The 144,179-nt window shown below is 41.6% G+C and overlaps 7 protein-coding genes and 2 long non-coding RNA genes across 11 annotated transcripts in view; 5 read left to right on the forward strand and 4 right to left on the reverse strand.

Moving 5' to 3' along the window:
• The first annotated feature begins 2,497 nt into the window (after positions 1-2,497).
• On the forward strand, positions 2,498-44,705 carry Tyn (trynity). Its single transcript, XM_071721937.1, has 12 exons — positions 2,498-2,870; positions 33,168-33,258; positions 33,417-33,686; positions 39,125-39,391; positions 39,486-39,824; positions 39,894-40,013; positions 40,098-40,273; positions 40,724-40,997; positions 41,110-41,191; positions 41,278-41,422; positions 41,505-41,694; positions 41,775-44,705. The coding sequence occupies exons 2-12, from the start codon at positions 33,168-33,170 to the stop codon at positions 41,924-41,926; spliced, it is 2,106 nt and encodes a 701-aa protein (XP_071578038.1). The 5' UTR covers positions 2,498-2,870; the 3' UTR covers positions 41,927-44,705.
• Positions 44,383-46,577, reverse strand: LOC139782866 (uncharacterized). Its single transcript, XR_011721037.1, has 2 exons — positions 46,338-46,577; positions 44,383-44,782 (listed from the first exon to the last, which is right to left on the reverse strand). It is a non-coding gene; the product is annotated as an uncharacterized lncRNA (long non-coding RNA).
• On the forward strand, positions 46,058-65,420 carry LOC139782865 (uncharacterized). The gene is made up of 3 exons (XM_071721939.1): positions 46,058-46,282; positions 64,911-65,081; positions 65,169-65,420. The coding sequence occupies exons 2-3, from the start codon at positions 64,986-64,988 to the stop codon at positions 65,367-65,369; spliced, it is 297 nt and encodes a 98-aa protein (XP_071578040.1). The 5' UTR covers positions 46,058-46,282; positions 64,911-64,985; the 3' UTR covers positions 65,370-65,420.
• On the forward strand, positions 46,765-59,715 carry LOC139782862 (uncharacterized). Its single transcript, XM_071721936.1, has one exon. It carries the CDS (start codon positions 51,513-51,515, stop codon positions 54,177-54,179), a length of 2,667 nt encoding a protein of 888 aa, XP_071578037.1. The 5' UTR covers positions 46,765-51,512; the 3' UTR covers positions 54,180-59,715.
• A 66-nt stretch (positions 65,421-65,486) lies between the features above and the next one.
• Positions 65,487-67,720, reverse strand: Atg5 (autophagy protein 5). The gene is made up of 4 exons (XM_071721938.1): positions 67,404-67,720; positions 67,083-67,288; positions 66,661-66,983; positions 65,487-65,717 (listed from the first exon to the last, which is right to left on the reverse strand). Exons 1-4 carry the CDS (start codon positions 67,557-67,559, stop codon positions 65,605-65,607), a joined length of 798 nt encoding a protein of 265 aa, XP_071578039.1. The 5' UTR covers positions 67,560-67,720; the 3' UTR covers positions 65,487-65,604.
• An 11,322-nt stretch (positions 67,721-79,042) lies between these two features.
• On the forward strand, positions 79,043-88,732 carry LOC139782861 (uncharacterized). Of its 3 annotated transcripts, XM_071721934.1 has the most exons (8): positions 79,043-79,391; positions 79,632-80,757; positions 80,967-81,092; positions 81,950-82,084; positions 82,410-82,541; positions 87,439-87,537; positions 87,622-87,752; positions 88,333-88,732. In XM_071721934.1, the coding sequence occupies exons 2-7, from the start codon at positions 80,288-80,290 to the stop codon at positions 87,737-87,739; spliced, it is 1,080 nt and encodes a 359-aa protein (XP_071578035.1). In that variant the 5' UTR covers positions 79,043-79,391; positions 79,632-80,287; the 3' UTR covers positions 87,740-87,752; positions 88,333-88,732. The 3 variants fall into 3 exon arrangements, with proteins under 3 accessions (XP_071578035.1, XP_071578033.1, XP_071578034.1); XM_071721932.1 differs by lacking the exon at positions 88,333-88,732 and having other exon boundaries at positions 87,622-88,297; XM_071721933.1 differs by lacking the exons at positions 79,043-79,391; positions 88,333-88,732 and having other exon boundaries at positions 79,430-80,757; positions 87,622-88,297.
• An 8,543-nt stretch (positions 88,733-97,275) lies between these two features.
• On the forward strand, positions 97,276-99,546 carry LOC139782868 (uncharacterized). The gene is made up of 5 exons (XM_071721941.1): positions 97,276-97,639; positions 97,971-98,131; positions 98,248-98,888; positions 98,953-99,058; positions 99,116-99,546. The coding sequence occupies exons 1-5, from the start codon at positions 97,338-97,340 to the stop codon at positions 99,244-99,246; spliced, it is 1,341 nt and encodes a 446-aa protein (XP_071578042.1). The 5' UTR covers positions 97,276-97,337; the 3' UTR covers positions 99,247-99,546.
• Positions 99,547-99,778: 232 nt separating this feature from the next.
• Positions 99,779-107,520, reverse strand: LOC139782867 (uncharacterized). The gene is made up of 3 exons (XM_071721940.1): positions 105,538-107,520; positions 102,826-102,969; positions 99,779-102,739 (listed from the first exon to the last, which is right to left on the reverse strand). Exons 1-3 carry the CDS (start codon positions 106,059-106,061, stop codon positions 101,497-101,499), a joined length of 1,911 nt encoding a protein of 636 aa, XP_071578041.1. The 5' UTR covers positions 106,062-107,520; the 3' UTR covers positions 99,779-101,496.
• Positions 107,521-135,285: 27,765 nt separating this feature from the next.
• Positions 135,286-144,179, reverse strand: part of LOC139782858 (uncharacterized) — an 8,903-nt gene continuing 9 nt past the window's right edge. The window contains exons 1-3 of the long non-coding RNA XR_011721035.1: positions 143,816-144,179; positions 139,670-139,945; positions 135,286-136,697 (exon numbers count right to left, since the gene is read on the reverse strand). The exon at positions 143,816-144,179 is cut by the window's right edge and continues 9 nt beyond it. This is a non-coding gene — a long non-coding RNA (uncharacterized lncRNA). The remainder of the gene's footprint in view (positions 136,698-139,669; positions 139,946-143,815) is intronic.

Below are 144,179 nucleotides of genomic sequence, written 5' to 3' on the forward strand. Positions count from 1 at the left end.
TTGCTCCTCGAGTTTTTCTTAGAAAAAAAGAATTCTGTGGGCAACGGGGTAACGAGTCTGCGCAATATTGTACACAAGGGGTTTTCTTGCGCTCTTTACGACTCTTAACAACATCCTCAAAGCGCGCCGCTCCGCAATATAGCCACGAGACTATATTTAGGCTTCGTCAAACGCATCATAATTTAATCGCGCGTCCAATTAATCGATATATAAGTGAAAATTATCCAATATGCATATCCAATATACATGCGAGCATGCACATAGTACATGAGCGTTATTTTCGTTGAAACATAACGAGAAGGCCATCTCTTTCGATTTCATTGCGGAGACTGGAACTTGCATCTTTTACGTGCGCTCTCTAAGATAAGACGATTGCATCGTCGTGGAAAGCTAACGAGGTTTCAGTTTCAACTAAATTTCCCCAGGTTTAATCTTAATCTTAATCGCAATATTGAGCAATAATATGTGGCATAATTTTACGGCTGTATTAGCGGCGAGCGCTCTTCCTCAGATTGGTACCAGTCTTCACAGTTATTTCGAGCATGAAATCGACCGCTTTTAACAGCGAGTCCGTCTCGAACGGTCGCGAGACGCGGTGAAGCGACGCGATACGACGCTTCCTTTTATTCGTAAAAATCGATCCCTTGCGTTATTGACATCGTTCACGATGTTCGCAACTCTTACAGCGATATAAATATTCGGTTAACAATCGGCTCGTATGCCTAACGATCGAAGTGATGTGCGTTCCGGTGGAATCAGATAGGCTGCTCGACGACGGCTCGTAAATTCAAATCGTTCCGCCATTAATCGGACCAGTGGCATAAGCGGGACAATCTGCTGACAAAGGGCGAGCTGAATCTCGACATCCAAATATATAACACGGCCACTCTCTTTCTATAAAAATAAATTACGTGTTCCATGAGCAACCAGTGTTTAAAATTATATTTAAAAATTCTAATAATGGGTCTGTTTCTTTTAGCTGCACCGGCTGAACTGTGCTGAACTGGTGCAATAAGTTAGAGTGAGACATAATATACTTGTTTCACTCTAACTTATTGCACCAGTTCAGCCCAGTTCAGCCAGTGCAGCTAAAAAAAAACAGACCCAAAATGTTTTATGAGAATAAATACATATTCGATGTATAGATCATAAAAGGGATAGCTTTATAAAGTAAAGCTTAAAATAAATTTGAAGACAATTTCTTAAGGAGTTGTATATTTTCTTGACAGATCAAGGTGCCACATAGCCTAGAGTTCGTAAAGTTTGTTAGCAAAAAATTACGTCGACCCCGAGACTCGGAGAGAAAGGATTGTTATTTCGGCCGACATTCCATCGCGTCAGAGCCTATTGACTCCTTCGCACCGCTCAAGTTCGTGGATAACAGTTTCACGGCTGACGGTCCGTGACCGCCATTACGTTTACGGTGCCGCGTAGATGCAGAAGTTACGAGGCATCTCTCTCTCTCTCTCTCTCTCTCTCTCTCTCTCTCTCTCTCTCTCTCTCTCTCTCTCTCTCTCTCTCTCTCTCTCTCTCTCTCTCTCTCTCTCTCTCTCTCTCTCTCTCTCTCTCTCTCTCTCTCTCTCTCTCCCCCCCCCTCTCTCTTCTTTCTCGTGACGTCTCGCAAAAATCGTCGGCCGCACTCCGCGTATACTATCGTGAACTCTCTGCGTCGCTCTTTAGCTCTCAGCCTGAAATTATACGTTTGCTGCACCGTCGGTGGCCTATACCGAGCCACCGTTTACCTTTATTTAGCGTTGGGTTTACATTAATGCGAATCGTTTCTTGTTGCATTTACTCGCGTGTCGCGATTGGAAGTAATATACAGTCTAAGCTACTCGTCGCATTAAACGTCGCGTTAACGAACAATAAAATGTTATTAGCATAATTATGCACGCTGCTAAGCGCCGTATGGCTGATTGGTGTCGTTCAAGTTTTCTGAAAATTGTCTCCCGTGGCGCGTAGCCCCATTGCGATGCGAACAACATTCTAATTGCGACTCTCTTTAATTAAATGCAAATAGAAACGAACGAGGATAATAATTCTCAGGTTTAGTTTATTTAATTTTCCTTTATTATATATATATTGAAAACATGTTAAGAACAGTTTATCGTTATTTGTCATTGTTTTATAATTAAAAATCAGCTTTTTCTTATTTGTGTCACACTTCCGAGCTGTTATTACACTTAATTTATATTCGCTCGAGGTGAGACGGATCAGATTTTTCTTTCTTCGCGTATCGGTCGACTGATAGCACGATCGAGGAGGCCTTAAACGCGGAGCGGGACAGAAAGAGAGGGAAAAACGGTAAAATGTCACTGTTCCCTAATTACACCGGGTAACTAGCCGGGCCGTAGGAAGAGAGGAACGCATGGAAACATCGCGGCTCCGCGGAGGCAGTCGATCCCCCAGGATGGAGTCTCGGTACCGCTAGATCCGCGGGCCAATCCGCGGACGCCTTTAACCAGCGTTCTCCAATCGTTCTCCAGTTATAGCCGGCAAGCAGCCGCGACCCACCACTCGACCTACTCGGTTTATAAAGTCAGGCGGATGCGCTGCCTCGAAGACAGAGCCGTGCCGACAGTCCAGCCAACAGGAGCGTCGTTTTTTTTTCCTCACGTCGATCGGACGGCAAGTGCTCGAGAGTCGCGTGTGATCGGCCGGGTGTCGAAAAATCTTGGCGGAGAGATCACCATCGAATTACGTCGATATCTCCGCCACCCTCGAGAGACAGAGACTTTCCGGGTTTGACAAAGTTCGAAGGAAAGAAGAAAAAAAATTAACCGGTACCAGTGATTAGAACTATCGAGTGATTAGAGACTGGGGTGAACCTAGGATCTGGGATCGCGGTATCAGTGGATAAGCCGGCTAAGGTACGTGGGATTTTGGTGCTAACACTGGTGCTAACACTGGTGCGAAAAGTGTCGCGTTTGTTCGCGCGCGAACAGCGGAAGGCACGGCCGACAGGGTACCTCGACGTGATAAAAAGTGTCAACGACCAAACGGGTTCGTTGGGTGCGGAGACGCCTGCGGATAGAAGGATCGCTTCACGATTCCGCGAGATATCGAGAAGTGAGATATATCGCGCGTGGGGAAACGTGCAGAAGTTCATGGCGAAGGTCCTCCTCGGCGGTGCCTTAGGTGAACGTTCGTCGAGAGTCGATCGACCTCGAATCGCGCGATGGCAGCGTACCGATAAGTCCCCGTAACAGTGAGGATTTTATTTTCACAGTGCTCCGGAAAAAAAAGAGGAGATGGGGAAATATGATAACTCGACGAAAATAGGATTGGTCTTTCGAAGTAATATTGGAAGTAAATTTTGTTTCTGAGTAATAACTGAAAATATGAATCTTATCTATATAAGTTCCTCGTCGATCGCCGGCACTTCTCGCGGCCGCCATTCCCACGCTGAGAGCCTCGGTTCAAAGTCAGGGCCGTAGCTGTTGAGCAACCGCGTCGGTAAGAGCACGCGGACGTTACAAAAGCGCACATGAGCTACGCGTCCCGAGAGAAGGTCTCGTGTCTCTCAAGGATGAGATGATTAATTCCCTTGTATACCGCCGAGAGAGATGCACCCTATCGCGGGCCTCGTATATCTCAATAATAACGCAATGCTGAAATCTCTCTTAATCCTCGATAACGCGCGCGCCGTGTTGGTCGATTTCGTGGATATATCTTAGAGAAAAGAAATACCGCTAATTTTTATTGGTATATCCTTATGTAGGCGTCTACAAGATGTGGTTGTGCGTTGCGACCACAGCGCTTCAAAGGGTTATTGTTACATACCAACGGCATACGTACGCGAGTACGGTTTCTTTAAAAAATGCGAGACGAGAGTGTGCGGAGGCAGCTGTAGCTGAGGGCGCGAAAACGAAACTCATTTCTCTTAAGCGGCGTGTGACGCGTACGCGCCGCTCGATTCTCGGTCTCGTTCACGGGCGTTGATTTGCTTCGCGCGTTCATGGATTACCCCTGCACTCGCGTAACGAATGGGAGAGAGAGCTCGATGCCGCGAATGGAATAGCCCTTCAAGGTCGAAGAGATTATTCTTAGTTGGACGCGAGAAAATGGACGCCTATAACAAAGACTTTTTCATGCCGCAATCCGGTCATTTTTACGTTTGTACTTTGTCTGTGATCTATTCAACATTTTTCAATGATTTTTCAAACTTTACAGTCTAAGGAAGTTGTACTTGCCTGTAAAATGTGTGCATAGCTCAGCGAGAAAGCATCGTTTAAAAAAAAAACGAGCGAGATAAGCGTCCAATTTCGTGTATTCGTTCTACGTGTCCCGAATATTCATGCTGGTACCTCTGGTTGCTCGTTCGTGTACCCAGTCCATCGACCTCCAACTTTTGTGAGTCAGAAGTTAGACACTTGTTTGCGGAATCGATAATGTTACATTTTTTAAATAGAATTCGAAAAGAATGTTAAATTTATTTTTTAAAATTTTGTAAGGCTCGCGATCGAGAATGTAAAATGTATGAATAAATTATTCTTATTCAGATATTACGACTGGATATTGTAACGGTAAATTAAAATCTGTTCGGATATTCTATATGACTATTTATTTGCTGAGCAATTGTGTCGCGAGAATCTCATCGCCAGCTGTACCTTCAACGACGCGGCAGTTCTCGATTCGGAGAGTTCAACGCCAGGGAAGCGTAACGTCTTCCGATTCTCTCCGCGCTACTGAGAGATTATTCCACGAAATTTATGAATCATCGTTTCTGGAAGTAGTACAGCTCTTTTTAATGTCATCTATATATATATATATATATATATATATATATATATATATATATATATATATATAGTATCTTTTAACGAGAGCAGTCTCTTTTATCGGGTGTACACTTCATATTTATTTCATTTTTTCCGTTTAATATTTGCCAAAGGAATACCAGGATATAAAAGCCACATTTCTCATAACACGCAGGTTCAACATTTAGTACCTTCAAAGTAGTTGTAATGTTTGCCCAGGAATCACACACGTAGGGTTCGATGAATTATGCAGACGTTTATGTTACACGTGTGCGAGCGACGTGACGAGAGTATCGAAATTCTGTCTGCTTTGCACCCTTCGGGTGCACTCCGTGCAAGGAAAGAAATTACGACATTTCCTGTTGCTTAGCTTCAGTTAATAGTGCAGTTAATTGGGATGTCTTGTATTGTGCTATTAAAATTAACAAGACCTATTGCTTGTGCCCATTTTTATTTCTTTATACAGTTCGTTATGTAGTACGTAATTGATTTATAATAGGTAAAATATATTCAGCAGAGAAGAAACAATTTTATTGGAACGATCTAAAGTTGAAATTATATACAATAGAATCATGTGTGAACCCCTAAGCCATATATGTATAATTATAAATTTATTCTCATTATGCAGCTTTATCTAGCTACAACTACTTATGAAATGTGCTTTAATTACTTACGAAATGCGTTTTAATTATCCACGTGTAGTATCGCAGCTTGCACGATCTTGATTAAATCTCGGAGCAGATGAAAATTGCTAGACACATTTTCCAACGATATAGTCTCGTTACGCATAGCAATTTTGATCGCGCACCACATTCGCCTCTCTCACGTTTTGCTGTCAGGTTAACGTCAAATACTTTGCAAGTTTCTGATTTAAAACCGCTATTATGCTGATAATTACTAGGTCTACTAATGAGTATCTTCTTACAACGCATGTTTTTTTTTCTTATATAATTTAGATCTTAGTGACTCCAACCGTACAATTCAGCAGGGCTTAACTACACAGCGCGAAATATCACGAAATTAAAAATGGGCGATGATAAAAGATAAATTTCTAGTTGTATTCACTAATTTATATTCCTGTCCATGTACAAAAATATGTGTCTGACACTGTTCAGATTTGTATCAATAGACTTTTCTAAACTGTATGCAAACGATATTTTTTTATTATTATAACATATTTTATATATAAATTAATCCACTTCGTTCTTCGATTATTACCGTAGCGCATCGTAATTCGTACTGTAATAGCACCGTAATAGCTCCCCTTTTACGATATTTCGCAATCCATCTTATTGATACTTACGTCTTAACCATCTTTCGCATTCTCCCCCACATTTTTTCGCTACCGTATGCTTATTAGTGCATCTCAATTTACTCCGGTTATTACGTTTGCTCCGCGATCTCGTGGGGCATATAACGTCTTTAGAAAACCCCATTTGCGCACGATTGGCCGTATAGCGTTCGGTTTTATTGGCCGACTGCCCCGAATGATTCCCTGCAATTCCGTCATGTTGAACCGAACGACCTTCGCGTAGAGTGTGTGCCCGAGCGAATGCGAGCTACTCGATCATTGGCATCTGGTATCTCGGGGTTTCTCGGAATTACCCTATACCTCCATCCCGTAGGGCAGAGCTTATATCAAAATCCCATTAGCGTACACGAGATCGCGACAATAGACAATTTAAACGAGGAAAGGGAGGATCCCGGATAAAAGTGCTTCGTCCCCAGGTGCAAAATCACCGCGGCGTGACCGGCTCGAGCTCTTCTCTTCTCCTCGTCATCATCGTCGTCGTTCGACGTCGCCTTCGATCAGAGCGCCAACCAGGACGATCGGTTTTTGCCTTATCGCCGCGGCGAGATTCACGGCGCTGGACCTGAGTAAGAGAGACGAGAGATATCTCTTTAATCCCGGCGCGTAACATTTCTTTCGCACTTTGATGACGCTCGCAAATGGGATTTTTTTTTGTAAATTTTACGATGAGTCGACGTATCTAACGAAGTTGCATCTTTATGGAGTGATACCGACTCGGGGAGGAAACATTATTCTTGCGATTAAAGATGAAGGATGTCGTTACGCCGGTAATGAGGCCGGATTTAAACGAAAGGGAATGGGATGCGCGCGACGTAATGAATTTTCCCGCGACATTTGCTGCCGTTTTATTTGCGTATCGATTTTTAAATATGAAACAGCACGTCGGGAAGAAATAATATTCGCAAGTGAAGTACACGGAAATGCACACATAATCGCGACAATAATAATCTAAAAATCGCCGCGTCCGCAAATGCCCGGAGGCCATTACGGACGCGTTCGCAGCTGCGACCACGCGAGTTTAATTTCGAGGCTTAGCCGCGCTTAAAGTCTATTTGCACAAATGGTCTACCTCATCAGGAGGGATTTCGCTCGGTCGGGCCGCTGAAAACGTCGCGGGTATATCTGAGGGGCGCGATAAGAACGGTTTCTCGCGCGGCGCGCATCCCGAGTGCCGAGTGTGTTTTTCGTTCCTCTCCTCTGCTACCTTCGTTTTCCTTTTTCCCTGACGTCGCGTTGCAAACGCGACCTGCCCCACTATCTCGCGCGCTCGAGCGACGGAGGATCTCGCAGGCGCCGCCTGGCCGTTGACCCCGAGCTGCCAACGGCCCTGACCAAGACTCCGTTTAACTCGCACGCTCCTACCATCTCCATCGCCATCGCCACTGCTCTCGTGCAAATAGACCGATACGCGCCGAGTATACGCCGTATGCGTGAATTCGCATGGATCTTTCCCGATGAGTCGAGCTGGAAAGAGAAGTCAATGCCGCGATCCATCTGTAGCGTGATCGCGGCGATTCCAAACTCTCGTTAAAAAAGACGACTTTGCGTTATCGGCGAAAGGAAATCGCCGTTTACTGCTTGCTACATCTTGTTACACCTTGAAGAAGAGATATCCTGTCTTATTAAGGAAATTATAGGTATGCGCGTCTTTCTTTATTCGCGGCGAGATTTTTGAGATCAAAAATACGAAACACACACGCGGTGTGTTTCGTATTTTTGATTTGCTTGACAAAGACGAGAGGGATCGCTTTCTCACACGTGCTCTCCCGTCGTATACCGGCCACTCTCTTACCGTGCACGAAGCGAGTGGAGGAATGGGACCAATAACCGTAAAAAGAAGCTACCCAGAAGATACCACGGGGTGTTCGAACAGGTTGTATCCTCCGTTGACTACCCGTTTCTATGCAGGTGCTCGTCCATCTGGCTCTGCAGGAAGTATCACATAGACGTAGCTTGAAATTAACTCCCCGCAGTGGCACGCGAAACGATATCGGGAATAATAAAGTATCGGGGAATGATCGCCATATACGTTTCCGGACGAGCAATTCCGACGGAAGGGTATGGACCGATAACAGAATTCAATTTACCGCGATAATCTCAGGTATGTGTGTGTGTGTGTGTGTGTGTTACTTTTACCGACACGTATATATAGGAGACCTCGATTTTCCGCGTGACGAGAGCATCATCAGGATTCCGCAGATTACAACTTTAACCGCGGTCTACATCGGTGTATGGAAATTGGACGGATCCGCGATGACTGCGATCCATACATTTCTCTGCCTACTTCTATTTACATAAAAATTCTCAATCCCGAAGACAATCGTTGACACTCGGGACAATCGCTAATCTTGCACCGTTAATCTCAATCGGCTTAGACGCTTGTTCACGTTCCCCGACGTCGCGAAGGCAAATATGTCACCTGTCCGGGATGATACATCGCGCGGCTCGGTCCGGGCTCGCCGGCTTTTTCTAAAGAATGAACATAACGGTCGTTGCGCTTGCAAATGAATTCGCAAGTGAATTCCCATCCGCGAACAATAACGCGCGGCGCGCAACGTATAATCGCCGGGGATCGTGGAGCCAACATGTGTGAGCGCATGCCCGCCATTCGAGGGGCATACCATGGTGTCGGGTCAAGGCTCCCGTACGCGCGAACGCGCGTAAGACGGGTGCGTAAAGGGCGAACGAACCTGCGGAGAACGGCGACGACAGTTCGACGCTCGTTATTAAAGCGCTTAGCACGTTTCAGAGCTCACTTCCTGGTGATACTCGCAACGCGACGCATTGCGCGCGCGCGCTCGCGTGTATTTCTCGTAGAATTCACTCGGACCGTAATAATTTCGTCTTATCTCCGACGCGTTGCTTCGCCGATGCGCGCGTTTTCGCTTGAATACTAATTGCCCGCCGCGCGTTTAAAACTAACGCTGCGCGGCTGTTCCGTGCGCTATACGCCGCGGTTTAACGCGCGCGCGCGCGAGCAAAGTGCGATTCGACGCTGGCGCTGAAAACGGAAGCGGATACGCACGAGAACGCCCTGGTCGATGTTGTGACTTCTTTGGCGAGTCGTCGTCACGAATATTCGCAGAATTACTTGCCGGCTAAAACGCGAAACGCTAATTTATCCGGCTAATTCATCCGGCTATTTCTTCGCTATTCATATTATTCTTGAAACGAATTACTTTACGCGTAACTCTTAAAACTCCTCCGTGTCCATTGTCCATATCTCCGGTGTTACGGTGCTCTATCGCTCCACCAGTCTGTAAAATGTCTGCCCCGCACACAGGTAAACGCAAAATCACGCACACACACACACGCGCGCGCGCGTAAGATGCATATGGCATACCGCGCAGCCGGTGGAGACGTCATTTGGTCGACTCGCTAAAGGAACTAATCGCCTCTTCGTGGTGGATAATAAACCGTGCTAGTGGGTCATCAATATCGAACCCTCGCTCGCTCGGGGCTATTAGGCGGACACGTAATAATCAGTGGGCCCCGTACGCCGCGCGCAGGATCAGGTCGTGCAATCTGGAAAGCCAGGCGCAACGTGCCTGGCTACACGGCATGGCACAAGGCACAAGAGGCGCCGATCGAAACGTGCGCTTTGCAAATTGATCGATTAACGGTACGGAGGAACGAGACACGGCGTGAAAGGGGGTCATCGACGCGACGCCGTGGTGGTGAAGATATATTATCGGGACGCGTGAAACGGGCGCGCGCGCGACAGCGCGAAAGGAATTTCTTGTTCCAAATAGTTCGTTCGGCTCGACCGATTTTCGAGGGCTACCAATAAAGATGACACGGCGTTAAAAACAAGATCAACATTCGCATTCTCGAGAATATAGAGACGTCACGCGGGAAATGAATGGGGGAGAAACGTATATCCGGGAAATGTTAAACTAATACGCGCTGACGGCCGCGACAGAGGAGCCATAAATTCTCAGCGAGCCTCGCTCGCTTGCGAATCCCGATATCTAAAATGATTCGCGATATAAAGTCTGCGTTTACGGCTCGTCGACGATAATCGATTCCGGCAGCTGCGGACATGCGCGCGAATCACGTTACGCGAACCGACTACCATCAGGCCGGTGTGATAAAGGACACCCGATATGCCGGATCGGTTCGATGACACCGGAAAAGTGGAATAATCCCGCTCGCCGGTTATAAACCGGCGCGAATATCGGTGTTATTTATATTGCATGTCTTTGACCCGGTTAGACGGCAATCTCGCGAGGAGTTTCCAGCCGAATGACTGCCCGCACACACACATACACGCACGTTCATCCGTTTGTGCTTAGCGGTCCTCTGAGACCACAGAATCTTTCCTCCATCTCGAATCACGCGAGTCGCGTTCGACTCGACGGAACTGGTCGTCCCTCGTCACCGTCACCGTCGCGTCGTCACGATTTAGCTCATTCGCCGCGCGACCCAGCTGGAGGAATTCCGCCGCGTCTTATTGATAACTCGAGATGTCGGACGTGCGACATATAGGTACTCGGCATTCCTATCCTAGCGAGAATAATGAACGCGGAAGATATGGGGGGAACAGTTGGGCGTTGTGAATAGATTACGGAGACTCTCGGTCGGTGGACAAAGACGATTCGCGCTCGAACGCTGAAATGATGGTCTCTCGGAACGACCGCAAATATCGATTCGGCCTCTCGATCACCGCCCCGATCGCCGATATTCGAGCAATTTTGATGCGGAAGCGCAGTCGCCCCGGGGCAACCGGTATTTCGAAAGAACTCGCGAGTGGCGTCTGCGGCGCTTATTTTGCATATATTTATCTCGAATGTTACCGCAAGAGAGAGAATATGACTGATCTGTAGTCATTTAAGTTTAATAAACCCCATGGATCCCAGTTTAATATTTTGTTGATACTTGCGTATCATATATTAAGTTAAATTCGTAGTGTCAAATTACACTCAATTTGAGTCACTTTTGATCAGTTGCCACTTGAGGAGGAGCAGTTGCCACTGCTCCTCCTCAATATGTCGTTAATTTAATTAAAACAATGTTAATTTATTTCTAATTTCCTAAAAGATGTGTGTTATAGTACGATTAAATTGATTATTATTTTAATTATGTGATTGTGCTGTTTCTAGCTTTGGTTGAGATTGCGTTTTAAGTTTGAAAGTAATGGCTCGTGGTTTGCTAAGGCGAAGAATTGCACATAAAATTCATTCTAATAATATTATTAGACAACCAAGATCCAATTCTGATCGTTTAACGGTAATTTTCTTCATTTGAATGTTAATTTAATTAAATGGAGTTAAAATAATACTATTTTGTGTTAAAATAAATTTTGACATATACATGGTAGTTGAAAGTAACAAAATGTTATTTAACTCAAGGTATTTTATTATTGATTTAAATTTCATTCTTTAATATTTAACAGTGTTTATACACACGTTTTTGTGAACGATAATGCAACACATATTTAAGAAAACAAGTGGAAGCGAGATATAGAATAGGTACTTAATTTTAGAATAATAAGAGGAACAAGAATAGGATTAAGAATCAGTTATGTCAGATTCAGTTATGTATTTCACACATATAAATATGAAGTAAGATAGCGAAAGTTAAAGCTCATTTTTTATTTATAAATCTTAATTAAAAAGGAAAAAAGTATTTTGGATGCAAACGAGACCAGCGAAGCATCGGCAAACACGTCGACGTTGTAAATGTAGTAAATTACGGTATGATTAAGCTTCATATTGGATCTTTAAAATACGTTTTCGAAATTTGATACCGTTACCTTATATGAAAATTCATGCAGGGATTCTTTATATTTGATATCTCTCTTATCTGTATAAATAATGAGCCCGCGAATTTCAATTAGAAAATTGCGTCGGCTTCATCGAGCATTCGCGTCACGTCTAACTAGATTTTATTGAAACGGTGACTCATCGCCGTTTCATTTTCTAACTCCGATCATATAGCAAGTAGTTTAATTTAAAACTTCAATTTGCCGTGAGACGAACGCTTCGCGTTACTCGATATCCGCGCCGATAATCGCGGCGTGGCTCGCGATGTTACTCGATTATAGCGGCTACACATACGATTGTTCAAATCAGATAACAAAGATCAAAATAACGGGAGAAGTGGTCTTAGATAACCAGCGCAATTCATGCTGATCCGCGATCAAATTGCGGCGCGCGAGCCGCACTAAACGGTAATTCGGACTTTCTCTTCGAGTCTCTTCGAGAGACGAGAGTTTGCGCAACCGAGAGAATGTAAAAGCCACAGCGTCTTCTCGAGCGGACGCCATTCATTTTCGACACGTCGTGCGAGTTAACGGCTTTAGGATCCGCGTTAAGTAGCGTTATCGCGCGCGCAGGGGCGATGCCATGCGAGATAATACGTTGCACCGTGTATGCAGGAGGCTGAGTGAGAAATATCCCATTCCCGGAATTTGTGGCACGGCCAACGGTATATCTCTGCGCGCGCTGAGCAAAGAGAGAATATCCCCGAATCTCTCTCTCCATTCGGGGGCGGTATTCGCGCGAGACTTACGCTCCTCTATCTCGTAACTCGCGGGCTTCGACACGCGCGTATATCGCCCGGTTGAATCCAGACATCGCACGGGTTCGGCATAATGAAAGAGCTATATCCGAAGAAGAAGAAGAAGAAGAGGAGTAGGAATGCCGAGTTGTATAAGCGTATGTAAACGTGTCACGTGTATGTTTTATGTGCAATACCTTGCAGATGGTAACTCGCGAAACGGAGATATACGCCGCTATATCTCGGGGACGAACCATATGGCGGTATACGTATGAATTGTCGAGGATTTTTTATTTCGCTGAACGCTCTCTATTGAAAATTGTCCTTATTTCCACCGTGGTTTCGTAAGTCCACTTAGCCCAATTAATAACACGCATTCGTCTTGAATTGCGCGCACGGTCTCTTATAATGGAAATTCTGTTATCTGACCCGGCGTGCCTCTATTATCCCGACGAATGGAGCTTTACTGTATTTCTCGTGATGAGCGGTGTCCGTATGAGCTGCATTCAGATCATCAGTCGTTCGTGCGCGGTCACGAATGATGCGCGTAACGAACGGCGGACAGACAAAGGAACGAGAACGGGCGCGATGGAAAGCAAACAGCGGCACACGACTCCGCCACGGCACCGACGTTGGTGCATGGAGATATCTGCGCCGGGGCCCTCCGAGTTTGTGGATCGCGCAACGGTAACCGCTCCGTCTTCGATTCCTCGCTGTTACATTCGAAGACCGTTACGCTCCTCCAATCAGTCGTCACCGTTGGAGGTCCACGGCTCGTCGATTCTTGCTTTACTTTCCGGACGAATCCGTAGCGCGTTATACTTACCCGCGAGACGGTTGTTCCGTTTGCCGGAAACTGTGCTTTACCCTCGGATTAAGACGGACGTCGAATGTAGACACTAGTCTAATGAGTTTATTGCAAACAGCAATTACCGCCGCGTTTAACGGGACGTCCGCGTCTAACGAGCGTATACGTCCGAGACAGGTTTCGGCCCCGATTAAAATACGCGTCCATTACGAAACCGATATAAACCGTTTGCTCTTAATCCCGTATTTGCTCTTAATGCGTATCGGTTGAATTAAAACTCCCCGAGAGATATTAAGCCCCCCCCCCTTCCCCCAACGAGAAAACGTATACACCGTTATAGTCGCAATCGCAATCTCTCCGTTGATTTCCGCGGGAGTTAGCGTAATTCCGCATCGCGCTCGAGCGCGTTGTAATGGACAGCTGACGAATGAGATATTCTGCAGATCGTGCCTCGCGATAGCGCCGGTTGCATTCAGCCATCACTTTCAATTAAATTGCTCGTCCCCTCGCCAAAAAAAATTCAAGAATTAAGCGCGCGCGAACGCGTCGAGCGTTGGCGTGTAAAAAGCATTTCGCGCGAGTAATTCAATCGAATTGACACGTTTTTTTTTCACGCGCCGGTCGGTTTACGTCCGCGGAGTGCTTCCTGGACGGGAATCGCCCCGAGGATAAAAACCGCTCGTTTCAATCCACTCCAATTAGCATCATCATCGATACGACGAGCGGGCGACCATTTTAGTCCCTCGTCTCGAAGAGGCAGAAACCGCTAGTCACGATTTTAATGGTAATGTCCGCGAGAGTCTCGTTATTCCAGCTGTTGGAACGACAGGACGAGGGGGGCCAGCTCTCTGGTAATCCCGCGCACGCGAGTCCGTAGTCCTCATTCCGAATGATATCGTCACAGTTGGACGCCAATTTAGTGACGCGCGAGATTGCGACATCGCGAGACGTTGAAACCCGTGACGAGATGAGAGAGGGAGAGAGATAGAGGGAGAGATGTCGCAACGGGATGACACGAAATTTCGTGGTCCGGAATTCTAGACGATCTGCAAAACGCATCGAATAGGATGTAAGATCGCCGTAATTTGCGTACGGATTTTATCGTCCCTAAATTGAGCGAGGGTCCGGTTAATGAGGGATCGCGGCTCATAACGAGCACGAGAAGGGCGTTTTATCGCTTCCTCCATCCGCCGTGAATCCTCGAAATGCGGTTTCGGCGGCCATTCGCGATTATCGCTCGTGAGATACATTTTGCACGGCCACGGCACTTCCTGCTTCACATGACGATCCCCGCGCCCGCGCCGCGCCGGCCGCCTTAATAGAACTCCAACGACCTTGTTCTTCATGCCCCTTTAGGAGGATCGTTACGCGCCGCTACATATCGCATTAGACTTCCCGGTGAAACGGAACTCTTGCGAGGTCCGCAAAAGAATGCTATAGCCGGCGAAAGACCGCTTGACTCTTCGAATTGATGGGCGAATTTAGAAAACGCGATATATATAGTTAGCGTAACAGCTGTCGGTAATAAATAAATTACCGCAGATCGTTTTCATCGATAATGCGGTATCCGGATCGATTAATCATTTTTAATCCCGCAATCATCGCGAACAGTTATCTTGAAGGATGTTGCCATTTAAAAGAATGATATCAGCGCGACACACGCGAGTCCACTTATTCACGTGTATACGCGGTCGAGCTGGATCCGCTGATATTTACATAGTGCACGAACAGCATCATTAAGCAATTAATTCAAATCGCGGGTTGTCGAGCGAACGGGAAGATTAAAGGAAATCGACTCGCGGCGAGCGGGGGGACGGTCGAACGGTGACGCGCTCGAATTTACTGATACGACCGCGGTCGATGACGTCCAACGATCACGATGTTGGCAAAACACTCTGTCGTTTTGCAGCCGTCGTCGGAGTGGACGACCGGGTTTAGCTAAGTCCACTTTAACGGCGATCCACTCGAGGCGCTTACCAACTTCCTGGATGTTTCGCGGCGAGCTTCCTGGTCTGGATTCCAGGGCGGTGGTGGAACGTTGAAATATAAATAAATATATGGGCGCGGCATCTCTCTCCCAGGTCTTTCCCAGGTTGATACGTGATAATCCGACGCGAAATTGCCGGGGCGAGGGGTAATACGAGGTAAACATGCGTGATCTTTTGCGTTACGCGTGAACGCCGACTGAGCTCGCATATACGCTCGCCGAGTAGTACTACATCGCAACTCTCCAGCTTTTATTAAATTAATTAACCGTCACTGATTCTTACTATATCGTTTGTTTATACACGGAAAAAAAATGATATTGTATCGACAGCATCAGTGTAATCGAGATGAAATCTATTGATGCAACATCAATATATTAATGAACAAAAACATTAGATAGTTGCTTTAATAATTTAAATATTTGGCCCAATAATATCCAATTGAATTAACTACTTATGTTTATGGCAGCCCGTGACGTCGACGTTTATAATTGAAACCACATTTTTTTTTTAATTGAACAGCATTTTTTTTCCGTGTACGTTACCTCTCGGTTATATTTGACAAGTGCCGAGTCGCAACTCACGATACGGTTGGTTTCAGTAAAAAAAAAAAAAAGAGTTTCTTCAAAATCATTAAACATTGTTTGCGTAAAACAATCCCGTTATATTAAATATGACAATATTTATAAAAATAAACGTTAATAACGCGCACTATTATAATGCAAACAAAAAATGTAGATCGCTCAACTGATATCGTGCTCAATGCCGGGAGCATTTCGTAATTTACGTTTACGTACCGAGACCGTTACGTCATTTCCGTGATGAGTTTTACGCCGTGATCAGCGATTTAACGCAGCAGGTGGGCCATCGCTGAGAATCGGCGATCTGGATTCCGCGCACAATGTATATGTAGGTAACTGTAAGTCGTAACTGCGGAAAGCGAACAATCGGTGCTAAGTTTAACGCGACTTTAACGACGACAACGCCCCAACCGGTGGTTAAGGTTTCCTGAGAATCGCGCACTCGGGGATCCATTGTTTCACCGCGGCAGCTCCGCGCACCGACGAGACGAGATAATGAATTTGATGAGCGCGTATCTTTTTTTAAATTGTACAGATCCGCGTCTCTCAAAAATTCGCGCGATTATATTCGTACGTGCGTTACTGTAGAAATTTATCTTGAAAAATTTGCGGGATTTCTCTCCTGTGATTTATATCGTCTTATTGGTCGGCAACATTCAGAACCCTTCCCTTCGTCGCCGCGGGCCTCCCGAAGGTTTAGGCATTTTTCAATTTCTTTTTCTTCGCCTCTCGCTTCGTATCGTCCGCCCGCGTCGGCTTCAGGCCTCTTTATCTTCTCTCTCCCTTATTACTTATAATTCTTATTTTCATTAGCTACGAGGGACGATAGACCCCCGACATCGAAGGGTATAATTTAAGGACGATTGAATTTGTAGAACACAGGTCGTTGTGCGTGCTGCGTGTTGCGAAAATATTTTTTCTCATGCGTTCTGTCGGTAAATTATTTCTTGTCGCCCGCATGTGTTCTAACACGGTGCGAATTTTTTCCTCGCTAAATTCCGCAAAATTAAAACTTGTGAATTATAAGTAAATATGAATCATGATTAATGTACGACAACTGCTCGCCGCTGCGAAACATTAATATTATTATTTCGAGTGTTATCTAAATATATTCGATTACTTAAATGCTCGAAGTCACGAATATTATCCAGGTATTTTCGAAGCAGCTAGTAACATAGTGCCTGTTTATTATTTAACCGAGAGATTATTTAAGATTCGACGAAATTAAAATGTAACAGAAGATTCTGGAAAAAATATTGCTTTTCACATTTCCTACGAAAGATAAAAATTATAAGGGTCCGTACAAAAATAGTATAAAAGGTATGAAATATTACAATCTCTCCATCTTCAACTTGGAGCATCTCAATTTCTTAGAGCGAGTTGTATCGACTGTTGCACTCGACCTTTCAATTACACTTAAGATAATGATAATTTCAAACCGACAAGAACTTCCTCGACGGTTACATTCGTTGCATTCTACCATCGCATGTTATCGAGTTCACGCATGAATTCCATAACAAGCGTTGACCATAAAAGCGCCGATAGCGCAGTACGTGAAACGACCGTAAACGCTGGTAGAGCCTGTGGTGAAGCTCTACAAAAAAATTATCCAATCCCGTTAAATCTGTGCACGTACTCTCGATTCCGCCTTTCCATTTTTTTCCCTCTATTAATAAATTGAGCACAGACGGGATTTTTATATGAAAACTTATATATGAAAACTGAAGAGGATCTGCTTTCACATTTCTTGCGACGCATGACTGTTATATTGTATCTTGAACAATCTGAGATTCTAGAGATTCTATAGAAAAAAATCCAATTAGCACATACGTACACGCGAACCTCTCGGGAAGGATTGATCGAGAGGAATGGCAGACCGTTCCGTCCTATCCCGACCGTCCCGTATCAACGTCTGCTCTTAGCCACCAAGCACGTCTGCGATTAAATAAGCATAGCGACGTAATAGCTACCTTCGCGAGTCACGATATACTTGCGCGTGACGGCACGTCAGTCACACCGGAATTCTCATCGTAGAACGATTCATTAATTGCCGGGTTATTTTGCATCCAGGGTGATATGCATCGAGGAGATGATCGTCGACACTTTTGACAGGTCTCATCGCGTATTGCTTCCCAGATTGGCACACCGCACGAACGGGAGATCTTTCTCTCAGCCGCTTAACATATTTCACGGTGTTATTTGCCGATGAGATAAAATGAGGACGATTATTTATTCCTCTTGAACTTTTTTTTTTCGTTCAAGCATTAATACCTCGAATAAAACAACTTTTCACGTACGTAAGTGCTATTTTCTGGGTCAACCCGCTGTGTGTTTTGCGCGACAAAAATAACTCCGCCGACGGCGTCATACGTCATTGCTAATTCTCGTAAAAAAAAAAAAAAAAACAAGCGTCGCGGCGATTTAAGCGACAGGCGTAACGCGCCTCGATACGCGATGTTCCGCCTCGGAATGCGATTCGGCATAATCCGATAATTCGTTACGAGACGAGACAAAAAAGGGACACTTCGCGCCGCAAGTCGCAGTCACGAAGCTTATAGTTACATCTGGACGACGGTTCCGGAATCGGAATTTTTTCGACGTCGAAAGCCGCAGAAAGTTGTGATTGCGCGAGAAGTCTCGTCGCGATGAACCGTTCTCCGTAACCACCGAGTGGGCGGACAAAGTGTGGGAGGAGGAAAAGGGGGAGGAGGAGGAGGAGAGTTAAGTAAAGAAAGAAAAAAAAACCGATCCGAAGGAGAAAGAGGTGCGCTCGCGCGCGGGTCTACCGTTTTTCCTCCTCCTTTTCGCGGCGGTCTCTTGCGTAACGGTACCCTCCGCGCGCTTCGTGAGTCGAGGAGGCGAAATCTGACGTTCGGAAACTCACAGTCGCGCTGGAGGTCGTTGATTAATTGTCCGGGTGAACACCCAGCCGCGTCACAAGAGAAGGGAGCGCCGCTTAGGGCTGACCGTTTCGGCCCTTTGCCGTATAGTATACCGTTACGATCTCTCGCACTGGGACGCCTCGCCGATCTTCTTGTTTCCGTCGAGACCCGTAAATAAGGGCCGGTAATTTGTATCTCCCGTGCGCGGTCTTCATTCAGTCCCTTAAGAAACGGCAGTTAGCCGGGATGACTTCTGCAGAGCGTCCGTGATGTCCGTAGGCAATTCGCGTGACTGGTGATTATTCACAAGTAATTATTCATAGAGAACGCAAGTGGCGTTAAGCCAATTATCGAGCGTAGCAATACGGTATAGGTATAGAAAAATCGGAGCGTCGCGTCGCTCTCGATGAAATGCGGTTCACGCCCGTGAACCGCTATACTTTAAGAAAGCGTTACTTAGGTACGTCGTTAGTCGTACGAGGGGCTGTCAGGCGAGAGGTACGGAGGTACGGCGCGGTCATCTTTGCGGATTGATTGCACGGCTATTGCCGAGCGAGTGTATACCGCGCGGCCGCGCATCCGTCCGCGTCCGTCTTGGGAAATATATATGGCCCTAGATTGCTTTTAATCCACCTTTTTTCGCCGGTATACGTTGCCTCCTGATGGGTGTAACGTTTATACACCGCGTGTGAGATATACACATACCGTAAGAGCATCCGGCATGGTTGCTACGGGCAAAGAGGTAGGGTGCAGTACGTAGCAGGCGCCGTTCTCACGAAAGTACAGAGGGATCTCGCTTACTTTAATTTACCGCAGGCGGTTATTAGTTCTGACAAGGGAATTGCCCATTAAGGTAATTAGAATAGCATTCCAATAATTACGTAATTGGACAATTCGAGTAATATGATAGTAATTCGAAATCAAGAAATCCCTTCCGATACATCGCGATTTAATAATAATCGAAAGAAAAAGAAGACGGAGAATTTATTGAGGCAATTGTTACGAAGGTCGCCGAGAGCGAACATCTGGCGCTTTCGTTTTATTACTGCCTTTTTTATCTATTAGCTGAAACTGTACATACCTTCTGTCTCGAGACGAGTGATGGAATTAATCCATCATTACCTGCGAATTATAAGATGACTAGCTCTGCCAGAGCCGCAATTCCACTCTTTTTCTTGTTTTTTGTTGTTTTCGTTCGTATTTATAAAAATTGCGTTGAAAAAAATAGAAAAGAGAGAAGTTTAATTAAAAAGGAATTTTATTAAGCCTTCGGAAATGTTATTCAAGCCTGAATCTAATTCTAAGCTCATTTATCTAACTAGTTATTAATTTTCCATTATTTCTCCCTGTCTCTCTTCCTCTCTACCTGCCTATCTCTATTTCCTGACGATACTTCTAACAACACCGTCGCACCCGAGGCTATTAGTTGCAGCGAATCGGGAAGCGCGCCTACGGACTGATTACACAGTATGCAGGCTCTTGTTGATGCAGCCGGTGCATCCGGCGCAATGAGACGACGTGGCGGGTGCGATGAATGCAATTCTGGTGGAATAGCGGTCGTGCCGACGGCAAGACGAATCACAGGAAGGCGCAATATCCTGTCTCCTTCTCTGTCTTCCCTCTATGCGGAAAATTTATTATTCAAGTCCTCATTCAAAAAGGACTTTTCCTTGCCTAACAACCACGATTTCTCGCGGCTCGCCTGTAATTCCGCCCGCTGATACCACGGATATCGCGGATATACGCTTAGCTTAGACGCAGTTCAATTCCGCTCCGTGAGATGGTAACGCCGCGGCGCGGCGGTAAAAGGTAAAACTTAAGATCAAAATCAATCAAATAAGAAATGAATGCGCCGGCCCATAGGTTGGCAAATTGATTCGAGGCTACAATGTATTATTCAACGCCTCTGGCTGAATGATATAACCGACTTCGCGCTCGCGCTCGGAGTTTCCTCGATGTGTTGATCGACCGTGTAATCCTTAACTCGCCCCCCTAGCTTCATTTTACATCATTATCTTTACGTTACCGTTCGTGTAAGACGCGCCCGCCGCGTGCTTTTTACCGCGAATTGAATTGCGTTGATTACGGGTTCGTTGATTGTATATCACGGTTGTTTTGATACACCGTCAGCGATAGACGATGCGAACTAAAACGCGGCACGTGATTATAACAATTTCTTTTTCTAACTAAACTAAAGTACGTATATCGCCCGGTTGAAAAAAATACGCGTCTTACTTTAACGAGGTGTTATTCAGAAAACGCATTATGTAGTTTTATTGCGTGTCTACTCGCTATACGAAACGAACATGTATGTACATACACGTTTCGCGATGCTGTTTTTTCATTCTCAACTACCTCCGCGGACACTCGCGAATTAAAACAGGGGAGGCGAATGGGGTTCGCGCGTGCAATTATCCCGCGAGTATAATCGCGGACCTCCGACTTCGCGGGGACGCGCGCGTAAAAACGCCGGCCGTCACTTTCGCCGCTACCGGTAGCGGCGAATCAGCCAAAACCGGTCACAGGTGAGGCACCACCGATGAGAGCGCAGCGCAACTCTCGGTGCCCAAGGTCGTTCACGCTCGCGCGTCTCGAGCGGCCGCGCCGCGTACACGCGCCGCAGATTCTTCGTGCCGCACGAAGACGCTACTCATCTCCCCGGAACGACACTCGCCGCCCATCGCATCTGCATTCTGCATTCGCGCCTCGACGGCCGCGAACGCTTGATTTCGTTGCGTGCATGCGTCACGTCTCGACCCGGTAACTGGCCTCGTGTGCTCGCTCGCGCGCGCGCGCGCGCGCGCGCACGTTCGTCAACCGACTAACTCATTAACTCGGGATCATTTCTCATTACGTGCCGCGTCCGAGCGGCGTACGACGGTTCGTTTCGCTCACCGCAGGGCGGCTCGCATAATCGCACGTCCCGATTACACCCGCCGCGCTATTTCTTTTCCTATTCCGCCGGTTCGCTTCCCTTCTCGGAGACGAGACGAGCCTCGGAGCCTCGAACGTTGAAGGTCGAGGTCCCGTCCGTGAGAGCTCGTGCGGCCCGGGACTTTGAACGAGATCTGAACCTGAACTCTTACGTGGCAACTCTGACGGATGATTCGCATACTGAGACTCGCCATTGTTCCCGCGGCTATTGCGTTACGTCAGCGGGATAATCAAGATTACTCGAACTTGAGCAAGCGCGTAGTGAAAGTCTTTCCATCCGCCGCGACACTGACCTGCATTTTAAACGACCGTGAACCGTCTGCGTGAGACATTTTGTTACACGAGTATCCCGTGTCGAGATTAACAACAAATCGAACGTGTATGTTCGATATTTTTCGAGTCGTCGTCGCTTTTTCAGATCAGGCCCGTAATTGCGAGAGCTACATAGGCGCGCTTGTGAGCAAGACATCGCGCGATATCAGTGCGTTCGCTTGCGAGCACGCGTGATTATTATTCGTTCCATTAACATGCAAATTACGTACACGCGGGTCGAACGTCCGGCCTGGACGCCCGGCGTAAATCGCAATCCCAATTGCACACCGACTCATAATTACATTCATTCGCGTAATCCTCGGATAATTTATTACTAAGCCGGCACGGTCGCCAGCGGGCGCGCGGCGTGATAGAAAAATGCCTAACCAGACGGGGGGATCGCGCCCAGTTGAACCCGATCCCTTTTCCCTTCTCTAAGCACAAGCCTATTAGCTCAGAGCCTGTTGGGCAGTTTTCCGCGATGCAAATCGCGCGATACGCGCGTCACGAAAAGTGCGCCGCGCCGCGCCGCGGGTAGGGCAAGGTACTGAAGGTACTCGAGCGGGACGCTAAATCACGCCTGGTCCGTTCTAAATAGCCATTAGTCGCCCGGCGAATCCGTAATTACCGAGTGTAAGAGACTAGCGTCCGACTAGCGAAGCAGGGGGGGGGGGGAATCGTAGACGCGCAATTTATCGACCGGTTCGTTGAACCCCCCCTCGGGCTGAGCGCCGCGCCGGTTCAAGTTTGCGTCAAGGAATGCATCCCAGAAGGAGCAGGGCGCTCATCCGTCGCGCTCGATACGACCTGTCGGCTGACATTACCGCGATGCCAGCGTGCCGTAAGAGAGTTAAGAAAAAAAGATCCGGTTGAGTATTAATTTCGAAAAAAGGGAAGGTAGAAACCTCTCTCTCGGCGGGTAGGAGCGCAGATTAGTAGCCGCGGCCAGGAGAATCGTCTCTTTGCGAGAGACGATTAACGCGAATTAAGTGGAACTACCGATTCTCCGGTATGAAGAAGGCCTCGCGTAGATATTCATTACGCTTAACCTGCTCGCTGTGCGCGAGCGTAAAAGCGTTTCGAAATCGCGAAACCGCATTTTCACCGGGAGCGCACTTCGAGCCGGTGACGACGCCGCGCCGCAACCGGAGGGACACGGGATGGAAATTATCCTAAGTGTTGCCGTCGGCGAAACCGCCCCCAAGAGTATTAATTTATTGCATCTGCACCGCGATCCCGAGACACGATAGAGAAACGAATCCTTCCCCTCTCGTTCTCCTCTCTTCGCCCGTCGTCGTCCCAGCCGTCGCGTCGCCGTTGCCGGGCCCGCATTCTCTCCTAGGATCGGTAGACCTCCGAGCGCTTCTCCGGTGGCAGCGTCCACCGCAGTTAATCGAGAAAAATTCCGCGAACAAGCGGTTTCGTGTAACCAGGATCTGCGAATGTTCCCTCTTCCTCGGTTCTCCTCCCCTAGTTATAGACTTCCTCTTCTTTTTCTCCTTCTGCTCTCCTCCTATACCGCTTCTTCTATCGCTTGTCACGGAGTCCGCTTTCGAGGTGGATCGTGTCCTTGAGCGGGTACAGCGGGTCTCCCTCCTGGAGATCGTTTTGTCTCGCCGTCCTGCCTCGCTGGTTTTGCTCCGAGCTCCTATTCCCAGTCGTTCCATTTGCATCGGCCCCAACCGGGGGAGCCGGATGAGCATGATGAGGAGATAGAAGGAGAAAGAGAGAGAAAAGGCAGCACGGCGACGGAGATTAGCTTAGGATGCCGGGGCGCAAAAATCGCGGTACACGTCGGGGCCGCAACGGCGCGCGGCGTGGCGCGGCGTGGCGCGGCGCGGCGCGGCGGCGCCCGACACGAGGGGAATCAAATGTCCTCGTCCTCCGTAGAGCTGCTTCGAGACTTTGCATGAGCACGACCGCGTAATGTCTACGGCAGGATGGCAGGACAGGACCCTGGCTACCACCGTTCTCGGTAGCGTGTATCGTTCGCCGGCAGTTGTCGTGTCGGCAGTTTGCAAACCGGTGCTTCCAACGTAATTAAATTTATATGACACCGCGACACGAGACTGCGGTATACGCGATCCGCCTTAAGTGGGTTAGAAGTTCGTTGAATTTAAAATCGTCGGACGATCTCTTTTTTCCTCCTTCGCCGTTTCGAAAATTAATTTTTTACTCTCGCGAAGAAATAAAGGAGGAAATAATCGTACATTTTGTTAAAAAAAAAAAAAGATTTAGATGAAATAATACACGTGTACTTTTGAGTCTCGCATTTTTCAAGATTCTTTTCTCGAGAGCCGCACATGCACACGCATGATATACTGCCCACTCTCGTTCATCAGCGAATGTGATCCCGAGGCGGTTTCGCGATGCGACTCACGTCCGTAAGTTACGTTAGATCGCTGGCGTAACGTCGGCAACGGTAACGGTCGTCGACGCGCGTGGACACCTCGGTTCTGTATCTCCGCATTATTCGCTCGTCCCGTCTTCAGGATAAATTTCTTGCGACTCTTCGTGGCGAGGCACATCGCAAGGAAACGCCGCGGGTAGGATTAAACGATATACGACAGCGCGGCTTAACTGTAAACGCGAGGACGCGCACCGTTCCTGATGAGGATCCTTCAACGCTGTTCTCGAGTTTCGCACTTTGCCTCATTACAATACGGAGTAACGGCACAGTGACCGCCATCCCGGCTAATTATCAATCCTGTCCTCCGAGAAATGTAAACTTGTTTGTGTATTTTTAATATTTATTGCTCTCCCCGCATTCAGACTCGGGCAATTAAGTCATTATGTAAGTACTGCAGGGAAAAAGAACTGGCGCAAAGTGGCCAGTCAATAACCAGTTAACTGCTTATCGGATTGCTCTCTTGCGCTGTGTAAAAATTTATTATTATGGTACTTTCTTTTGTGTGTATAATATTAATTGCTCAAAAAGAGGAAATTAAAAGCACGTTACAAAATAATGTAAAATCTATCTATTTAAACGTGAATTAATTATTATTTGATGTCTATCGATGGAAATAACCAGTTCGTTATCGATTAAACTCTTAAGATTGTTAGCGGAATCATTAAGCTGTCGATGCGAGGTCCGTCGACTTTTCCACCCAGGAAGCGACTGTTGCCTCAAGGCCGTTTTTCTCGAACCCCCTCCCCCCCGTAAAACAGCCTATTACGCGATCCTTCGCCGCGGGACTGAGATAGAGGTAACGGGTCGCGCCGCTTAATTATCAGTCCGGTCTTCAGAGATGTGAGAATTTCCTCATCGGCTTCTGCTTTTCACGGTGATATCTTCAAGGTCGCCGCTTCCGTGTAGCTTGTAAGACAAGTTCCTGACAAATTCTTTCCTCGTAAACCGGGGAACGACCGACGTAACGGAACATTCCCACCGCGAGTAATGCAACTGGTTGATTAACCGAACGATTCATTATGTTCGCGGCTACACAAGTTTTTCTAACTGATGCCTCGATTCCCGCTCTCGCTTACATCAGTTACGTCGACGGCGAGGAAAGTTGCCGAGAGAGATCTCCGCGGAAAACTAAATCTAGTTTTCGAAGGGTTCAGGTCGCGTTATCGTTCCATCATCCGCGCGGCACAGCCTTAGCCGCTTCCTTCCCTCGCTCCGCACGGATATTAAGATTATCTCGTGCAAATGGAGCGAGGAATAGCCGCGGGCCACTTTGTTTTACGGAGAAGATAAGCGCGGCCTCATTGCGGAAGGACTCCTCGTTCTCTTTTTCCCTATCCCCTGCTAGTTTTCTTCTGCTTCTCCTCCTCCTCCTTCTCCTCTTTTCCATCTTATTTCCCTCCTCCTTCCGCGAGCTAAACACTGTTATTGGGAGCACGATAATTCATGCATATATCCGCCAAGCTCTAACATCAAACTGATGAAATTGATAGATACTTCCTGAAATCCATTCGCTCGATTTTATTTCCTGTACATTGGAGAACTTGTAGATTTAATATTTCATCCCGACTCGATGCTGACAAGATGTCTAATAGCTCGAGCGTTTATCGATCCTTCATACGGAGAATATTCCCTTGACTACCATGAGCGATCATGAGGGGAAGATAGCTTTATTATTAATCTACCGAATTATCGTTTCATAATATCTCGCATTACCATTATTTTAATTAATTAATTTTAAAATGTTATATCTTGATTATACCGGCTATAATTATTCCTTAATCTGCTATTTCTACTTTTTAAGTCGTTAAGTTTATCTCGCCGCTGGTGGCTCAACGTGGTGTTCGCGTCGAGAGACGACTGCGTGTAATCCTTTTGCGAAGCCCTCGCGCATTTCCTCGGTAGTCCACGAGCGTTTAGTAATCGTTGTCCACTCTCTCGGGACAGGAGTGATTTACACGCGCAATCCGATTCGTGACCGCAGAAAAGTAATCTTTCTCTTTCGCGTCTCTCCATTACCTCGCCGCAGATGTTATCCCCCCATATAGCTATCTCACGCGAGTCGACGTTTACTTATTCCGGTTTACGTGCAAACCGCCACTTTTAAACACGGGACACATCCGTGCTTCGTCTCCCTCTTCCTCTCCCTCTCCCTTTCTCCATCCGACAGTAATTCGCCACGATGAGGTTAATTTCGTCGAGGACGAAGAAATCCGGAGCCGTGCCTGATGCGAGAGATGATGAAGTTGTAGGCTCGGTAACTTCTTCAGCTACGCGAAACCCTCAATCTGAGATAAACGTGGACATCCTTTCCGACTGTCGTCCGTCTTTTCCCGCGCCTCCTCCTTCGATAATTAATTCGTCTTGGCTTAAACGTGGCATTACCATTGTCGATGCATCACGACGCCGCGCCGTCGACCTGCTCGCGCCACGAAGGACGGAGCAATCTCGTTTGAATAATGCGCAAGATCGTCAATCATGAAAATCCACCTAATGTGAGATGTCAGTGCAGGAGGAGCAAGAAGTGTCGATCCGAAGGCTACGAGTGCCACGGCACGAAGGCCATCGTATTGCTTCTCCCTCTTCCCACGCTGTGAAGAACGACTTGGAAGTTCTAAAGCGAAATCAACGATCCGTTGAAGTGTCCGTTAACAAAAAAGAAATCTGTATGATTGCTTCGCGATTGTGTCTACGTCGGGATACTAGTTGCGAGGAAACCCGAAAACTTTAGTTAAGGACCCGCTTGTTAGCGCGCGCGCGAGAGAGAATACACGAGATTTCCTTGAAGCGCAATTTATCTCGTTAACGTTTCTCCGATGCTTTCGCGAGGCAAGCTTCGCCAATCGTCCGGCGCTTTGCGCACGATGATAAAACCCTCGAATAATCTCCCGCGGAAAATGAAGACGAAGATGAAGATGCGAGTTGAAAGGCCGTTTATGAGGCTTCGTATGATTACCGCTTTCCTGATATAAAACCTTAAAGTACGGCCGTACGGATTTCTGTATATACGCGTCTATCTTCGCTCTTCACTCGAACGTTTCTTCCCCATCGTTAAATGTCAGAGTTTTCCACGATAACGTGGCTTCTAGCAGAATACGCCCCCCCCCCCCGTGCAAAAGTTCGCCTCTATCCTCTCGAGTATCAGCAGGATGATCTCTTCATACACCTTCCGAGAGAGCCAACCGCCTTCGCGAGATAACATTTCTCACTTCTCTTTACTTGGCGCGCCTCGCGCTGTTGCGCGTGAACTTGACGCGGGACACGGCCATGTCTCTTAATTTTTTCCGCGCGGCTCCACTGAGAAAAACGAGAGAGAGAGAGAGAGAGAGAGAGAGAGAGAGAGAGAGAGAGAGAGAGAGAGAGAGAGAGAGAGAGAGAAAGAGAGAGAAGAAACCTTGTCCTCTCGCGCGGCAAGCGCTATTTCAGGACTCATTGATTTATAGAACTCGTTATAACGACGATACATCATTTTAATATTCGCCATTGTGGGACAAGTCTCTCCGCTGCGCCGGAATAGTACGTTTACGGCATCCACCGCGGATAATATCCCGGACGGATGCATGGAGATGAGAACTCGAAAGGTCGGGTCTTCTCTCTTGCCTCTCCGTGATTATTATTCCCGTGCTGTGATAGCGCGAGGGGGGAAAAGGGCTCCTACGCCGCCGCAGGTCGTTGCACCAGGACGAAGTCTTCCGCCACGGCGGGGGAGCGTAGCAGCGTAATCGTGATTTTTTCTCCCTTTTTTCTTTACTTCGCTCGTTTCGTCTTCGCCTGTCTTCGCTCGTCTTCTGCATGGTACGCCGACGACGATCTAGCTGCTAATTACTCGGAGGATTTATCGAGATCGCGTTCTCGGTGTGCGTTCCGACGTACGGTCCGTTGGATCGATCGATCGATCGATCGGCCGATCCCAAGTTATCATTCGCCTCGATCGCTGAAAGGCAATGGATCGTCGGGTTTCTGCGCCCATCACGCTTCTCACGGAACGTCGTGGCGAGTCCCACGCTATCTAACATCGTAGCAACACACACATACACACATACACAACGCGATATACTTTTTTATATCTAAAATCAACATGACTCTCGATGAATCTTAAGGAATTTGTTTGAGAAATTTCTCGTGCCATTATATATCGTAGTGTAAATTTACCGGCTTCTACTCCCGGAAGAAAGAAGCGAATTCTGCGGTCAATTTCACGGTCCACACGGTGGATAAAATAGTCGAAAAAGAAATGGAGCTTCGCGAAAATCTTTCTGACGATCGATCCCAGGTGCTGCCAGCGAGAGAAGTGCCTTCATTGTTTATGAATCCGTCTTTCCATGCCGGTTATTTTTTTCCTCACTTCTCCTTTCCTATCATTCTCCTCCGCTTCCTTCCTCCTATTCTCGCATTCCCGCGAACTCATTATTTATGAATCCACACTGATGCTACTGGGTCTACGTCGTGGGGGATAGGATAGTTCATCGAGTTCATCGTGGTAACCCGGTGTTGCGCGAAAATATTCAACGACTCGGGAATCGCGAAGATATATATGTGACGCGAGGAATCAATTCACCAGAGAACACTGTAAGCTTCCAGTCGATTTATTTTCGATTCTAATCTCCCTGCTTCTTCACTTATTATTATAGAAATAAACACGCTTTACGGGATAACTTGAAGATATATATTATTTATATATTCATACATTTATGTATTTGCGGCCGAGTTATTTAATTATCCACACACGCGCTGTATCCTTGTATTCCCCTGTTGTGTTTTGCCTGTTCACTGAGGCGAGCTTCGCATTTCTCGCGTACCGTGCGCTCACGCGAAAGCTTGCTTTTCGCTTTCATGTAAATTCCAGTCGTGAGCAGTCCGCGATTCATCACGAAAGCGGATGTAGTATCGTGACGGGAAGCGCATCGCGCGCGCCGAGAGGGTGTGAAACGATCCTAGACGAAAGGAATGATTCCTCTTCTCGGAACGCCGGAACGTCGGCTCTCTCCCTATCGCAGCATCACTCGGGAGGGGGAGAGAGCGAGGGAGTATAAAACGAGCGACGATATACGTGCAACGTGATGTACGTACTCTTAGCAGAAATAACAATCCTGCCTCTTTCCGTAAAACTTTTCCCCTTTCCCTTTCGCCGGGGATGCAGGGAGTAAAGAATTTTCTCTCCACCGTCCACACCGAATCAGTTCCACCTAGGTAACCACGCAGGGAGCGGGGCGAACGTTGACGGAGCATCGATTCACATTCGGTTGATGCCTTAATCGAGATAATTGCGCTTCATTCACAGTGTTTTTTTTACCGGACAATTATTGTCAACCTTCGCGCACGCACGTACGAGAAGCTTATTCTACGAAATGGTGAAACATGGACATTTGCCCGGCCGACGAGTTTACCCTCTCGTTGCCGATCCTCTACAAATATAGGAAATAATAGGAAGAACGAGCCGCCGCGCGTTCTCCGGCATTCTGAGAGAATTCCCCCGGTGAAGCTATTAATTCGAACGGCATTGACGTTGCAAGCGAGGAATAAATCTGCATGCTTCAGTAGCCGAAGGGTGCGTTGAGACGCATCTTCCTGGTGCATAACACAATGATTACGATCGTACTCCTAGGCAGTTTATCTCACGTTGCAAATCGTCTCTACGACGAGACGTTCCCTTAAGAAGACTCGCGCGTGAGAAAACGAACCCATAAACAATGTAAATTATTTGCGCAATTTATTATTTTTTTTCCCCAAAAGGAGCAGGAGAATAGAGTTAAATAAAGTAGTAAAGTAGTTCAGCGCATTTTCCTGCACGGTTCGTCATGGCAATATATCTCCTCGATGTGCATGGAACGAATTTGCAAGAATCATAAACGACCCCATAAACGCCTGATTCGTTCTCGAAAAGATATAGCTTAACTCGTGACGCCGTAATTGAAACTTCATGGACTCTCGAGAGCCTGTCATAATTATGTAGTACGAGACCTCCACCGCGCCGCATTATCCAAAGATGGCGATCGTGACTCGGTAATTAACCGTCCACCGAGGGATTTCTGGATTCTGATAAATGCTACGAACGTGCATTTAACCGTAATAATCATTAGTGTAGAATTACTTAATTGTTTGTCAAGCGTTTATGTATGGACATTACGTGCGTTAAAAAATTTTTAATGATGTATTTTTCTTTTTTTTTTCGTTCGACTTCTCGTTTAATTCGTAAACGTGCCGTTCTACGACATCAGTAGTAACCGTAACCGCAATACGATCGTTAAACCCATAAGAGTCCCATTTGCCCCCTTCGCTAATCGCCGGACTGTCCTAACAATCCCCTGTAACTGGTACTTAATCACGTATCCGCGTATCGTAAAGACTTTCATCGGCGCGATCGCGCGCGGGAAGTAATCAAATCCTTCGCTATCGGGGAGAAAAACTCCGGAAAAAACCGGCGACTCGTCAAGCGCGGTAGTAGGCGTGCGGTTCGCACGGCGCATCGACGATTACCGGAAGTGTCGATTCCGCGTGGCGTACGCGCCTCGGGCGCCTGCGGAACATCACCATCCTGCGAACCAGGCATCGACCAGGTCTTGCGCGCGCGCGACGGGACCGGTTGTGACGTAAAGGTCAGGGTACGCAACGTGCGTACACGCGGAATAATTTTTTCCCGCGCCCACGAGACGGCTGGAGACACACCACGCGCACCGTGAGATCGTTAAGGTCGTTCGCGCTATCATAATGCATATCTTGATCGCCGCTCGATATAAATCGACGCGAATTGGAACACGAGAATATGCCATGTAGATCATCGAGATAACGAGGCGTCCGTTTATCCCCGTCTAAGTTGTTTAATTTCGTACCCCGAGTGAGTTTCGAAATTCAATAAATTTCCAAGTTCCTCTTATAGGATGTAAAAATTGTAAAAGCAAAAAATAAAAGCATCCCGCGAAATTCCGGAAATCCGAGTTTCTCAGGTAACTTGTGACCTCGCGCATAAGACGAAGAAGAAATCCGTGCTTCTTCCGCACGCGCGAGCGCACGCATTTCTTTCACCTCGGTAGTCGCATTAATCTTCGTAACAGTGCATCAACCTGCCTACCGAGCGCGCCTAAGCGCATTCCTCATTGTTAGCGCGCGACTTTGCCACGACATGCATCTCGTGGGTGCGGGATCGCGAGGAGGAGAGGCCACGGAGGATGAGAGAGGGGAGGATGAACCTTTGGCCTCGGTGCAGGCCACGATGTGGCTCTCCTTCCCTCTGGCGATCTCCACAGTGGAGCTCTATTATACTCGGTGACCTCGAACTCCGCGAAACTATGCGGCCGATCTCGAGCTGTTCGGCTGTGTGATGATCATATCTGTGCATCCTTGTTATCGCATTATCGTAATGTAGGCTGAGGCAAATCAGAGACGTGCATGAGCGGGGAAGAAAGTTGGTCAGGGAAGCTGGCTCGTTGTGAAATCGGGTGCACTACAGTTGCGCATAGATTTATGTAATAATGGCATTGCTCTCAGGATTCCTGGAGCATCCGCGCCATATGCAGCGCCGGAAAGGCAAAAAGAGGTTCATGGAATTTTATCATCAGCAGCAGAAGCATATTAGATAGGTAGACGAATGGAAGGTATCGATATGTAGAGCAGTGGCTAGTTTCGAGAGACATTAGGCTCTCGTTTCTCACGGAACTATAATCGTAACGCGTATTGCGCATCCTTCGCGCGGAGAAATTAAGGGCGATAATGAAAACGGCCGGGTTTCAGAAATTACCTGCATTAGCGTGACGTGCTCGCCACGGGCGAGGGAAAGATTGATAGTGAAATAACGGAAAAGACGCACGTTCTATTTCCAATGCCCGCGCAGTCGAATTACTTCTTGCGCGGTGCTGTCATTACGCGCGAGATAAATTATTCGAGATACCAAAAAGAGAGCGTGAACGACAAAAGCCGATCTCGCCGAGCCAGGGGATGGATGAAAACCCGTCCCGTCGAGAATCGAGATGCGCGACATCGGCGAGAACAGCGATGTGGGGCGTCTCCCGCGTCTAACCACACGCGGGAAATTGGCGGAACAAAAGGAAAAACAGCAGCGGGAAGGAGGAAACTAGGAAGCGGTCTTGTGAAACGCGAGTAAAATGCAGCGCGCGCGAAAAGTTGCCGCACTCGCACGCTCCAGCGCGCGAGCGGATCGCGAGAAGACACTCTCGGCGGAATGATGAACGGCGCGCGCGGTTTTCCTCGATCTCGGAAGAGGATGATTCCTCGATCGCGGAATCATCCTCTCGGAATCTTTTATGAGCGTTAAACACTCGTTCAGCGAGCGGCGATCATGTCAGATTCTCCGCGCTGATGAGGCGTGTAACCGGGGGGTGATTAACTCATACCCTTCCATCAGAATCCCCGTCTGAGAATTATGCCGGATTAGCGTGTATCCGATCGCTTGGAAGCGGAACTTCCGCGATCCGCAACCGTTTGCATTTTTATGTATCGATTTGCTTCGTTGGAGAAGCGACGTGCTTTGCAATGTGCTTCATTCTCATATGCATTCACGTGTATCGTTATACTGAAATTATTATTTGGCGCACGTGTGGCGCGCGCGAAAATTGTTCCTCGTGGGACGCCAAGTACGAGTTAGTGCCGCGCCAGCTCGAGGAACAATACTCGGTCAGGCTGGTTCTAATTACGGCTTCTGTAACCGTGGTTTCCTCATTCTCATTGCAGATGGGCTCGTTTGCGATCGGGTCGGCGGTAGCAGCCACGGCCGCGAGCCTGATATTCACGGCACTTTTGGCGAGCGGCGACGCCGCGTTGGGTAAGTATTTTCTAAAATTAGTCGAGGCTCTCTCGCCATCAGGTTCTAGTGGGAATTGTTGAATAGAATTCTAAAAGAGCCTTCCGATTGCTGTCGTGTAATGGCGGTACTACTGGAAGATGGCACTCTGTAGGGGCAAAATTGCTTCCACGTTTCAGCCAGGACGGCGTTCGAGAAGCTGACCGACTACGATTACCGCGGCACTACCTATTACAGCGTGAGGAATCTGTCGTTGTACGAGTGCCAAGGATGGTGTAGGGAGGAGGCGGAATGTCAGGCCGCCGCGTTCTCGTTCGTCGTGAATCCCTTGGCGCCGATGCAGGACACCCTCTGCCAGCTGCAGAACGAAACGGCCGCCACGAATCCGGCCGCGCAGCCCCAAAGGGCCGCCAATATGTACTACATGACGAAACTGCAGATAAGATCCGGTGAGAGAGAGAGAGAGAGAGAGAGAGAGAGAGAGAGAGAGAGAGAGAGAGAGAGAGAGAGAGAGAGAGAGCGCAGGCACATCGCTGTGCATTTAAAACCTAAATTTGTTTCGCACCTTGAATGTTTCCTAGATTAAGAAACGCGCTGCTTAGGTCAATGCCCCTTTAATGTGGTCCAGTACCCAGGAAGCGGTGGATGAAAGCGTGGTAAACGGAAAGAGAAAAATGTCAAATGAAAAAATATTTTACGCAAGACTGAGATTTTTACGATGGGAAAAGGCCGCGCTACGATATTTATGTGCATAGCAAAATAACACGAAGAATAGACCGTGAAACACGATAATCTAACTTGAGTAAAGCGAGCAGGCTTTCGGCAAAGCCGAGTCGGTATAGACGTAGCCGCTTTCACAAAGCGAATGCTAACTGGCAGAATTTCGTCGAACAGAGAAAAGGGTCTGCCCAGACAAACAATACGACTGTTAAGTGTGCGACTAGTGAGAAGACTTAAGGCCCCCGCACAATGAAAAATATAAGGAACAGATATTAGCGATTAGGACTAAGGTATCAGGAATAAAACTAGATACACAATGAAAAACACAGGCAATAGATTTTTAACCTATTGGAAGCCGTGTATCAATGCTACACTACCTTTATTCCAGATTCCTTCGTTCTAATCGCTAATATATGTTCCTTGTTCCTTATATTTTTCATTGTGGGGCCCTTAGAAACATAGGGGATTTGAAACATTCGATCATGGAAGCATAAACATCATGTATCTTCACAAATGAAGATACGTTTAAGTCAGGCGTATCTAATGTAGGAAATATTATTATATTGTTTGTAATATATTCGAAAACAGTGAAAATCAATTAGATTGTAAAATTTTTAATTACTTTTGCGTTTGATAATTTAAAATTATCTATATATTGATGTTTTCATAATAAAAGAGAATAAATAATATGATATACTAATAATATAATAAAATAATATAATATAACATGATAGATATCGATATACGTATACTAAAGTAAAAGTGATAGTCAAGGAATATCTTTTGTGGGAAGTAGGGGAAATTTGCCGAATGCGTACCACTTAAGTTATTTTTTATTATATTTCCCATTTTGTAGTGATTTGTACGCAAATAAACGTTGGAAATTGTAGCTTGAGGTTCCAGACATCTATTATTACATGTTTAACTTTTTACCAATAACAAATTAATTTGTTATAAGTTTTTTTGTAACATTTTTTTGTTTTTTTGTAACCGGTTGCCTAAATCGTATCTGTGGGTCTTCTAAATCACCTCCTTGAAAGTATTGAATTTATGAATAAAAATAATATAAGATTAATAAAAGGAATTATTAACCATGATATCTATTTTATTAATAATTTGTCAAAAAAAGATCAAGTACTTAATAATTAATAAATAACAATAATGAAAAGGTAAGGACGTCATTGTCGTGTTAACATAATCTAAATTTATCTAAATTTATCTAAATTTATCTAAACATCATGTAACCTAGAGATGTGTATACAGCACGAGATAGGAAACTTTGTGGCAATACGATATAGGAAACTTGATTGATTTTATAAAAATATTGATTTAATCTTTATATTAAATAATTGCAAATATATTCATACGAAGAATGTAAAATGTTGTACAATAAACTTTCTTTTATAAAAATATAAAAATTTATACTAAAATTGCATGATTACATTATTGTTATTATCAGTTACATAAATTGATCAAAAATTAACATCAGTTGTACTTGAATTTTTAAAACGGGTCGTTAGCACGCACAAAACAAGATGTAACCTGTTAAATTTTCACCTATATAGATATATTATTCATTTCTCTCATTTATTTCATATTTTTGTTATTATGTTGCTTATATTAAGTAATAATATAAAATAATGATGAGGTACGATTTAGGTGACCGGTGCGCATTCGGCAACTCTCCCCTAACTAGAGATGTGCGAATCAAGAATTTTTATGTCGAATCGAATCAAATCGACAAAATTTCACTCGAATCGAAGCGAATAGAATGATTTCGAATCAAATTGTTGGAATATAATTTTCAGTTAACAGTATAATTATTATTAGATTGAATTTTTTAACCTTCCGTCGGGCGCGCGTGTGTAATAGGTATTTTGTACACGCGCGGCGATTCTGGAGGGAAAGGGAATTCATGGAAACTTCCAATTTGAGTCGCGGCTTCCCGAGCTATTCCTTCAGCGTCTAGTAAGCTTTAAAATATCGTAAACTTTCACCGCATAATATTTATTTTACAATAATATCCCTTATTCTTTCTTTCCAATCTCATTCCACGCAATATTTTGTACAGGGCGCACCCGCTGTAAGGTTAACATGTGGCTAATAGGAGAATATTTTAATGTGGATTTGAAATTTTCGAATAGTTCGGATTTGAATCATAGAAATTCGAATTCGAATAGTTCGCATATCGTTAGAAGTAACACACATTTTAAAGTAAATTTTACTTTAAAACATAATATTATCGCATTTATTGTAATAGTTATTACAGCAAATATTTTAGGATCAGATTTAAGCTAAATTTTGGTACTTTAATGTTGACATTTTTGCCTTCGAAGGAAAATGCGCACAAAATGCTTCTCATAGGTGGTCAGGTAGCCGGTTTTGTCCTTTGTCCATTTTTCGACCCTCGTTTTCGCGCAAAATAACTTTTACGTTTCAGTATAGTACTCCTTGGATGCTGACAAGAAAAATCTTCGGTTGAATCGACCCCTTATATTCGTAATGCTGCGCACCCATGGAACTATGCCGAATGCATTTAAACAGAAAACCTGTCACAAACTACCTGCAAGAATCACAAAAGCTATACCTGCATGAATCGCAGGAGGCTTGAGGATTCCCGAAAGATTCAAAGTAGAACTCTAATATTAGTTTAAGCCTGTTTAGCGTATGCCGGGATTCGTTATTTACGGAGGTATTTCATCAATTTGGAGTACGGAAGGATTTTAAAGAATCTTGTTATTTTTGCGAAATCCATGCATCATGATCAGTTTTTGTACGAAATTTAATCGCATTGAACGTTTATGATATCCGAAGGAAATAGATTTCCGGTCATTTCTTTTGGAAAAAGCTGTTTGTGCAAATATGCAGGCATTGGTATTTGTAATAAGAAAATTAGCTTATTTGTTTAATTAATCTGTCACACATAGTACAGTTTCTCTACAATATTTTTCTATAAACTTCCGTAGCTGCATATTTTTAACAAGCAATATTTTCGTGAAATTCTTCAATACCTCAAATATCGACAGTGCCAGATTTTATTCAGTATTACAGCGTACGAGGATCTTCCGTTAAAATAACAGGCCCCGAGCGGGAATTTCCGGAGGAAAATTTCTTGCACTTGAAGAAATTGCGTGCTGTCTATTTAACGAGTAGGGCGATTTTCTTGGCGAGTTGTTCCGCGTCGTAAGGCGCTTAGTTGTTCGTCATAAAACTCGCTCGCTACTTGCTTCGACTTGCGAGGAGGACGAATGAAAATTTCGAAAGAGAACGAGCTTTGTTTCACTGATCGTTGCAAACCGGTTGGTTACAATTACTGTGCAGAATTTTACATAAGCAGTTGTAAAGCTAACCGAGCGTAATACCAGCGTACGTTCCATAAATTCATTATAGACTTGATATTGACGCCGAGCGTTTTCTCGGATATTGGTACACAACATAAATCTGAAACTTTTATAATTCAAGTAACTCTCTGATTTTTTTATTTAAGACAATTCTTTAAATCAGATAACACTGTTCAACCAAAGAAAATGCACAAGAACGAAATTAATTGTTTTCGTAGTTTTTTTGAATGCTGATTATGTTCCTGTTTTCTAAATTGTTCTATCACGTCACAATTTTGAGATATTTTCAGTTAAAAAAATGGCAAAAAAGGCTTTTTTAGTGTATTTTGGCATATTAGAACTACGATATATAATAAAAAATGGTCAAATTTTTACTTTTGATATTCGTCATATTGGTTCCGTCATTTTTAATTTATCAACTTTGACATTAGATTAATATTCAGCTGAAAACCTTTAAGTTTGAATAACATAATTTAAAAATATTTCATAGATCCTTAAAATTGTCTATGTAAGTCGCAATTTTGACTAATAGACTCTATGTTAATCATCAATATCTTTTTAACCATAAGAGACACAATAAATCCTTTTAAGGTCATAAAGTAACAACATACTTAATTTTGATTGCAATAGGCTATATGTTAATAATCAATATCTTTTTAACCATAATCGACACAATAAATTTCTTTTTAGGGCGGAAAGTCCTAACAACATACTTAAATTTGACTGTAATAACACTTCTCCAAAATATCGTATTATAATATATCAAAATACACTAAAATAAAACCCTTTTTGCAATTTTAACTGCAAATTTTTCAAAATTGTGACGTGATAGAGCAATTTGGCAAACGAGATTGTATTCAGCGTCCAAAGAGCTATAAGAAATGATTATTCTCGTTCTTGTGTTCGAAAGAAAGTAATTTGTTGAACGGTGTAACATATCATGTAGAATATCAGCAAATATTTCATATAACCGATTAATAAAATAGATAATCGTTGACTTATTAAGTTGACGAAGTTTCGTTCAGAACGAGCGATTTGTCAGTGGCGTCAGGAATTTGTCGGTGATGATTCATCCGTAAAGTAGTCACGTGTCGCAGCGGTTCGTTGGCACCGCTTCCGCCATCGGCGGCTCCTCAGCTAGCGCCGCCGGTTTTGAGGGCGGAACAAAAGAAATTGGAACGTCGAACGGGCCGAAATACATTCCGGGCCTACGTGCCAAAAAGCGTAGCTACGTGCGTCATCATCGACATCAGATGCCAAGTTGCCAAGTCACATGCCAGCATCTTATGATTTTTCAGCGCAGAATCTTTAGTGCTGGGCTCTTGACAGTTCCCGCCTCTCGTTGATGATATATACTCCGGAAGTCTTGATAAGCTTTTTATCATTTCAAGGAAGAAAGCAATAAAGAGCAAATCGTTAGCAACGTTATCTTTAGTAACGTTAGTTAATGGTTTAAATTTTTTCTTATAGTATAATTTTACAATTAGTATTAGTCCCCCGAATGCAAACTATAAATTTACTTGGATTAGGATCATGATTTTTTCCGGTTTTTATTAGGAGATTTTTGATTTAGTTTCTTTTTCTTTAGTTTTCGTCTTTTGTGGAGAAAACTGAAGAAAAACGCTAGTTTTAACTTGAATATTATCTATCACCGAAAACCATAAATTATAAATATCAATTAGAACATTTATATAATTGTGAATGTACAAGCGCGTTTGTAAGATCTGCGGCCAGACTGCGCAGATTGTATCATATAAGTGTTACGAGAATGCATACATAACGCAAAAGAGAAGTAAAATTATCTCTATAGATATATATTATTTCAGAGAACGTTTGTCTGCGACCGTGGGCTTTCGAGCGCATCCCGAACAAGATGATTCGCGGCTTGGACAACGCATTAATTTACACATCCACGAAGGAGGCTTGTCTCGCGGCTTGCTTAAACGAGCATCGCTTTACCTGCCGTTCCGTGGAGTACAATTATGTGACGCTCCAGTGTCACTTGGGCGATTCAGATCGTCGAACGACAGGTCAATACGTTCAATTCGTGGACGCGCAAGGAGTAGATTACTTCGAGAACTTATGCCTGAAAGGTAAAACAGTCTTGAAGTTGAACGTTAGAAAAATAATTATAAATATTTACGGAGAAAGAAAATAAAAATTGTGTGTTTAATCGGGCGCTGACAGGAAAGGAGGCCTGTAAGGCTCAAAGGATCTTCCAAATGCCCAGAATCGGCGTGGCGGACGACAAGGTTGCGCAATACGCGGGCCTGCACTATTACACCGATAAGGAGCTGCAGGTTCAGAGCGAGTCCGCTTGCAGATTAGCCTGCGAAATCGAGAACGAGTTCCTTTGCAGATCCTTCCTTTATCGCGGCGCGCCGCAGGGGTCGGCTTATAATTGTCAGCTCTTCCATTTGGACCACTGGACTCTCCCGGACGGACCGTCGACGTATCTTAATGCGGAGAGGCCCTTGATCGATAATGGAGAACGAGTCGGCACCTACTTCGAGAATTTCTGCGAAAGTAAGGGATGTCGGTTATAAAAGAGCTTAAATGTGTATGCGTGATATATTAATCACACTGTTATTTTAGAGGGTACCGGGCCAATATCGGACCCATTGCCGGTCGTTTTCGAGACCACGGAAGATTCTACGATAAACAATCTCACCCGAAACGACATTAATTGCGACAAGACGGGAACTTGCTACGACGGTACGGAATCAATATCTTAATAATACCATAATGCCGTATAATAATATAAATTATGTGTATTAATCTTAATAATTAATATTACAGTATCGGTTGACTGCAAGGACACTCGTATTGCCATTCAAGTTCGTACAAACAAGCCTTTCAACGGACGTATCTACGCTCTCGGACGATCTGAGACTTGCAATATCGACGTTATTAATAGCGATCTCTTCAGACTCGATCTTACGATGAGCGGACAGGATTGTAACACTCAGAGCGTGGTAAGTGATATATAAGATGACGATATAGTAATATTGAAAAGTATTGTAACTGCATCTTTGGAAGTTTCTTTCTAGTTATAGTCATTTCTCGATATTATTTTATTTTTTTGTATATGACAAAAGTTACAATTTTGCAATTATAATATTTTTTATTAGTATCTCCGAAATGTGCATGCTTAGAAATAATTATAAATAAGAAAATTAGCACTACCGAGAAATACTTTATCACGTATCCAATATTCTTACATCTCGATCCGTCACATTTATTGACTAACACCGCATTCTTGCGTACTGCACGGTTGTATATTACGCAACTTGAAAAAAAAAAAGATCTCTTCCACATCTATATATTTTTTATAAAGATATTACACTAACGCACACCCCCCTCTCTTTGAGTACATAATCTCTGTTTGTACTTTCTTTTCACCATGGCAGCGTGACGGTTTTCAGACTGGAATATATTCGAACACGGTCGTACTGCAACATCATTCTGTGGTAATGACGAAGGCCGACAAAATCTACAAAGTTAAATGCACGTACGATATGTCCTCGAAGAATATCACGTTCGGCATGATGCCGATCAGAGATCCGGAAATGATCAGTATCACCAGTGCGCCGGAAGCGCCTCCACCGAGGATTCGTATCCTCGACAGCCGATCGCGAGAAGTCGAAACTGTACGCATTGGTGACAAATTGACGTTTAGAATCGAAATCCCGGAAGATAGTAAGTCCGTTTCCAGCAAATTCATTTTTTCTTAAAAAAAAAAGAAAGAAATGTCAATTATATCAACAACGATAGCAATTCACGACAATTAATATTAATATTTTGTATGCAGCTCCTTACGGCATTTTCGCTCGCAGTTGCGTAGCTATGGCAAAGGACTCGAAAAGCACGTTTCAAATTATCGACGACGAAGGGTATTCTGTCAATTTTATTCTGTTTCTCGATTATGCTCAGTAAAAAAATAGAAAGCTTACAAAATTTTTAATATTCCAATTTTCAGATGTCCCGTCGATCCTTCCATCTTCCCCAGCTTCACTCCCGATGGTAACGCTCTGCAATCTGTATACGAGGCCTTTAGGTTCACCGAATCTTACGGCGTGATCTTCCAGTGTAACGTGAAATACTGTCTGGGACCTTGCGAACCGGTAATTATTTAATTATTTAATTAGTTTTCCTATTTGTCTCATCATAGAGGAAGAAAACCTCCAACAATTTCTTTCACTTTAGGCCGTTTGCGAGTGGGGACGTGAATCCGTAGAGTCGTGGGGCAAGAGACGTAGAAGAAGTATCGCAAACTCGACGGAGGAAAAAAGCGAAGATATGACTCTGTCTCAAGAGATCTTGGTGCTCGACTTTGGCGACGAGAAGCAGTCCGACTTCCTGAAAAACGATGCCAGCATAGACTTCAACGAAGCAGGTAAGATCGCGCAGGAAGGCTCTTATCTCTTTGATTGAAGTGTAACTTCTTATTAACCAGACACGATATTTTATTTCCAGACAAAACAATAACCATCGTGGAGCCGTGTCCAACGAAAACCTCGGTGCTGGCGCTCGGGGTGACGTGCGCTCTTCTGGTGCTCATCTATATCTCCACGATTTTCTGTTACTACATGAAGAAATGGCTGACACCTCGTAAAATGATGCCTTAAAAGGACATGGATTCGTTCGCAGAGCGCATTCGCAAAAGTAAATGGAACAAACGCGAAGAGTGCGAGAGTTCACACACACTTTCACACGTACATACACACACGCATGCTCATATCGTAAGTTATCAAAGGATTCATATTTCGTCCTCTCATTCCTATTGTATGTTCATTTTCATTATATTTACAACGGATAAAGCGCATAAGAAGATAAAAGATCACCGTTCAAGAGAGACGATCATGTTATCATAATGCGCATCTAGAATGCATTTAGTATTCTGTGCGACATATCATTGATGACGATCATAGAAATCGATTATGTAATGTCCGAGTGAATAGTGATATTATCGGTAATATACTGATGCTCATTAATATAGACCAACATTTTCGAAAGAATTATTTAAATGATATCGATCGAATGCGCGAGAATAAATTTACACAAACATTAAAAATTACTTTGACTGACGCGATGAAGATTATACGGATCTCTTGTACTATATATACCGAAATGCAAACGCCTACGCGAACTCGAGGTCTCGAACGAAGAGGATGACTCGACTCCTCTCTCAGCTGAGGTAATATTTAGCAAGGATGAGCAGCTCATGAATATCGTAACTTTTACGAAGGTGACGTATTTTAAGACGGTGACAGATTATATAACAAAATGCGTAAATTGTAACAGTGCAATATTTCATTATCGTTAAACGCTAAATATATTAGACGACTCTGCCAGGCTTTAATATACACAGCCACTTCGTGTGTGGACGCGTGTACTTGACAAGCTACTTTTATTTCTGGCCACCGAAATGTGCGTGTCAAAGCGCTGCTGAAATAGCAATGTCGCGGCTGAATTTCGCTGACGCGATTTATCTTTACGTATGAGGAAAGCACAATGCTACATCAGCGACTGTGATGGAAATTTGAATGATGGTTTTGCGCATGTCGGACTTTTGAAGGTGTTTGTTGAAAAGTTGGCGACCGACTCTCCTCTGCACACATACATACATACATACAGACACACGCATACGTACACACACGACATATTTCGCGGAGCTAACTCGCGACTAAAGACCACCTTGAAAATGCAATGAGTAGATTTTATTTAAGAATATTCTTAGAAAACAGCTAACTGTGTCCTCTAGTGGCTACTTCTGATCGGGTTGCAAGGAGAACAGGACGCGAGCGGCGAATTTATTTTTCGCGTTGCTCGAAAGCGAAATTTTCGGCATTGTCTGAAACGACTGATGCGGCTTTGGTTTTTAGTTAAACGGAAATCGATTTGTAACCCGCATCAAGACTAGCGGTATTTAAAGGTTCACGCTTCACTAACGTTTTTAATGATACAAGTAGCGTTAAGATAGCGATTAAGCATGTAAGCATAGACGAAGGAAGAAAAAAAAGGAATGACCGAGAAAATATTTTCTCGGATTTAGCGGTTTTTCGAAGCGATTCGTATCTTTTACGAAGAAAAGAAGAACGGAAGAACTTTACGACCAACTTTATTCTTGTGCACGAGAATTCTATTTCCAATAAGAGCATCGATATAGCGATTAATTAGTGTTGCAATTAGCTGAATAATGGTGATATTGATAGCCGAGAAAATGTCTTAAAGTACCAACCGCTTGCGAGAAGCCGCTAAAGCTCTTTCGAGACTTACAAGCGAGAGTACCTCTACTCGTGAAACTCGTACTGGTACTGGAACTAATGAGAGAAGAGAAGCACTCGGGCATTCGGTTACTGGAAGTGTAGATAGTCTTCTGCGTGTTTCCGAAGCTCGAGGGCCCTCGAAATTTTAGCCGTGCGCGTTCAGAGTGTTAAAGCAAGAAATACTCGAGGTACAATGTACTATCGGCGAGATAGGTTGCCGAATAGTTCTGTAAGGACAATGATATTTTCTCCCAGTTTATCAACTCCACTCAATTAGTAAACTCGCTATAAATATCTTGCTGAACGCTCTTCTCATTTCTTCAAATCACTGCCATAATGAATGAGTACGCAAGTATCTATTTTGAAAATAAAATCCTTATTTCCGTTTTAAAAATAAATATGTAAATATTTTGTTAATAATATGGCGTAAATATTGAGACGAGAGAAACACATTAACATCCGTAAGAGCATTTGATTCGAAAATGTTCGCTCCGTAAAAGTAAATTTTACAATTCATTTCTTTACAGTTACAGTTAATTGTTAAGTAATTTATAAAATAAACGACAAATACGTATCCATTTGTTTAAAATATGGCGACATATCAATTTGGTATTGCGGGTTTTTCCTATTCTGGAAACGTTACGTAATTCATAAACAGCACGAATTGAGTGGAGTAAAATAAGACTTCCGGTTAAGGTGCTTGCTCTAAAGGGGTCACAATCAAAATTGTGAACATTTTTTTAAATCAAAGGGACGACAGGAGAGGATTAAGAAAGAGATAGCTTCATTAATAATTGAATTTCATGAAAAATTCCTTAAATTCACAGAATACATTTTAATGAGAAAGAATCGTAGTAAATTACACATTCTTATTAGAATTATTGAAATTCTTATTATATTTATATTGCATTAAAACAACGTTCATTTATTTAGAAATGCTTACGAGTGTGACTCCTTATGGTATACAAAACAATTTACAAAATGTATATATTTATATATATATTATTAAGTCGGACTGTGCAGTAGACATTCAGAAATGAACACACATACGCATCAATACACATCAATCACATATATTTGTACCCTATTTATATACGCGAATGTTTCAGTAATTAAACTCAGATCAGTTTTGACAGAATCCTTCTTTCTTCTTTTGTGACCATTTATTTGCAGCTACTTGCCGAGAGTGATACAGTGTGCCTGCAGGGTCGACTTCTGGCGAATAAAGAATAAAGTAAGACGCGTTTTCTTGTAAAAAAAACCACCGCAAGTAAATTAAATGTTATTTACAAAAACTTCGAAGCTACAGAAAATATATCAAGGATCACGCGTTCCAGACTTCAATGCATTGAAGGTAAATCCGATTGTTGATCAACTGATATTTTACAACTTTTCCCATGTAAATAAATCATGGGGCTGGTCGAGCGCCAAGAAACCATCACGCCAAACTAGTGACTAATCGATCCAAATATAGAAACCTTATATCGACGGTGCACGTGTGTGTACGTTTATTATTGCGATGAGTAATTATAGAACGATATCGTTTGACATACTTAAGTAGAGCAACTACGTTTGTTTAAATAACGCCTCGAGAAACGCGAGCTCCTATAAATCGTTTTTCAAACTCGATAACGTTCGTCTTTCATATATGATTACAGATTTCAATACGTAAACACAAAAAGAATTACTTGTTCCTACACTCCTACTTGTTTGTACACTCAAGAATTACAGTTTCACGAGCTAACGTTTATTTTTTGCCAATACGTATTTCACAATTATAAAGTTGTTACATTTCTTTCTGTTCACGTTCTTGTCCAGACTCTTAATTGTAACGTTAGACTAGAGGTTCTCAATCTATTTTGTCAAGAGGGTCACATTAAAATCTTTTGTAATAACCAAATAAGAAAGGCCAAATAAGTTATATTTTTGAAAATTTATATATAAAAACAAGATATATCTTCATTTTTTTTTAAATTAAAAGTCCAACGCAGCGACGACCGAACCGCAGAATCAAAAAGCGCAATCAATATATACTATATATATATGTATATACATATATTAAATCAAATGTTACTGAATGCTTAATATGCCAGTAATTGGGTCTTTCACCCTATTTTCTTTTAAACGCTTTATCAGAATTAAATAAAATTAGTGTGATTTAGTTTATTTATTTAGTTTGTTTTATTTAATTACTCATCAGATTTATTTCATTTTTTTTTTTTTTCAAATAAATGAAGGGCTTTGAAGGGTTTTTTAAAATCCTTCGTAGATTAGGAACCCCTACATTAGACGGCTATTTCTGCGCAAGAGTATCGATCGGCCGATTCGTTTCAGAGAATAATCGATAACGTGTCCCACGGATAAAACAGCATCTTTTTACCGCGCGTATCATTTTTTTTAATTGCTCGGCCGATAAAGTAAATCGCTGTTCGAAGGGATATGCAGCGCATGCAGGTAGGGAGGTAGGTCATATGCAGGCGCGTTTCGCGCCGTCGCGTCGTGAATCGCTCGCGATCGAAATTGTGGGGGTGATATGTTTCACCCTCGTGGAATTTTCTACTTTCTTGGTAGGAAGATCAGAAAGAGAGAGACAAAAAGAGACAGAGAAAAAGCGAGAGCGTTAGTCAACGCGCATTGAATCGTCGAGTCTTGATACTATAGCAAACAACCCAGTCAACCTCGATCCGCCCAGCCTTCGCCAATGATAAGATAAAGGTTAGTGCGTGTGCGTGCGTGCCGTGCGTCCGTGTATCGGACTCGTCGTAAATACCGATCATCGACGGCTCGACGTTGCACCGCGTCGCTCTCTCGTGTGTGCGTACGTGTGTCATGTTGAATGCCCACTGCCCACTGCCCACTTGCGTGATAAGGTTTCTTCTTCACACCGTTTGTGCGGAATTTCTTCCGCGGTCGCATCGACCGGATCGTCCATCCGTCTGTCCGCCGAGATTCACTCGTTCGCTTCTCGTGTGTCCGCTTTCGTTCGCGGCAGCGGCTACCGGCTGCGCACGACACGAGCGGAGCGGATACGCGTCGAGAGACGGGCGGTATCGCTTTCATGACGCACGGACGGAGGAATCTCGGTGAAACGAGAGTTTCGTGCGGCCGTTGCGGAGCAGCGGAGAGCGACTCTGCCTGCGAGGTTAGCCCGTTCGGGGGCTACAGCCGTGAGCCGCTGCAGGTAGGTAGGTATGCGCGCGAGTAGGCGCCATCGCACGACCGCCTACGGACGGAGGTGTATTTCTACACGTTGGCATGGCACATGCAACAACCCGACCGAACGCGCAACATTTAATCTATACGCGTTGCATAATCAGGAACGCTAGTGCAGTAATCCAGTAATTTTATGAATTGGATAAACAGCATGCATGTCTAAAAAAACATCATAAAGACTCTTAAAGACGTCTTTACGACGTCTTTTAGTCTGGGAATTGACAATTGTACCTGTCCGATGCTTCTCAGCTCGGAAAGCGTTCATTTTCGATTATAAAGCAATATAAGTACATATTTTTATTGTTACGAAAATATAATGTAGATTATAAAACCTTGCAAATTGTTAATTGTTTTAACAATTCGTTCAAACAGCGAAAGAATTGGCAAATAACCATTATTATTATGCTGTTAGATCCTTATTAACATTTATGTTCTAAAATGTTCTCTCCATTCGGGATTACCAGAACATAAACTGTCTAATTTGGTTGAAAAAAATGTACAAATATTTAGTCGATCCGTCCCTGCTATATGATTAGATTCGACGCTATACACGCATGTACAACACGTAATACACGCCGCATGTGTGCACGCATGCATTAACGCGACTGTATGTGTGTGTGTGTGTGTGTGTGTATTTGTATGTGTGTGTACGACGTATGTGTACGTATCGCTCTGCCAGTTAGTATGCACATAAATAAGTTTAGCTTATAAACAGTACGACTACGAATTCCACCGAGTGGCCGCTCTTTATTCTGGATAAAGGATGAGTGTGCGCATATATACAGTTGTTCTCCAATGGCCATGGTCGCTTATCGCACTCTTACGTTCGCAACGTGTCATAGTTCACGAATTCTTTCCGCGGCCAATCCGCTGTTATTGAGCGACTGTACTCTGGGAATTATAAGCGCGATGCCAATTCAAAACGCAAATATTCGCAAAAACTATAAATACAAAGCGTAATACGCGGAAACCTTGTGTGTATGACGAAAACGCAATAGAATGCCAGATATCGTTGAATCAGAAACGCAGCGGCAGCCTGCTTCGCCACCTGTACCTATACGTAACGTCGACAAATAATAACGGATAACTGAAAGATTACGAAACAGGAGGAATTAATAACATATATATTACAAGTAGAATTTGACGTGGGGAATAATGTATGTTTAAATGCGCGAAACAAGTTCTGGCAACAGCGATCAACAGCGCGAAACATACAAGGATAGAATAACGCGAATTTTTGAACGACGGCCAACTTGCCACCAAAACTTAACACGATTCCGAGATCAGATTTGATCTATCGCCCACACGATGCTGAGCGTTTGTAGGCGACCGTCCGTCTCGTTTTTGCCAACGGGCTTGATCCTTTCATCTATGTAAATCAAACGAATGTGATTTTCGCTGCGAATCGCAAACGTTTATCTTGTTTGTTTTTCCATATTTATTGCGCATTTATATATATATATATATATACCACTAATTCTTGTTGTTCGAGTTAGATACGTAATGACCACACGAGGATTGGGTCGAAGGCAAAATATCATGTGGAACACTGGTAAATAGAGACTTGACCTATCTATCTTTTTTCTTCTCGTTGTTCTTTATCATTTCTATAGAATCTCCTTCCCATCGGCCGTGCCTGTGCATAAGTACGTGGAAGGAGATCGCGGAAAGCGAAGGCTATAACACGCCGCGCGTGAGCGAGCGCGAGGGAAGAAGAGAGACAGAAATGGTCGACGTACATCATTTGGGCGCCGAGAAGTCTGGCGCGACCAAGCCAGGCCAGAGGCGCGTCTTTGGTTACGCGACTATTTGGGGCGCCAAGCTGGTGGCCGCGGCCGATGCGACGGGTAAACGGGGAATCGTGGAAGGTGGAAGGACGGCGGAGCAAGGAGAGGGCGTAGGTAGGCGTCCGAGCAACGTCCACCGCGTCGAGGAGAGACTTGCAGGGCCGGAAGTGTGAGGAGAAAAGAGGGAGGTTGCCGAAGGGGGCTCCGCAAGCCACATTCCAGAAGAACGCGAGTTTTCAAACATGCCTGGCCTGCGTGAATGTAGGTCCATGACCGATCCTATAATACGCACACAACGATCTCTCTACGGGCTATACGAGCTGCGAGCTGCATTCGTCCCTCTCGTCTCGTCTCTCCTATGTCCACCGCTCGAACGATTCCCCCTATGGCACGTCTCTTCCCTCTTAGTGCCTGCTCTATCGCACACAGACGCATATACATATACGTAAACTCTCCCTTCTTCCTTCTCCGTCAAGCTCCCTCCCTTTCCTCGTCCCCCGCGCTAACCCGGACGACCAGGCCGACCGAGCTGGCGACACCCTGTCTGGCAAGACCGGCCGGCGGACAAAAGAGGGGGCGCCTGCTATGTTGCCACGTCCTCTGTCTTCGTGCTGCGCCTACCTTCGGCCCCAAGGACAAATCCGACGAGCCGTGCCAGCCGCACTAGGCGACTGCCGGTCTGCTGCTGCTGCTGCCTCGATGTTTTCCTTATGATACTTGTCACCGATATTATTCTCAGCGAATACTTTCATTTGTTTGTTACAATGCGAAAGATAAGACATGGAGGAATAGATGGATAAAAAAAATGCAAAAAATAGCATGTAAGGTAGCTATAACCATGCGATTACTCTAACCGTAGCGTAATTAACTGAAAAATTTCATAAATTGTTCGATAGACTATCTAACATTATTGCGATGCAATTGATATTACTATCAATTGCTTACGTAGTGCATCGACAGGAAGATCTCTCTGTTTCACGGACGCAGGTAGTGAAATACTTGAGCGATGAGTCGTGCCTATATAACTACACGAAGGCCGATCCACGCGAGAAGGCAGGTGCCTTCTTGCTGCACGGCGGACGTGTTCAAAAGCAGGCCTCATCGTGATGCGCACAAGAATAGCCGCCGTGATTCTTGGAAATAGAGTAGGGTGCCTCTTCAGAGAACTGCGAGAGAGAATTCGTCGGCATCCTTGGTTTCTGCCGGTGGCGCGAATCGTGGAAATTTACGAGGCCTCGTCCGCTTCTTTTTATCGGTCTATCTTGCTCATGCGCTCGTTCATCGAAGTATATGCGAGCGTACGGCTTGCGTCATTGCCTCGCGGGTCTCTCCGCGCGCTCGTATGCGTTGCGGCCTACGTGTGGCTAAGAAGAGACATGGCAACGGCGCGTGAAGCTAAACATATTAACTGTCGGCTCACGCCACAAAAACAACATGATCTCATTCCACGGCGCATATGCAAGAGGCTATCGTATACCTCAAAATTTCATTCAAAAGCAACTTCAACGGCACGAAAGGAAAGAGGCGAAAGAAAGGAAAAGGAGAAAATAGATGTGGAATTCCTTTCTCATTAAAAAAAGATCTTATAAGTATGAATGTATTGATAATAAATGATACCTAATAGTACCATTAAACTGAAGGACCGCTAGTTTCAACTAGAGAAAATAATTCCAATCCTACTTTGCCGTAGAGTTATAAGACAGGCGATTTCTAATTCAATAAGCCTAGCATTAGCTGTAAGCCATAAACGTTTTTCCTGGAAGGCAAAATCCCCTCACCCACTAGCCGCTTTACCTGACTGTAAAAGTTCCTGTGCTGGGTCGGACATGCGTGCAATATATATATATATCGTAATGTTCATATCGCGACATACGTTTGCGACCTGATCTAAATTACATAGTTTTATCTAGGTTTTCGAGGAATAGATCTTGAAATTGATTGCGATCTGTTTCAATTTTATGCGTTAATATTGTTTTCATTCTTGAAGTCAATGGCTACTACATATACCATATAATGAATTATTAAAAAAAAATTCGGAATGTTACATGCGTGTTCGACCTCGTGCTTTGAGAAGTCGAACGGACACAGGATAAGCTTGAAGAGAAAGGCGAGCAAAAATCGGGGCTCCATGCTGGCTGCCACGGCGAACTGCTAAGCGGCACGCAAGCAGGCAGTCAGACGTTCGTAGCAGACAACATGGCGCCGAGAGCCTCGTCGTCACGCCGGCGTGACGTTTCCCGCGCGCGTCATTAACGGAAGTGAGCCTACAAAATGGCGGAATTTTACGGCACTGAGGTGTGAAAGGGAAGAGAGAAAGGAGCGGAGGGGGAGGGCGTCTGTGCCTGCGGGCAGTTAGGTAGGCGATCGAGGCAGAATGATGAGAGATCCCGTAGAAAGAGAGGAGGTTAGGTTGGTGGCATAGAGAAAGAAGAATGACTGGTAGCCGCCTTCGGCGGTAGACTAGCGTGCTGTACGAATGGGGCAACGATGTGTCGAGGGGGCGACCATTAGATAGAAAGAGGGAAAACGACGTAAGCGATACGTTGAACGCAGATAGCGCTAAACGAAGTGACGAGTGGGGATACATAGAGGAGAGGCCGGGAGTGCGAGGAGAAAGGCTCGAGGGAACGAGAGAGTGAGAGATAGCGATAGAGCGGAGGGGAAAGACCAGTGAGAAGCAGCGGCAGACTCGCCGGTGGGGATGAAAATTAGTTACGGCATCCAAGACCTAAAAGGAACTCCGGCGCCGCACGGTCAGATCGCATCGTGCAATGTTAAGCGTTAAGGTAGTCTCGTGCGTCGTTGACAGTGCCGGTTTCGAAATTTGTAGTAACTATTACCGACATTGTCGTTACACTCGTGGTCGACGTAACAGCCATTGCTACAGGTGCGAAAAAGTTATGTGTGTGTAATATTAATAAATAAAACCTTATGACGTGAGTGAGATGCTCAGTGAGGATAACTCAGTGAAAATGATTCAATCGAAGCATCAACAATCAGTGCATCAGCAACACCAGCAGCAGAATATGCGAAAATCTGTGGGCGTTATGGGCACCAGACGTATCTTTACAACAGGCTTTAAAATTAAGGTGCTGGATTCCTATAGGCACGACAAAGACTGTCGGCAGAATCAGCGTGCTACTGCGAGAAAATACAATATTCACCGTCGTCAAATACAAAAATGGCTGCAATGTGAGGAGCAGCTCAGAAATAGCGTCGAAAATGGGAATGCTGGGGCCGTTTCGTCGGCAACTGCTTCTCCTCCGGTTACTAAATCGGAAAGTACTGTGACGGAAGCCACAGGGAATACCGTGACTCCAGCAACGCCGGCCTTGAACCTCAACCTCGCCAGACAGCACGGCGACGAGCTGACTACACAGCAAGGGCCCCCACCTTCTCATCCTCCGCATGGCAGTGCACCCTCCTCGCCCCAATATAGCATTCAGACTACTACCACTAGCACGGTTTTGCCCTTACATCTAACATCTGTGGGCTATCAAGAATATTCACCAGAACAACGTCTTCGTTTGTTCGAAGAAGACAGAGTTCACATATCAGATGTTCATGGGTACTCAGACACGCAAGTCGATCAGGATCGTAATTATTATGTATTGAATGGAGATGGACAGCGAGATGCGGAAGTATCTTCAACGTTCGGTGGCAGGAACGAGGTGAAGGTATATCAAACTTTGACGAGTTACCATTCACCACATCAGGAGCATCGATACAACATAGACGATATCAGTAATGTGGCGCGTAATCATTCGCCGAATCATCATCCGCAGCAGCGAGAGCAAAGTTATGGGAATGTCGATTCATTCGACGGGAGATCGTATAGCCTGCTACTAGCGCCGTCGATGATAAAGACAGAGCCAGCGAGTCCAGACATAGCGGCGACGTCAGGCCTGTACGAACCGACGGGCTCTCCCAGCGGCCCACGGGCCCCACTCTCGCCGGAGGTATCGCATCGAGGCGCCGATAGTGGTGGCTCTTCGTCGTCCGTTCACTTCGTTGATTGTTCACGAGCTCCTACGAGCCCGTACTTGCACGTGCACGCGCATGAGCACGCACACATGTGTCCGCTAGATTCCGAGAAGCCGATCCTATCACTCCTGCATGAGCAAAAGAGAGAGTCGGAGGAGACAACGCAGCATACCGAAGAGAAGAGAGAGGAAGAAGTACAGGAGGAGGCAGAATACTGCAGGACGTTGATCAAAGAAGAAGTAAACTTGGACGAGGAAGAGGCGTATGACGAGGGGGAAGAAGTAACCGCATCTTCGTGCGTCGACTATCAACGACCACCTGTTGGCGGGTCGTCGCCAGATAGTTTAGGACCGGTAAGCCCTACGATCGCAATATACGATCGCAATGGTTACTCCTTGCCTTCGAGTCCTCGTGATTCTGCTAGCGCTGCAAGATCCAGAAACAGCTGGTCGGATAGCGAGACGGATCCTCTCTCCATTAACAGCTCGAATTCATGCGGCAGTTTTACTCGCAGACGATCTTTTCCCCTGCGTTTTAAACTTGACGTACTCGATGCTTTCCATCGGGACGAGGAGGTAAAGGAAAATCAACGAGCTACCGCGAGAAAATTTGGTATAAATCGTCGTCAGGTACAAAAATGGCTGGAACAAGAGGCGGATCTTAGGGACGAGATCGCTCTTCGAGGTGATTCGCGTCAACGGTTGGGCCCTATCCAGGATGTCGCTTCTAACAGTGGTCATCAGTATGACTCACCATTGGATCTGACGACGACGAGTTACGGTTCGTTACGAGTTACGAATTGTTTTTCGTTGTTGCGTGACCGACTTGAGATGGAATCATATGAACCATTGCCAGCGCAGAACTTGGATCGCGACGTTGGTTTAATTTCTTTTCTACATCCCATAAATTATCAACACTGCACTATAATAGAACCATCCTCCGAGGCCTGCAGCAATCTATCTTGCTCCGTAGACAGTCATACTACAATGTCGACGACGTCTTCTTATCAAGAGCTGTCTTTAAGAGACTCCTGTTACGCAGAGCCTTCGATTAAAACATATTGTCATGCGTCCAGAGCAAATTCCGTGGTTTCTAATTTTTCTGAAGGATGCGAGCAAAGAGTTTCACCTCTGAAGAGACAGCATTGTACGTTTGCTTCCTGCTACGATTCGATGTCGTCGCCGAAGAGATTCTGCGAAAGGCTCTCAGATGTGGACGACACCTACGATGTACCTCAAGATACGCCTCTTTGTCTTGTAAAACCGAAATTAGCGCGGGAGCTTTCTCGAACGGAACGCTTGACAAAAGCGATCAATCAATCAATCAGTACTGTATCAACTTCGAATAATCCTGATGCCATCACTTTCAAGCCTTACCTAGATAATCCTGTGAGTAAACCTATGAAGAAGTGCGCCGTCCAGCACGACTTATCTCCTATTAGCAATTATAATATCAACAACAATAACAATGATAATAATTGCCAGATAATTTGTAATTTTAACGAGAAAAAAAATCCTAATTACGGTGTCAAGCTTAATCTGCAAGTTCCTTGGACATCTAATTTTTTGGGCCTTAGGCATCGAGTATTGCCGAGTGCCTTTGTTAGCGTGTCCTCACTCCACAGATAATTTCCTGTCGGACCCCCTCCCCCCACTGTTGATGATCAATTGCTGACAGTGGAAAAAACATTACAGGCTCGTATAATGACCGTCAGTCGTATTCATATTTGTCTTATTTCATCCTATATGGATACATTGTTTTAAATATAAAAAAAAACACGATAACGATCGGATTGCATTACAGTCAATTAGCTTGGGGGTGTAAAAATCGGGCTTGCAGGTTTCTCGGGTGAGAATGTGCCGACGAAAGATCGATTGGTGCGTGATCTACTACACGTAGCAGACCACGTAAGCACTTATCATTTCCACGGATCGTCGGTGCCGCGCTATACATCGCGATAAAGTCTTAATCGGCCATTGGACGACCCGAGGCGTAGAAGGAGATTATACATGGTCGTGTCCTCGACTGGCGTCTTCTTCTAACATCACTAGACCTGCTCGACTCTCCCCGCTCCACCATCCTCTCGCTCCTTTCGAAAAATTCTGTAGATATCCTAGCGGATCTTTTTCCACCACGTTATCGTGGAGATTAGAGATCGGTGGTTATCGGCTAGGCCGTTTAGAGGTCGAATTCTATAATTATAGAATTATGTCAGAGAGCGCAGCCGTTGCGTTGCATCGGAAGAAAGTTCGCGGAAAGAAATGGTTGAGTCGAAGTGCCAGGAAATGCAATGAATCTATTCTTACAGCATAATGTGTGACAAGTAAAAACAGGCAAGATATCCCGTACGCAAGATTTTTCAGCTTTCAGTTTTGGTTTTTTTTCTATATCGACATTGCGTATTGTGCTGTACAGATGCATTATTGCATCACACAGACAAACGCAACACTTTCAAGTCGTGTTTCTTCCATTTTGCCTGTTTTCTACGGAAAGCTATCCGCCGACGGGCGTTGATCGCACGATTTCTCGGTAGCACCGCCACCCATGGCTTTCCGCGAACTGGCTGGCGCGATCGCATTCGTCACCGGTCGTGAATATGCATTCGATCTGCAGAAACCACTTAATTGCTCAAACAATTTCTTCCACGCGCGCACATATGTCACACGCGTACCACATTATTATACAATAAAACTTTATCATCTCCCTTATCATATGTTTGACAGTCATTAGTCGTTGTCTCCCTCTTGCTTTCGTGTTTTTATTGGTCTCTCTTAAATTGCCTCTCTGTAAATATGTAAATATGTAAATATTGAAAGAAACTGATAAAAATGTGAACATTATTGAATTCCCGTTGCGTCAAAGACTTCTACGATGCATTCAGTGGAGTAAATGTATTATAATGTTATTATATTAATTATAATATAGTAATACAGTGTTATTAAGCGTTTAGAGTTTAATCGATTCTTCCATTTGGGAGAAATCTATTTTTGTATGATTCCGTCTGAAAACAATGAAAAAGTAAAAAACTATTTAGAGAGAAGATAAGAATTCGAAACGAAATGAGCCACTTCCGCAACGACCACTTCTCGTGCCTTCTTTTTGTCGGTCAAAGACAAGATGTGAATCATTTTTCATGCATGATAAAGACGTATATATTTATACGCTTGTAATAGTATAGATTAATATATATATTATTAATATTTTTAGAAGATAATAGACATGGTAGAAAGCGCGAATGGATTGGTTCGTTGTGCACCTCCTCTCTGCGAATTAATTTACCGGGTAACGACGAAGATGTCGTGCGATTAAACAAATATTAATGACAGGAAGTCATTGCGTATTTGTCGAACGCAAAACGATGGTGATTAATTTGCTAGTTGACGATAAAATCGAGGTGAACAAACGAAAGGGATTAAAAAAGACACAAGAATGATTCTGAAGAAAAAACCACGTGCCTTATATGTAATATATTCATATTTTAATTATAATAATTACGCGTACGAGGCGTCGTGCGTCGGAACTCATGCACGATAGGACAAATCAGCATATTATGTATTATGTCAATTATATATATCATATAATGTTGAATATTGTAGATTATCATCTGAAATAGAATTAGTAGCGTAAATCAAGTTAGGATATGTAGCATAAATCAAGTGGTTAGAAGTGATTGTTATAATGATGGCTATTCATATTATCTATGTAAAACTCACGTTCAAATTATAAAAGTTTTCTTTGCGTAAAACACCGACAATTGACATCAAATAATTTAGACGAAAAGAGAGCGACGTATCGAGTTAACTCCGTTAAATATTATGTGAACAATAAACAAATAACGAGTACTGTCGTTTGAAATATTAAAGTGTCTGACAATCAATGATGAGATGCCCCTGTTAAAAAAAAAACTATCTCTTTGAAGAGAGAGAAACTGTTTACGAGTCTTTAAATGAATATAATTATATTTAATTCTTGAACTTTATTTTGTATTCTAAATTACCTTTGTTTAAGGAAAAGATATTTGAACAATAAAATTTTCTTCATTTTTTTTATGTTGCACAATTAATTTGTACGAATGAAATTTTTAATATTACATTATATACATTTCTCTTTGTATAATTATCTATAGTTCTCAAAATTTTTAATTTGTAAAGTTAGAGGGCTCAGATTTCTAATTCTGAGTGTTTTATTTTTTTTTATTCTCGCGTCGTGGGGGACATCTGAACAGGCGTAACAATTACAGGTAAATGTCTTTCGTATAGTATGAATGGAACTCTCGTTCGCAGTGCACTGAGATCGAGATGCGTTACGATCCTCGAGTAGATAAGTGACTTCTTTCATGTTTGACTTTGCTGGCGAATTATCAGAGGGAAACTTTTGTGAATCATCGTTAGTTGATCGTAAGGAAACTTGTTTTAGATTGTAAGAGATATCTTTCTCAGACCGGAAAAAAACACCACGATATCGATCACAGTATAACGTGGATTTTCCTCAATTTCTTCGTATCAGTCGATCAAATTACGAGACAATCACGTCGCACTTACAGTAAATGTTAAAAGCAGAAGAAATTACAATGATGATATTGTGACTTTATAGAGATTATTAATACTTTAATTATCGAAGCCAAGGAAATTGATACTGAGTGAATTTCTAAACAATCAAGCGGTTGCCAGGCGACGGGCAAGAAGGGCAATTTTGTAAATCACTGTTGCAGACAGGGCAGTTACGTTAATGTTTCAATATTCACGCTTAATCGAGCTCATTCATGGTGTGGCATTATCCGACGCGATTGCCCGCGCGATCGCTTCGTACCGAGCTCTAATTTATCGTCTCACGAGTAATAAATTCACGACAAGATAATTGTAATAATTACTCCCATGAAGCAATGTATCATATCGTGTGTGTTGTATCAAAAATATTTCTCTCCTTTATTATCTCTGTTTAAAGAGAAAGAAATATAAATTTTGTTTGATCTTTCGTATTTCGCAAAAAGCACAATAAAAATTTTCAACTTGTTAATTTATTATTGTGCGCAAAAGGAATATATCTCTTTCTTATTTCTATATGTAGAACAATTCGCCAACCAAGTCCGAGGATCGAAAGATTAGAATAAGGGAAATGGGTGTTATGCCTTGCCCGCGATCGCTAATAATGGTCAAGGCGGCAGTGTACAATAAAAAAAATTTAGCGTAATCGTAAGCCATAATAAATTACATAATGCCATAATACATTATACAAATAATAAGGGTATGACTGACGAGAAGAATTTTCGATCGCGCGAAAAAATAAATTGTCATCGGAGATGGCGTCTTGTGTGCGTGCATGCGTGTTCGAATGCGTCTGTATTTGTGTGTTGTAGTACGTATGTCACGTACACACCGCAGCCCACAAGAGTCTGTTAACGAGAGGCATAAAGCGTATACAAGCAATATTTTTTAAGTGCATAAAAGGGGGAGTCTCGTGGGCGAGCCCCCGCGTTTTATAGTCCGTACAACACACAAGTAAATATATTGTATGCATAATGTTCGCATTGTACGTGTATTATACAAAGAAAGTTTATATATATAATATACATATATATCATATATCATATATATTATTTATATATATCATATATATAGGGTAATTCAAAAGATTACTGACAAAAAACTTAAGGAGCGTATAGAAGGGTCAAAATAAAACAACTTTTGATTAAGAACCTATGTTATCCAAAGTAATCTTGAGTCAGTACAGGCCTTTGAATATTTGGACCTTAATTGGATAATATATCAATGAAATAATCGCAATTTGTTACTCTTCCATGCACTGGCTTTATTATTATTTTTTTCTTATTAAGGTTTTATTAAGGATCACGTGAGATACCTGGGATATTTGAGAGAGTGTTCTGTTGGACGATGCATTGTTCTATTTTGATCTCTCTATATGCTCCTTAAGTTTGGCCGTAACCTTTTGAATCACCCTGTATATGTATCATGTATATGTATGTATATCATATGTTATACGAGAAAAAGATATTCGCGGGAAAAAGCACATAAATTTATCTATCTATATTAAAAAAATATATATATATATCTCAAAAATTATATTTTGATACGATCAACTTACAACGACAAATGCGCCTCTAAATTCGTCAGGTGCCTTCGAATTGCTCGTGCCTTACGGTTCTCGCGTGAGGAGGGATCAAGAACCAAAAGCGTCGCCGCCAAGTATCACTCGCCGATAAGCGTACATATTTATTGTATTGTATTTGTACAGAATTTCGTGCGGAAATAATGTACCCCAGTGTCCTCCTCACGCGCATTATCAGTATTTCAACTATTCTTTATTTATTGCTCTATTGTATCGCGATAACGTCAAGATTCACCGATCCCGTAACCAGGACTTGGTAGACTTGGCGTGATTTCGCGTGCTCCGTCATCTTTATGCCTTCCCGATCGCATACTTCGTAGAAACGCGTTGAGTTTCTCTTGTCCACACTCTTTGCGCGCAATCGATGTAATTTCGCACGGCCGAAGACTCCGCGATTATCCGGCGCTGCGTATCGCTTATCGACGTATTATCGTTCGTTTATTGGCACGTACGTGGTCAACGTCGAGAGAAAGAGAGAAAAGAAAGAAAGAAAGAAAGAAAACGCGCGGTTCCTTCGACGTGCGGTAGCTAAAAAAAACACGAAGTTGTAGAATCGAATGGTTTATTGGCATTTTCACGTTGCAAACGATCACGATAATAATATTGTTAATTCTGTATTTTATTACACGCCTTTTTTTTCTCATATTATCGAGTTTTGTCGACCACATCCGTCATTGTGATTTATCGAGAGGAAACGAACGGAAGAAAAATAGAGAAAGAGAGAGTGTGTGTATGTATGTGAGCGTCCACAGTAGATTATCGGAGAACGAGAGTGAAAATGTATGATCTTAGGGTCCGAGGAGTGCAAGAGAAAGGCATCGAGATTACGAATTTTTTTTTTTGGTACGTTAAGAAATCCAAGAATTATTGTATTATTAAATATTGTATCATATACACACATGCCTAGAGATTGTATGAAGCGCGCCGAACAACCCAAGATTGCCCGTTTTGGCACCCGCAACGTTTTGACACGCTTTATACGATATAGAATCTTTCCCGAATTTGAGAGAAAATATAAGAGATTATTTTTTAAAAGAATTTTCCCTCTCTGTTATTATTGCCCCTATTCATCAAATTTATTTTTTAAGGTTGCTCACGCAGTTGTAGAATATTGTCCATCGCAGAGAAATGTAAATTGAAACAGTACTCTTATCTCGACGACACGATGATACGACCATTAATTTGAAATAAAATATAATTTTACATGAACGATAAGATACGCTGGTCTTCCAAACTTTACCCGAAAAAATAAATCAAACCGATCGCGTTTCGAGATTATTATTTTGTAGATATAAACTGAGTAATATTGATCACTAAAAGTAAAATAAGTAACGCTACAAGTTTTTGATTTTCTAAAAATTTCGTAGTAGTGAGTCGTTAAATTTTCTGAATTATTAAACATCGTCGGCGGATGCGCGTTATCTATCATATCTGTACGCGACATGCATTAATCTTCCCTAAGACTCTTTTGAGAGAAGCCGTGTGTACTTTTTTTTTTATCTAGAAAGACACGATTTTATCGAATGGCTCGAAGAAAGCGCTATTGCATTAGCACATTTGACGCAATAGTCTCTTTCTTCCACCGATATGATTCACCGAGGTCTCTGTCTCACGCGGTTCTACAAACCTCGCAAGCATTTATCTTCCCGCCGCGTACATTTCAGTATAGTTACGCGTGACGCAGTGTACGGGAGAGAAAAGTTCCATTCTCTCGTTACATCGATTCCATGATCCGGCATTTCCGCTTGGATCGCGAAACAATGACGCGTCGAAAAGTTTCGTAATATTATTACGAATTATAAATTTTGACGCCATTCTCGTGCGCTTTAACCTTTTCGCACTCGAAATTACTTTTATCGTAATATTGATAAACATTACGTCAGTTTCTATCTCGTAGTATCGAGGCCATATCTGCGAATCTATTCGGTTAAATTAATTTTGTCTCTCGCAAACGTTCTCCAATCTTTTTTGTGTGACGTCTTTCCGATCAAGAATCACACACATTAATTGCGCGCGATAAAGAGAGATCATAATTTTTTATATCTTTAATTATCGATTTGTTTTTCAATCGAAAAGGATGTCACGTATTTCAGAAAATTCTGGCGATATCGCAATTGCTCTCGGTAGCAGAGGGACAAGCGGAGGAAGTCAGTTCTTAAGTAAGAGACAAGCTGGAGCTGTGCGCTCCTCTCGCAATTAGCGATTTACGTAATTTCGCGCACGATCTGCGCGGAGCGCAACTCGCTCGCTGCAGACTGCGTTCCCGAAGAGGAACGCGCTCGCTCGCTCGCTCGCTCGCTTCGATATCTCGGGCGGGGGGCAGGAGGGGGCGGGGGCCCCCCCGGCTCTCGTCCCGCCGCGCCGCTCGGATTAGAGGCGCGATGGAGATAAGCGCGAGCCAAGTCATGGAGGCTCACGCACGCATCGGCTCGGTGTCGGTCCTCGCGTACCGATACCCCGCGCGCCGATGCACCGATTGCATTGTTTCCGTTATCGCGCCCGGCTCTGGATTGGCAGCTCTCGCGGCCTCCGCGCGTTAAGGCTCTCCGGGCACGCTCGAATTCGCGTAACGCGGCGGCATAGCACACGCACGCACGCACGCACGCACGCACGCACGCACGCACGCACGCACGAGAGGGTTTTGGAGAACGCTCCTCGTTCACGTTCGTTTTGCTTCTCTCGATCCTCGGAGTCACGCTGTCGTGTGCAAATCCGCCTTGCAGATTTCCGTGATCTTTGATTCTGCAAACAGTCTTTAATCTTGGTTTTTTTTTTTTTTTTTTTTTTTAAGAGAGATTTATGATGTGCACGCGTATATATAGCTTGTATCATAGCTGTGTTTCGTCACGCGGGACTTCAAAATCTCTCGCGAGCGAACGACTGTAGAATGCCATGCCGCACTCCTGTGAATTCCTGGCTATGCAAATGCATGATTTATTGTCGATGTTTATCGTTGCGAGTCCGGTAACAGGGAATAAAACGCTCGCTGTTAAAAGGAAAGGAAAATATAGACTGAATGACACACGCATTTCCATACCCGCGCGCCGACTCTCCGCCAAGTAATGGTGATGATGATTAACTGGTATCTTAAATGTCACTTATCCAGCATGAAAGTAATAAAACGTTAATGAATTTATTTTCTAATTATCCAGCAAGAAGGTAAAGAAACATTAAAGGAACATAATTTCTAATTACTAGTTGCATTCGTAAAGGTATAGTTTTTATTCTAGTAATACGATAACGAATCCGTGCACATTGATTAATGATTGCTTTAATGAAAAATATTTTCGTATTTACGTATAATAAAAATAAAACTTGTCTACGAAGTTAGCGAATATAATAATAAATAATTTCTCGCTTTGTGTTGCAAATAAGTGACTTGGTGCCAATGCACCTGAGCGAGTTGAGCAATCGTTACCGCGTGCAGGCGGCGAAAAGAACGGAAGCTGAAGTCCAGTTTCACAGATCGCTACTTTAACGTCAGCGGGACAATTGATTTTAGCTCATACATTATATCTCGGAGTTTTCATCACGTAATAAAGTAGAGAGCTCGCAATTTTTTTTTCATGAAATTTTTATAAATGCCATCGTCATTCCAGGACTAATCGTGAGTTAATTTCTCTGATTTAAAGCAAATTGAAGTCAAGAGGCTCACAAAGAATCGAACTCGTATAAATAAACATAGTTAATAAGCCATGGAGTCTAATAAAATAGTAAAACACACATATTCGAATCTTAATTTAACATAATTAAAATACAGCGTAACCGTTAAGATATGTGACATAAATATCGTCATTCTAGGACTAAGTTAATTTCTTTGATTTAAAATAAATTAAAGTCAAGAGGCTCATAAAGAATCGAACGCATAAATAAACATAATTAATGAGCCATGGAGCCTAATAAAATAGTAACGGACGTATATTCGAATCTTAACTAAATATAATTAAAATATAGTCGTAATTAAGATATGTGACATAAATATATCGCATTATAAATTAGTCGTTTAATTTAATTTCTTTGGATTTAAATATTATATGTATATATAAAGAAATGCACATTGTTCTGATATATATTAATTAGCGACGTAAAACTCCATTTAAAGAGAAAAATCAACATTCCTTGGGAGAATCTGTTCAAAGTCTCGCGATTAAATCGCGATAGCAACATTTATCCGTTTTTATTACGGCCACCGCGTGCGCGCCGAGCGGACCTTGAATCGAAGCATGACTGTTGCAACGCGCCAATCAACGCCAATAAATGTCACCGGCTGGTGCAACGCAATTAGGAAGGGTGTAGTGGCACGATAAAAAAAAATGACTCCGATGGAATGCAACATTCCGAGCGTGTGATATTATGAAGATCAAATCGCGAACGGTTGCCGATCTCCTTGCTTTCCCTCGAGAAGACTTAACGGTTTTCCTCGCACTTAAGCCTCGCACGACATCTAAACGGTTTTAAGTCTCCCGAGTCTTCTATTGTTGTTATACGTGTCTCGAAGAGAGAAGCTGGGAATACAATAAACGTGGCGTGTAGCATTTAGATACTCAGCCGCGCGCTCCCGGAATACCTACCTCTCGCCGGTCCGTTTCGTTCTCCGGACCGGAAATACAAAAGCACGCTGAAAAAGAGCTCTGGCGTTGCTCCAAAAGCCGTCGTCCGAGCCGACGTGGCTCTCCGATTCTGTTTGCTGCGGAATGGGCAGCAAACAGTGCAGCGGGCCGGACAAAAGTTTTCGGCGATTATTCCCTCGTGCCTCTCGTGCGGACCGTTGACTTTTGTAGGCGAGTGGCCGAGGTAGAGAACCGGGCAAAAGGGAAGTGTGTCAGAAAATGAGAAATCGCCGTGTCCCCGCGGAGTAGCCGGTGTAGCGATCCCGGTAAAACAACGCGCTATTTGTCAAATACTATTATTACTCGTGGATCTTTTAGCGATCGCGATTACCCCACGGCCACAAGTTTCTATGTCCCACATAAAGTGTTCGTTCTCTAACTCTTCTCGATTGTAAATTAACAGCTTAAACGACGGATTAGAGCTTCCTTTAACGCCGCTCCGATTGATGTACTCATCTCGACTTTATTGACAAGCAAAATGGATCTCGAACATTTCTGGACTCGGTGACTATTCCCTGGTGAAAAAATGTTTAAGAATTTTTGACAATTTTAAGACTTTCTCAGTGTGCTCGGAATTTTTTAGACTTTTTATACGAATTAGAACGTTTTTCAGATATAATAATGAGATATTACAGATTTTTCCCGCCAACACATCTTTGAAGTCTGAATAAATACGAGAAAATTCGCGCAATTTGTCTTAGAGATTAGAAATTTTCTTACAGACATTGAAAAATTTCGAAAATCCTCATCCAATTATTTTTGGAAATATCTGAGAAATTTTACACATTTTTTTCAGAATTTTTCATAAATCTAAAATATGAGAAATTCCGAGAGTATAGGACATTTTTTCACCATGGGTCGTTATCCGTCACGTCGTGCGAAGAGGTATTTCTTTACAAAAGTAAATTAAGCGTATCTAATAAGGAACTTGCAATTGCACTGCAACTCGTTGATACAGGCGCGATATCGATTTTTTGAGCTGGAGATTGACGTCATCGCGTTAAACTGAACTATGACGATTGAGGGTTGAGATATATGGCGTAATCGCGCAGGTCGATACGGAGAGATAAAGATATACAAATCGAGATGCAGAGAGACAGAAATAATCTTCAACGTGACATCAAAACGAGCGTCACGTTTGAGTAGCAATTCGGTCTGAGGGACCTTCAGAGGCGCATAACGCTCGGGAGCGGGAGGAGATGCTCATTTTCGTAATGGTGGCTAATTATAAAGCGCACTCCGAAAAGCCTGTCTTCGCGGTACACGTGTTCCCGATGTCGCGCGGCAAGGGAGAAAAAGGAAAGGAAGTCTCTCGCGGAGCGACGTTCGTCGTAATTCCCGCAAAGCGGCGAGAAAATCACCGTTTGCGAAAGCAGCTAACGCTAACCCATGCATATTTTTATCACTGCGAGAGCTCTCTATCTTCCTTTCCTCATCAGTTTCTTCCTCGTGTTTTGTCTTCATCGCTATCGCTCTTATATCACCGTGATATTAAACCCTGTATTTATCTCTGCCGACTTACACATTTTTTCCTTCGTTAAAATTATATTCGTAGTTAAAAATATCTTAGTAAACGAATGTCGGATTCAAAGAGCCGCTTGCTAACCGGATTTGTTATTACAGATGCAAGAGAGACGATGTAAACGTCCTGGGGGACAAAGTACACGTTAAATGTGCAAAATTACATGGGATATATAAATGACTGCGTGTTATGTATCTCCAGAAGTGACCATTGTCCTGAGCAAGGAAGAGATTCATAGGAGATACCAAGATACCGCTATGACCATATTTAAGGTGAGAAAAATTAATAAATGACCGTAAGTTAAATAAACGTAACTTGAACGAAACAAATTTCTAATTGAGAATTTTTTTTAATTGCAGGAGGAACAAGGTAGAAAGAAAAAAATCGTTAGCTACCTTAGTTTTGGAAACAGTCGCAGGACAATGGAATACAGTAACAACGGAAATCACCCCGTTATCGTACGCAAACCTGCGGACTCTGGAATTACGCAGAACGCTCACTTATCTTCACGAATGTCAATAGAATATCGCAAGCCGGGCGAAAGATGCGCGATAACTTAACGAGTAGAAAATGTTACAATTTTTTTGTTCAATAAATTTAGTTTCCGTTAACATTACGGTGTCGATTCCTTTTTGCATCACAGTTCTTGGTAGGCTATTAATTTTATTACAGCTGCATTTATGGGAAGAGACTTTTATAAAATAAATATACCATAAAATAACATAAAAAAATGTACATAGTAATCACAGAAAAATTATTTTATCACTGATATTGAAATCTGTTCTTCAATAAGCATTATGATGTGACTACAATTAAATGTAGAAAGTTATCTGGGTAACTTAAATGTTCGGACATCCACTGAAGCGGCGTCTCTAATGGCGGTACAATGCCATGGGTGCACACTGTAACTGTAAAATCACTTAATAAGTATCAATTTTATTAAATGAATAAAAGTGTATGAAGGGTACAGGGGAAAAACGATCAATGTCCATATTGAACTCTGATTTTTCCCCAGCATGGTACATATATCTTTCGACCTTATTTCCAATGAATTGTAAGGTAAATGTATCAATGCCGGCACACTTAAGACCTATCTGGACACCTTTATCATTTTAGTTTTTAAATAAGTATAACGCGAATTAAAATCAAAGATAAAAATATAATACAAGAAAAATATTTTTATCTTTGAGATTCTTTGATTTTAATTCGTGTTATAACTTATTTAAGGACTAAAATGATAAAAATATCCAGACATTGATACATTTACTTTAACTGTTCTTGATCAAAACAGACAAGACTTATGAAAATTCTTTGAAAATGCCACGAGATAGCATGATCAGATCAATTTCGACAGAAGGTAGACTTTAATCGTTTTTCCCCTGTACCCTTCATATACATGATATTTCCAAGAGACATGTTACAACTGTCCGAAATCGATGAGCGTTAAGCCTATCACACAATACAAAGGTACAGGCAATAGAAATAATCTCATTTCAACTTATAATAAAACTGAAAAACTGTGATTAATCAGATATGGGCAATAGAGAACAGAAATCCAACGCGTTGGAAATTCTGTTTCTATTGCTTATTGCCTGTCATATTCCATTGCTTTAATACACAGTTTCTGGTAAGTTGAAATGTGGTAATTTCCGTTGCCTGTCTTATTCCCTGTACCTTTGTATCCTACGATAGGTGCATTTAGTTTCATCCTTTAAACTTCAAAATGGCCACGTATAAAAAAATACGTGTCTCTTAGATTTCTGTCGCTTTCATAACATATTTCAAAGAAAATCAAATGTTTTGGACAGTTTCGGCATGTTCCTTGTTAGAGAAACAATAAGATAATAGTACCATTTTCTTGATCCGGGAATACTTCGTTTAACAAATGCTTCAAAGTTTTTCTTTGGCCTTCTTCGTTCATTGGTTTAACGAGTTTCTGTATGTATTTATCGTCACTCGTATAACAACGGAAAGGTATGTATTTAAATCCCTCTTCAGTACTGGCTTCCATGAGTCTACCATTCACGGACCAAAACTGATCGAATTTATCATTCATAATGCCATTCCATAGCTGCGTGTGGTCCTTTTTCTGCATACTGGAGACAATTTGGCCTCGATGCTTCAAGACGTCAGCTTCTTTTATACAAGAGAGGAAATGCGCCTCTACGACTTCCCTAAAATTGCACAGTTGCATTTACATCACCTATAACTGTATCAATGAAGTAAACTGCGCTATCAATTAAACAAACGATTGCATACAACTTATTACATACTTATTTTGACAGTGCATTAGAACGTTCTCCGGGAACTTATCAAAGTGCACAACAATGTTCCAAGGAAATTGAATGTCATTGAAATAAATGTCGAGTAAAACGCCAATCGGATAATGCCACTTTAACGGCATTCCATTGAACTCCAGCCACATCTCATGCTCTTGTTTACTGTCGCTTTGTGTATGCCGTATGAAATGTTTCCGGACCTACAACAACATCCAAGCAACATTACAGATAAAATGATTGATTCAATAGTTATTTGCGCATACATTCGTAGAGTTTTATGCGAATAACAGAATTCTGAACTATGTGGTCTCTTACCTTCTCCGTACATAGTGGAAAATAACTTAATCTAGGTACCATCAGGTAAAATGGATCAGGCCCTTGTAAATCGCAAATTTCCTCTGAGTTGAGAGTAAAACAGACTGGGACCTTTCCGTCCCATATTTCCCGTAGTACCTCCCGATCGTGTGCCATTGCGTTAATAATATCGCGCTCACTCTAACACATTTGTTAAAACATAACTTAATGACAAACAGTCGGAAAGTTAGGTTATATTTTCGTCGAAGGAAATGTTCCACTCTTCCACTCGACACTCTCGACTCTCGAACTCTCGACCTCGACAGGAACTCCACTCACTCACTCAGTCCACTCGACGAGCGCGAAGACAGCCATCTAGCGACAACTGTGACAAGCATATAATATTTACTATATACGAATCAATAGAAAATGAAAACTGTAAAGTTATTTTTAAATGCATATATGCTTATTGAGAAACTCTTGAAAAAAGTAATGGTAAATCTGCAGTATAATGGCAAACTCTCCGATTTGTTTGAAATTTACATATTTTTTGTGTAATTAAAGCTAAATAGCGCGCGCGTCTGTGATGTCTAAGCTGCGTTCCGATATTCACTGTCAGTATCTGAAGATCTGTAGTGTACGTTACGTAAACTATAGATTTTCAGTACTTGCAGTGAATATCGGAACGCAGCCTTTGTATATAAAATTGTATATAAAATTATATACACTTAATAAAATTACTTTTCTTAAAAATATTTTGTCGTGGTCAAGAAAATGTTTTTCAAAAAATCTCAGAAACGGTTGCAAAATTTCTAGGAGAGGTTTAATTGTGCAACCTTTTATAAACGTCTTTGTGACAAAACAGCGAACATTTTCACGCATTTTTAATTGTAAGGTTTATGAGATACTTGTGAGATCTATTTTGAAATGCTTTGAGAAGGTCTTTGGAAGGTATTCATTGATTCGAGTTTTGTTTTGGTGGGGAAGGGGAATCATATTTCTCTTCTCGACCTTCTATGACCAATTTTGTAAACTCTTCTTCAAATGATTACATCAAGTGATCTCATTTAGTGTCAAGCGCTTTGCGATATAAAATGGGGAAACTTCGAGGATGGTTGGCGAAATATTGTACTGAATCAGAAGAAAATTCTGATTCAGTAAAGTGTAATGTAAGTGTAAGTTGTGAAGAAGTTTTTTCCCATTCTGATCGAGAGCAAAAGTTAAAAGATCACTTATGCGATATACATAACATAACCGAACTAGACACACATCCAAAACGTGGCTTTATACTAGAGAATTACGTAGTATCAAAATACGAAGGAACTATGCATACATTGCAACAGAAAAATCAATTTTAAACGGAAGGCTTATTTGTTAATAAAGCATTTAAAACGTACTCACCCTGATAAATGTAAATCTATTAATACGGGAAAAGTTAAAAAAAGAGCTGACGTATGGGACAAGTTCGACGTTAAGAGGCAGTAATGCGACGTGCAAAACATGTGAGATGGTTATAAAACGTCACAATAATATTTATAATTTACGGAGACACTTGCGAAATTGTAAGTAAGTATTCCAAAACGCATCCGTATAAAATATTGATAAGTATAAAGTTGGTACAGTAGATAATGAAATAATAACCCACACAGCAAAACTTGTTTCAGAAAGCTTTCCGAAAGATAACTTGGAAATTAATATTGAAATTTAAAATTGAAATCATTCAGAAATATTTCTGAAACGTTTTATAAAAATAATATATCATTGAAAGCTTTCCAAAAGATAACTTGGAAATTAATATTGAAATGTAACATTAAAATCATTCAGAAGTATTTCTGAAACGGTTCATCGAAATTATTTATGACCCTTTTCACTGAAATATTTCTGAAATATTACGAAACATTTCAGATAAATATTTCGTACGTAATGTCAAAATACATATCATTGAAAGCTTTCCGAAAGATAACTTGGACAATAATATTGAAATGTAACATTGAAATTATTCAGAAGTATTTCTGAAACGTTTCATCATCAAAATCATTTATGACCCTTTTCACTGAAATATTTCTAAAATATTACGAAACATTTCAGAGAAATATTTCGTACGTAATGTCTAAAATACGTATCATTGAAAGTTTACCGAAAGATAACTTGGAAAATAATATTGAAATGTAACATTGAAATTATTCAGAAGTAAAAACGGAGAAGTAAAAACTTGAATCGCCAGTGAATAATTAACAATTAGCAAAAGAATTATGTTCGACCCAACTGGCAAATTTTATTGTTCACAAAACGCTACATTTTGACTGCAGATTTCGGTCCTTTTCAAGCGTATAGAAACTCACAAATATTATTAGTCAGACATAATGCCCAAACTACGCCGAATCTAAAAACTAAACATCAAAAATTGTGGCACGCAACAATAAGTATAAGTCCAAAAATAATTATATAAATCAAAACTTACATATTTGTATACAGAATGCTTGCTCGCCGGTTTTCTGATATTGTTCTGGTGTTCTTTGAGCCGTGTGCACAAATGTCTTTTTGTCTGCCCAATATACGTAGCATTGCAATCTTTACATCTCTTCGAACATATCATAAAATAAACGTAATTCTATCTCCTTCTTCTCTGTTTCCCTCTCCACGCCCTGGCTTTTAATATTGACGTCATTGGTTTCTTTATTACTTGTCTGTTCTCGTCAGTTAAAATTTTACCACCGCACGGCTCTTACATGCCCTTCGACATAAACGAATAACGAAAATGCCATTTAAATTGTATTTTACTCCTGTGAATTTAACGCACAAATATGTAAGTTTTGATTTAATTATATAATTATTTTTGGACTTATATTTATTGTTGCGTACTACAATGTTTGATGTTTAGTTTTTAGAATCGGCGTAGTTTGGGCATTATGTCTGACTAACAATATTTGTGAGTTTCTATACGCTTGAAAAGGACCGAAATCTGCAGTCAAAACGTAGCGTGTTGTAAACAATAAAATTTGCCAGTTGGGTCAAACATAATTCTTTTGCTAATTATTCAGAAGTATTTCTGAAACGTTTCATCAAAATCATATATCACTGAAAGCTTTCCAAAAGATAACTTGGAAATTAATATTGAAATGTAACATTGAAATCATTCAGAAGTATTTCTGAAACGTTTCATCGAAATCATTTATGACCCTTTTCACTGAAATATTTCAGTGCTGTGTGGGAAATCAATAAAAATGTAAATAGTCCGGTTTTCATCACGGAACATATATAACATTTATATGCAATATTGACTGAAACAGCAATTGTCCGTGTATGGTTTTGGATTATTGAATAATTCCTCGAAATAATAATACAAAATCAATTTTCTGCATGTTTGGACAAATGGGTATATATATAAAAAGCGTGCTAATAAATAAATGTATCTAATTTTAATAATGTTACACAGATTTTAATATTTTGTAATACTAAATATTTTCTATGCTAGAGTATAGATTTGTAATAAAGTATAAATAGTACTTGATTAATAATTGCGCGACGTGTGTAGTTATTGTAAAAAAATTTTATCTAATCGTGGGGTCCAAAGCAAGAATTAAAATATTACTTATGGACATACATAACGTAAGAGTATTAGACAAATATTAAAAATCTGGACAACATATATACTAGAAAATTACAGAGTATCAAGACAAACAGCATCAAGACATGCAATTATTGCAAAACAATAATTTTTAAATAGGGCGTACACGTTTTAATAAGACATTTAAAAATTGATCACCCTGATATAATAAATGTAATATTATTCACAGAAGTGTGATAAAAAGATCAAATATATGGAACCAGTTCGACATAAAAGGCAGAGATGCGAAATGAAAAACATGTAAGAAGATTATAAAACATCTCAAGAGAACTTATTATTTAGAGCTACACTTGCAAACTTGTGAGTAAGTATTCTAAAACGCATCCGTATAAAATATTAATGAATATAAAGTAGGTACAGGTATAAAATAATAAATAAATGAAAATGTAAATAATCTGTATCATAGTTAATAGTTTAGAATAAATGTGAACTGGCCAGTCGCTTAATTTCTGATTTTATTTTTTATTTATGTGAAAGTTAGTATTTAGGTAAAAATGAATTAATTTCTTTTGTAAACTGGTAATTAGTAGAAATAAATTCTTTATTATTAAAATAATTAATAGATAGTTTATCAAAAATAAATTACTATTTATTTGAAAATTAATAATTAGTGGAAAATAATTATTAATTTTTTCAATAATAAATAAATAATCTCAGATAAATTACTTATATTTTAAAAATTATTAATTGGTTGAATATAAATAATTTAATTATTGCAGTTAAATGTGGTTTAAAAAAGGTAATTATGAAGAAGAGGGGCTTCCTCACCGATTTGGCTAAAATTTTAATTTTGTGTATTTTGGTGCGTAAAACATGAATCTATAAGTTAAAATTGTCGCTCTTAATTAGGAAAAAAGTTATTAAGTACTAAAATTGATAGTTGCGTGGTTAGAATGTCTGTCATACTGATATGATGTAGACGCACATGATAATGCGTAGTGACGTAAAAGTACATGAAATTACAGTAATAATACAGTATAACGGCAACCTGCTGTCCTATAATAGTCCGGCGCCTTACTTTAATTATGTGCTATTATTTGACTTTGTATTTATTATACTTTGTATTTATATAGACCTTTCAATATACCAATTATTTTCTGCTTTAAAAAAAGCATAAACTCTATTTCTATTATCTTTTTTAACTATATGGTTAAGAGTTATAATGTTATAATGTTATAAAGTTATAATGTTAATGTTATGTATAATATTCCCAAACGATAATTTAATTATAATTATATTGCATAATCTTAAATCTTACCTTGTTAAGAACTTCATTACCAAAGAGTTCGCCATACTCCAAAGTAAAGTCTTAGTGTAAAATTCAAAAAGTTAGTATCTAAATAGAGAGAATCGTGTATGCGCTCAATCACGAGAAAATCCATTATCCACCAGTCTTCAAATACTGCAGAAAAAATCCTCTGATGACTGACAACGAATATAAAAATTCGAGGTAAAGTTTGCATTAAAAATATAAACTGGTTTGTCCACCACTTCCAAAAACTTTGCTATTATAATTTTTATTATGATAGATATATTTAGATTAAATATTAATTAATCCTTTTAGAGTCTAATCTTTTTTGTGTGTGAGAAGAACATATTTAATTTAATTATTTTTTAAAATGTTAGAGATAGCTGAATACGAATATAAAATTTACCAAAATTTATTTTGTTGTTATTGCTTTCGTGAATAATTAATATTTCCAGACACTAAGATATAAAATCAACGTCTATCATAAATAATATAATAGACTCAATTCAATTAATATTTTAACTTGCCTACAATACGAATTGCGCTACAGGTCACTTTCTCGTTCTCTTCAACTTTTACAAGACAGCATATGCATACATGTGTGATTTTGGATGCACCTTCTAATATATAATATTGTATGATATATTGATGATCACACACATACATACACACACACACACACACACACAATATGTCACGTACTATGTTTACACGAGCGTTACTTCTGTAGTAACTTATACGATAATTCCTCCACGTAAGGGCCAAAGCACATACATATGACAGTCGTAGTCGTGGACGTAAGTAACGATATAGTCAATATCGATAATAAAGCATTGATAAATTAAGTGTATATTTTTTCAAAAGCTATAGAATCAAAAGTGAAATGATTTATCCCATATATTTGGCGCTGCTTGGCGTGAGACACTGCCGTGTTTCTTGATACCGTTCTTATACCACTGTTCGTCAAATTTTAAATACGAGAAATGAATCCTATCGGATGCCATTTATCGGATAATCTGAATTTAAAAGTGTAATATATATAATGCTCATGTGTTGTGTTTATATGTGGTTATATATCATTATATATAATCTATGTGGATAAATGCTTTCTTTATATAATTTATATATAAATTATGAGAACTCATATATGTATAATCATGTCAAATTGTATATGAAACATTATATATATTTAAATATATTTTAATCGCCTGTATAATTATATATAGGGGAGACCGGGGCAAACTCGACACCGGGGCAAACTTGACACTAGGCTTTTTGCCAATTTAAATCTATCGTAGAAACTTGCTTTTCCTACTGTAAATGCGTCTTTATGTGCCAGTATTATCAACGGAATTTGGTAACATTCTGAGTTATAGTGTAATTTTTAACGCGACATAAGCGTTTTTGATAGTGAAAAGTAATTTTTCTGATCTCTCGAAAATGTCTACTCTTTCATCGAGCTTTACTCTTGCGAATCTACCGGTAAGTGATTTTGATGGGAAATTCGATGCTTTATACGAATCTGATAATAGTTTTTGCATATTTTCAAAATTTTTATATTTTTGGAGTAACAAAAGTAAAAAACGACGTACGGGGCAAAGTCGACACGGTGTTTTATTGGCTCCCAATAATAAACGATGCTTGTGATGCAGCTATATGGCCCATGACAAATGTGTGCGCACGTGTAATCGCGAATTTACTTACATAAATTGTTTTTCAGACATGAGTTTAGATGAAAATAATTGAATGTTCAACAATTTTTGTTCTCATTATTTCCAATGATTGTTTTACTTAATTCCAAATTTTTGTACTTTCTAAATATACGATAAACAAATGTATATTTAGTTTCAGACAATAAAAAATAAGTTCCAGATCAAATTGTGTCGATCAGGCAAAGTGTCGAGTTTACCCCGGCATTTTTCAATTTGAAAATTTGTCTTCGCGTCACTTTTCCTTTCCTGGAGGCAAAACTAAGCGACGTACAGCAAAATTTCCTTAAGCAATTTTGTACCTGAAGGAACGCTCTTTAAATGTGTACCATTAAATTTGCTTGAAAATTTTAATTAATTGTTGAAAATTGCCTTTGAAAAAATTGTGTCGAGTTAGCCCCGGTTTCCCCTACTCTATAATGGATCTATTTATATAAATTTGTATAACTGATATTATTTTATTTGACAATATCAAATTAGTATGAGATATACAATATAATTTCTAGTTTTAGTTTACACAATTGCGTTTTAAGTCCGACAAAGTCCATATTGGCACGCAGTGCCAAAAAAACTGAAACATGTATTTAATAATAACACAGGACCACAAAAAATTTTTTTTGAAAAGCAACTGGGATCAGAGTAGGTGTTTCTTATAGATTTTGGGTCACTGAATCCGAATTCGTAAACCGTTTTGCTCCAACACGTCTAGATTTTTAGATAATCAAGAAAAATAGCGAAAAATCTGTGAAAATTGAAATAAACATTTAAAGAAAGAGCAAAAGTATAACATCAAAGAAAGAGAAAAAGTATAACATCAAAATGCGGTCGCAGAACTGATTTAAATATATTTTGGTAAGTTAAATAAAGTGCAAAAAAGGAGGATGTTAAAAAAGGGACGAATTTCGCACAAAAAGGTGTAAGTAAAAGAAATAGTGTTTTTTGTAGATCTTAATCTCCTGAATACGATAAAGCTAATAAAAAGTTCGTGGTGCTTGGGGAACACCTTGAAAATTGAGCATAAACGTGGTGTATTTACAGAAATTCGGATGAGATATATGCTATATCATAAAATGTACTGGTGAAAGATTTGTTGGGGAGAGGGAAAAGGGGGAAGAAAAAGTGTTTTGTGTGCGTGTGTGTGTGCATATGTGCGTGCGCGAGTGCGGGTGCGTGTGCGGGTACGGGTGTGTGCGGGTGTGCGCGTGTGTGTGCGAGTGTGCACACACCCGCACACACGCGCACGCGCGCACACACCCGTACCCGCACACGCACCCTCACCCGCACCCGCACCCGCACCCGCACCCGCACCCGCACCCGCACCCGCACCCGCACCCGCACCCGCACCCGCACCCGCACCCGCACCCGCACCCGCACCCGCACCCGCACCCGCACCCGCACCCGCACCCGCACCCGCACCCGCACCCGCCACCCGCACCCGCACCCGCACCCGCACCCGCACCCGCACCCGCACCCGCGCACGCACCCGCACCCGCACCCGCACCCGCACCCGCACCCGCACCCGCACCCGCACCCGCACCCGCACCCGCACCCGCACCCGCACCCGCACCCGCACCCGCACCCGCACCCGCACCCGCACCCGCACCCGCACCCGCACCCGCACCCGCGCACGCACCCGCACCCGCACCCGCACCCGCACCCGCACCCGCGCACGCACCCGCGCACGCACACACGCACACACACACACGCACGCACCCGCGCACATACACACACACACACACGCACCCGCGCACACACGCGCCCACCCGCACCCGCGCGCGCGCGCACGCACCGCACACACACACACACACACAACACTCTTTCTTCCCCCTTTTCTCTTCCCAACAAATCTTTCACCAGTACATTTTATGATATAGCATATATCATCCGAATTTCTGTAAATACACCACGTTTATGCTCAATTTTCAAGGTGTTCCCCAAGCACCACAAACTTTTTATTAGCTTTATCGTATTCAGGAGATCAAGATCTACAAAAAACACTATTTCTTTTACTTACACCTTTTTGGGCGAAATTCGTCCCTTTTTAACATCCTCCTTTTTTGCACTTTATTTAACTTACCAAAATATATTTAAATCAGTTCTGCGACCGCATTTTGATGTTATACTTTTTCTCTTTCTTTGATGTTATACTTTTGCTCTTTCTTTAAATGTTTATTTCAATTTTCACAGATTTTCCGCTATTTTTCTCGATTATCTAAAAATCTAGACGTGATGGAGCAAAACGGTTTACGAATTCGGATTCAGTGACCCAAAATCTATAAGAAACACCTACTCTGATCCCAGTTGCTTTTCAAAAAAAAATTTTTGTGGTCCTGTGTAATTGATATTGTGAAATATTATGTCACGTTCTGTCAAAATTAAGTCAATTCGTCCGTTTTTGGGTCAAAACATTTAAGTAATTTACCCGGGATTTGGACCAGGTTGTGCGATTAATCCAGTCCGAAGAGATATCGAATTTTTGTATGTTTTAAAACGAGAGTCACATTTGTTTATTAAATTAAAATTTGGAAAATCTATTATTAAATCCAAAGGGGTTAATTTATATGGAATAAAGGTTCGAGTTTTATTATCTCGAATTTCAGTTTCTAATTTCTTTAATTTGAGAAATAATGGAAAAGGATCTTGATTTAGTTGTATGGTTTGTTTAATCTGAAATTTAATTCTTTTAAGTTGGAATCTTTTGCCCCCTTTTCTGGGCATGAATGAGGATTAAAAGAAATCCTATTCCCACTCTTTGGCAGCGACAGGTAAAGGAAGGAAATCTCCCTGTTGCCACACTTTTTGGCAGCGACAAGAATATCAGGAAATTACTGTTGCCACGCTGATTGGCAGCGACAGTTAAGAGTTGTGGAATTAAAGGATTTTATAGTAAAATTAGTTTCAAGAATTAAAATTAAAATTACCTTTATTCAGGGAGAATTTTCTTACAACTATTGTTTAAGATCTGGTTTAATTGATATGATTTTAATTATTGTTAAGATCTGTCTTAAAGATTTGCTAAAGTCAGAATTTTAATATATTAGCTCGAATAAAGACTGTCGGTTGATTAAGTTATGAGCGCAAGAAAATAACTAACTGACTGACAATAAACAACTAACTGTACGATGATTTTTCGCGCTTATTTATACTCAAGTGGCAAGAACCCCCCGCGCGAGCTTCTCACCACTTCTTTGTCTTTGAATCTTAAAGGAGGAGGAAGGTCTTATCAATAAGTGTAATTCTATGTCCTGCGAGCTGCGGCCTAAGAACCGTCTCCCCATCAGAAATCAGATAATTAATCAATATCGATATCTCTCTTTTAACATTCCTAGATATTTTAAGATTGAGTTAAATTTTGCTCGCACGTAACTATTAAGCATCAAGATCCGCTTCGACCGAAAACGGCACTTCTCATTGCTTATGTTATTTTAAGTTTTCTTCTTTTTTTAATTTTGCATAAAATACTTAATTTTTTTAATTGACATATTAATTTTTATTAAATATTTTCGTAAACAGTGAAATTACCTGTAATAATTCGTGAAAAAACTGTTATATAATATATTATAGTTCTTATAAACAAATATATTAATCGTATTATTTTGCAAACATACCTTATAATTTAAACTAAAAATAATATAATCGTATATGAAATTATATAGTCATATAAGATTATATATGATCAGATCAGAATATTGGATCTCAAAGTATCCGATAGATGGCATTCGATGTGATCTGTTTCTCATATTTAAAAATTGACAAACAGTGTTATAAGAACGGTATCAAAAGACACGACACTGTCTCGCGCTATTCTCGCGCGACGCTGTCTCGGAGCGACACAATTTTTGTATCAGTTATATCGTGGAGTCCACTCTTATAATAAAGTGACACGCTTAAAAAATAACATTTGAAAATATATAACAATTTTCTAAAACTTATTAAAAAATATATATGTCCTAATATATAATCTTATATAATCATATATGACCATATAAACTCTTATCAGGCCAAAATTCATATATGATATAAGATCGCTTCTTATATGAGCATATAAGACATTATAAGAGATATTTTTTGTATGTCCTTACATAATCTTATATAATCATATATGACCATATAAGTTCTTATCAGGCCAAAATTCATATATGAGCAAATAAGATCGCTTCTTATATGATCATATAAGACATTATAAGAGATTTTTTTTCCTGGGATTCTTATCGAAAGGGCTTATCATAGTGTTTTGAAAACGTCTCGACAAGAGCTACAAGAATATGACATAAAAAATAAAGGTCCTCGTTTAAAGAACTCAATCTGACCTTGATGTGACTTTTCCAAGATTGTTCAAGGTCAAACCAATATCACCACATAATAGATGACTTGGTACCCTACTCTGTCTACGTTGTAGTTGACGATTTTATAGTCATTTTGATAAACATTGTTTATTTCATATCTTCTGACAGGCTTGCAAGTTTTACAGTTACGAGCAGATATCACTTTAGTTCGGACACCGTAGACCCACGTATGCACCTTAAGGTTAAGAATAATATTCATCAAATGTAATTTAAACTCATGTTTTGTTAAAGAAGCATTTCCCGGGTGGAAATTGAATTTTATAAAACTTAATAACTACAACAAGACGAAGGTTTATATAACAAATTGTTAATTTCTTTTTCATCAGTAAAAATGATCAGTGACAGCAAATCGAAGATTGCTGGACAATGGAAAACCTCGAAATTCTGTGGCATAGCCGCCATAATTCTTACTCTTTATTATTAGGTATCTCACATCAACTTTCGACTTTTAGAAGTCACGTAATGTTCCTGATCCACGGCCGATACCGTGGTAATTATACGATTAGGTAATTTTAAAGATCTTACACAGTAAAAAATCGTGTGCACATTGCGGTCCATATATTAAAATTTTCATGTGTTACCAAGACTTGATTATTATTTCAATGTAAAATTAACATACAACAGCTATGTTGTTATTTTCTTAACATTTTCATGTGTTACATTTATGTCAACGTGATAACTTAACACCTTATATATATATGTCATTTAGAAATTAAATATTATTTTGAGTTCTTTTAACACAATTACATTAAAAAATCAACACGTCTTAAAGTTATTTTAACACATATGTCTGGATCTCGCGTAATATTGTACGGCCCTGTGCCATCGTTTCCCCCTCTATATTCTTTTCGACTCGAATCGGAGCGAATTTGACTGAGACTCGGAGTAGTCGTTGTACCATGGCCGCACGCGCCACATTTCTCGTGACATTGTAGTAAAGTATAGAGTGGTATATTTATAAAGAGAAAGTGTTGACTACTTCTACCTACATCATTATTCAAAAAATAAGTGGTCCAGAATGTAAAAGTTTTGCCACTATAAGGACGACCGGCGTGCACATTTCCCATTTCCGAAAAGGTGAGAATACTTAAAGTTATTATATAAGTGCATTCGAAGAATACATAAAAATCAGACGTACACTGTGCATCTCTTTAACAATTCACATATATACTAGCTTCTATATTTCTCGAATGATGTGAGACTTTAAATTAAATTAAAAGTCATGACATTTTGCCTCCCAAAGCCAGTGCAAGTCAGTAAGTTATAGTAGAATTTATAATTTTGAGTTAAATTTACTTTATTTCTATCTTTGCACAGACCGAGTCGCTGTCGCAAAATCTTTTCGCTTTGAAACTGAAGAGACGGCGACCGCTCTGAGAATAAAATAAATGTGTCACCTGTTTTTACCATCTGGTAAATTAAAGAAGATGTTCTCCTTAATATCGGAATGTGCTGACCACCTTGTCCAATATGGAAAAAGTAGCGAGCGGAAATGAACCTGTAGAATGTCGTGAATTGGCGACTAAATATACTACTGACGTTATCGATAGCTGTGCATCGAGATGAACGCTCTGTCGAACGAAGATAATGAATTTCGCAAGATGGGAAGAAAAGTATTCGCTCCGACTTGGACAAATCTATTATTATAGGATTAAGGATGAAACAAATGTTTCCGTGGCTTTACGAATTGTCCGCGTAAAGCGGAGTCCTATTATTGCAAACAGTTGAGTCATCAAATTCTTCATAACTGTAAAAATAACACACTTGAATCGTCGTGTTGTGAGATTTATATTTTAAAACGCTTTGACGAGGTCTTTGGAAGGTATTTATTGAGCTTTGTTTTGTGTGGGAAGGGGAATCATATTTCTCTTTTCGACCTTCTATGAGTAATTTTGTAAACTCTTCTTCAAATAATTACATCAAGTGATCACATTTAGTGTCAAGCGTTTTGCAATACCTACAGAACGGTTAAAATGAGGAGACGAAGATGGTTGGCGAAATATTGTACATCAGAAGAAAATTCTGATTCAGTAAAGTGTAATGTAAGTGTAAGTTGTGAAGAAGTTTTTTTCTATCCCGATCGAGAGAAAAAGTTAAAAGATCACTTATGCGATATACATAACATAACCAAACTAGACACACATCCAAAACGTGGCTTTATACTAGAGAATTACGTATTAGTATCAAAATACGAAGGAACATGCAATCATTGCAACAGAAAAATAAATTTTAAACGGGATAAGACGTACTTGTTAATACGGCATTTAAAATGTACTCACCCTGATATATGTAACTCTATTAATACGAGAGAAGTTAAAGAAAGAGTTGACGTATGGGACAAGTTCGACGTAAGAGGCATTAATGCGACGTGCAAAACGTGTGAGAAGGTTATAAAACATCACAATCGTATTTCTTCTATAAAGAGACACTTGCAAACTTGTAAGTAAGTATTTTAAAACGCATCCGTATAAAATATTGATGAATATAAAGTAGGTACAGTAATGAAATAATAAATAAATGGAAATATAAATAGTCCAGACAAACAGCGACATTCAATTATTGCAAAACATTAATAATTTTTAAATAGGGCGCGCACGTTTTAATAAGACATTTGAGAATTGATCAGCCTGATAAATATAATTTTATTTACAGTAAAAAATCAGAGATATGGAACAAGTACGACGTAGAAGGCGGAGATGCGACGTGCAAAACGTGTGAGAAGGTTATAAAACATCACAATGATACTTGTAATTTACAGAGTCACTTGCGAGCTTGTGAGTAAGTATATTCATCTAAAAACGTATAAAATATTGATGAATATAAAGTAGGTACAGTAATAAAATAGGGGAGACCGGGGCTAAACCGTCAGTTTTTTTTCGGTGCCGATTTTTAACAACAAAATAAATAATTGTAGTTAAATGTGGTATACCACTGTAAAGAGTGAACCTTTAGCTACAAAATTTATATAGGAAATTTTTGTCTACGTCGCTTTGTTTAACCGGTATAGAGCAAAAACGACAACGGTGGAAACACTGGATTCGTGTTCAGCATGCATTACTCTTTATAATCACGTACCTCGAGATTTGGAGAGCAAATATTATTGCAGATATTACAAAATTTCCACGCGCAGAAAATGTAACTTTCACCTTCCGAAAACACGTTTGCCCTCGTAAAAATCATAACACGGCAGGTAACCTGCCGAAACTCCGTTGGTCACATGGGTACCATAAGCAGCGTTTACAATGTTAATAGCGAGTTCGCACAATATACAGGTTCCGAGATATTTGATTTGACGGTTCAACCCCGTTGACGTTTTAGCCCCGGTCTCCCCTAATAAATAAATGGAAATATAAATAGGCCGGTTTTCATCATGGCACAAATATCATATTTATAAAAAGTTTTCTCTAGTCGTGGTCCAAAAAGCAAGAATTAAAATATTACTTATGGACATACATAACATAACAGAATTAGACAAATATTAAAAAACCTGACAACATACTAGAAAATTACGAAGTATTATAAATCAAGACAAACAGCGACAAGCAATTAGTACAAAACATTAATAATTTTTAAGTGCACGTTTTAATAAAACATTTGAGAATTGATCACTCTGATAAATGTAATTTTATTCATAGAAATGTGATAAGAAGGTCGAACATATGGAACAAGTTTGACGTAAATGGCAGGGATGCGAAATGCAAAACGTGTCAGAAGGTTATAAAACATAACAATAATACTTGTTATTTAAAGAAACACTTGCGAGCTTGTAAGTAAGTATTCAGGCCAAAAACGTATAAAATATTGAAACGTATATAATATATGAATATAAAGCAGGTACAATAATGAAATAATAAATAAATGGAAATATAAATAGTCCGGTTTTTATCACGGCACATACATATATATAATATTTATATGCAATTATGACTGAAACAACAATGTGTGTGGTTTTGGGTTATTGTATAATTCCTCGAAAAAAAGTACAAAATCAATTTTCTACATATTTTGACAAATATATAAAAAGCGCATGCAAATAAATATTTACTCTATCGCTTTTTCTACTTGATTAATCAAAGTTGTCGTATTTAAATACAGACCTGCACCGACTTCTTCAAGCTCAATGAGAGACAACGATTTACACTTGAATGAGCCACAAAACGAAAGTACAATACGAACAAGCACACCGCTACTTGGACGACAGGGAGAAGAAATAGAGAAAAGTGACGGGTAATTATATACGCTATGCTTAAATTATTGACCGTAATAAAATTAAATATATATTACAAATTAAATATAAACTAAAACACTATAATTTATCAACGTAAATTGCATTATGCAAACAATATTGGCGTCTGATGTGCCGCTACGGAACATTTATTTGTGATCAAACTTTTTTTTGTGATTTACCAGTCCCTATCAAATCCATAGATATCCAAGAAACTATATACAATTCTTTATATTATAATTTTACTTATATTTTTATCATTATTATATTGTATATACACATATGTACATATATAGGGGAGACCGGGCCACTATAAGCCATCACAAAAATTCAAACACTGAAAAGTACTTTTAAATATAAGATTCTTTGTCTCATTTTTTAAAATAATTAAAGCACTATGTATATTTTAAAATTTATTTAGCGTATTGGGCAAATATTGAATAGTTTTTGAGAAAAAATTAAAACACATTTTTGAGAAATGACTCAAGGTGCCCCATACCCGGGGCACCATGGGTCTGTCACTGGAGCACTATGAGTCACACACAAAAACTAGGTTTATTTATTCAAGAAATAATGAAAAGTTACAAAAGTTGAAAGGAAATTGTATTTTATACGTTTTCTTATGACACTGTTCAGGATTGGGTAGAACAAACAAAGATATCAGAACCCACTACTAAAATATCATTTTTTTTTTTTTTTTTAAGAAAAACTAACTTCTGACATGTTTTCGTCAATCAAAAATAACATATATCATTAACCTATCATCAACCTATCTATCTATCATCAACCTTGGTGGCGTGTGTGACCATGCCCTTATAGAAAAATACACTCAACCCATAGAAAAACCCTTAAAGTTGGGTGTGATTTCGGACCGCCAATAGAACGTTAACCATTTAAATAATGGTTAACCTTCTATTGGCGGTCCGAAATCACACCCAACTTTAAGGGTTTTTCTATGGGTTGAGTGTATTTTTCTATAAGGGTGGTGCCGCAGCATTGGGTGTCCCATGATGCCCCGAATCGAATGCACTTAATATAGAAAACGGTGAAACGTAATAAAAAAAATAACAATAGATGCTAGAAAGTTACACCTAATTTTTTTAGTAAGTGTATATTTTACTACAAAAATAATATTAAAACATTTCTAAATGGTTAAAAAGTTATTTACGCATCACGAAAATCATTTATGTCACGTGCGTTTCGAGACTACGGACTTTGATGACTGCACCTAGATACGAAGTATGGGCAACGAAATAACTGTCACATGATACTAGTTGAATCAACCTAAACATTCTGGATTACCTTAAACAGTCAATGACCCATGGTACCCCGTGGCTCATGGTGCCCCGGTCTCCCTTATATATACATATATATATATATATATATATATATATATATATATATGGGGTATTCCATGGGATCTCAACTTTTTTCTTAACTCGCATTCACCGATTTCTTTTGTTTTGCAGTATGTTATTGTACTAAATGATAGGTTCCTTCTCAATTTTTTTTCAGAATTTTATGGACGTTATTTCAGTAGATATCAACATTTGAATTTTGAGTTGTTTTGAAGAATTGTGTGATATTTTCGGAAATTTTTAACTCAAAAGTTCTTCTATGTAAAAAAAATTTGTATACATGAAAAATGTTGGATTTTTCTTGTACTTTGAGTTAGTAATTTTCATTTTTTACCATATTAATTTTTAGTACTTTTTTTCATGAAAAACGAATAAAAAATTAATTATCTCAGAAGTGCCATGCTCAATTGAGCTAGTTTTTTTTCTTTAAATACATTCAGTCGTGTGTAATAACGTGCTAAAATTTCAAAGTGCCAGGACTAATAGAAAAAAAGATATGATTTTTTTCTTATGAATTTTTATATAATCCAGTAAGAATATTAAGTAGTCAGTTTTTTTTTCATAAATTTAGTATATTTTGCTTTTACAAATAATAGTTATGATTCAATTACATGAATTCATATTCTTGAAACTTTGTACAGAAAAATTTTTATAATTCTTATACTGCTGTGGCGCACCATCAGAAAAATAAAATATTTTTTTAGGGGTAGGTTCAATGTTTTTAATAAAATCATTAAATATTTTAATGAAATTTTTCTAACTTATACTTTCACGAAAATGATTTTAACGTTCCTGCGGTCTGGAACTTTTTTGCTACTGCTCATGGCAAAGGCCCATGCGATGGGATAGGTGGAACTGTGAAAAGAAACGCATCAAGAGCCAGTTTACAACTGCTACCAAACGAACAGATCACAAGACCTGAACTATTGTATGCGTGGGCTTCAGAGCCAAAAAATTTACCGTCCATTGCAGTTTACTATACAACTGATAGTGAGTACAATCTAGCTAAAGAAACCTTGAGTACGAGATTTAAAAATGCTAAGACTATTCCAAATACACAGCAGCTGCATTGCTTGATTCCATGTGTCGAAAAAAAGTTACTCATAACAAAAAGATTTTCGAAAAGTACAAAATTTCAAGAATATAAATTCATGTAATTGAATCATAACTATTATTTGTAAAAGCAAAATTACTAAATTTATGAAAAAAAACTGACTACTTAATATTCTTACTGGATTATATAAAAATTCATAAGAAAAAAATCATATCTTTTTTTCTATTAGTCCTGGCACTTTGAAATTTTAGCACGTTATTACACACGACTGAATGTATTTAAAGAAAAAAAAATAGCTCAATTGAGCATGGCACTTCTGAGATAATTAATTTTTTATTCGTTTTTCATGAAAAAAAGTACTAAAAATTAATATGGTAAAAAATAAAAATTACTATCTCAAAGTACAAGAAAAATCCAACATTTTTCATGTATACAAATTTTTTTTACACAGAAGAACTTTTGAGTTAAAAATTTCCGAAAATATCAAATCTTGAAAAAAACTCAAAATTCAACTGTTGATATCTACTGAAATAACGTCCATAAAATTCTGAAAAAAATTGAGAAGGATCCTATCATTTAGTACAATAATATACTGCAAAACAAAAGAAATCGGTAAATGCAAGTGAAAAAAAAAGTTGAGATCCCATGGAATACCCCATATATATATATATATATATATATATATATATATATATATATATATGTAATATATAATATATATATAAATTTTTATTTTAAAAATAGAAATATGGCTTCAGATATTAAGTGTAACACAGTTCGTGGATAGGGAGAATGGATTAAACCATTAAACTGAATAGAAAAATTTTATATCATTTTGCGAGTTTTATAATACAATAATTAATTTAAAAATGAATAAATAGAGATCTGCGAGTGAGACAATCTATGCTTCATTGACGGTTATTAAAAGCGCTCTTCTACATATTGGCCTGGCATTGGCCTTACTCCGTACGTAATATTTGCGACATCGGCACGTAAGGCTGAAAATTGACTCTTCCTCGCAACGCATTTACATTCGCCATTGAATTGCGGCGATGCGTGCGCATTCGTAGATCTTTATTAATTAATTTCTCATTAATTATTGTGAAAAGAACAAAACTGAATAGAGAACTTTTTTATTTAGTTTATTCCGCTCTACCTATCCACGCGCGATTTTAAATCTATTATTAAGTAATCTGTACATACTTTGTAAATTTATTATATTATTAGTGTTTTCTAAAGTAAATATTTATTTTCGTATTTTACGATAAAATAAGGAAAAAACATTAAGTGATTTGCATTGTACAGTGTACAGTATATCTCATCTTTCAACAATAATAAGTTATAGAAACTTATTTTTACGTGTAGGGGAGACCGGGGCTAAAATGTCTACGGGGTAAATCCGTCTAATCAAATATCTCGGAACCTGTATATTGTGCGAACTCGCTATTAACATTGTAAACGCTGCTTATGGTATCCATGTGACCAACGGAGTTTCGGCAGGTTACCTGCCGTGTTATGATTTTTACGAGGGCAAACGTGTTTTCGTGGTGAAAAGTGAAATTTTCTGCGCGTGGAAATTTTGAAATATCTGCAATAATATTTGCTCTCCAAATCTCGAGGTACGTGATTATAAATGCATGCTGATTATAAAGAGTAATGCATGCTGAACACGAATCCAGTGTAGATGTCTAATATTTCATGGGCGATCAAACCTGAAAATGATTTACCCCGGGGGGTAGATGGTTTAACCCCGGCATTTTTGAGATTTCAATTTTTCCACCGTTGTCGTTTTTGCTTTATACCGGTTAAACAAAGCGACGTAGACAAAAATTTCCTATATAAATTTTGTAGCTAAAGGTTCACTCTTTACAGTGGTATACCACATTTAACTACAATTATTTATTTTGTTGTTAAAAATCGGCACCGGAAAAAAACAGACGGTTTAGCCCCGGTCTCCCCTACAATGTGCAAATATATCATAAACAGAAACTTATATATTATAAATGTAAATATTATACTGGAAATACTAAATTTAAGTATTGATAATACTCACCATTGAAAGAATTTAAATTCTAAAAATAAATGTTTTGGCCTAATAATTGAATAATATGCTTAACCCTTAAGGTGCTGAAGGTGCATACGTGAGTTTACAGTGTCCGAGCCAAAGTGATATCTTCTCGTAACTGTAAAACTTGCAAGCCTGTCAGAAGATATTAAATAACCAATGTTTATCTCTCAAAATGACTATAAAATCGTCAACTACAATGCAGGCATATGTTTTATGAAGTTCTTTAGATTTTTTGAAATACTTTAAGGGAAAATACTTTATAGGGAAAAATAGCGTTAAACGTAACAGACCCACGTACGCACTTAAAAAGTACCGAAAAAACGTATGCACTTTAAGGGTTAATGACACGTAACACTTGATATACTAACTATTTTACTTCATTTTCTACTTTTGTAATAACTCTTTGTATAATTTGCAAGTCCCATTCAAGCTCAGAATCTGACAGAGGCTTTAATAAAATCAGAGACAGAAGCGAAAATATCAGATTTGAGGAAAAAGAGAACAGGCGTTATTGACGAGTAATACACGATTCTATATTATTTTACATATTAATTCCTCTATTACATTTTTTATTTTTTTAATCACTTCTTGTGTAACTGCAGGTCCTGTTTAAGCTCAGAATCTGATGAAGATTCTATAAGACTTCAACTGAGTGAATCTTCAATTGATGAAATCGAAGATGGATATGGAAACATTTATAGATTTGAGAAGAGAAAATAGGCGTTGTTGACGAGTATGCATTATTATACCATTTTAAGTAATTATTTCTCTATTAGATTTTCTACTCTTCTCATCACTTTTTATAAATATTATAATGCGATTAAAGGAGTAATGCAGAAATGCACCAAGTACTTTGAGATCACTTGTCACACACATGCATGTACGCACACATGCACACATATTTTATTTTTTAATAACAAGTTTGGATGGTTAATTTAAATGTATTAGGCGTTATAATAAACTATTATAGGAATTATACGGATTTTAGGTTTTGCTACGGCTAATATCTACTTATCACTTGAATCTTATTAATTGCTAATATTTTTACTTTTGTATTTTATAATTAAATTCATGCGGATAGTAGGTAACACAATTTATTTTGCATTTTTCACGTCGCAACAATAAATACTAGAGATATAATTTAAACATATATACAAAAGTAGGACTAACTTACACCTATAAAAAAATTACTTTTTATAAATCTTATTAACCGTTCAAATCTTCAAAGTGTAATAATTTTAGTTTAAAATTAAATAAAAATTGTGTCATTGAATCATATTTCTACATGTTTATTGTTCTTTACATAAATGCAGGTTTCCAAATATTTCAAAATGGACAGAATAGGTAGAATAATTAGCAACATTTCGATATTTCAATATTTCGATATTTTGGATTTCGATATTTTCAAAAAGCGATACACAGACAAGCATCACGATTTTTGAAGATTTTTACGAAGAGAAGATTTGTTACTAAAGGATTGACGTAGACAATTGTCGAAATTAACGCAACAATGTAAAGTATAAAATAATGATACATGATTTATTGTGCAAAATATTTTTATAATATTATCATTAATTAATACCTTCATTAAGTTATTTACTCTAATACTATCAAATATCCACATCGGTTGCATTAAGCGGAAAACATGGATTATGCCGATATTAATGACACATAACAACAAGCAACATTTATTACTGAAACTGTTAATTGTATTTTATACCGAAAATTTTGACTTTTAAATATACATTGATTTTTTAATCCTTTCTTATTATTAAATTCTTAAATTTATATTATATAAATACTATTAATATTATTGATATTTTATAATATTTAGTATATGGATTAGTATATGGAAATAAAAGCAAACATAAAAATAAAAATTTTATACAATTGTGATTTAAGAAATGCTATTTTAAAGAACGCTAAATAAATTATACTATATAAAAAATTTTAAATAGTGAATTAATTAATTAAATAATAAGTAATGAAGAAATATATTTCCTGCCTTTTAATTTACTGCTTATACACTATGTTGTTTAGCTAATAAACGTTTATAATTATTTTCAATTATCACAGAACCACAAGAAAAATTTTTGAAAAAATCAACTAGGTAGGTTTCTAATTTATAAGGAACATTAGAGTAGGTGTTCCTTATACATAGATTTTGAGTTACTGTATCCAAATTCGTAAACCGTTTTACTCTATCACGTCTAGTTTTTTGGATAATCTGAAAAAATAGCGAAAAATCTGTGAAAATTGAAAGAAACATTTGAAGAAAGAGCAAAAGTATGACATCAAAATGCTTTCGCAGAACTGATGTAAATATGTTTTAGTTTAGTAAGTTCAATAAAGTGCAAAAGAAATTTTATCTTACTGACGTTAGGTATTATCTATAGCCTAACATGTCATAAAACAAATCAATCTAAAGTAACAAACAGTCAGGCGATTCGCTTGAGCCATAGAAGATCTAATCTGTTTAATCTTAGAAATGATTTCAATTGTTACATTTGGAAGATAAGTTAGGTAAATTAAGTAAGTTAGACACAGAGTTAATTGAGCACGAAGTGGACCGCTGTTACCAATACGTATACAAAACTTACCTTTTTGAAAATATATGTATATATAAAATAATTGTAATGTGTAATTGCAGTACAATTTTAGTTTGGAAATAAGAATGTTGTACGAAGTGTTTGCTTCTATTATTGCAATAGATAGGTTTAGAGAAATTACAATTAGGCGCAGCAATTTTTATACATGCTTCTCGATATTATTGTTTCGAGAAGCAGAAACCTTTATACATATATGCTTTCCGATCTTGTTCTGGGAAACTTGTCTGCATTTAAACTTCATCATTTTTGTCGCTGAACTCGAATAAATTTTTTCTCGTTTTCTTTGAGTTGATATTGAAGTTAAAGTTACTACTTATTCATATTTTGATCATGCGCTTTGAATTTTTGCGGATCGACATCGTCGAAGAAACGTCTATGGTTCCGATTGGTGTCGGTGTTAATGTTCGAGTTTATGTTCTCGTTAACATTTATAGCGTTTACATTCTCGTTATGATTCTTGCCCTTCCTTCAAATTGAATTTATCAAAAATTTTCATTTAGCCAAATTCTTCGCTCTTGATTTCAAGACGGTTTACATGATGTATTCAAGCGTTCTGTATTGAAAAGTATAATTGCCGATATTACTTTTTTCTTTATTTAGTAATTTTTGAACTCTGAAAGACGCAACGGGGTTGCTTTTATTTGTGTAAATATATTCGTTCCATTTTTTTCCCTGACAAATGTTATCGGATTACCTATATTATCTTTCGCATTAGCATCATGAAAGATGAGACTGATGTAATACTTCTTAACAACACTTAAGTGAATATGAATTATTTAGTCATCGATTGCAAAATATCGAAAATAAGTTTTTTGATACTAATAACATACAATACAAGGAAAATAATATTTATGGTACCAGAATGATGCGATATCAAATTAAAGCAGTTTTAATATATCAACAAATTTAAATTGTCATTGAAACTGTCTAATATCAATAGTACTAATAATGCAAACATGAATATTTTAAGTGCCTTAATCATCATTTATATATATAAGTACCGTCGTCTGTATGTATGTATGTATGTATGTATGTATGTACGCGAACTACTCATTCGTTAGCAAACCAAATTTTTACCACAGGTACATGAAATAGGGGTAGAATTTCCCGGGGATGAAAATGTCGTGGTTAATTTTTCGTTACCGATTTTCTGGAAATCGATTTTTTTAATTTTTTTAATTTTTCGGGAAATAATCTACCGAAGTCGGGAAATAATCGACCAAATTTCAAAGAATTGTATATGAAACAGGGGTAGAATTTCCCGGGGAGTGCCATAAAGTGTATAGTTTTTCGCTACCGATTTTCTGGAAACCGATTTTTGTAATTTTTCCAATTTTTCGGGAAATTGACCGAATCACATTCGTTAGTGGACCGAATTTTTACTAAAAATATATGAAGTAGGGGTAGAATTTTCCGGGGAGTGCGTATATATATAAAAATGAATGTATGTATGTATGTATGTATGTATGTATGTATGTATGTATGTATGTCCTTTATACACTCTTGAACTATTCGACCAAATTTTTACCAAAAGTATATGAAATAGGGGTAGAATTTTCTGGGGAGTGTTATAGAGTGTATAGTTTTTCGTTACCGATTTCCTGGAAACCGGTTTTTTTTATTTTTCTAATTTTTTGAGAAATAATTGACCGAATCTCAAAGAATTATAGATCAAATTTTTACCAAAAGTATATGAAATAGGGGTAGAATTTTCCGGGGAGTGCCACTATGTGTATAGTTTTTTGTTACCGATTTTCTGGAAACCGGTTTTTATAATTTTTCCAATTTTTTGGGAAATAATTGATTGAATTTCAAAGAATTATACATGAAGTAGGGGTAGAGGGAGAGATAGATAGAGAGAGAGAGAGAGATATGATATGATATGATATGATTTATTATGCCCAAGCATGACTAAAGGGCAAATATACATAATTACACAGTGTATTGCACTAGCAGACTAGAAATGCAATGAAACAAGGAAAACTGCAATATTGGATAGTACAAATAGAATAACTACGGTATAAAATAACGCACTTAAAACTAATATAACAAGTAAGAAATAAAACTAAGAACTAACGCACTTAAAGCTAATAATAAAAAAGAAATTGAGGAAAGACAGACCAATGCATCACAGTTCGCTAGCAAGCAGAAACTTCCTAAGAAGATTCTTGAAGGAAGGGAATGAAGAAGCCGAAGTGATATTACAAGGAAGAGAATGCCAGAAATAGATCGAGGAAAGATGAAAAGAGTTTCTGTATGTGGTTGTTCTATGGGAAGGAACATGAAAAGTTTGTGATGCATGACGGTCGGATCTCCTCAACGATGGATCAAGTAAAGTGAAATGCTCCCTCAGATAAGAAGGAGAAGACATATAAAGTATACGAAACGTTTGGCAGCCGAGAAAATACAATCTCCTATTCTCAACTGAAAGCCACTTCAGTTGGCGTCTAAACGGAGTGATATGTTCATCACGCTTAAGATCAAAAATGAAACGAATACAACAGTTGACAAGTCTCTGTAATGCATTGTTCAACTCTCCACTCAAGCCATGATAAACCAGACAGCAGTAGTCGATATGAGGCATAATTAGAGACAATACTAGCTTTATCCTTAACCCGATAGAAAGAGAATTTTTATTGAACTTAAGCTTGTACAAAGCATGATGAACCTTCTGAGAGACATGTAAGATATGTTTTTTCCATGATAAATTAGACATGAATGTCACGCCCAGATTCCTCACTTCACTTACAAAGGGCAAAGGCGTCTGGTTTACAATAATAGGTGGCAAGCAGTCGAGGTCAATATCATTAGTATAAGACCTACTAGCGAATATGATTACCTTTGATTTAGCCGGATTAAGTTTAAGACCATTCAAGTTGGCATAGTTGAACAACGCATTTGCATCTCTTGAAATAAGCTCCAGAGCATGACGAATATTAGCCAAAGAACATTGCAGATATATTTGTATATCATCAGCAAATAGCATATGATAAACAAAAGACAGGATTCCACCAATGTCATTAATGTAAAGAGCGAATAAAAGTGGGCCAAGTACAGAGCCCTGAGGAACGCCTGAAGACGTGTATAACCATTCAGAAAAATTACCCTCATCATCCACTACAGCTTGATAACGGCCAGTAAGATAAGAGAAAATCCACGCGAGAACCGCATCAGAGAGAGAGAGAGAGAGAGAGAGAGAGAGAGAGAGAGAGAGAGAGAGAGAGAGAGAGAGAGAGAGAGAGAGAGAGAGAGAGAGAGACTATTTGCGTGTTTTATTACATATGTCCTCCGGGGCGAAGCCCGGGTAACCAGCTAGTCTATATATATAAAATAGAATGTCTGTATGTATGTATGTATGTATGTATGTTCTTTATACACTCTTAAACTATTCGACCGAATTTTTACCAAAAGTATATGAAATAGGGGTAGAATTTTCCGGGGAGTGTTATAGAGTGTATAGTTTTTCGTTACCGATCTTTTTGGAAACCGGTATTCGAAATTTTTCCAATTTTTCGGGAAATAATTGACCGAATCTTAAAGAATTGTATATAAAACAGGGGTAGAATTTTCCGGGGAGTGTCATAAAGTGTATAATTTTTCGTTACCGATCTTTTTGGAAACCGGTATCCGAAAATTTTCCAATTTTTCGGGAAATAATTTACCGAATCTCAAAGAATTGTATATGAAACAGGGGTAGAATTTCCCGGGGAGTGCTATAAAATGTATAATTTTTTGTTACCGAATTTTTTGGGAATCGGTACCGAAATTTTTCCAATTTTTCTAGAATTAATTTACCGAATCTCAAAGAATTGTATATGAAACAGGGGTAGAATTTCCCGGGGAGTGCTATAAAGTGTATAATTTTTCGTTACCGATTTTTTTGGGAATCGGTATCCGAACTAATAAAGGAATTTTCTTCGATTAAGGATATTGGAACACAAATAAAGTCGTATGTATGTATGTATGTATGTATGTTCTTTATACACTCTTAAACTATTCGACCGAATTTTTACCAAAAGTATATAAAATAGGGGTAGAATTTTCCGGGGAGTGTTATAGAGTGTATAGTTTTTCGTTACCGATCTTTTTGGGAACCGGTATCCGAAATTTTTCCAATTTTTCGGGAAATAATTGACCGAATCTTAAAGAATTGTATATAAAACAGGGGTAGAATTTCCCGGGAAGTGCCATAAAGTGTATAATTTTTCGTTACCGATTTTTTGGAAAACCGGTATCAGAAATTTTTTCAATTTTTCGGGAAATAATTGATCGAATCTTAAAGAATTGTATATAAAACAGGGGTAGAATTTCCCGGGGAGTGCTATAAACTGTATAGTTTTTCGTTACCGATCTTTTTGGGAATCGGTATCCGAACTGATAAAGGAATTTTTTTCGATTATGGATATTGAAACACAAATAAAGTTGTTTGAAGAAAAACGACTCCCGGGCGAAGCCCGGGTAACCAGCTAGTAATATAAATAAAAGGACGCTTCCTTGATGCTATCATCTGTAGAAGTCACGCTAAATTAAATAAGTCTTTTTTATCAATTTTAGTTTAAGAATAATATTCATTAAATGTAATTTAAACTCATGTTTTGTTAAAGATGCATTTTAATTGAATTTTATAAAAATTGAACTTTATAATTAACTACAACATGAAGGTTTATATTACAAATGTTATTTTAACAAAATAACAAATAACCCAGTGAGAAGGCTGATGTTGAATCGACGTCAATTCAACGTCGATTCACCGAAAACTCATCAACATCGAAATTCACATCGAAAATCAGCCCATTTCGATCAAATCGTTTTGACATCAAGAGTTGCTTTTGATAACCTCGGAATTCACATCTCCTGGGGCTCTATTTTTGAAAAAATATCGCATACGATATGTCATGAATATCACACTCTGCAATCAATAGCACACTTGCAAAGTGTGATTTTCTAGTGACATTCCTAAAATATCGTATGCGATATTTGTCGAGAATAGGACCCCCCCTGTCTCCGTTTCGATTTTTTCGAATGAGTGATGAATTGCGCGAGAAGACGCTTCAATGAATAGCTTGAACCTCTCATCGTTAAGTGCGGGAATTAATAATTAATTAATAATTAAATGATTGAAGAGAACGATCGCGCGTTTGACGTTCCGCACTTTGCTTGTCGCGATCGCGAACGGGGGAGCGAGCTTGCTTCGAAATGCGTATGAATAGGTATCGAGAGTGCGAACAGCTGAAATGTGCATCCACGAATATAATTCCGTTTTTCGTTCAAAAACAGACACGTAATTCGCTTGTTTACGTAATTCGTTACGTTTACAAATGTTTCAAATTTATTTGTATGTGCTTTTTTATTGTCCAAAAGCGGGACATAAGATGTCTTACGAAAAGATGGCTAAAAGCGTCTAAAAGACGTACGTCTTATGTCCCGATTTTGGACATTGTGCTGTCAAGTGTGAAAGTGAAAGAAGAGAAAAAGAGAAAGAGCGAGAGAGGGCTATTAGATTATATTTAACATATAATATAACCCTTGCCCCGCATACGTTTTTTTGGTACCTTTACGCCGCAAACCTGGGTCGTTTTCGTCCTGACGTTTTTTTTTTAAGTGTTAAAGTGATACAAAAAATCTGAAAAAATTCATGGAGGTAATTCAAACCTTCAATTTGAAGTATCAATCATAAAATTATAAACAATTTAATTTTTTCACATAATTTGTATTTAAAAAATGGAGCAACTAGGGGTAAAATCATTTGTTTACTCAAAAAATCATAACTTTAAGACCAATAAAGATATCGAAATGAATCAAAACGGAAATTGAAGAGGAAAAACGTACCTTTCATAAAAAAAATATTACATGCAATTATTTTGAAATTAAATGCTTAAGTTTGTGACCTTAAAATTGCCAATAAATTAGCCCCAAATTTCGTAGTAAAAATAGTAATAAATATTTAATAATAAAAAAATTAGTAATAAAATAAGTAATAACTCAATAGTTAAGTATCCCAACATTACTTTATTGTTTATCTAGAAAAATACATTAATGTAAGTCGTAAAAAACACGCTACACAAAGCACGGCACGCAGCACGTAACGCGATGATCATCGCAAGTTGGTTTCTTGCATTTCACGCAGCAATAGTTAGTTTTGCGATCTTTATCACTCGGGCGATAGGCAATGGACATTTCCTCGACCGACCGCTGCGCCATTTTTGTCGAAAAACTGAACAAAAACATTTTTGTAATTTTTTTTGCGGTCAGATGTTTTTATGAGACTTCTACGGACACAATGAACACTTTAAAACGAAAACACACAAAAAAATTACTTACGTTTTTGGGCAACGTTCGCCGCAAACCTGGGTCGTTTTCGTCCTTTCAAGAATTGACGTGTCTCCTGTGACGGCCGGAGGGGGACTGGCGCCTTGAAACTCGGTAGGCTAGAGTTTCTCTAGTAAGAGTTAGGACACCCCGGTCTGACTCCTGATTGGTTCCGCCATTAATGGGGAAGACGTTAGTGGGAGTGAGACAAAGCTATAAGTGGGAGTGAGACAAAGACCCATGAAAAGTACGAGTGGGGAGGCTGTCTCTCTCGATCGTTCGCATAATTCCCCATTAATGGCGGACGGTGTCCTAACTCTTACTAGAGGAACTCTACGGTAGGCGGGTTCTCGGGGAGCATAACTTTTTTTACGGATGCGCAGTGGCGCCCTCTCTACCCGTTTTCAAAAGTTACAACTACATTTGATTTTCGCCCGGACGAAAACGACCCAGGTATGCGGGTAAAGGGATAAATATATAATATATAAAATAAGTTAATATTTATCAGTACATGTAAGATATAATATTCGATTGTAATTGGTTGAGAATCAGTTTAATCGATGTAATAACGTCGTCGTGAAAGAGCGTTTACACGGCATTGGGCGCGTTCAGCAGACCAAGCCGCTGAGTAGCAGTCGAACGTGATTGGCTCTTATTTTTAGAACCAACCAATCAACGCAGTGTGTTGATAAGACGAACTCAACAGTTGTGTCTGCTGAACACGGCCATTAAAGCCCCTTGCACAATAGGCGATAGCGATAGCGATAGCGACAGCGACAAAGTTGCCGACAAAGGTATAGCTTTGTCGGCAACCTTTGTCGCTGTCGCTATCGCCTATTGTGCAAGGGGCTTTAACATCAGTAATTATAACATCCGATGTTTATAACTTCGGCATAAATCGAGCCGTGTAAACGTAGTCTATATACTTTCATCTGACACATGTTTTCATCAACCTCATCTTTTTGGCTGCGTTCGCTTTGAGTGCTTTCGTGCTGAAAGCATCACTCCATCTTTTTTCAACATGTAATGAGCAATAAAGATATACTGACGCGAAAGCGCCCAAAGCGAACGCAGCCTTTATGAATTTATGAGTTACGCTGGGTCTACAATGCGAGTCGCAAAGTCGTGAGTCGCAAGAATTGACCAATCACAGTCGATTATTCTCCCCAAATTCACTGTGATTGGTCAATTCTTGCGACTCACGACTTTGCGACTCGCATTGTAGACCCAGCATTATTCGACGTATTGTTTTAAATGGGACACCCTGTATACACTGCATGCGTCCGCTGCTAATGCTATTGCACATGCGCGAAAACAAGCGACTTTTCTAGCAACGCTGCGAGCGCCGGCCGCTGAGCGGGTTGACCCGGTTGACGATCACGTTGTTGTGATTGCTGTTCATGCCGGCACACGTGCCGGTTATGCATGTCGATCAACGTTCCGTAATGACAACTGTGGAGGAAGTCACGATGAAGCGTCCACATTTTCGACTGAAGGTGGACCTGTCCAAGTTCTTCGACGATGCGCGCCGATTTTGCTGGGTATTCGTCGATGGAACGAAGATCCAGCAGGTTATTCACATGAAGCAGCACATCAGCAAACTGTTCAACATCGCGGAACCGTTTCACCTGTTGCTGAACGATGCCGAATATCTGCCTCCGATCGAGGATGTGCGTATACTCAAGGAGAATGAGACAATCCTGTTAGTACAGTTTTATTTTATCGATATATTTTTTACAATTTGTAACTTTTATTATTAATACTTCGATTATGACAATTTCTTGTTTTGATTAGTTAACTATGTCATAGAATCGTGTCAGCAGTTCAACTCATCTTATATTCCGTCACTCACAATTCTTTAACTTTCAACCTTTTATGCCAAGGCATATGGGATGAAGGATCAAACTTGAGATCTGCGAAGTTGACTGCTTTCACATAGAGCCTCGCGTTATCCCAAATTAATTACATATGATTAGTTATAGAACATAATTAAGTTAATTATATGCTCTGATTAACAATCTGATTAATTCCAGAGTAGTTCCTGGATCGGGGATAAGTGACAAAGCTCCTATTGTAGAAACAAGCAATGGTTCTATAGGTGATATGCAGGTCCAGACGACAAATATTAAAACAGGAATAACTGTACAGGATATGTCTAACGATACCTCTAATAATACTCAACTAAGTCCCATAAGTAGGTTTATATATATATATATATATTTCATTTATGCTGCATTGCATATAAGTACATGAAGCAAAAAAATGTTTATTCTATAATGTGAGATTACTGATAAATCGCTTGTATTTTAGGTAATATCACGAGAGATATGACGTTCTACAGTGTAATTAGTGACACAGCGGTCGATCATAGTGGAGCAGATACAGATTCTAAAACTACAGATAACAATTTAACAGCGGATTGTAGCATGTTAGATTCTATTGTTGCAAAGAGGAAACGAGTACGAAAACGAAAGCCAAAAAATCGATCTCAGCTCGTTGTGACACCAACAACTGAGGAAAACGTATCAAAAAAACCAAAGATAATAGATTCCTATACGATTCCGTCAGGAAAACATATACGGTTTGATAATATGGAAAATGATGAACATAACATAGCGAAACAAATAGTACAAGAAGTATCTAAAGATGAATCCTTAAGCAAAGCATCGTCTTCTAGAGATCTTTCTACACTTTTAGCATTAGGACAAACCTCGACGCCAATGACATTCGTAAACAGAAAAATAAAAAACGGAGCCAAAACGGAAAGTATGTTAAACGACGAGATAAAAAGCAAAAATTTAAATAAAGTTATGGAGGATAGCATAGAAAAAAATTTATGTAGCAAGGAATCTAAAAAAGAAGTACAATGTTATAAAAGCTTGTATACTCAGTTAGAGAAGGTCCCAGTCATGACGAGAAAACCACAGATTAATGACATTATTGCATTCAAAGTATGTATCGCACACTGTACTTTAAAACTAACTGTATCTTTTCCTAAACGACATTAAATTTCAGACTTTGAAGATTGGCGCGGATTACACGCCTCAGATGTCCAATTTTATTGTTACCGAAGTAGTAGGCTCTTGCGCACAATCTGGAAATTATACTCTTCAGATACTCTGTAGGTATATTTTCAACTATATTTCAACTATATTCAATAACTCCGTATTATTTACAGGTGGTAGAGAGGAAGTCCAAGTGCCCCTGGGAAAGTTCTCCGTCTCAGATGATGACTCCGAAAGTCATTCTGATGAAGATACATTTGTACTAAATTATTCGCAGATGATAGAACCGCGTTTAATTTCGTAATTTCTTTCGTTTTATACGTACTTGTTCCCGTATTTTAATTTCATTCTGTTTAAGACGCAACTGTGCATTTTATGTTTAACTTGTTAATTAATTTACATAATTTTTTATTTGAATTGTATTCGCGTTCAGTTTTATATTACTACAATTCGTTGTTTTTTTAAAAAGTTTAATAGTTTTGACACTTAGACTTGATACGCGATCTAATTTCACATTAATATTGAATTAATACTGAATTTATGATACAAACCATGTTTAGTTGGGCCATATGTTAGTTTTAGAAATAAAAAGTAATGAAATTAATATTACCGTGCGTGTGCGCGCATTTAATCATTAAAACTCCCATTTTATCGACAAAATTATTTTGCAAACATCTTTTATTAACTTTTTACGTGCATAAATTCTTTAACTTTATAAAATTTACAAATATCTAATATCATCATGTGTATTGTACTTATATTAATTACACTACAAGCAGCTATGATTATATTACGCAAACAATTTACTGCGAAGGGAGGGGAAAACAACACATAAATGTTTTTTTTTATTTATTTAATTCACATCGTTAAACATGTTCTGCTAACAGAGAAAGGCACCTCAGACAACACGTGTGTTTAAAAGACGTTTTAAAAACTTTTTGAAAAGATGTCTAAATATTATTTTTGACATTTTTTGGAGCGTGTATAACTATTTACACATTACCGATTATAATATTTATTGATTAGAATATATGACATGGCCAATGTGGATATAATATAGCTTATAAAAATTTTACTGTTATTTAAAATCTGACACTCCAATACTTTGTATTAGTCGATGTTATAACGACACAAAGGCAAAGCTTTTCGGAAAGGCGTTAACAAAAAGAAGAATATGAAAGAAAAACTGGAATTACTTGATAAGTAATTAGTATATCAATAATTTAATACTTACATTCTTTGCTAATGACAAAAACTGGCCTGCATCTATTATAATACATATCTTTATATATGTTATAACAAATATAATATATTTATATACATATATATGTATTATATATGCATATACATAAATATATATGAGCATATATAGGCCTGCATTCATAGTTGGATTTTATTTCAAGACTGTCTTAATAAGTAATGTCTTAAGATGCTAACACTCTGTGTGTGATTGGTTCATATAACATCAAGATCTTAAATATAAGATCCGACTATGAATACCATAGTACATATATACATACATATATATGTGTGAAATAGGAGATAGATCGTTAACAAAATTATATATGTAAATATTAAATTATTTATATATAAAGCAATGAGTTTTTCTTTCGCATCTTTTTTTTGTTAACGCACTTTTGTATTATTGTTTACTTTGCAATGTATCTAAAAGTGAAAATAAGACATCTTAAAAACTTCCTAAAACAACGTTCTAAACGTCATCGGGACATGAAACGTTTTAAAGATGTTATAAGATTCTTTTTTAACAATTTTATAAGACGTTTCGGGAATTTTAGGGATGTCTTTTAGACGGTCTATAAGATGTCTTAATGTTCTCTGGGTACTTTACTCCATATTACTTCATTTATCAATTGACTCGCCACACATACATATACATACATATAAATTTCTATATACATATGATACATATGTTTTGTTTACATTGAGTACTGAGATATGATTGTTAAGCGTCTTACTTTATAAAAACTATAACTCTTGAAATTCAATTCTAATAGATAAATTACGGGGCAGAAGCCAATTATTTCACATTTCTGTACGTACTTTTCAGATATATTTACAGCCTTATAATAAGTTCTCAGTTTAACTTCCATTATTGTTTCAGCTATCCGATTTTAGTAGCCAATTCGAAAGCGGAAACATCGTCTCCAAGTAATCGATCAAATTGTTTAAATTGTCGAGTTGCACCGATAAGCTCCGATTACCTTTGATTAACGGTTACCTTCGATTAGTGCAACCATTTTTAAATAGCTATGGATTGAGCAAATTCTTGTCCAATCTTGGATTGCTCCCATCTCGTCATCTTTTTCACATTATAAGGTATTAAAATATATTTGGTTTCGCAATGCGATTGAAACTTTTCATTCAATGATAAATTATAATTATTCTTTGTCGTTCAGTTAATTATCATATCGATTGACTGCATTTAAGATTCGTAGCGTTTCGTTTGATTTGGATCTTGTTAAATGATGAGATAAAATTCGTATTGACACGACTACTACTTTTTGGTTTATATGTTGACAGCCAATTTTGTTCGTTATTTGTTGATCGTCAAGTCCAACGGCAGGTCTTGCTCCATCTCGGTGACGGTCTCGTTCTTTACTCTGAGGTCTTGGCCGCATGTGTTACTCGTATCCACGATGTTGCTCCACATGTTCTCTAGCCCGTGCAAATCCACCGAGCTCAATAGATGTCGGAAGAGCGGATTCTGCGCCTTGATAAGGAGATCCGACAGGATCTTGGTCTTCTGCAGGATGCTGTCGTTGCTGTGCACGCAACACTTGTGCCGGCAGCAGCAGTCGCCGCTGGTATCCTTCAATTCCTCTTTGAGCGGCATCTGCTCCACCTCCATCTTCAGATCCTCCGCCCGCTTGATCACCGAATGTCTTACTGGATCGCAACTAACCGTGCTCTCCTTTTTGCAGGGCGTACTGTTGACGATCGACTCGATGTTCCTGTAGTCCACTGTGGCGGTCTTGGTGTACTCCATCGGGTCCTCGGTCTTGATGGGCGTCGACTGCATCCCGATGCGCGGCATCGTGTCGGACACTCGACCCGGACTCGTATGAGGCGGCGACGCTACGGAGCAGTCCTTGATAATGGTGGTACCGGAGGCGTACATGGGATTCACCTGAATTCTGTCCGGTATGATGTAATTGTCATCGTACATCCTCGGATAAATCTTCACGTCCTGCTCGTACGTAGGTTTCGGCGGGGTGACCTGCTCCTGTTCCTTCCGCTGTTCCTGAAGATTATACAAGTTGTTCCACTCGACGAAGTTTCTCTGCTCTTCGAAGCTGTTGCTGGTCTTCGGGCTGCAGCCCGACACGCTGCTCTCGATACTAGAGTCCTTCTTGTCCGACTCGGAATGCGCGCTACTGCTCTGCTTATCGGGCGAATTAACGTCGAATCTCATTTTCTCCTGAACGTTGCTATCGTCGAAGCTCTTCTCCTGGACCTTGTCGTTGTTGTTCACGTAGTGGCGGTAGGTTTTAACGTGCTTCCTCAAGGACGACGGATCGGTATACCTCTTCGGGCAGCCCGGCACCTTGCAGTAATATGGCTTATCTACAGCGTGAGTTCTAGTATGCTTGAATCTGTCCGAGGAATTCGAGTAAGCCTTATTGCAACCCTCGACGGGACAGACGTAGGGACGCTCGCCGGTGTGAGAGCGCGCATGGATCTTCAGGTTTTCAGCTCTGCTGAAGCTCTTGTCGCACTGGAAGCAATGGTGCGGCTTCTCGTTCGTGTGTGTTCGTACATGGACCAGCATCTTGTACCTGCATGAAAGAGACACGAGAGTGTTTGTTAAGAAAAGTGAATTCTGTGTTACGCGCGCATAACATTACATCCGGAGGAGTTTTACCTCGCGTTAAACCCACGCTCGCCTCTCGCGCATCCCTCCCATCCGCAATAAAACAGACCCCGTGGACCGGGCGCCGCGTGCAATCTCCCAACGTGTCCTGCAAGTTGCTCTAGGGACGTGAACCATCGGCCACAGTCTTGCCATCTGTAAAAGGAGGACAATACAAATTTAATTCTTTCAACATACCGTTAAGAAAAACGCAACAAACTTTATTGTTCGATTTGTTTTATTTTTTGTTTTAGCTTTGCGAAATTGCGAGTCCAATAGAGACTGATATGTAAATATAGCCGCCTGACGCTGCTCTGAAGTATCGAAATATAATTTGCGTCACATGAACGCTCGCTGGCTCGTTCAATTGATACCAATTGCGGCCATTTTGCAATTGCCGCCGTTTGACACCAGTTTATCGCAAGAGAGAGACTGGAGTTCGGTACTATTCCAGTCAACGGCAACGAATTCTTCCAATTAAGAAGCACGGATATGCTCACAGGAGGTCGTGGATCAAGGTAATCTTGAACGATTTGATTGGCCAAACACCCGCGACGACTCTTATCTTCATTTATTTGATAAATAGTAGGAATTGTACAAACTACAAAATATATCTTCGCGGGATATGTAATATTATAGCCATTACAAATTAACACCCAGCGTTACATAATATGACCTCAAAATAATGTGCTATATACACAGAAAAAAAAGAATCAAATCATAGCTTATATATACTCAACAATCTTTAATCTTGAAATAAAGTCATTTATATAGTTTTATACATATAGTTCAATCAAGAAAAAGAAGTTGAAATTTTTATAAGAGGGATATAGGTTGTTGCAATTATAAGTTTTGATTTGACACTTTTTTTTCTGTGTACATATAAGTCTCTGATCAACCACATTTTCCATTAATTAAGATTGTAGATCGATCGCGTTTAATAAAAGAAGCTATATTTAGAGATATATGGTTGATGAAACGGACAAGTGTTTTGATAGCAAAGAATGTGATATTCACTGTGATCACAGTGAACGCTCGGGCTTTCACGTGTCCGTCGCATGTAAGAAATAATTTCTTTGTGATAATCGCGTTCTCCGAAACTGCGCGCGATAATAAGAAGACCCTCTTTACTACTTTTATTTGCGTCACGATACATAGAAGTCAATGATGCTTTGGAATTCGCTGTATCGTGCATATGCGTGTAATATAAATTATAATTGTAACGAAAGTCTGTTTTATATATAAACACGTAGCACGCAGCGGTCAGTGTGATTCATCGCTTTACGAAATCAACCAGTTGCCTTCTTCCCCCTCGTTATCCGAAGGCAATCGTTATCGTTTCGCCTTGTATCGAGTCTAAATTTTATCAAGAGCGCGTAGACTTTGAATATAAACTGAGCCGGTCGCAAACCTGTTTACCATTAGAGATACAGATCCACCTCGTCCCGCGAGGGGAAGCTGTCCCTGGAGAAAGCGCGCCGGATAGATTTGAATTCCCGCAAAAAACGCGCGCGAGGAAGAAAACGAGTCCGCGAGTCGAGCTCTTAATCTCGGACGTTCCGAGACTAGGTAGATGTTGGGTAGATGCACTTGTCGAGATGAATTACAGAATTTTCTCCGGGTATCCGAGGAAGTCAGTATAGATCTCCGGCGGTATCAGCCGAGAGATACGGAAAACTGGTTGTAACTGGTATGTATAACTGGCACGTGTAAGCGCGCATGGACATATCCGCACATCTATATCGAGGGAGATAAATTAGCGTCGTTTAGAAGGAATACAAAATGTCTACGACAAAGCGCAAACGGAAGTGAGACGACGACGTTTGATTGTCTCGAGTGCATTAGTTGTGGTAATTCCTTGATGAACAATATAGAGAGGGACGAGATGCGTAAAGCGCGCATTGCCTTATTGCCGTTTCATTTTCTAATAGATTTATCAGATAAAGTTGTACGTCGTTAGAAAAGTGTACGTTGAAAAATATTAATTAGTACGTAGGTGAGAGAGAGAGAGAGAGATAAGATAAGCAGGTGGAAGAAAAATGCGAGCGGGGATTAAGATAAAATAATTGGTTCGGATAAATTTGTACGAAAAGGAAAGATAAATAGAAAAGCTCGATAGGATTACATCGCTTATCTTGCGATAAGAGAAGTCGACGTCAATCAGGATTCACGTATACCGACCGATACAAGAAATCTGTATTGCATTTAGATATCTCGTGATTTCGTATATCTCGCGAAACCGGAGAGTGGGATGCTATCTTTATACGTTCTAAACTGTAAACAAGTGCTAAACTAACGCTGAGTTTGATGCGATTCGAATAAGCTAATCCAGCTGAAAGCAGAAGTATCGACTTTTCCCGCGCTGACGCTTAACGAAGATATTCAATTTCTTTAAAATAATACGGTGAGTGACTTTATCTTTCTCACTCCTATCTTAATTGGTCTTCTAACAATACAATAATAATAACGACAATGAGTGCAGTGTACTCGCCGAGAAGTAATGCCCGAGCCAATCGGTCGATCCAGCGATCTATGACTTCTCGAAAGATATTTAAGAATATATAATTCATATAACTTTTAGCTATATGTATACTTAATCTATATAATTTAGATACTATATTATATATTTAATAAGTCTTCGATAATTTTTATATTACGTCTCGCTGCACAAGAATCGTCCAAGTAACAAATGTTTAACGTTTTCTTTCATGTTTTTTTCTTTACCTGCATTTTAGTTGGGCGTTTTCGCCGGTCCTGATGGTACCCAGTTCCAAGCTCGAGCTGGACGCGTCCGAGTCGCTGTGCGCCGGACTCGGGGGCCCGCCGTTGCCCGGGGACACCCCCAGCCCGGTCAGACCGGCGGCCGGCGAGGCCCCCAGTTCCTCCTCGGCCGGCATCCTCCGCGGCCAAACCGGAAGGTCCAGCGGTGGTTGGTGCTGGAGGCTCCCGTAGTAGCTCGAGACCGGGCTGGTGGAGTAGCCGGGTACCGGGCTGTAAAAACCCGGGACAGCTCCTAGCAGGGTGCCCGGGTAACGAGCGGCGCCGTAGGGACCAACGTGAGTTGGCATTCTGCCCGGGACATAAACGATCATTTTTTTCATTACTTTCGCTTCCGTACTCGAACCGATTCGCCGCCGATTTGCCAAAGACGTGCAGATCGTCTCGCTCGATCGTCGAGCTTTAATTAGTGACTCCGTTTTTTTTAATTCGCGTTTTAATGCTGGCCTAATTATTATGCGCGGTACCATGCGCGTTCGTGCGAATGTATATACGTGAGTGTATACACGTGTGATTCTCGTGAAAAGTCGCGTCCGGTCGTCTCTCTCGAAGGAATTTCCGAGTGATTTCGCTTTCCGCTCTCTCACTCAACTCCGATCCTGCCGCTCGATCTTCAACTCTAATGATCTCTCACAAGCTGACATACAAACGCATTATCCTCGAGCAATGTCGTTATTCTAAATAAATCCGTCCCTCAGAGGGAGTCTCCTCAGAAATTTTTCGACTCGCTAATGACTGATAGTCAATTTATTTTCCTGCTTGAAAAAATTCCCTCAACAACAAAATCATTAGCTGCCAACGGCTGCCTTTCAAAGCTTGAACAAATTTTAGTTCCTGATCGTCAATTTCAATTCTCTCTCGCGCGCGCGCTCAAGACTTTTTTTTCGTCAATAAAATACTTCGTCGTTATCAATTAGACTTTCTTCGCCGTATCGCTTGCCTCGCAAGCTTATTCCAAAATTTGTAATACTTTATTTCTGGTTAGAAATCTCCTCGACGACGAAATCATCAATTATCATTACCAATTCCGTTTCGTTTCGCAATAATCTTTTTTTTTCTCCCAAGTTCTCCGTGTGCCCCTTGCCCTCGAAAAATTCGCCTTACTAGCGATTTTCGATGACGCCGGTTTTCCGTCACGTCGTCGCCGTACTTGCTCAAGCTCGCGTCGCCGTGCAAGCCGATTCGGCCATTGGACTCTGACACAAGACTTTCCAGGTCTTGCCGGGGGGCTATCCTCGTCTCTCTGCCTTCCTGAGCACCGTAGGTACCGACAAGTCGCCCGTAGTACAATACACACACACCACCTTGCGCGCACCCTCTACCACGTAGTCCGAGTCCGTATCGTCAGATATATTTGAACCGGTTGGACTTGAGTATACGGTAGCTCAGAAATTGCTTGCTGTACTTGATCGAGAACATAACTAGGCTGGACGATCGCGGCGAACCAATCATAAGACACTGCCGTCGCACTTTCGGAGACAGTCTTCGCGCTTGTTATTTTGAGACCGAGTTCTTTTAACAAACGGCTGAAAGTCCGATATGAGTTCTATTCAGAGTACAGCAAACGACTTAATCGATGTTAGTCGCGGGAACGGCTCGATCGATGCTAAGAGAATCCCATCTTCCCTGAGTCGCCGCGTATTGCTTGCCGCGTTTACTGACGGTGGAAGCGATGCGTCGAAGAGGAAGAGGAAGAAGACGTAAAAATCGCTGTCAAAGCTGAATCTTCGCCGAGATTGAGCTGTAGTGGCGCGTCGTCTTGGTTGGCTCCTTTATAGCACGCTGGAAGATCTATCGCTATTTACCGTACTCTTTTTTTTTTTTAATTATCTTCGCTCGAGTGCTCGAGATGAAAGCTCGACGTAACCAGAATGTCGTGCAAACGCTAGCCCAGCGAAACGAAACGTGAGGGAATATTAAACTGATGGCAGTGACGAATGTACCAGGCTTATATATGGTCGCGCTATCGCTTCGTCGCCCCTCCATGGAGTATCACCAGCACAGTGAAGAAGACTGATAACAGTTTGTCGCGGCTTAATTCGTAAGAGTTCGCCTCGGCAGACGAGCTGGTATTAAATCGATTCGGCGTGGGACTAATTGAACAGCGATTCGTTATGAAATATATAGCCGGGAGTGTAGATATTACATTGCGAAGAAGAAGAACTTGTACGATAAGAATTACATTTTAGTATTATAAAAAAACTAATAGTCTGTAATTAATAACTTTCTCAAACTAATTGTTGGAAATAATTTGGATGTTCTACATAGATTTCTAGAAAAATAGGATCAAAGTGATAAAAGCAAGTAAATTATATATTGTTGGCGAGTCATACTCCAGTTTGAAAATGGAATTACATTTTATACGAATAAAAATCGTTTTTCGCAGATATCCTGTTGATCGAACGAAAATCGAGAGGGAGGAGAACCGACGGGTTTATCTCATGAACAATGAGATAAGGCTGCCCCCCGCGTCGTAATCGCGACCCGCCGAAATTGACATGGCCCCTGTCGTTGACTTCGCCTTCACGCGATTCGCCGCTGATTCGTCGCGGGTGGGAACAAAGTCCGCGCGTATCTTTCACAACGTGGCGATGTATTATCTTGCCGTATTAACGCGTCGGTGTGAATGGGCGGGCTGCAAGCTGAGTCAACACGATCGACCCGCGTCGCCCGTCGTGTCGCGGCCCGGTAATTTCTTCCCCGGCGCGGCGCGGCGCGCGGCGGTGAAGAATCACGCGCGCTCGCGAAAATGACGACAGCGACCCTGGACGACGGCCGCCGGGGGCACCTTCGATCCGGGGGGGCCTTCGTCATCATCAGGAAGTGGCCGCTTGTCGTCGTTTCGAAAGGCGATCCGGTGAAGGTCGCCGCGGTCTCGCTCGGAGAACACGTTTCTGGCCCGATGACGCAATTGATAACGGCTGAGAGGAGAAGCAGCGATCTGCGTCTTCTCGTGCTTAAAAGGAGCGACGATTAAAGTCGTCGGACGAGACGACGATCAACGGAGATATTGGAGTGGATAAAGAATCAAACGACATCTGACCGTAGGCGTGAGCCTTCGTATAATTGGACGAGCACGCGCCGATGATGATTGCACGATGATCTCGTCCGGGTGCGACGTGAACCGAGAGATCAGCAGGATCGTTAGGCGGAGCGCGATGTTTATATTCAGCCTGCGCTGTACCCTCAATTACAGCCTATAAGCAGGACTCTTGACGCACACGGGACGGAGTCCAAACGTGAATTCGCGATGTGGAAAAAGGGGGATCGCGACGCATCCGCTATCGAGCCGCGACGACGTTTCACGGCGCGTCACGGCGTATAGAATATCGCGCCATGCAGCGCGCAGAGAGGAAAAATTCTGCGTTACATAATCTGATTTGTGACCGCGAATCATTTGTCGTGACGACGTTTGGCACCGAGCAATCTCTTGCAATTGGTGGCAAATTTTTGTAAACAACAGCAAATTCCAGACCTTATATAAATACTCCGGAGTTAACACGCTAATTAAGAGGGGAAGGGGCGACGTTTCCTTTGACCAAACTAATCTCTCGAAGACGCATCGCCATTAATCATTGGGACAACTGGTCAAGGTGATATTATTTTCATTCCCCCCCCGGCGCGCGGCATGTTAGAATCATTATCTAACACAGTAGAATCGTCGAATCCGCTTCCATTATCTGACAACGAGTGTTATTTCCGAGGTTATTTCTGAATGCTCCGCCACTCGAGTCTCTTCTCGGCGCGGCGAGGCATTTCGAAATTGGAATATTTCACGCGATACGAAGTTCAATGTCACTCTACTGGTATATTTAGAAAATGAAGAAGACGCTTAATTTTCTCTTTGCTTCGCTTGTTTGTCCGCGCCATATTGCATGCTGGAGCTGTAAACGCGCGTGTGCGTAAATAATTAACGGCGCCATTAATCGAGATGCTTAACTCCCCGGTTGTAAATCGTAACCGCCAAAAGCGATTTATAAAGGCCACTTCGTTCCCCGAGAGTGGAAAATACGCTTCTTTCTTATAGACACAACAGATGTCGTAAACGCGCACCACGCGCGTTTGAGATAATGGGTCCATTCTCCACGGATGAAAAGTTAGAGACGAGCCTCATCCCGTTTTCCATCCTGCGCTGCGGAGGATGATCGCGTCGACCGTCGTCGCAACGATCGGCCGAGATGCTTCGCGAACAAAACCCGGGAAAACCCGTCGACTTTCTTCAATCATAAAGGAAAGATGGACCTGATGATCCGTGAGAAATACTCCCTTTACCGCGCTGTGCAAGCCGCGGCTTTGTTCGCCCGTCGATCGTCTGATTTATAACGCGATCGCGCCGCGACGTGACGTCATTAACGACCGTCATTTTCTCTTTTTCTACTTATCCATTTCTCTCGCGTTTCATTTAATTAGCTCTATGAGATTTCATAGGATTTTTTTTTAATATAAGACTCGCTCTTGCGTGATTATAAGAATTATAGAATAAGCATCATGAAATGCTGTCTGACGACGCTTCTTCATCGGGGTGCTAATTGAACAACAATCTAATCTTGTCGCGACTTGTCTGGCAATTCGAAGTAAACAAGTTCAAACTTATCAGGATCAAGATCCACCTGTTGCTATCAGCGTATAAGCGGTTCTCAATTTCGCCGAAAAATTGTTCACGTTTCCTAATTGAAGAAGACGTGACGAGAAAGAGAGACCCGATTGGCCCGATTGCTTGTTCCCCGTCGAACTTGCGTGTTATAAATTTATCCATAACGCGAGCAATCTTCTTACAGTGTCTGGGCTACTCTTTTTTTCAAAGAAAAGACGAAGGAACGGGCTTGCAAAAGCGCGAGGATACGTGAGAGAGCGCACACATCGCTCGCATTATCGCCGACTTGGCGATAACACCACTGAGGGGGTCTTCTTGCATTAACCGCGTCTGATAACCGAATAAACACAAAATTAATGGCATCCATCCATTACTTCGGTATCGCGGCTTAATATCGTGGTATTTACCGTTATTTGTTACTGCTGCCTCGTCATATCTCGGAGAAATATTTTTTTTATCGGAGCTCAATATCGCGTATATCTCTTAAGATGGATTCTCTGAAATAATTAAAGAATGAAGAAATACACGAGATTATATATATATAATTAGATTCTCTATAAAAATTCGTACTATATATTCGAAAAAAAATGTTAATCGATTCAAATAATTGGACGACTCGTTTGACGAAGTAAAAGATGAGGATGGAGTCATATAATCTTTCTCGACGACAAGCCAGATGCCAGACGGTCGATAGCCGTTAAAAAAAATGCAGGATTGACCGTGGAACACGAACGCTATTGTCCCGCGATCTTAACTCGGAGAGTGATCCTCGCCGGTGCGTCGTGTTCGTCCTAAACGATCGTATCGTATCATTCATCTGGGTTTTATAAATTTTATGGCGTGTCGCTTACAATCTTAGTCATCGTCGGGGCACGGAGGGATAGCGAAGAGTCAGCGAAGAAAAGTCTTTATATATACATATGCGCTCTAGGTAACCATTTAGGTAACCATTCGTTTGAACAATACACGGTATCGCGAGAGATAATTTTTTTTTATGCCAAGTCATTTATAATTATAACGTATCACTCGCTTTCGCGCGTAAGTCATCGTTCGAGAATCGACCTCATTTCCCGACGAACTTTTAGCTCTTTTACGTGATGTCGTTACGGGGGTCAGAGGGGCAACGGAGATCTCCTCGCCCTTTCTCCTCCCTCCCGATCGATTTCACAGGCACGCTGTGATTTATACCCGGCAAGCCGGCGATACTCAATTCTCGATTCATCCTCCGAAAAGTACCCCCAGCGACCTTACCGCTCGACGCATTAATGAACATTGTATATGTGGCCACCTTTCCCTGCGTGCCCTATCTGGCCCTCTCCTCCCGACCGTTCCCGCCACAACCGCCGAGTTCCCACCCTTCATCTCGGATGACACCCCACGGACCGGGCTGCTGGCGTCGGCGTGCTTTGATCTCCGAGGGGAACGCGGCGAACAGGTAGAAGAAATCGAGAAGGAGGACGGTGAGAGCGAAAAAGTGACGCGAGTGAGAGAAAGGGAGGCGGAAGAAGGGAAAGGGAGAAGAAGGAAGGATCCCGGGGCCCGACGGACGTAGGATTCCACGACGGCCAATGGAGGGAGCCGGGGCCCCCTGACTCTAAACTCGAGAAAATATGTTCGGAGTCTTTAGATTGAGATCCGGGAGAGATAGCCCTACGACTCCCCCCCTCCGCCCCTTCCCCCTTTCCGCCGCCTCCCACTATCTTCGCCTCCACTACTTATGATGCGCCCGAGGAACGCCGAAAGAGATTTTATTTCTCTTCACTTCTCCCCCGCAGATCTTTCATTTAGATTTAATTCCCGTGCTTTTCCCTTGGGGATACCATCGGGCCCCGGGATCGGTCTCGAAGGAGACCCCCGGCTTTTACCAGGCGAGGCGACCATTTCGGTAGCTGTTACGTTCCTTTGGAGCCTGTTTACGACGATTGTGAAAAATTGAACCGCCTCTTGTCGGTACAAGCTTCTCTCGGCGGCGGCGGTTTCGTGCTTATAATGCCGCCGCAGCTAATAATTTGCTTTCGACATTCCGAATGCCTCCTTAATTAAAACTACGTCGCAGACGCGCGGTAATAAAATTTGGCAGGACAAGCGCATCGTTATTTAGCGTTGGATTTCCTTAATTAATTAATTCTCTCAGAAGGATGCTTAAGCGCGCGCGCGCGCGTTCGAATTTAATTGGTAAAAATTAAAAACAGATACCGGGTTTCTCTCGATCGACTTTGATAGAATATTGATGAGACGACGGCCCGCTGACCTCGCCGGCGAGTGTATAGGCTCTTCCGTTGAATTCATTCATTAACCTTAGAGCTTCCCATCTCGATCGGGAAGAAAGCCCTACGGGAAGCCCGTTTCGAGGGAGAAACCTTGAGGAGAAAATTGGATCGCCCCATGCTCAGCGAGAGACCACTTTCAGCCGCGACGAGAGGTGGGAAACCCCGAGGTATATAGATCGCGTGGCGCTTTGCGTGTGGTTCGCATCACAAAAATAGGGAAGGAAGGAAGGGGGTGCGCCCGGTCTCCCCGTGACACAGCCGCCGTGCCGTGGCGCACCACCGTGGCTCACAGCGGGGGCTGAAATTCCCGCGGTCCACGAAGCACAGCCCGCGCCGTCGAGTCGCGCTCGGTGCTTCTCGCCATACTTTTTATTTAGTCGCGCTGTCGGGGAAGAGAAGAGGGGGCTCTGAGAAAGACTTTGCCTTTTTTTTATCTTCCACTCTTTCGAAATCCCGCTGGCGGCCGATAGTCGCGCGGTCGCGCGGGTCTCTCTCGAGTGCCGTGAGAGGAACATATGGAAGAGCGAGAGTCTCGAGTTTTTGTCCTTTGTGGAGACTCCTTCAAAATTCTGAAGCAATTCTTGCAGACTCCGTCGAATTAACGACGATATGATAGGGTATATATTATTCGTTTCACGCCATGGCGCTCTCGTACCTCTTCATCCACCGTGCGAAAATTATTTCCGTCGTGCGACTTGGTTTCTTCCCCAGATAGCACGTATGTCCAAAATCGGGACATAGCGTTGTCTGGGTACGATACGCGTGAAAACAAGGGACGTAGGATGTAAACGAGCGGCGGAAAGGTTTCCTTCCGGGCGATTCCCGGCGCGGAGTAACCCGAAACCACGGGCGGAGGTCAGCGAGCGGGGTCGGGGATGAACGACGTATTCCCCGTTGATTTACCGCGCTTAAAGACGGAATATTAATATCGCAATGGCGTGCGCCGGGTCCCGGATTCTCCGGCGTGTGCATCCCACGGACGTGAGTCGCGCACGCACTCATACACGCACACACACGCGCGCGCGCGTATGTAACGCGTATTACGTACGGGACAGGAGGATGGCTACCGGTCGCAGCGGGAGAGCACGGCGGGGGTCCTCTACCTCCGCGCCGACTCGAGACCTTGCTACCGAGGAAGAAGTGAACTTTCATCTCGCTCCGGCACCATCTTCCTCCACCACCACCACCTCCTTTTCTTCCTCCTCCTCCTCCTTCTCTTCTTCCTCGTCATGTGCCATCCCTCTCTGTTCTTCTCTCTTTCTCCTCGTATAAGTATATACGTTCATCGGTCTTTCCTTCTCTTCTCCGCGCCGGCAACCTTCCGCCGATCTTCGTCCGGCGCTACCATGCGTTGATTCGTCGATCCCGCTCAGTCACGTGACCGGTTTATAAGGCCAGCAGCGGCAGACGGTGCGCCACTTGTTTGCCGCGCCTCGCCTCGCGAGCTGCACCGCACTTCCGTTTTCAGTTTTTTGTGGGGTCCCCCAAACCGAACTGAAATTCGGGGTACTGGGTGCAACGCGGGCGTAACACAGTCGCCGCTGTAGGATGTAATAATTATGCCGACCGGTATTCGTCATGCGGCTCCACAGAAATGGAGACAATGGGACAACATCTGTGCGTCAATGCAATTTTACGTAAATCATAATAGAGCGGAACGAGAAGGACACGATTATGCCGAGAGAGATTTAAGGAAATCGTCTGTTTGAGAGCTATAATCTCGTCGGTCTGTCCCGTGATTTCGGTAAAAAAAAAAAGAAAAGAAAAAATCGCTCGAATGTGGAGAAACGCGCGTTCTCATCTTCTAGCGCAGCTCTCTATAATCCAGTCCGGTCGTATCAAACGGAAAAGAGGGATAACGATAACATTTCCAATTATCTCGCTTTATCTCTCAAAGATTGCGATTCACGTTTGTGTGGGAATATGAAGACATTATATGGCGATATACGAACGAAGGCGAAGGACAACAGAAGTCTGACCGATGTCGTGTAAACACTATGGGGGTCTGACGAAGCCCCCCCCCCCTCCCGGGGGCCCGACGGCGCGGCGCGGCGGAGCGCCGCGCGGACCGCTCGGCTCGGCGCCAGGGGCCTATTAAAAATGATGCTTAAAGAACGAATTATGGAAATGAGCCGTTATTCCAGCTCCGGGCTCCCATATTACCGACGACTTAGCCCGTTCGCGTTGAAATTACAGGTTGCGAGCTCCCTACCTCCTCTCTCGTCCCCCACTCCCCCTCCCTCTCCCCCCGCTCATTCTCTTACCTACTCGTCCTAAGCCGGACAAGAGCGACCACCTCCTTCGGGGTGGAATACATTACGTTGGTTTTCGGAATTGAAGATTAAATCCTCCCGCCTTGGGGTCTCCCGTCTCTCGGTTCTTCCTGCATCCTCTCGTAAGGATCTGATCTCGTACGCGTGCGCGCGATACACGATGTTCGCCAATTAAATAATTTCGCGATTACCGCCGGTAATCTTGCCGGCGATCTTACGTCGTTGGTGTTATTATTGCGGCGATATAGCCGTCTTAGAAACGCGGAGCGTCATCAAAATCCACGTAGATTTCATTGTCCCGATAAAATTTCCACGATAAGAAATGAAATTTTTATAAGTAGAATATATTATCTTGTGCTATTCTGAGACATGTTTTGATGTTATTATTTGTACGGTTTGTCATAAAATGAGAAAGATTAATTGTCCTGTTCTTTCTGTTTAGCGCGGCTGATAAAGAGTCTGCAGAAGTTTACGTAACTTTATAGCGGTGTCATTGTGTAATCATATTTTTATTGCTGCAGGAAGTGTACCTATCTCTCTCGGTTTTAATCGTATCTTAATCAAACGATATAATATTTATCTGAAAACGTGTATGTTTTTCTATAATACAATAATTTCTCGATTTATTTAATTTAATTATAATTCGATGTTTTCTATCCAGAAATATTTTAGGCACCTTTATTTCTATCGAATTTTATGAACAGGTTTATAAGATACAATGGCAAAGTACGACTGACAATGAAATACAATAGTTGCTCTGAAGTTGAAAAAAGTATAGAACCGAGAATAGAAAAACTCATGCTTGTATACACTTGTTTTTTGTATCCTTTATTAGACTGTCTAAAGCACTAAGCACTAACTGTTTTCTTTATTCTCTTAACATTGTTAACAGAAGTCAAAAGCCGGCGAGGCTTTATTTCTTCGCGGAAAATATCGTTCGGTCGTAGCGTTAAGTCTGTTTAAAGGGATTCGCCGGAAGTTCAAGCAGTGATTCAAGCGAGTGTACCTTTACCTAGCTCCAAAAAACCCCGAGAGGAAAGGTCTGTGAGGTCAAAAATAAATAGAACAGTGCACGGATTCATAGTATCCACAAAGGCCCTCTCTCTGGTCATGCCGCGCTGTATAAATGCTCGACCATCGGGAAGATCGGAAATCTCACCTTCGCACATTTCTCAGTTTCTGAAAAGAGCGTGGCTGCGTGCGGTAACATAGGAAGGAAAATATTTGCCAACTCCCCCCCTGTTTGTACGACGCGCAGGAATGTCTCGGCGAATGGCTACACGGGAGGTTGGAGGAATATTTTTGCAAACACGACCACGTCAGACTCGAAAGCTGCGCATTCTTCTCCGGAGAATGCATCGCTTTCGGAGAGACTGGTTAGCATTTTTATGCAATATTCTTGCAGATTCGATAATGTCAAATACCAACAATGAAAGAAAATATAATTATATATCTGTGTCATAAAATTTTACTTTTAAGTTTATTATTGCTGTTATTCTCAAATTGCGCGCGGTACATAACGAGTACAAATCCCATGCGGGACCAGTGTGATCTTCCCTAGATACCCACAGAATCACGGTTCTCAACCCCCGCCTACGAAAACCGATAATTAATCACGAATTTCACACCTCCGGTAGACCGCAAGAAAGAAAACCATTTCAGAAGGACGCGGAAGGACCCCCACTCCCGCGTATCCCTCAGACCTCGGAGGGGGGGATCTGGAATGAAAAGAATCGGGGGACACCAGGGGGATAACTCTAGACCGTGCCAACATGGTATCGCTGTAGAACTTCTGTGTTGGTGAGACGAATCGCTAAACTGGACTGCATTGACAAATGATTCGAACATTTCGTGGCAGGGAAACCGTAGGACCTCCCACATTGAATAAATGCTGCCGTTGTACGTTTTCGTGGCCCTCCCTTCTTCCATCTTTCATTTTTTTTGTACACTTTCTACCGTTCCAAGGTTAAGGCCGTGCTGAGATGACACGATCATCGAGATCGAAAATAGACGCTGTCCTTTCTCGCGCGAAATTTTTATTCCCATTGTTTTCTCTTCGACTGTTGTGATTGGTAATGTAAATACTACTATTCTTGCTTTACTAAAAAGATATTTTTCCTCTATCTTTGCTATACGAACATATAGTAATAATCTTTACATTCAAGCATTGTATTAATTAATAATTAATTAATGGTTTATATTGGATTACAAATTTTCTAATGAGAAATGCGTTTTATTCGACTATTTATTGACAGCACTTAATGGCAAATACATGGTGTATTGTTAACAAAATTTTAATTAATTAATTGCTCAATTGATTATGTGATCGTGCACAATCTGCTTACAAGGGAAGGGTCAACCCTCGGGGTCACCGATTTTGTCGAAATTTTACTAAAATGTAGTATTGATATAGAAGTGACAAATGCTGTACGGAGACGATGCGCTTCTCAACCGTTGCCGAGAAATCGCGATGTACTTATATTACAGTATACATCATATACAATATATTTATTATTATTATTATTACTTTTAGACAAAAAAATGTTTATGATTATAATTTTAAAACTGTGCATAAAATGTTCGTAAAATATTAGCGATTTTGAAAGTAAATAAAAAAATATATATATATATTAGCGGGGATATTTACATAATATTAAAAAAATTGTATGTATATTTATTGGTTTATTTATTAGTTTTGTATAGGTATAAAAAAAGGTTACAATAAAAAAAGGCTCCTATATTACTACAAGAAAAAAGAGAAATAGCATCTCGTGAAGATGTTATAAAAATTCACTCTTTAATATTGCATCAGTTAAATGCTCCGGTATTTTCACTTATGATTAAATACGCGTGGTTTGCATCAAAACTGACGAGCGAACGGCCGAGCTTTTTGAATGTTAATGACGTGTGTTTTCCTGTCTCATTATTAAAAACAAAATGTGCTTGCGAAAAAATTGGATTTATAAAGTGTGCTTGGTGTAAGTCAGTTCTATGTTTCACTTTTTTTTTAATTTCAATCGTTCTAAAGTTTGTAAAGTTACAGAGCAAGACGACGAATAATCGCAATCATTTTATTATAATATTCTCTTTTTGTTCGCCTTTTTTATTGTAACCTTTTTTTATACCTATACAAAACTAATAAATAAACCAATAAATATACATACAATTTTTTTAATATTATGTAAATATCCCCGCCAATATATATATATATATTTTTATTTACTTTCAAAATCGCTAATATTTTACGAACATTTTATGCACAGTTTTAAAATTATAATCATAAACATTTTTTTGTCTAAAAGTAATAATAATAATAATAAATATATTGTATATGATGTATACTGTAATATAAGTACATCGCGATTTCTCGGCAACGGTTGAGAAGCGCATCGTCTCCGTACAGCATTTGTCACTTCTATATCAATACTACATTTTAGTAAAATTTCGACAAAATCGGTGACCCCGAGGGTTGACCCTTCCCTTGTTAGTTCCTTATTCAGCCAAATATTGTTTCCGTATCATTGTTTAAAAATTTGTTACTTTTCAAAGTTAACGAGATAACGTACAAATACAAGAATAAAGAAAGTCATGGCGAGAGTAGCGGCATTGTTGCGTAATATCTCTTAAGTATGTCTCAATGAGACTATCGTCCTCCTAACAACGCAAATAATGCACCCGCATTATGCTCGCAGTTGAGCAAGAATGTCACCTGTTAGAAAGCTAATGGATTCATAAAAGCGATTAATCGACTAATTCAAAGACCAACATGAGAGTATAAATAAAATATATTCTTATATAAAATTCCCATTGAACAAAGGGTACAAGAAGAAATATCTCTAGAACGGTGAACACGGTTTCTCTACATACAAAAGTCCTCGTTGAATTTACAGAATTACAAGACAAAAGACCCAAGAATCCCTATAATTAACGATAACACAACAGGAGAGCCTAAGAATTCGAGAAATTCCTCACGTCCATCTCGTATTATCAGCATAAGACGCTGCCTTAGACAAATGTGAAAGAGTGCCTCGTAAAAAGTACCATTTGTAACTTGAGGTTGGTCAAGTTTCATTTATGACACACGTAGGCAGCGCACTAAATTCCAGATGTCAAGAGCGGTAACGAGCGTCCAGGAGGATATCTGGACGAATGAGCAAAAAACGCGCGGGGGAACCGGGCACGGTCCATGGGCCCATCTCGGATCTCGGCGTCTCTCTAGGGGGTTTCGCGTAGAGCGTGTCCGCGAGTCCGTCGTTCCGCGCGCACGTTGTGGCTCGCATGTGTACGGAATCCTTCCTCTCGGGGGCCCTCCCTCCTCGTGCTTATGTGGCGTTTCGCATGGGACGTCTCTCGACGCGACGTAAGACACCGTGGCATACCACACACAACGCGACACCTCGGTCGACCGAGTTGACCGAGGACTCCGGCAGGACCACACACGAAGGATCGCGGCCCCCTCCCCCTCGCGTCTCTTTTTCCTTCTTTCTCCTCGCCATGCCACTTGCCGCAGCGCGCGCCTTCTCTTTCTTGTTCCTCGGGAAAAATAAAAAAAAGACCGGGGTAAGCAGCACCGGTGGAGGAACGCGCGCGGAGGAGAAAACCGAGAGGAGTCACTTAACCGTCGTGCCATTAACCACGCTCGAAAAGAGGCCTTAAAGATAAAAAAAAGAGCTCCGGCAACCGTCCGTGACGCCTCGTTACGGAATCGGCACGGAAAGTCGCGAGTCGCACGTAATTGAAAACGTAATTGCCGCACGAAATTAATAAGGACGGTGTCGCAATTACCGGTTGTTCTGCAAGGGTTCAGATAATACGGTAGCTCGAAACGCTTACGAATTTTTTTTCCGAAGCATTAAAGGTACTTAAAGTCAATTATTTATTCGTTTGTTTATTCGGGAGGAGATTTTTACCGGTTAGGAGGTAGAATATTTTTTCCCGAAATCTCTTTCCGATCGTGACGGTCGATGTTGACAAAGTAGACATGTGGTTTTATCGCGTGGACACAGGACGAGAGTGACAAAGAGCGAGCACGGCAGATTGCTTGCCTAGGATTCATGCGGGCCATAGGAAAGACCTGATACACGCTTGGCAGGGGGGCTTCCCGCATTGTCATTAATTGCGTGTCTCTGAACGCCGATGGCCCATTGTACGCTTTAAGTTCAGAGCCAGCCATTGTCGAGAGTGACAGCGAAATCCTTGCGACCAACCACCTACAAACGGAACAGAAGATACTGGTTGCCTTACAAAGGAGAGCTTCCTCGTCTACGATCACCGGCCCCCGCGCGGGAATGAACTGTTTTTTTGCGGGTTGAGAAAAGAGTAAAGGTTGACCGGCCAACCAAAACATCGCATTGTTCCGTTTATGGCGTGTTTTGGGTATCCATGCGACCATCTCGCTTATGAAGGTACACCTACGAAAAGCCGACGTGTCTCTCCCTTATATCGCGCGAGCGCGCTGAAACGATACCGGCACGGCGCGCAGACAGTCGCGCAAAAACTCACCGCGATGCAGGATACAACGGGCGCAATCGTGATTTCCTATCAACCTGTATCTGGGTCGAAAATAGGGCAATTCCGGTTGTCATCATTAATGCGCCGCGATACGGAACGCCGAAGGACGCAAAAAATCGTCCGACTCGTCGCGCTCGTTTCGATATACCCCCAGGGATACATGTGACTCAGACAATTAAATTACGCGCGGTGACATTGTTTTTCAGCAATCGCCTCGCCGTGCTCCGGTCAAATTCCATTATCCGTACAGCGAATACGTGCAATAATGAAAAATACGCACGCAATCGCGCGGCTACGACAGTCTTCGCACAGCTCGCGCAGCACGCGCGAAGCACCAGAACGAAATATTTCTGCGACAAAAGAAACCGTTAAGAGCTCGTCACTCTCCTGGGCGACTTACCGGTTGCCCAGAAGCCCGTGGATTCCCACGTGGGCCGGGCGTCTCGAAGGATGCGGGCCGAAAATATGCAAATTCACATTGCGTATCCCCGTCGCGCGATTCCTCATCCTGCCTGACTGCCCGGTTTACCCACTTGCGGAGCGGAGCCCGAAGACCTATGGGAGCCGCGCCACTCTCTCTTTCTCCTTCTCCGGGGAGACGTCATTACCATACGCGACCATAAATGAAACCTGTCTCGCCTATCCCGCGAATAACAATAGGACAATCGCTTCGCGCTAGACGCAAAGGCGTCATACGTGCGCATACATATGCACCCTTCAGTGGGTCCCGTCAACTTTCCTCGAACTCCCTCTGCGTGCCCCCGTTATCCTTCTTCCCTCTCCGAGTTCCTCTCCCCCCCGCCCCCTTCCGCGAGGTGTCCCGGAGATGCCAACGGTCCTGCGACAGGATACCGGTTCCGGGCGCGCATCCTGAAGCGGGACACTTCGTCCTGTTTCCAGCCGCGCGCGCCGCGCCCATTGTCTAGCCCGAGATTAGGCGAATTCGAAAAATGACTCGGGCGAGGCTGGAAAGCGTGTAACGGTCGCCGGTGGGTTCATAGGTGATCGTCTTTCTGGATTCCCTTTGAAGCCGAGTCTCGGTCAACGGCCGTGGGTCGAGGCGGAGATTTCTAGGGACTGGATGGACCCCGATCGGGGATTCTTCGAGCATCGTCGGACGATTCTTTACGACGAGGCTTAGGATTTCTTTTTTTAACGACATATTTAACCAACCAGCGCGCTCTCTTCGCGAGATGGCACCGTCTCGAGAGTGATGCGTCAAGAGATGTAACACGACGACAGTTGAACCAGTTCCAGGACTTAGATGACGAATTTTCTAATGTCAGCTCTGTTTTGCGTGTAAATAAATTTGTACGCAATATTTTTCATTAAATTAGATATATTTAAATAGATTCTCAAGCAGAAAATATGAAGAAATTACGTTAGCGCACTTCATTCTTTGCATTACGACCTTTTCATATTGTCGTAAGAGGATCTCCCTGCGCGCAGACTCCCACACTCTGAATGAGCTGCACGGATTTTTACGCAATTTCATTGAACCCGTAGTGGGTCACATTGTTGCCGGGGCACGACGCGTCCGGAGAGTCTCGATTCCCGTACCTGACCTGAGATAATCTCATCCCGGTACCATGTGCGCTTTATGTCAGGGAATCTGGTGCCCGCTCCCTTCTCCCCCCCCCTCCCCTTTTCGTCTCTCCCGATGGATTAGAAAATGCCTATAGGGGTCCTGCACGGAAAGTACCCCATCCTCGCTTCGCTTTTTCCTTTTATCTATCGTTCCTCCCCTCGGCCTGTCACGCTATGGCGAATCCCTGGTAGCAGCGACGACGTTTGTCACCCTCTATTTCTGTCATTTGAAAATTCCGGGGGAAATTCTACGTTTACCTTCACAGATTTGAAAAAATAGATCATCCCGATTCAAGGTCGATTTTCCCCGAGAATCGTGTCAAAAATGTCAGCGAGGAACGCTTATTTGTCAGATAAAGTCGAGAACATTTTTCAAGCGGAGTCGCAAATATTGAGCACAAATTCTGAAATTCTGCAATCGATTGTCGAATTTAACGATGCGTTACATTCATTTTAACGCGGATATCACTAAATGTCTGAAATTTAAAAAAAACATCGGAAGGCGAACGAGTATTATAATCTGCACGTCTTTGGTCGGTTTTGCAAAACTGTAAAGGCGATTCGTCCTTCGCAACCTTTCTCACGTCCGCGAGAGCTTAGGAAACTGGTTTCAAAGAGGCCTTTCGGTGCTGTCGTTTCGTGGAATCTCCGGGAGATCGATAGCTCTCCTCGAAAATTTGATCCACGATAAATCGTGGATCGATTTCGGTACGTCAAACAAACAAAAAAAAAAAGAAATCGTCTCTCTTACGGATGGCGCGCGAGATGACAGTTCCGAAAATCTCGTTGGACCAGTCGAATCCCGATGTGGTTTCTTCGTGATATAATATAAAGTGAATTTAGGCGGATTTGAAATCTGACCCTTAATATAAAAACATAATTAAACTTTCTGTTTTGTCTTTAGCCTCTTGTTACGTGCACATCACATTTTTCTACATTTTATCCTCGTGATTTATTTTAATATTGTGCTATGTCGCGTATATAAAATAATATAAATAGACATTGTATAATATATAATAGTGTAGAGAAGATAAGACCTGACTTCTTCGATGTATCCATATGTATAAGAAATCAAGACGTAATTTGAATATCAAATTTAAACCTTTTATTAAATCACGGTAAGCCTAATTAATCGTATGACAATTAGGAGAGTGAGAGGAATTGAATTGAGGAGATCTATAGGAAATTCTTGTTTATTAAAGTAATGATACGTACTGACTGCGTAAAAACAATAACAAGGAATTTACCGAGAAAAAACGCGCGTAAGAACAGGTAGACGTTCGAGGTAAACACACAGCTTACAAACCGGAAGGAAAAGCTTGCTATCGGGTGTCCAAATTACGTAGTAATTCAATTATTACAATGAGCATCTCAAACTTTGAAAAATAAAGAAAGCCAAGTTTTCTCTTCTCTCCCTTTTCTCAACACCGATGTCAAGCAATTTTTTTTTCAACAGCATTGATTTAAAAAACACATTACGTAAGAATAATACAAGAATCTATGTATTCAATTATTGTTACGATGCAACGGAATTATGAGAGATAAAATTTCATTTTCGAAAGAAACACCTTACGAAGAAATCACATTGGTTTCTCCCACAAACACGTGAAATGTTTGTGAAATAATTTGTAACTCACCAACGGTAGATTAGCCGATTCTGTCGATCCTCTTTCCGATCATCGAAATCCAAGACCCGCGGGAAAAAAATTCCTCGGGTGTCCTCGACTCAGTGTCACCTCACAAGGAAGAGAACAACCGAAGATCCTCGTTCCACTTGCCGCGGAATATTATCGTTCTAACCGCGATTAACGACGTTTACGCGTGTGTCGCGCACGTCCGTACCAGTGCGCGACCGCAGAGGCGGAGATCAGTGAAAATCTTCTCCACGTGGTCAGACACAAGTAGCCAGGATATTTACGTCACGTGACGTTAAATCTCGCTATATACGCGAATGTTTCGCGGTTGCGACTTCGCGCTTATCTCGAGGACACGTGCGAGCACCAGGAGGTAGGAGAGGAACAAGAAGACGACGGAGACGAAGAAGAGGAGGGCGGAGGAGAGGGAGAAGAAGAGGGTACGTAGTGCGTGATGAGGCACGGCGAAGAGGTTGCAGGCCGGAATCGTACCGCCGGTTTCCAAGGATGCTCGGTTTGAACTGAGAGCACGAAGAGGTCCCTCAAGAGTCCCCGGCTCGGGTGTGGGTTTTCGGTTCGTTTTTCCCTTTTTTTTCCTCTCCATCACTCTCGCTCTCTCGCGATCGGCCCTCTCCCTCGCTCCCGCGGTGCGCCTCTTTCTTTCTCTCTACGTGGGTTTGGTCTCCCGGTCTCCGTTCACTCTCGCTCGCTCGCTCGCTCCTTTCCTTCCCGACCGGCCGTCTCTCTTATTCCTTCGTCAGGGCCGACATCGCGGCGTTTGTGGGCCCCCCGGGCCCCTGAGAGGCGGTCGTCATGCCGTGAGAGAGGGGGGGCTCGAACCTAACTCAACCTGGCCGAAACACCCCCCACCATGTGTTACCCTCAACCCCTACCCTCCGCCGTGGATCCATCGCGGAACCCAACGAAGGAACGGAGGTGTTCGCCAGGCTCGCCGGTGGTAGGTACGCGACGAACCACGTGCGTCGTGTGGATGATTTAAATACTAATACTAGACGGCATATATTGTGCGGCAATCTTCACTCGTAATACCTCAAGCGTATATCATCTAACAATGATTGTATGAGATTATTTACTGCAGGCAATTTACGAAAACGTAGAACAAACAACGAAGTAGACGGGACGTATTTCAGTCACAAATAGAGCTTCTATTTCTATTTTTCGACTATCGAGGCCGGAATATAAACAACAGTCGCTATTTGCACAAGCTGGCCGCCAGAAATAATTCGGAGGCCGCCGCGAATATGCCGCGGATTACAAATTTATCTCTCGCGGGACATTTATTCTATTTTCTTTATCCACTTATTTGTGCTTATTCAATCTTTAGATCAAAACGTTCGTTCGCGACACGTCTGTATGTAATATGTATGAACGCCAGCCAGGCTTGGGCGGATGATGGGCACGGAAGGGATAAGAAAGCTGCAAAGCTCCCACAGGGCGACCCACACGCGCACGCACGCACGCACGCACACACACACACACACACACACACACACACACACACACACACACACACACACACACACACACACACACACACACACGTTCTCAAAGGGACATCGGCTTCCCGCGCTCAGGCTCCCGGCGTGCATACACGCGCGCACACCGCGCGCGAGCAAGGAGAAGAATCATCCTAATATACCCCGAGAAGACGTATGCGGACCCTGCCTGCCCCCCCGCTTCGAATGCGTTTCACTCGCGGTGCGTGTAATGCGCCCGCTGCTGGGCGCGTGCATTCACGATGCGCTCGCCGTGAGATCCGTGAGTCAGGCCGGCGGAGATTTAAGGTAGCCCGAAAAGATTTGCTGCGCGGTTTAAAATTAAATCGCCACGCGAGACAGCGCCCTTTGTGCGCGCGACCACGCGGATTGATTGCATCTCGCGGAAAATGTACTGGAATTGTTTCAAAACATCTTACCCGGATAACACAATATCCAAAATCGGGACGTAAGATGTCTTTAAGACATTTTGTAATATGACGTCTTAAAGATGTCATTAAGACGTCTTCAAGGTTTGTTATCTGGGAAATTACCTCTTGTTAACGTATACGTTCATAGTGATTTCTGAAAGAACTCGTGATACAGAAATATGATTATCGATGAGAATTATCGATGAAAATCGAAATTGGGTCCTCCTTTCTTTCAATAAACTCCGAAATTGAATGATACCTCGAATGAATGTGTTTGCCAAATATTAGAGGACCTACCGCAGTAAATCGGGTTAATTACGCGGGCGGTGGCATGCTGCGATTGGTCAATGAGGGGCCACGAGCATGGTGGTCCCAATTAGGTCACCCGGGATGCCGAAAAAGAGCTCGTGTTACCGTCCTTCGAAACTGTGATGAACCAGCTGACGTTCGGTGACAATCTCGGGCAATCAAATTTCTCGCTGGTCATACGAAGAAGTTACGGTACGATCGCTCGTTACAAAAAAGGGTCTCTTTAAAATCTTCTTTAAAAAATAATCAGCTATTTGTAATTAATTGTACGATTTAAATCAGAACTTAAACGTTATCTATTATTTAAATCGTTTTTGTAATCTTTTCTGGGAGTGATAAGAATCTGACTCTTGTGACTCTATAGACTTCAACTTTGTTATCTTTGAATTTTTGATAACACCAATGTTCATACTCGTGGCACATATTTCAGATTTCAAAACTTTCCTACACTTCAATAAATGCTATAGTTTTGATAATCGGAACAAATGTTGATATCGCTTGAGCTTAAATCTCACACACTTGTCTATATCTTCATACAAATACTGACTGTTATTTAAGGGTGTTCTAAAGAGTTAGTTAAAATGTAACGAAGTTGACGAAAATTTAATATCATATTGTGTATTCTCTTTCAAAGTTCAGGGCTAAATTTCAAATTGATTCACAATTTAGATAAAAAGTTATCAATTCTTGAATATCCGTTTTACAAAGGGTTTTACAGAGAAAAGTGTAAACATTAAAAAATGTAACCAATATAATAATATTTTACACACAAGCAGATCATCAACAAACAAAAATATAGCAACAAAATTTGAAACGATTTACAACAATTTTTTTTTTAATTTTTTTTTGAAAAAAATAGTAGTAACAGTTATTTACAGTCACTAAATCTACGTCTTTTACATTCTATTAGATGTTCCGTAACTATTTATATACATTTTTTTGTCTTTGGATCCCTGGAGAATTAATATCAGAGTTTTTAATATTTCCTGCATACTTTTGGTTGGGACTGTACCTATAGAACATCCTTAACTATTGTTTCTTTAATTTTTTTAAATTTAACAGAGTTGGAAAAGTATGATTCGAAAAATTCTCAAAATTATGGAAAAAATATTATTATGTTTTATTTATAAAATTTTATCAATTATATTTATTAAAAATAACATATCAAAATAAAAAATATATATTTGTTTATTCACAATATTACGAATTTTCTCAAGTTGTATCAATTTTATCCAAAAACGGGTTACATCATAGAACTAGAACTCTCATTGAATACACTGTATTTTAGCGTGGGAGAAGAATGGACACATGTGCTGCAGGCTTTGCTGGGGGTGGAGCTTCTATTTCTTCATTTCCAATAGAGGAATTTATAATTAATGACATTGCAATAAAATTAAAAAACTAAACTTGCTAGTTACTTATTTTCTTTATAGATCCCTTTTAAGATTTATTTATCTTTCTTTGCTACGATAGAGTCTGAAGCTATTTCAATGCAGTACTGGCGACGAATAATTTTCAGTCTTACATAAAAAAACTAAAGTACAATGTTTAGATACGAAACGTTCTATCTCTTTATTCGCAAACACTTTGGAAAGGGGACTTTTGAGAGCGCCTTCCTTGGAACTCCGACGGAGCGAACCGTATTCTGGCGTGGGACAGGACGAGCCGAGCCACGGATGCTGCGTTCTCTGCTGGGGGCGGCTCGACGCTATTCTTTTTTCTCCCTCTCTTCCCTCACTCTTCTCTCCATCTATCTCTTCGGCAATCTTCTTTTTGTCCGCCTCGTCCTTCTCTGTCCTTCCCTCACCCTTCTCTCGTCTCTCTCGTCTCTCTCGTCTCTCTCGTCTCTCTCTCTCTCTCTCTCTCTCTCTCTCTCTCTCTCTCTCTCTCTCTCCTCTCTCTCTCTCTCTCTCTCTCTCTCTCTCTCTCTCTCTCTCTCTCTCTCTTTCTCTCTCTCTCTCTCTCTCGTTTCTTTCTTCTTGCACGCAGTGTGTACCTCTCATCTCCGTCCTTCCCTGCGCTCTTCCTTCCATTCTCCCCCCTCGTCATCCTCCGGAGCTAGGACTCGTCGTGCCTTCAGGAAACGGCTGTCCCACGTACATGCAGGCGTATGCGTCGTGCGCACGCATATATGCGTGGGCCTTTACTGCGTGCGGTGGAAGGCAAGGAGGGGCAACAGGTGGATGCGTGCATACGTGTCTCGAATAATACGGGTATATGTATAATATTATGTACGTATGTGCATGCGCGTGTACGCGTATATACGTGCCGTCCGCGTCCGTCCGTCCCGTAGAAGTTTTCCGTGCAAGATAAAGACCCCGGCCGTTTTATCGTAATTATCGTTACCCACGCGGGATCCTCTAATCTGCGTGTCGTTAATTCGTCGCTAATGTACGATCCCGCGCGCCAGTCCGATCTTGCATGCGAATGCGTCTGGATCGCCAGGCATCAATACGTTCGCGCAAATGATACGAATAAAGGGGAAATAAACTCGGCTGTTATTACGGGATCCACGATCTTTTCTTCTCCTCTCCTCTCGTTGCCGTTATTTTCTTTTTCTCCTTTATTTTTTTTATACGCTTTCCCTCTCCCCGCAATCCCGTGTCGCTGTATGTACCACGTAGAGAATGTGAATACGCGCCGCGTATAGCCAATGCACGATCGCGCGCGCAGGCCAGGCACTTATCCTTTCCGAGATTCTATTCAAGGAAGCCGATCCTGAATAGGGGATCCCAAGGGCGCCTACGTAATCCCACCCGCTATTGTGAGGACGCCAACCAGTTTTCTTCCCGAGGCTCTTTTTCACGCTCTTTCCACCGAGCTGGCACAAAATGCGAGGAGCCCAGGAGGACCCACAGTGCGTATATATACGCACCGAGCGCGTATGCACTCGTATGCAACCATTGTCGTTCGTACGAAGGCCCGTACGAACCACCCCCTCCCTCCGCCCCGGTCTTCTTTCCATTTTCTCCCCGATTTCTGATTTGTACCTCCCTCTCGTGGGGATACGCGAGATTGAAAAGAATTGCAGTTTTCCGAGCTCAAGCTTAGCACGAAAGAGAGTGAGAGAGAAAGAGAGAGAGAGTTTTTTTTTGCTTTTTGTAAGTAACTTGGAAAGAAATGTTATTTTTTTCAACAGAAGTTCTTGCGGATTAAATTTTTAATCCGCGACTCTATTTTAATTTACGGTTTAACCCATTAAAGTGCGATTATCACTGTTGGTCGAAAAAATGATAGCCTGAAATTCCAGTATCGCACCCTGGGTCATCACAATTCGACTGCTCTGATTTCTCAGTAGTTTACTTCATCCGCGATATCATCGCAGCGTATCTCGCTTTTTTTTCGAACCGCGATCTAGAACGTTCGTATAGTTTTCATGTTCGGGGTATCAATCTTGCTAACAAGTACAAGTAATTCTCTGTCTTCAAATAAGCTTCAAATCGTACACAGAAAGTTCTTTAAACCCACCCGAAGACAGATTATACCGCTCGTTAGAAGGGGATTAAGAAAGGTTTATTTATTCGTTGTCTTTTACAACTTGCTGAAATCCCTCTGTAAGATCATCGCTGCTCCGAACGGGCGCAAAACGGCCCCGGTTTTAACAATCCGAGAGAAACGTAATTGAACGTCAAAACAATACCTGGAAGTACCTGGGAGTCTGGGAGTATACTTTGAAATACGGCCTGCTCGCGCGGTCGGCAATTATCAAAGGGTATCCTGAAGACCCAGAGCCCTTTACGAGTCACGCTGAAGACAGGAGCCATCGTAGATCGTATCGCGCGCGTCCCTCCCCTTTATCTCTCCCTTTTCTCCGTTCTCTACGTTTATCTCGGCGGTTCCTACCCCGTTCGTTCGTCATCCTCTTTCCACAGCCCTTGCGTCTTTGTTTTTTCCCCCTTTTTTTCCCACTGCGTTATTTCATTCCACACGGAGAGAATTTTCTCTTAAAATTTACCCTGAAATCATGGTAGTTGTGGGACAACATGTACCACCAAGAATTTTATGCGAGCTATTCTCATTAATATCTATCATAATAAAAAATATTAATATCTATTACATTAAAATATAAATTATGTTTGATTAATTTTACTAAAATATATCTAGGAAATTTCAATAATTTTTCAAAATTGACCAATCTGGTTGATAATTTTTATCACGTTGTTTGTAAAATGTCTTTTGTATGTTTGTAAATTTCTTGGTTGCCAAGTTGTCTCAAGTTTGTAGTGAATTTAAGGGTAAAATATAACAAAAAATTCTCTCCGTGCACGGATTTATCTTGTTCTTAGATCGTTACTTCGAGAAGAGTCCTTTCAGCCGTGACAGAAGTCCCAGATGTTGCTAAGTTTATCACGCATTGTCCCGCTTAACAAGGGGAATAAATGATCGAAAGAATTATTTATTTGTTATTTTTGATATTGGTAAACGTCTGATACGACAAATTGCAATTTATTGCAAATGTACACTGTTTAAGAAGTTTAAACAAAACTTTAAACGGCCTTACTTAACGGTGCGTACCAAGTCTTGATGTAAATCAATTTGTTAATTTGCTTATCTTATTTGTTCCGGGATGATGACCGCGCGAAGATAAAGTACACAAAAGATAAGAAATGCGGGAAGTTATTGACAATTGTAAAACATAAACGAAGATAGCTTGTAGATTGTATCTCGATAACTAAGACGATTCGAGGTCTTTGTACAGCGAATATTTAACATTCCTGAAATTGAATATTAAACTACTAAAATATTTTCCGTCGTGCTACGCTCAGCTTATAGCACACATCGAACACGCTTATTTTATTTTGTTTGCATAATTAGTTCAAAAATTGACTGTGTCTAAAAATATACGTGACCAGTTACACGTGTATGTGTACGCTGATAAAAGCAATCGGCGAATAATATAAGAACGAGAGGAAGTTCAAAGTGCAACGATTCGAGAAGCACACTCAAACGGAGATGAACGCGTGGACTCAAGTGGAAGCGCCGAAGGAATCGCGGAGTTCAGCGTTCATTATCGCATCTTATTGCGTAGACTTATTTGCATATAGATCTGTGTGTGGAAATTAATTGCATAATATTCGATCGGATGGAACCCCCTTGCATAAGTGAGCCTGACATCGCCGATTTCTCCGCTCGATACGAAGGCACACATATGTTTCTTCTCACGTTATATTCGACGCGAATTCCGCATGGATTACTCACAGTTTTCCATTGCAATTTTCCAAACTTGTTCATTGAGTTGCTCGACGAAATAATGCGAGAATATCGCTAACAATGGCACGAGTCTTGAATTAAAAATATATATCAAAATCTTTAATTGATGATGTAACTTTATCATTGAACATTTTATTAATGTAATTAATTATAGACAATGATTTCATACTTTGATCGATAGTAGTAGATAGATAACTATATCTGCAAATATTTCTCGCGATAAAATCTTTAATATTTCACATTTAAGCGGGTATAGAAAATCGTTTTTATCGGCTTTTAATTTAGATTCTCACGAGCGATACTCGCGCTATCGTTTGTCAGAAAGTGTCGTCCCAGCCAGTTTTATTATTAACGTTATATTTCGTATATACAGACGGGCTTACGGTGCAAAGTGCACCGTCAGATCTGTTATTATTGTCGATCGGCCGGCCGATACGAGATAAAACAGACTCTCGATTCTCCAACGTATGCTTATCGTTTATTCTGACTTTCGAAAAAAGACCGGATGACTCAGTAATAATTATCTGTGGCTGATCGGATTGTTAAGAGGATATTCAAAATTGTTACTCCCCTCCCATCCCTCCTCATCACTCGGCAGAACATTTCGTCATTAACAGCATGCAAATTGCTCATCTCCGATAAGACCTCCATTACGTGTCTTTTACATCGTTATAGTTGTTGCGCATTGCATGACGTCGATCTTGCGGAACAGGTCGAGAGATAACAATGAAAATGAGAGACGAATGTGACACTCGCAAATGATCAACGTAATAGCCATTGAATTTCAATTATTTTACGCATATTAATTGTATCCTTATACGTTGCATGTATACAGAATTAACTGAGAGAGAACGCACAAAGTTCCGCTTTCCTGATGCTGTATTGTTACCACGAGGTCATTGGGGAATTCGACAAATTTAACGGCTGAAAACGGGCGTGACAAGTGCGTGCACCGCGTCTGGGAAAGCGCGGGGAAGGGCGTCTCGCGAGGTTTCTCCTCGTCATGCATGTTGCAAGGTGTCCGCGTTGGTAGTGGTAATGACGGTGGTGGTGGTGGTGATGGTGGTGGTGGCGGCGGCGGCGGTGGTTCCTTCGCGGCCGTCGAATTAATAGGCCATCTGCTCTTCCCTGTGCCTCCTTTAAGGAAGTCAATGTTTAGGAAGTCCATGGGAAGTGGCGACAACGGAAAGCCCCATAAAGCCAGAGAACCAGGAGAGGACATGGGAACGGACCCTCGCAAGGAAGTCGAACGGTCCTACACGGTGTCCCCCTTCGTCTTCTTCGTCCGCAAAAGTGGACGCGGGGGTGTGCGTGTGTGAGCTCGTCCTTGTTGTCGACGTGCTCGAATGATCGCGGCTGAATTGCATAATAATGATATTTACACGCCACGAACACTGCGCATTATGCAAATCTTAAAACGATACAACCGAATTCTACGCATGAGATAAAATAGTATTTTATAATTCGTAAATTACTGATATCAGCTCGCTAATTAATTTCAACCTCACTGATACACTGAGAAAAAAAATTTAGATAAAAAAGAAATATTTATTTAAGTGGCTCCTAATAGCTTATTTGCTTTTCACTTAATTAAAATAAAAATATCTAATTCTAAATAAATATGTGTATTATATTAAGTAAATAAATCGTTAGGAGCCATATTACTTAATAAATATTTTTTTGGATTTAAATATTTTTTCTCAGTATGAAATTAATATTCTGCCGATGCAAAAACAAATTGACATCTTGTACCTCTTTGCCTGGGCAGTACAAAATAAAAGTAGTTTGGAATATCTTTTTCCCCTTTCCAACTTGTTATTCTTTCTGTAGAACATTTGCAGGAATATTTTTCTCTTTGCAAATTTTTTTTCTCTTTCTGCGGGATATGACTTCGGTAAGAAACGACGGTTCGGCATAATGAAGGCAAATTCGTGCGCGTTTACGTGTGCGCGCAAACCGCAACGGAGCACAGAGCTTGTTTGTGTCTTTTGATCTCACTGCGTGGTTTCTTGATCCTCGGTACCCTCCATGGAGTATTCGATACGGGAAAGAATGTCGTCGATCGGGTATATACACATGCGATGATGAACGGACAGAGATACTTTGTTGGCGAGAAATTAACCGTAAATTTCTACGACGGCCACCATCGTCGCGGCGCATCGCGAACAGTTTTCCTTTTTCTCAGGTTTCGAACGTTGGATAATGTCGTTGAGAATAGATCGATATAGATGGCCGAGATACGCACGCGATAATCTGTTCCAATTTATTCAAGTGGTGTCGCAGGTAAATATAATATTTGCAGAACACTCAGTGCGTCTCCCATTTTTAAATCCCGAGTGTGATAAAATTCCGATACTGCTGATTTTTATTATAGTCGTAAACCCTTTTCTAAAAATTTTTACCGGTCTCCTCAGCTATAAAAATATTGATCAAAAGATATCATTTGCCATAATCGCGTATCAAGGCTTGTGAGCAGACATCGATCAGGGGGTCATTTGTATTCCCCGTCCTAGAAACAATTTGTATTCTCTGAAATCACGAGATTTACAATATAATTATGTACACAGTAAAGCTCCATCTGTTGCGATCAAATAGTCTGGAGATGATAAGATATCGATATGTCGCGCGCAGATTTGTAATTAGAGATCTCGTAGGAACGCACTTGTCCGCATGCCTGATAATTCTCAAAATCGAGCATATCCTGAAATTCGACTGTACGGCGCGGAGGAGTTGACCGCGGCGAACGGAAGGAAGGCACCGCGTCCTTTTGCGGTCTATCAGTCGTACAGCGTACGGCACGGGACCATGTTGCCGGCAGAACAAGATTAATAAATCCAAGGGGCTGCCGCTCTGCCTGGTAACAATAACGAAACACCTTTTATGCACGCGTGGATTCCACCTCTTCCTCCTCCGCGGCCGGGCCGCTACCACAACCGCCATCCTCGCCCGTCTCGCTTCATCCACGTGAGCTTCTTCACATTCACCTGCTGCTATTCGAAGATCAGCTGCCCTAACCGCCACCTTGGCAGCACCTTGCCCACCTCACTGTCCTCCTTCAACTCCACCGCCACAGACGGACTCTTCCTTCGAGTCTTCTTATCCTTCTTCCGCTGCCTCCGCTGATCCTTCCTCCACCCTTTCCCTCTTCTTCTTCCTCGTTCTCCATTCGCGCCTTGCCTTCGTTCTTCTTCACCGAGGCCGTTTTCCTTCGTCTTCTCATTTGTTTCGTTCTACTCCCCGTCTTCGCGGCCTTTATACCGCCAGCACTTCGGCTTCTTCTCCTCCTTCTTCTTCTTCTTCTTCTTCTTCTTCTTCTTCTTCGTGGCTGTCTCCCCGGGGCAACCGCATGCCCGCGCTCGCTCGAGATTTTTTCCAAAAAATCCAGCTGCGCCGATCTTTTATGGGGGTCCGGCCACTCGCTATTCCCGAGTGCGCGACGTCGCTGCAGCTTGCGCACTTGTGACACGCATATTCCATTTTCGAGGCGAGGAGACGCTGCTGGTCGGATGGCCTTGCTGGTAATTAATCGCAGCAGTATACTCTAGGTAACGAGGTTTCATGTTATGCGCGCGGCGTAATCGGCCACTCGGTTATCGTTAATTTATTATCACCGCGCTCCTCAACCAGGCGCTCATATTCGGCGTTATACGCCAACCGCGCTTTCTATATACTCATCCTCGCTGTTTGTTCTACGCTTCACGCGCCGCGACTTTAGCCTCGCGAGTAGACGATTATCGGGAGAAAGTAAGTGTCAATTCGCGAGTGTTAGCGCCTCGCCGTGCATACCTCTGGCTTTTCTTTTTTTTTTTATAAGGCATCGAGCGCACAGTGCAAATTAAGTTACGTAAACGCAGCGGCGGCGTGTAATGTCAACGGCGTGTCGTTGGCGCGACACGGCACAGTAATACGCTTTGACAAAATTTATTCGTTATTCGGCAGGTGATCGGAGGAGAACCGATCGGGAGCACCGATGAGAGACCCACGAGGAATTATTCATCTGCGGTGCCACGAGCGTTCGGCGCGCGCGAATATGCGTGTTTCGCGTAATTTAGATAATACGCCCGGGTACGGGGATATGTGTTACTCTCTTCGTGCCGCGAGTTACACTTTGTAACACGCGCGCCCATCGGCGATAAGGGGGGAATCGTGCGTCTGAATCGCTTTGCGCGCATAACCGTCGCTTAATTCCGCAGCGCGGAATAGGCAGCTCCTCTACAATCAGTTTGTAAAATGTTCGTAAACGGCATCGGAAATGATTTTTATCAACTTGGAATTGATTTGAATTGATAAATAAATTAGCAGCACGGATGATACACAACCATGTCTCTGTATATATATTTTTTACTACAGGAAATGTTAATGCAGAGCGAAATTTGAATAATTTTTGAATATTCTTTTTATTTTCTTTGCATCGAAACTCAGCGTGCACACCACTCGACGAATAGATGCCGTATAGAGATATCCACGTCGATGATGTAATCAATGCGTGCGTTATGTTAAAAAGTTACAATGCGTAAGAACATAAATTCTACGATGCTGTAAGAGCGATAAATCAATTGGAACGGTGCATATATATTCTTCGCGAATTGACTCGAGATTCTTAATGCCGTGTATTTTTAATACGCGTTTATTCTTATTCACGGCATTTAAAATCACGCATTCGCGGAATGCACGCAAGAAATCCAGTTTGCGGCATTCCCGGTCGCATCGACGGACACGGCAGTCGAGCAGAACGAATCCCGGCATGGCGTCGCGTCAGGGTCGCTTGATGAAATTCAAACGGGGTCCTGCCGAGCGTATCGGTTACGTTTCCACCCCCAGCGTCTTGCGACGGCGTCTCGAAAAAAAGGGTTGGCGCCCCGTTTCTTTCCCACGCGTCAACGAGGATCTCGGCTACGGGCGGCCGGCAAGCCGGCACACCGTTTCAAGACCAAGAGCGCTCTTGTGGATTTGTGAGGGTAAAAAAAATCCACAGAATAGAAATAAGACAAATGCATGGAGAAGTAGAAGACTCAATATTGAATTCACGATAAATTTACGACACATTCGACGTAACAAATTACATCTCGGTAGAATGTTCAATTTCTCTCAATCCGCGATTTACAGGGGTTTTTTCTTCATTTCTTTACTTGCGTCTGTATTTTAACGAAATAAAACTGACGGGTTGTGGCCCGATTGGAAATTCGGAGAGCGAGATGAATCGATAATGATTAGATAATCATTAGGCAGGCGGGCGCATTTGGCACAGCCATTACCGATCGATCCTTTCTTCCCAGCGCCGAGTCCCGGTCGGCGAAAAAGCCCTCCTTCTGTTCTCCTCCGCGTAGAAAAAAAAAGAGGAGTCCACCACTGTGGGAGATCGCGTACGCAGGGTGCAGGCCGGAGTCGTGAGGAGAGTCGTGCGAGAGGAAGCCTGTGCGCGATGTGCGAGAAGGACGAGGAGAATCACCTGCGGTGCACCTGCTGTGCAGGGGGCTCCTTCGGTCCCGTATTAAAAGTGTATCAGACGCTCTCCGGTTCCCTCTGCGTCCCCTACGCTCGCCTCTGTGTTGCTCCTCCGCGTCCTCCTCCGCCTATGTACTCCTCCACACGCCACGGAATACCTGATGGCCCTTCGCACGATAATTGCCCTTCAACCGTCTTTCGTCTTTCGTCTTTCGTCTTTCGCCTTTGGTGGAAACGATCCGGTTGCGCGTGTGCGCACAATCGGGCCCGTTCCTGCAAATTGCGCACCGTTAGCGATCGTCCTGCTGATCCGCGAAACATTGTTAAAGCGCGAAGCGTGTAATCCTATAAAAAAAATAAATAACAATTTAATTATTACATAAATTACATCTTTTATGCGTTGAAATGATACTCTCTAAAAGTCGAAGGGTGAAATATCACTCAAAATGAGTGTAAGGAAAAGTGAAAATTGAGCCTGTGCACTTCGACTTGTCACTCTGAGAAGGAGTAAAATTGCGCTCTATAAGTGAAATTGCACTTATTTCGAATGTAGTATATCAGTGTCTGGAATGCAGTAGGAGTGAATTAAGAATCACTCTACAATTTTTTGAATGGAAAATTTCACTCTGTTAGAGTCATTTATCAGTCGATGTTTAGTGAATCGTGATTCACTGTAGCTTTACAGTATATCATTCCGATAGAACCACTCTAAAAATTTGGGTGGAAAATTCACTTCTACCTTGTGAGTGCCCGCATTTATTCAAAATTAGAGTAACAACTCTCTCTTTTGAAGTGACAATCACTCTAACATATTAATGGCGAAACCACTCTATCAAATTTAGAGAGTATTAATGAGCTTTTTTTATATATGTCTAATAAAATATTTTTATATTCTGCAACAACGGAGCGCAACAGCCAAGAATTATCTTTGAAAACGTAAAAGATGAAGGGTTTAAGGACTATCGATGGACACGTAGTATGTAAGGTAATGCGTGCTTCTTCGATCACCCTTTTCTTCGTTCGCTTCAATGCCTCTGCTACTACCGATGCGAGATGGCCATTGGCCCGTTTGAAAATTGCCCTCGCAACCGACGTTGCCTGAGCGCGTGCTGGATATCGGGCTGTGGAGGAGGCTAATAGCGTATGATTGCCAAGCTTTTGCCCCGCTGAAAGAAACAATTTTGCCGCGCGTTTCGCCTTTTGAATTGACTCTGACGGCATAACATTCTCGTTTGGCAAAACATTTCCTCACAAAAGCCTGATTTTGCATTTATGCAGAATTCGTCAATTGAAATTTGCGCTCGAGAAGTAAAAGAATGTCTTCAAAGGAAGGAAAAGAGCTCGCAAGAGTCCTCTTTGAAACATTCCTTTCCGTTCGACAAGAGTGCTTTTCATATAAAAACCTTCAAATACACGTTTCTAAACGCGTATAAAAGCTATGCATAGCTTCAAAAGTCTGATGGTTATCTCTCGATATTCGACTTTTCCCTTATTTTTATTAGGATATATTCCTCCTTCTATCCTGCCCTTTACCACTTCCTGTTACGACCGTCTCCTAAAGAGATCGCATCAATTTGCTTTTTTCCCTAACGGTCTTCTCGAAGAGATACGTTTCCCGCACACGTATACCGCGCGGCCGCACTCGCTCGCGACGGACAGCAGGAGTTAGCGACCAACGGCCAACAGGTGTATAGCAGGTGCACACCCCGTGCGCCTTGAAGAGCGCACTGCGCAGAGCTAAAAAGTTTCACGTCTACCTGAAGGTCCCACGCGCGAGAAGACGACGCGACTTTCAACCGTCGTTTTCGGTGGAACGACATCACCCTTTCGACGTTCCCACCCCACGAAGGTGTCGCGCTTACGAAACAACGACGACATTTCGGGCAAACTGTTTTCTGATCTCTGTGGTCTTTGACAGAAGAAACATAAGACGTCTTAAAGACATCTTTAAGACATCTTTAAGACGTCTTACGTCCCGATTTTGAACATGGTGCTGTCTGGGGTATATCATGATCTACAGTTAACATTGTAATTGCTTATTGTACAGAATGTGTCACACGATGAATAAGGCGGAAAGGTATTATCATTTTTGTCAGTAACGGTTGTATGCAACGGAACTGTTACGGTGCTAATAAACTGTCTCCATCGAAGCTCTTTCGAAATGTAAAGCTTGACATAACAGAATCATAACGTTACATTAAACGAAACGACGTTCGTACGCTGAGAGGCACCTAACGTAATAAACATCACGCTGAATGGAGCGGTGAAGGAAGAAAAGAAAAACAATCGACGAGAGACCGCGATGACGAACGAAGAGCGGGGGATAGTAGTAATGAAAATGCAAATGGGTTATTATGAGAAAAAGAAGAGAAGGAACGGGGTGAGGTGGAAGGAGAAGCTTAAAGAGATCACCGGTAGAAGAAGGCTACAATGCAATGAGGCGAAAACGGTCCGGATCGAAACGAGGGAGGCGAAGCGGAAAAACGGCGAGAAGCAAGAGAAGCGGAACAAGGGGAAGAAGAGAACGACGAAATAGAAATGGAGAAAAGGAAGATAAGATCGAACGAAGGAGAGTCGAAACGGAACTACCTCTCTCGTGGTATAGAGAGGTAGAGGAAACGAGCGGTGAACAATACGGCGCGGTGGAAGCACCTGCGTCTTATTATCGATCATCTATCGATCCGCTGCTCCCTGTGCTCGCAGCCTACCCTTCGGAATCACTATACGACGGCGGCGGCGGCGGCGGCGGCGCGGCGCGCGTTGTGTTTTCGACCGTTAAAAACCCACCCTGTCGTGGAGGAAACCGTCAGGTGCTTCTTCCTGGACGGCAAGTGCAGGCGGCACAAGTGCCTTTTCGATTTAATGACACGTTGTCCCACACGAGCGCGCGGCCGGCCAACGCATACACGCGAGCACCTTTCGCCTTCCTTGAGGTCCTTCCGAGTTTCCGTTGGCCGTGCCACCGGGCCGTACGCGGCACTTCTAATTCTCCTAAGGAGAAAGAGAAAAAAAAAAGAAGAAAAAATGTAGGAAACGCCTCGGAAGTCGACGAATGCGTCGAATACGTCGAATGCGTCGTTAGATAGAACGTGCTGCGAGCCGTACAAAAGTACAACCACCGAAAAGTGATCTTTAATCTTTTGTTGTATGAACGCGCGAAAAGATCAGAAGCCGCGAACTGTGAGGTCGTCGGCTTCATTCGCACGTGCGTGCCGTGACGATCGACCGTAAAAATGATAGAGGCGTGTTTTATCTGGAAGACAATGTTGCGCGCGCATTTCTACTTATCGAAATTCAATTGGGTTTAATGATCGCACCTGTACGTCCCTTTCTCTCTGCCGGAACATCGTCGAGACATTCCGGCAGCTGTAGCTGTACACAAGGGACCAACGTATCCCCCCGGTGTTGGTGATGGTACATATGCGTGTACGTACAGGTGGAAGGCATGATCATGAGGCTCCTCCTGCTCCTCTCCTTCCTTCTCCTCCTCTTCCCTCCTTTTGCGGGCTGTCTGCCTTTGTTGCGATTTTTCATCCGCTCCTTAGCGACACGGGCGCATCTACAACTGCTCCAATTGCGCGTCTCTCGAGTACCTATTAATTAAACATTAATGGCAACAAGCCTCGCGTTTCATAATTCTTGCCGAAACTGTAATTTGCAAAATGCGACAGGTTTTTTTATTGCTCGAGGTTTTAGCGACGCCAATAAATTCAGCCGATGCAATCGATAATTCAAAGTAAAATGCAAGGTTCCTTTTTTAAATCGCCCGGTGTCGCGCACAATGTAGGCTAACTTAACACTTTCAACCATCTGCCCGGTATCGGGCATATGCTATAGGGATAACATCGAAAATGATCCGAAACTGGTATGAGAGATGAAGAGAGAGAACAAAACAGGCTCTCTCTCTATAAGATCCTGGCACTCGCTACCCGGCTGTCAGTAATCCACCTGTTGATTTCCAAATCAAAATAATATCACGGTTGCCACATTTTCTCGATAGTCGCCTTTTTTCCTCGAGTTTCCCGAGGGAAACGTAAATATCGCGGCGCCGGAAGTGGGTGAGGCTGTAACGCGTTTGCGAGATAAAACTTTATGTCCGTCATTATCATATCGATATAGAAAGATACTTCCTTTCCTTCTCACAGATACGCCAGGTTCTTCCGTGATGCCTCTAGAGCATAGGTGGTTCATATTTATGATGATAATGTTAATTACTCGTGGTACTCGTTACGGTGGTAATTTTTAAATAATATCTTTTTTGTCTAAAAAAAGTTAATTTATAGAAAATCATGGGTGATAATTTTTAAATATAACTTTTTGTGTCTAAAAAAAAGTTTTTTCGTAAAAAATCATGGATAATAATCTTCATTGGAAAGAGAATTTTTTACTATCAATTTCTGCATCTCTCGTGCTCGTAAAAATCACGTGCAATTGTATTAATGTTGTTCCCGCGATAATTTTATTCGCAACACGTCGACTCTCCATTGAGAACGCTGATTTCCGCAGCGATTTCGCTTAATCGCTTTCAGATTCCATTGTTGACCGCCGCGCCGGTGGAACCCCCCGGTGATCGTGGCGGACCGCGGGGGTGTAACGGGGAGCAGCGAGGGCAGGACACTCTCTCGGGCAAGTCCTGATTTATGAACGAAATCTCGAGTAAATGCTCGTTTCCGCGCTCTGCCGGGCGTGAAATGACTTTGGGCGAGTTTCTCACTGCGACCGGGGGGCGCAATGGCGCATCCGCGATGCGACAGCGAGTCGACTATGCGTGCAGTTCCGGTCCCCGTGGAAGTGGAAGTGCCGGCTTATACCGCCCTGTGATCGTCATAATTTCATAAACAATCGCTTTTGCGCTGGCACTTTTGCCTAGTTATAGTAAAATATATTTATGATAAATTGTATTTTTTCTTATATATACGTTACATTGATTTTATTTTCAAAAACGATATAAATAGATTAAAAACACAAGGGAGTCAAGTAAGTATGAAATACTTTTTTATATATCTTTTTTCAATAAAAAGCAGCAGAAATTGTACACTAAATGCAACATTTTAGCATTTTCATGGACCAGGCAAAAGTCGGCGAACTGTACAAAAAAGTTGCGGTACGCAATATTAAAGGCAATATTAGTACGTAATTTGCTGGTAATCGGCAATGTAATCGAACGACCGCGAGAGGGGAACTAACGACGGCGCTGTCCATACGCGCAATTGCGCGTACATTAAGCAAGATAATTCCTGCGACCCGGGGATATAACGAGGGATTACATGGCCGTTTGAGTTTCGGCCGCGACTTCGGCGACGACGACGGAGCCGGAAGCCCGTTCCCGCCACAATCCACGGCATTCACATTCCCCCCGGGAATCGCCGCAGTGGGCGCGGCCGATGACTCCGAGAGCATCGAAATTAAAGGGTTACGCCGCGCCGGCTTTTCACTCGGAAACAAAAATCTGAAATTACGATCGTGTTACGGGCGTCATCCCCGCGAACGGGGGATCCTTCCTTAATGATTTCCCGCCGTGCTCGTTTCGCTTTTGATTAAACAACGCGAGTCTTCAGGCACGCAATATCGCGGCCGTCGACGACTAATTTAAATTTCTACGGCGTCTATATTAGTTATTTAACAACTGTCTGCGATAAGCGCGCAATTTTTCTTTATTTTCGTTATTTTATCTGCGTCCCGCATCTTTTTTTCTTTTCGCAGACGCCTGTTTTTAACATCGTACTTGTCCGCGTTTGTGTAAAGATATCGCGGCTCACCCCCCTCGTTTACCAAGGCGAGGTCGAGGGTCGCCTTATAAATTAAGCTTTTATTGCAGCCGGCCTCGTCGTCGGCCGCGGACGAAAAGCCTTTTATTCGTTCGATAGGAGTCCCCCTCCTGCCTTCGATTTAACGAAAGCCGGCGGCGGGAGAAGAAGAAAGCGGGATGACTTAGAGCGGAAAGAGGAGCGACGAGGGGTCTTCTCCAGCGAAAGGGAAAGAGGAAGATAGGGATTCGAAGCGAAGAGGGAGAGAAAGAGAAGGAGAAAACTGTCTTATCTGCTCCCCCATGATTTTTGCTAATTAACCTCGCCGCAGGCACCGCTTCGTTTTTGTTGCACGAGAAGAGATTAGCTCGTTGCTCCCGAAAGATCGGGGGGGCGCTCCTCGAGGGGGGCGGTGCTCTTCCATCGCTCTTCTGCACACTTTTTCTTCGTCGATCTAACAAGATCGACTATCGACTATTAATAGATTATCTGTAGTTTAAACAAAATGTTTTGTAAATATCTAATCTTGTATCTTTTGATGCTATCGATAAATCTTTGGATTTCTTAGGACTGTATGGAAGTTACATCTGATTTACGCGCTCTCATCTCGGCGGGAATTGCACACTCTGTGTTTACAATTCGGCTCTTTATCGTTCCCGCTGATATCGGACGTAGACAGTCGGGTCAACTCGTCTCCTCTTCTTCCTCCGTCCGCGAGGAAGTAAGAGACGAAGTGTGTTCGCGACACACAAACGCGCGCGCAGCTGTGAGCAAAATGGCATATCTCCTCGTGTCGGCTTATTTAATGTCTACCAATAATGCGCGGCACCGTTAATTAGCGAGCGCCGCGGTAGATATTGTCGGCGCGGGAAAAGAAATAAGCGACGCTCGAGCGACACGATGACGATGATAAACTTTTCCTCGAGCAGTATTTTTGGATCGAGTTCCGCACGTTTCTTTCGTTTAATTTCTCGTATACAATAAGTCGTTACCGAGAATGTCGCACATTACAAGAATAGACGGAGATTGAGAGAGAGAGAGAGGAAAAAATCTTATCGGAGCGAAAACAGCGAAAAAAAATCACGCCGATCACGCAGATTATTATTATGACGCAAATGACTGGCTCGCGACGTCGCTCTATGATTATGTTGTGAATTTCGTACCTAGAGATTTATTTCCTCGCGCGACGCGCGTCTCGAAGAAGACGTGACATTTAAGCGAATAAAATTTCGCTTTTCGACACGTAGGGACTTGACTCTCCCGTGCGTCGGTGCCGCGTTAATATCCAGATTTCGTGTCATTATAACATCGTAATTGCGTCGCCGTGCCTTCTTCCGTGACTCGACTCGGCCGCGATTGTCTTCCTTCGATTAGAGGCCGCCGCGTCAGGTGTTGCCGGCCTCTCGATGCGGTTCCTAGTCGTATCGGGATTTAATGACCGGTATAATCGTCGTCACGGTGCACGCACGGGTGTCTAAGTGGTCGGAACGACGGGAAGGGTTGGCGGGTTGGTTTTATCGCGCCGTGGAGAGGGAGGTGAAGGGAAAACGGATTTTTCGCCGGGGGAGCTTCTCTCTCTCTCTCTCTCTCTCTCTCTCTCTCTCTCTCTCTCTCTCTCTCTCTCTCTCTCTCTCTCTCTCTCTCTCTCTCTCTCTCTCTCTCTCTCTCTCTCTCTCTCTCTCTCGCGGCTCAAAGGTCGGATCCGATAATACTCACTCGTTTTGACTGACAGTCCACTGTCGAGAGATAACAATGCGCCGATCGTTTATTTACGTTGGCGTAAATGGACGCGTGTCTCGGCACTCGGATATATTATACTTTCCGCACGTTATCGTACTTTTCTTCGTGCGAAAGAGGAAGAGGACGACTCGACGTCGTCGGTCGTACGAGACGTACGCGTGATCGATAGTCGCGTTTTATATAATATTTGCTAACAATGTTTGCGATAGAAGTGCATTGCCACGCTGCGCTCTTTGCGCTTCAATTAATCATCCGTTGGAAAAAAGTCACGATAGAATGATTTTAAATAATTTATCGAATATCTATGCAAACGTGAGTGCGGTTCTAGCACAGATATAAT

The sequence above is a fragment of the Temnothorax nylanderi genome, unplaced genomic scaffold (genome assembly GCF_030848795.1).
Source record: "Temnothorax nylanderi isolate EJ_2023f unplaced genomic scaffold, tnyl_v1.0 TNYL_tig0446_pilon, whole genome shotgun sequence".
In the NCBI taxonomy this organism is placed as follows: domain Eukaryota; kingdom Metazoa; phylum Arthropoda; class Insecta; order Hymenoptera; family Formicidae; genus Temnothorax; species Temnothorax nylanderi.

Excerpts from the sequence above, each read along its gene's own strand:
- LOC139782865 (XM_071721939.1), top strand. The coding sequence starts at position 64,986 with ATGACTGCGTGTTATGTATCTCCAGAAGTGACCATTGTCCTGAGCAAG. Across the intron at positions 65,082-65,168 it reads CCGCTATGACCATATTTAAG|GAGGAACAAGGTAGAAAGAA; the intron begins GTGAGAAAAATT and ends TTTTAATTGCAG.
- LOC139782868 (XM_071721941.1), top strand. The coding sequence starts at position 97,338 with ATGCCGGCACACGTGCCGGTTATGCATGTCGATCAACGTTCCGTAATG. Across the intron at positions 98,132-98,247 it reads TACTCAACTAAGTCCCATAA|GTAATATCACGAGAGATATG; the intron begins GTAGGTTTATAT and ends CTTGTATTTTAG. Across the intron at positions 98,889-98,952 it reads ATGACATTATTGCATTCAAA|ACTTTGAAGATTGGCGCGGA; the intron begins GTATGTATCGCA and ends ATTAAATTTCAG.
- LOC139782867 (XM_071721940.1), bottom strand. The coding sequence starts at position 106,061 with ATGGTACCGCGCATAATAATTAGGCCAGCATTAAAACGCGAATTAAAA. Across the intron at positions 102,970-105,537 it reads AACGCCCAACTAAAATGCAG|ATGGCAAGACTGTGGCCGAT; the intron begins GTAAAGAAAAAA and ends CTCCTTTTACAG. Across the intron at positions 102,740-102,825 it reads GAGCGTGGGTTTAACGCGAG|GTACAAGATGCTGGTCCATG; the intron begins GTAAAACTCCTC and ends TCTTTCATGCAG.
- LOC139782862 (XM_071721936.1), top strand. The coding sequence starts at position 51,513 with ATGCTCAGTGAGGATAACTCAGTGAAAATGATTCAATCGAAGCATCAA.
- Tyn (XM_071721937.1), top strand. The coding sequence starts at position 33,168 with ATGGGCTCGTTTGCGATCGGGTCGGCGGTAGCAGCCACGGCCGCGAGC. Across the intron at positions 41,192-41,277 it reads CAAATTATCGACGACGAAGG|ATGTCCCGTCGATCCTTCCA; the intron begins GTATTCTGTCAA and ends TCCAATTTTCAG. Across the intron at positions 41,423-41,504 it reads GTCTGGGACCTTGCGAACCG|GCCGTTTGCGAGTGGGGACG; the intron begins GTAATTATTTAA and ends CTTTCACTTTAG.
- Atg5 (XM_071721938.1), bottom strand. The coding sequence starts at position 67,559 with ATGGCACACGATCGGGAGGTACTACGGGAAATATGGGACGGAAAGGTC. Across the intron at positions 67,289-67,403 it reads TTCCACTATGTACGGAGAAG|GTCCGGAAACATTTCATACG; the intron begins GTAAGAGACCAC and ends ATGTTGTTGTAG. Across the intron at positions 66,984-67,082 it reads CTAATGCACTGTCAAAATAA|GGAAGTCGTAGAGGCGCATT; the intron begins GTATGTAATAAG and ends GTGCAATTTTAG.
- LOC139782861 (XM_071721934.1), top strand. The coding sequence starts at position 80,288 with ATGAGGAGACGAAGATGGTTGGCGAAATATTGTACATCAGAAGAAAAT. Across the intron at positions 80,758-80,966 it reads AGACACTTGCAAACTTGTAA|TAAAAAATCAGAGATATGGA; the intron begins GTAAGTATTTTA and ends TTTTATTTACAG. Across the intron at positions 87,538-87,621 it reads AGAACAGGCGTTATTGACGA|GTCCTGTTTAAGCTCAGAAT; the intron begins GTAATACACGAT and ends GTGTAACTGCAG.